General features: G+C 42.9%; 4 protein-coding genes across 4 annotated transcripts in view; 3 read left to right on the top strand and 1 right to left on the bottom strand.

Moving 5' to 3' along the window:
* The window catches only part of dipk1c (divergent protein kinase domain 1C), a 21391-nt gene extending 2738 nt beyond the window's left edge, over positions 1-18653 (top strand). The window contains exons 2-4 of the mRNA XM_038997268.1: positions 13169-13852; positions 16595-16759; positions 18143-18653. Coding sequence (XP_038853196.1) covers positions 13169-13852; positions 16595-16759; positions 18143-18403 — 1110 coding nt within the window. The 3' untranslated portion in view covers positions 18404-18653. The remainder of the gene's footprint in view (positions 1-13168; positions 13853-16594; positions 16760-18142) is intronic.
* Positions 18654-52535: 33882 nt separating this feature from the next.
* On the bottom strand, positions 52536-90653 carry LOC120050430 (uncharacterized protein C18orf63-like). Its single transcript, XM_038997020.1, has 14 exons — positions 90565-90653; positions 81446-81583; positions 81041-81119; positions 79324-79380; positions 78823-78934; positions 72852-72893; positions 70670-70746; positions 68681-68787; positions 62902-62998; positions 61728-61813; positions 59040-59226; positions 55170-55868; positions 54412-54495; positions 52536-53277 (listed from the first exon to the last, which is right to left on the bottom strand). Exons 2-14 carry the CDS (start codon positions 81577-81579, stop codon positions 53155-53157), a joined length of 1884 nt encoding a protein of 627 aa, XP_038852948.1. The 5' UTR covers positions 81580-81583; positions 90565-90653; the 3' UTR covers positions 52536-53154.
* A 166-nt stretch (positions 90654-90819) lies between these two features.
* Positions 90820-98640, top strand: LOC120051184 (cytochrome b5). Its single transcript, XM_038997911.1, has 5 exons — positions 90820-91120; positions 92295-92423; positions 96034-96063; positions 96336-96370; positions 97604-98640. Exons 1-5 carry the CDS (start codon positions 90986-90988, stop codon positions 97686-97688), a joined length of 414 nt encoding a protein of 137 aa, XP_038853839.1. The 5' UTR covers positions 90820-90985; the 3' UTR covers positions 97689-98640.
* Positions 98641-120249: 21609 nt separating this feature from the next.
* ppp1r3g (protein phosphatase 1 regulatory subunit 3G) lies at positions 120250-122624 on the top strand. The gene has a single exon (XM_038997910.1). The coding sequence runs from the start codon at positions 120345-120347 to the stop codon at positions 121185-121187; it is 843 nt and encodes a 280-aa protein (XP_038853838.1). The 5' UTR covers positions 120250-120344; the 3' UTR covers positions 121188-122624.
* Positions 122625-144179: the final 21555 nt, after the last annotated feature.

The following is a 144179-nucleotide window of genomic DNA, read 5'->3' as shown; positions in this document are numbered from 1 at the left end:
CTGGTGCACTTGTAGTCAGAAAGGCTGTTTTTTCGTGTAGGCATCAGTGGCCTACATGATTTTGTTTAAAACACATTTCATATTTTGTGGAGCCTGCATTACACTAATTTCTTCATAATGCATTTAATACAAGGCTCCACTTTTTCGTGTTCATTACACAAAGGCTTTTTGGGGGGGGGGGGTATCGATGAAGGTATTTGATTGGGGAATAGGGATACATTTTTATGATGGGAAATTATAATACACACTATTATACACGCACACAAACACTTAAACACATATACACACACTCACTTTGTTTGTACTCATGTTATAGCCAACTCTTGATTTTTGTCTGAATTATTTGTAATAAAATATTTTTATCTAGTTGTCATGTATTCATTATCTTTAACTGGTTAAATGTTTGTAGTTTGCCTCTTTCAGTAATGATTGACACGGTTAAATAGTCATACATCTCTGCTTGATTTAGCTTTTGATATATTTGGCATTTGTAAACATATTCTGTATTTCCACTGAAGAAAGCAATAAATAATCAACACACTACTGGAAATAAAAGGACACCTGTTATAAAACGAAAATAGCTCTCCGTAAATAAATGGTGAGAAATGCTCAGTCTGAAGCCATTCGGCTATAATAATGATAGAAGTTATATCAGCTTAAAAAGTCTGGGGTATAAAATGTTGGGCAAAGTGATATAGGAGAGTTTGACTAACTTGAGTTCAGTCTTTGCCAATGAGAACCAAGAGCGGCCTAGCTTCGTCCTTCATGACTGGGAAAGGCCTAAATTCTAGGCTGTAGAAAATACTACATCCATCTCTTTAGATGTGTAACCTTTATTTAACTAGGCAAGTCAGTTAAGAACAAATTCTTATTTACAATGACGGCCTACCAGGGAACATTGGGTTAACTGCCTCGTTCAGGGGCAGAACGACAGATTTTTACCTTGTCAGCTCGGGGATTTGATGCAGCAACCTTTCGGTTACTGGCCCAACACTCTAACCACTAGGCTACCTGCCGCCCCAGATCAGGACAAGAGGGATCAACAGTGATTGATATTACTGGTTTCCATCCTTAAAAAGGATAGTTGTGCTTTGCCGCGTAACACACATCATTTGTCTACCCATATGATGTGGTTCACTGTCAGGTTATTAGATGTATAAGCTTCAGTAACAAAATAACATCATGGTTGTAATAACACTTTAAACAGGCTGTTTGTAAATGTGTAGAATGTGTTTGTTTTGGGTCCACACTGGTAAGTTTACTTATGTAAATGAGACAGTCACAGAGGATTTTCTGCTGAATAACTGGTCAGGGTATAGCACTTTCCATTCAGCTTCAGGCAACTTTGGTGTGAGGCTGGATCACACCTGTAGTGACTACTTCTGTCCGTCACACCCATTGTTGCTTCTCCATTGTTCACTAGATACATCAATGTAATTACACCCAACGCAATGTTGAAAAACACAATGTTTTTATACCACATAATTAGACGTGAGCTGGACGTGGTCACTACGCTGCCACCAATGTAGCGGAAGAAAGTGAAAGCTGCAACAGGGACTCTAACCAAGGCTCATACGTGGCAAAGTGAGCTCTAACGGCCATTGACATGAAAGCCTAGTAGGCTTCTGAGCAGAGGCAGTAGGCCTACAATGCTGGCATATGCCTTGCTACAATAGCCTAAGTATATAACATGATCAACACGACCGCAATAATCATCATGAAACGGCCTTGGAAGTGCCATAAGTGTAAGCCAACATAATTCATTATTTTACATGAATCTGTTTAACTGCATTGATATGGCTTAATTGATCATAGTCCAGACTCGTTATAGTTGCAAAAACCATGCAGTAGCACCAAGGGAATTGAAACCAAACATTTTTTTTGCAGGTCTTCTGTGTCCCCACATTAATTGGTTAATTAATTTCCCTTCATGAAAATGAATCCCAATTCCCCAATAAATGCAACCCTCATAAAATACGACATCGCACTAGTTTCCTATTGTAGAAAACAGCATTGGTATTAAATAAAACATTCAAAAAACATAAGGCTACTATTTTCTTAATAAGTATTTTGTTGATTAACAATACTGAGTTGTTAACATTTTTATATATATAAATAAATGTGGGACACAAAGAAATGCAGTGTAGAACAACATTTCCCAAAATGCACTGCTCCAATAACTTTCAAAAGTACCCCCCCCCCTCCCAAAAATGTATTCATATGAATGAAGTCGCACAAAAATGTGTTTTTCCCTACAAAAACACATGAAATCTGCTGAAATACTTTTTGTATATATTTGCACGAATTGAGTGTGAGATTGTGTTGCCCGAATACAAAGCCTTATATTTGGGGCATATCCAACACATAACTGATTACCATTCTTCATATTTTCAAGCATGGTGGTGGCTGCATCATGTTATGTGTATTCTTGTCATCGGCAAGGACTGGGGAGTTTTTTAGGATAAAAAGAAACGTAATGAGCTAAGCACAGGCAAAATCCTAGAGGAAAACTTGGTTCAGTCTGCTTTCTAACAGACACTGGGAGAAAAATTCACCTTTCAGCAAGACAATAACCTAAAACACCAGGCCAAATATACACTGGAGTTGCTTACCAAGATGACATTGAATGTTCCTGAGTGGCCTAGTTATAGTTTTGACTTAAATCGGCTTGAAATTCTATGGCAAGACTTGATAATGGCTGTCTAGCAATGATCAACAAACATATTGACAGAGGTTAAAGAATTGAAAAAAGAATAATGTGCAAATATTTTACATCCAGGTTTGAAAATCTCTTAAAGACTTACCCAGAATGACTCTCAGCTCTAATCGCTGCCATAGTTGATTCTAACATTTATTGACTCAGGGGTGTGAATACTTATGTAAATGAGATATTTCTGTTCCCATTTTAAATACATTTGCTTCAATGACAAAAAAAGACAAAATGTGGTAAGGGCAAACACTTAACACTTAAGTACCAATTGCTTATAGCATTGCTACATCATTAAATCCCAATGAATCATTTTGGTAGGGAAGCCTGAACAAACAAAATACAGAAGGTAATAATAGCTAGATTTTGTATTATGATTAAATGCAGGCAATCCATTGTCTCCCTTCAACATGTACTCTGCCAACTTCATAAATAACACCAAACATGCTTTGAAATAATGCAGCCAGTCTAATTTATCATCAGAAATTAGCACAAAATAGGCAAATAGTGGTTGTTTTTGCTACAGGCCATCAGTCATTTGTTTCTGGTTTTGGCTTTGCTGCAGGGCCTTATGTTGGCCAACCTCAAAAAGTATCCCACTCTTTAGGGTCAAACTGACCAATGATTTACTGGTCAGCAATGGCGGCCAAGGTAGGACGCAAGTAAAAACGCCCCAACTCTGTATTTGCTGTCTGAGTCTATATTCCTATTCAGACAAAGTTCCTGTTCTGTCTGATTACATTCATCATTATTTGTTTGCATTAGTTGCAACACAATCATAGTATTCATATTATGTACACACATACAGTACTCAGTATTTACTCTGAGTACATTCTGGTAAAATGTACAGATAAAAACATGTTAAGGCTAGGCGTGTGTAGATTTTCACATTTTTAAGGGACATTTCATCATGGCCTATAGATTATTTAGCTTTTAATCTACATTTCATTGCAAAGGAGGCTATATATATATATTATGTGGCTTGAGGCGACCACTGAGGATTGTAGCTAAATTGTATATAATGTAACAGTGAAGTGTATTTTTAACTAAGCTACTAGATGAAAACTATCACACTGATACCTTGTGAACCTATTACTACAACCACACACAGTGAAGGCAGCAGGTAACTTTGTGAGCGGACCTTGATGGAAATGCCCAATATCCTGATGATACAGTTGAAGTCGGAAGTTTACATACACTTAGGTTGGAGTCATTAAAACTGGTTTTTCAACCACTCCACAAATGTCTTGTTAACAAACTATAGTTTTGGCAAGTCACTTAGGACATCTACTTTGTGCGTGACACAAGTAATTTTTCCAACAATTGTTTATAGACAGATTATTTCACTTATAATTCACTGTATCACAATTCCAAATGGGTCAGAAGTTTGCATACACTAAGTTGACTGTGCCTTTAAACAGTTTGGAAAATTCCAGAAAATTATGTAATGGCTTTAGAAGTTTCTGATAGGTTAATTGATATCATTTGAGTCAATTGGAGGTGCACCTGTGGATGTATTTCAAGGCCTGCTTTCAAAATCACTGCCTCTTTGCTTGACATCCTGGGAAAATCAAAATAAATCAGCCAAGACCTCAGAAAAAAAGTTGTAGACCCCCACAAGTCGGGTTCATCCTTGGGAGCAATTTCCAAACACCTGAAGGTACCACGTTCATCTGTATAAACATTAGTACACAAGTATAAACACCATGGGATCACACAGCCGTCATACCGCTCAGGAAGGAGACGCGTTCTGTCTCCTAGAGATTAACGTACTTTGGTGGGAAAAGTGCAAATCAATCCCAGAACAACAGCAAATGACCTTGTGAAGATGTGGGAAGAAAACAGGTACAAAGTGTCTATATCCACAGTAAAACGAGTCCTATATCGACATAACCTGAAAGGACACTCAGCAAGGAAGAAGCCACTGCTCAAAACCGCATAAAAAAGCCTGACTACGGTTTGCAACTGCACATGGAGACGAAGATCGTACTTTTTGGAGAAATGTCCTCTGGTCTGATGAAACAAAAATAGAACTGTTTGGCCATAATGACCATCGTTATGTTTGGAGGAAAAAGGGAGAGGCTTGCAAGCCAAAGAACATCATCCCAACCGTGACGCACAGGGGTGGCAGCATCATGTTGTGGGGGTGCTTTGCTGCAGGAGGGACTGGTGCACTTCACAAAATAGACGGCATCATGAGGAGGAAAATTATGTGGATATATTGAAGCAACATCTCAAGACATCAGTCAGGAAGTTAAAGCTTGGTCGAAAATGGGTCATCCAAATGGACAATGACCCCAAGCATACTTCCAAAGTTGTGGAAAAATGGCTTAAGGACAACCAAGTCAAGGTATTAGAGTGGCCGTCACAAAGCCCTGACCTCAATCCTATTGAAAATTTGTGGTCAGAACTGAAAAAGCGTGTGCGTGCAAGGATGCCTTACTAACCTGTCTCAGTTACACCAGCTCTGTCAGGAGGAATGGGCCAAAATTGACCCAACTTATTGTGGGAATCTTGCAGAAGGTTTGACCCAAGCTTAAGGTAATGCTACCAAATACTAATTGAGTGTATGAAAACTTCTGACCCACTGGGAATGTGATGAAAGAAATAACATCTGAAATAAATCATTCTCTCTACTATTATTCTGACATTTCACATCATTAAAATAAAGTGGTGATCCTAACTGACCTAAGACAGGCAATTTTTAGTAGGATTAAATGTCAGGAATTGTGAAAAACTGAGTTTAAATGAATTTGGCTAAGGTGTATGTCAACTTCCAACTTCAACTGTATATACAGGGACTAACATTGACCCAATATTGCTATGGTTTCTTGATGTGCAGTTAAGCATATCTACAGCTTGGAACAACTTCTCACATTGGTAAGTGGGCATATACACTCATTTCATCACTTCTCAGCTGGCAATAGGGACTTTGTGGTTTAGATAGCATCACGTAGCTGTGCTTCAAAGCCCGGAGCAGACATGAAAGTGTCTGGATGTGTTCAGGACTATTGTCTATCTGTGAGGCGTTCAGTCAGAATAATCAAAGAACGGTATCATCCTCTGAGGATTTCCTCAGGTACAGTCACATTTGTTTGTCGAGTTGCAATATCCATGAAATCTCTTTTCTCATCCATAATGATAACAGACAAAAGCAAACGAAGGGAAACAAAACAACAACAACAACAAATGTAGACAGAACTGAACTTCAATTTGAATATAACCTAAAAAAAAACTCATTGGAATGCGTGTTTACTTCCTTATCTAACCACATAAAGACCCACAACACCACCCCACACCTAGTTGTGCTACTGTATGTAATAGATAGTACTAGAAATATGAAAGTTTACAGGTTCCGATGTTGGATCTTAATTTGATCACCAGGTTTCAAGACAACTTTCCCTGCAATGCAGGACATTTTGAACTTGTAGTGTATTTGAGGTTTAAAAAGGCATCTGCGCTTTGTAATTCCCACCTTGACTTGATTTTCCCTAAAGAAAAACGTATCAACCCTACAAAAATGTCCATTCATTATAATCCACCTAATAATTCAAATTTCCCGTTGCTACAGGATTATTTTACTGCTCTAGCAAACTGGCACAAATTAAGATCCTACATCTATCTGAATGCTAAATTAACAAACTAAATCATAAAGGATCCCATTCAAAAGGCTATGTTGTGAGTCCTCTTTTTAAACAGTGGAGCCATCTTTTCGGAGGTCTTTTGGCAGCCTTTGCCAGTTGAACAAACCCCTTAAGATTTTTACTGCACACCTTAATAGCTTTCTGCTCCAGGGCTTACACTACAGCTTGGCTATTTTATTCTTTATTTATGCATTTAACCAGGCACAGATGGCAATGCCTGGAGAGAGGGAGTGGTGCCAAGGCCACTTCAATGTGAATTCTAATGATGGTTGTGTTTCATAGGATAATTACAGTACGCTACTGTTTTAAAAAGTATACATTATATATTGTGCCATCTGTAAAGTAACTGTAAATATGACATTGTGTTCCTTTTATACCATGCCATTGTGAATAATATGATTGGTTAATAATATTGTGATAATTCCACATTTTGTTGTGTTACAGCCTGAATTTAAAATTGATTATCTTTTGATTTTTCTGTCACTGGCCTACACACAATACCCCATAATGTCAAAGTGGAATCATGTTTTTTGAAAATGTTACTAATTAAAACCTGAAATGTCTTAAGTCAATAAGTATTCAACCTCTTTGTTATAGCAAGCCTAAATAAGTTCAGGATTAAAAATGTGCCGAACAAGTCACATAATAAGTTGCATGGACTCACTCTGTATGCAATAACAGTGTTTAACATGATTTGTTAATGACTACTTCATCTCTGTACCGCACACATACAATTATCTGTAAGGTCCCTTAGTCGAGCAGTGAATTTCAAACACAGATTCAACCACAAAGACCAGGGAGGTTTTCCAATGCCTCGCAAAGAAGGGTACTTATTGGTAGATGGGTAAAAAAAGAAAAGCAGACATTGAACATCCCTTTGAGCATGGTGAAGTTATTCATTACACTTTGGATGGTGTATCAATATACCCAGTCACTACAAAGATACAGGCGTTCTTCCTAACTCAGTTGCCAGAGAGGAAGGAAACTGCTGACAGTTACAGAGAGTTATGGCTATTATAGGACAAAACTGAGGATGGATCAACAGCATTGCAGTTACTCCACAGTACTAACCTAATTGACAGAGTGAAAAGAAAAAAGCATGTACAGATATAAAATATTCTAAAACATGCATCCTGTTTGCAATAAGGCACTAAAGTAATATTGCAAAAAGTGTGTCAAAAAAATGTGTCATGTCCTGAATACAAAGTGTTATGTTTGGGGCAAATCCAATACAACACATTACTGAGTACCACTCTCCATATTTTCAAGTATAGTGGTGGCTGCATCATGTCATGGGTATGCTTGTAATCGTTAAGGACTGGGGAGTTTTTCAGGATAAAAAAAAACGTAATTGAGCTAAGCACAGGCAAAATCCTAGAGGAAAACCTGGTTCAGTCTGCTTTACACCAGGCACTGTGTCACGCCTGTTCCTGTTCCTCCCCTCCGGCGTACGACGTTGCCAGAGTACTAACCACCGGTCCTGGGATTCATCATTATACACACATGGCTCTCATCATTATGTGCACCTGTGAATCATTATGGTTCACACCTGGACTCCATTACCTTCATCATTTCCTCCCCTTTATATGTCACTCTCCTAGGTTCACTCACCAGTTGGTATTGTTCTTGTGTATCGGCGTACTGCCTTATGTTAGTGTCGTGTTCTTGGTTTTGTTGTTTTATTAAAACGTTTCACCTGCACCTGCTTCCGACTCTCCGCCCCATCATTACACACTGGGTGTAGAATTCAATTCTCAGCAAGACAACCTAAAACATAAGACCAAATCTACACTGGAGTTGCTTACCAAGAAAACAGTGAATGTTCCTGAGTGGCTGAGTTACAGTTTCTTAAAAGAATAATGGGCAAATGTTGCACAATCCAGGTGTGTAAAGCTCTTAGAGACTTACCCAGAAAGACTCACAGCTAATCGCTGCCAAAGATGCTTCTACTCAGTATTGACTCAGGGGTGTGAATACTTATGTAAGTGAGATATTTCTATATTTAATTTTCAATAAATTTGCAAAAATTTCAAAAAACATGTCACTTTGTCATTATGGGGTATTTTGTGTAGATGGGTGAGCGATTTTTTTTTTTTAAATCCATTATGAATTCAGGCTGTAACACAACAAAATGTGAAATAAGTCAAGGGCTATTAATGCTTTCTCCTATGGAGATGGAACAGGTCAGAAAAATAGAATATAATATTAATATAATGTATGTGGTAACTTTTGTGTTTTTTATTATGTGCTAGTAAACCGTCTGTTTGAGATCAAAAACAATATGACGAGGGCTTGAATCCCACAGCTAAGCGATCAGATCATGCAACACTAGGCTACTGAATAAAGGGGTTTAGTTTCCAAATAAGCAGCAATGAAGTTGTATATAGTGCATACATACGTAATTATGGGATACTAGTACTTCCAGTGAACTGGACTTCTCGATAAAACAGGCCACCCTCTCAGTGCCCTCAAAATGAATGTATTTATTGTTCTTCTTCGTTTAAAATGAATAAACACAATAAAGTCCACCCCACATTCACACTCCACACAATAAGAGCAATTATGGCTTGATGATTTACAGTACTGGCTTACATTGGCCGTGAGTGAGTCCAAATAATTATCACATTGTTCCCGCTTAGCAAATCGAGCCAAATGTATATAATCTAGGCTACAATGTATATATTTAAACGATTGTCTGTCGAATAATGGGGAACAAAAGATCTTCTCTGGACGTATTTGAGCATATCTTTGTTTTCAGACAAAGTTTTCCAGTGAGAGAAATCTTAGTAGAGCTAAGGCCACTGTTGTAGGACATTCCAGACATGCCGACTCTGACCAGTGCTTGGGCCAGACTGCGCTCCGCTCCACGGACCACAGCACACTGGTCCACTGCACTTTTCTTGTGTGAAACTTGTGAACTGTCATATGAACTGAAGCCACTACAGTTCAGCCATTTACAATAATTGTACAAAATAAGTATGCTTTTAATAACAGGAAACTAACCGTATTTATGACACATGCATTGAACTAATGTAATTCTGAGGGATTAGTTTGTTATTACATAAATGCCAAGGGACATTGCGTTATTTAGCTCCCTTACCCATTAGCTAATAAGATTACAGAATGGTGAGTACTGTAAAACCTATACTGCCACTTCTAGGTAGATTCTCTTCATAGGTAGATGGCTTCAGTTTTCAGAATAAGAAGTGTGTGTAAACAGGCAGCAGTTTGTGAACTTTGTCTGTTTGATTGAATCCCAGTCATAGAATAGGAATAAAACATAAATGGTGCAATTAAAAGGCAAATATTTGATAATAGAAAAGTGGACGAATCTTTGCAGTGGTGCAGACGTTTTGGTAAACCTTGCTATTGGGCTAAATGAAAAATTAATGTGATTAGCTTTTGTTGGGCCTTTTAAGGTCTATGTATTTGGACTTTAGTATATGGAATGTGCCCCAGAGATGGAGTTTGGGCATTGCCCAGCCAGCAGCGATTTCCCTGATTCTGATTGATGGCCAGCCAATACAATTTAATGCTTTGTTCATTGCCTTTTTGGGGATTTCTTGACATAAAATGTAAAAGGAGGAAAAGTACAGAAAGCAAACACCTGCTGATTATTTGTTGTTGCTGTTTCGACCCTGTAATCATGATGATGTGACTTGGCTGGTTAACCGAAGGTTCATTAATGACTTGGGCTACTTCAAAGTCTGGAGTGTGTTGTTTCCCTGAGCCCACTTATTCACGTCATTAGCTAGAGTTTGAAATGCCAAACAAACATGCTGTGGGCGTCAGCAGGGCTATTTATTGACTTTCACTCTTGTGTTGTATTTTGGCTTCTCTGTACATATCCACATCTGACAATACGACATGTGTAACTATAGCTGAAGCCATTGTTTCTCCACAAAGCAATTATATGTGCATTGTAAACTCCAATGCTTACACAAATGCAAGCAAAACCTCATGACAGAGTCCAAACACCACAGTGGGAAAGTTTACATACAAACAGAAGCTAAAAACAGCTGCAGTCTGAAATTACGCAAGTCCCAGGAAATCCAGGGAATTAAAATGGATGTGTGGAACTTGGATGCCTTGCTGAGAAGGAAAAAATAAAAGAAAATAGACGATCCAGCCTGGGCTAGATGCCTAGGCTGGGATATTATGGCCACGGCACCGGTTAGCCTACACGAGGCCGAGAGATAGCAGGGGTGCATTAGGGGCCTCAAAATAATTGCAGGGTTCTCTGAGTTCAGCCCTCTGGAGATAAGGGGAGGACACTTAGGCCTTTCAGATGGCTGCAATGACCGTCAAACTATGTGATACAGCTCAAGACAGGCCACTTTCATTTGTGTTGTCACCCAGCCTAACAGATAGCAAAGTTGGAGAGTAGGAAAGTCTGCCATAGTATGAGACTCAATATCAGGCACAAGCCAAGCAGAGATGGATGAGAATACTGTTCACTCTTTTTCATTTATTTTGTGAAATATACACTACTGGTCAAAAGTTTTAGAACACCTACTCATTCAAGGGTTTTTCTTTATTTTTTACAATTTCCTCATTGTAATAGTGAAGACATTTAAACTATGAAATAACACATATGGAATCATGTAGTAACCAAAAAAGTGTTAAACAAATCAAAATATATTTTACATTTTAGATTCTTCAAATAGCCACCCTTTGCCTTGATGACAGCTTTGCACATGCTTGGCATTCTCTCAACCAGCTTCACCTGGAATGTTTTTCCAACAGTCTTGAAAGAGATCCCACATGCTGAGCAATTGTTGGCTGCTTTTCCTTCACTCTGTGGTCCGACTCATCCCAAACCATTTCAATCTGGTTGAGGTCGGGGGATTGTGGAGGCCAGGTCATCTGATGCAGCACTCCATCACTCTCCTTCTTGGTAAAATAGCCCTTACACAGCCTGGAGGTGTGTTGGGTCATTGTCCTTTTGAAAAACAAATGATAGTCCCACTAAGTGCAAACAGATGGGATGGCGTATCGCTGCAGAATCCTGTGGTAGCCATGCTGGTTAAGTGTGCCTTGAATTCTAAATAAGTCAGACAGTGTCACTAGCAAAGCACCCCCGCACCATAATACCTCCTCCATGCTTTATGGTGGAAAATACACATGCGGAGATCATCTGTTCACCCACACCGCGTCTCACAAAGACACGGCGGTTGGAACTAAAATTCTCCAATTTGGCCTTCAGACCAAAGGACAAATTTCTTGGCCCAAGCAAGTGTCTTCTTATTATTGGTGTCCTTTTGTATTGAATTCTTTGCAGCAAAATCGACCATGAAGGCCTGATTCACGCAGTCACCTCAGAACAGTTGATGTTGAGATGTGTCTGTTACTTGAACTCTGTGAAGCATTTGTTTGGGCTGCAATTTCTGAGGCTGGTAACTCTAATGAACTTATCCTCTGCAGCAGAGGTAACTCTGGGTCTTCCATTCCTGTGGCGGTCCTCATGAGAGCCAGTTTCATCATAGCCCTTGATGGTTTTTGCGACTGCACTTGAAGAAACGTTCAAAGTTCTTGAAATGTTCCGTATTGAATGGCCTTCATGTCTTAAAGTAATGATAGACTGTCGTTTCTATTTGCTTATTTGAGCTGTTGTTGCCATAATATGGACTTGGTATTTTAACCAGGTGACTTCCTCATGAAGCTGGTTGAGAGAATGCCAAGAGTGTGCAAAGCTGTCATCAAGGCAAAGGGTTGCTATGTGAAGAATCTCAAACATTAAATATATTTAGATTTGTTTAACACTTTTTTGGTTACTACATGATTCCATATGTGTTATTGCATAGTCTTTCTTCTTCTACAATGTAGAAAATAGTAAAAATAAAGAAAAACCCTTGAATGAGTAGGTGTTCTAAAACATTTGACTGGTAATGTACATATGATTATGACACATGGACCAGACTTAACTACAAGTTGTTGTTATGTTAATTATTTTGTAACACATCTGCAATGAACATAAAACAATCACTAAATTGTAATGAAAATAAATAGTCCACAATCACAGTCAATTATTATCAGTGAAGTTACTGTTGAATTACATGTAACTGCATGTTATTTGACCAATTAATTCACTTCAATGTGTCACTACATTGTGTGCATGTGAAGTATGACCTATGCTTGTAGGCTTGCAATTTCAATGCAAGCCTGCAAGCCTAGAGAGGAAAGGGCGTGGAAGGACCAATAAACATTTGTGAGGGATGGTGATAAGAGAAACAAAACTATGGCTAACGTGTTAATGCCATGCCACCCAGTCAAGGCTATTAGGCATCTCGCTGAAATCTTGAGAGAATCAAGATGACAGCTGTTTACTTTGGAATGTAGGCAGAGAGGGAGTTTCTATGTAATCCCCCTAGGAACACTAATCATTTCCAACCTCTGGATGTACATCTATGCACTGAGACGTACAACAATCACATTAGCTCGCGAATCGGAGACATAAAAAGCAGGTTAAATAGAGGGCGAAGCTGTAGTGTAGTGGGATGTAATTTAATTCACCATCAACTGAAACATTTGCAGACAAATGTACTGCCTTGTGCAGGATTGTCCATTTTAATTTCAGTAGCTCAACAATACAGTGCCATTCCCTTATTAGGATGAGACGTGGACTACAAATCACATTTTTCAAATCTGCTGTTCACAAATAAACGTTGTTTCCTGCAAAATTGTTGGTGCCTCATCATTTTAGAAAAAAAAGATTTGCAAAAAAACAACAATGTTCTGTGACTCTGCCATGACAACCTTACTATCTACACCAAAAATAATTAGATTTTGTCTGTGTGTGTCTGTCTGTCTGTCCCAGTGTGAGGAGTACCGCGAGGGCGCCCTGACTGGTGACCTGTGCGAGGACCTGTGCGTGAGCGGCCAGGTGGAGTACAAGCGCTGCCTCTACTACGAGAATGGCAAGAAGGTGATCGAGGCTCGGTGGCGTGGCACTCCCGTGGTGCTCAAGTCCAAGCTGGAGAACTTCTCCTCCTACGAAAGCCTGGGCCTCCTGGAGTACCAGGACCCGGCCGAGGAGCTCTCTCCCCTGGACGTGGTCTTCTACGCCACCCTGGAGATCAGGAACTCCCTGGGGCTGGACATGGGTGGCAACGCCTCGCTGCCACCGCTGTGGGGCCAGAGGATGAGGGAGCGTGGGCGGCCCTACTCGCGGGCAGAGCTGGCATCGCTTTGGTCCCTGCTCCAGCAGGAGGAGTACGTCTTCCTGAGGGTGCTGCAGGACCTCAGCCGCCACGTGGCCAAGGTGCTGGGTTCCTGCGGACACTTCTACGCTGTTGAGTACTTGTCGGCGGGCCACGCCTGGGACCAGAACATATTCTCTCTGGAGGAGGTATCGGCGGGCCCATGGACGGCGAGGGACATGGTGCACCGCATCGCCCTCAGCTTCCTGGACATGGCGTGGCGCTTCGACAATGACTTCTCGCACCGCCTCCACCTGTGCGACATCAAACCAGAGAACTTTGCCATCCGGAAGGACCTTACGGTGAGCTGACCATGTTTGCACACATACACACACATACGAACATACTCACACACAGAGTACACTCATAGACACACACGCACATGCTTCAAAGCAATAAGTTGCTGACTCTTTCACACAGGAACGCTAAAACAGCATGGAAGGCTCGTTTGGAGAGAAACCTGTCATTAAAACCGTCCCAGAGCGGCTGCTGGGTACCCCTCACAGATCTGAGATCTGCTTTTCTTTAGTGGGGGGAGTTCAGATTCTTTCTGTGTAAACAAGAAAAGGTCAGATTTAGCTCCCTTTTTCATAGTAAAACAGTAATGATCCACACAATACTGCAGCACATTCATCCGCAGAGTGCAAACCGTTTGATGAGAACAACGCGCCATCTGAAGAATGATGAGGCTCCAAGTCGTTTCATTGTTTCCCACAAGGTTAAAAAACAGCCGGTTGTGCCATTTTTCACAATTATATTACGTTGCTTTTTAACATGGAGGAAGCCCATGATCCAGGCAACGCACCGAGGAATAGGATTAGAGATGTATTTAAATATGCTCGTTGGGGACACCCCCTATGCATTCAACGATATAAGTTTGTCTGAGTTTCACCTGAGTTTCTCTGTTTGAAACCTATGCTGACTCTGACCTATGAAGGACTGAGAGCAAGGTGCATATACACCTCACGTTGCATTTTTGTACCCCAATTGTGCCATCAGTGTGTCAATAATCAGTACAAAACGTGTTTTATTTCTGCTGATGGGTGATTCAAAGCATAGACAGATATCCAAATGAACTCTTTCTGAGTAGCCTAGATGAGACAAGGGGAATAAAAAGCGAACATCATTAACACAAAAGCATAGTGTTACAATAGAGGGTATTACAATTTATTAACAGTCCTCTCTGGTAGGCACCATTTTCATTTGATTTCCATAAAAATTGTAAAAACTTGCCAGGGCCATGAAGAATAAGCTGTTTGAGCAATCAATGAAAAACACATGTATTATCTTTAGAGTGAGTAGATTTATTTATATTTTCATTCAACTTGGCTTAAGTTGCTGTACACCAATTGCTCATGTTGGCGGCGGCATCCGAAACCGGAGAACATTAGTTTGACGAGGCCCTCGATGAGATAACCATTGTTATAAGGACATCATTTAGTTTGCATAACAGTTAGCATGCCAAAACCCAAATTACCTTTTGAAGTAAAAAAATGAAAACATGCAAGAAAAAAAGAAAGATGGAAGCTTTAATTTGGCTTGTGAATGTTCTGAAGCTTGGAAGCTTTAATTTGGAAGCTTTAATTTGGCTTGTGAATGTTCTGAAGCTTGGAAGCTTTACTTTGGAAGCTTTAATTTGGCTTGTTCTCTGTGTAATTGCGGGTAAGTTTACACTTTATCGACAGCATAGACAGTAAAAAGATGACGCTGTTTGAAATTAAATACAATATTCTCGTCCCTATTATGGTTTACATAAACCGTGAGCTCATTTGATAGTGTGGACAAAGACCAGGAGAAAGGAGAGGAGTCCTAAGGAGACTTGTTATTGTCTACGTTTCGGCTGCTGCGTCGTCAAAAAAAAGTATCCTTTCAATCCCTCCTTTCTTTTTATTTCAAAAGTACATGTATATAGCTCCAGGTGATACTTTGTTTTTTACCGTGCAGCTGATCCCTTATTTAGTGAGGAATCTGATCCCTTACTGATCCCTTATTTAGTTCTCATGTGATAATAAACAGAGGAAAGGAATTCTCTGTTTTATACTGGGGGGTATATTGAAAGGGTGTATTGTGTAGAGTATATTAAATGTTGGGGGGGGGGGGGGGTATACAGTATAGGGGCTATATTGTATATTAAAAGTATATTGGGAGTATATATTTGGTTGGCTTGCATCATTGCGTTAGCAGTGGTAAGTGATACATAGAAAGGATACCAATTACTATCATATCTGTCAGATCTACAGCTCCTTAAAGCGCTATGCTGATTTGGCTGGACATGATGAGTTGAAGAGCAATGTCGAGAATACCATCTCTTATTTTCACCGATCACCAAGGGCTCTATTCAGTCTGTGTCGCTGAAGCATTAGAGATTGCGCTCTAGAAATGTGAAGGTCATTTCCCGATTGAGCCGACATACCGTGAATGCAGTCTCCTTGACCAGAGAACATTGCCTTTAATTGTCAATCACGCTATGAAGCGCGACTTCCCGCGATACGGATTGAATGGAGCCCTTAGGATTCTTTCTACCTTTCAGAATTCGACAGTGACTTGTTTTTTTTTGTTGGCGTTCTGACGTGTTTGCTACAAATCAGCTGTAGCTGACATGAAGTGCTGCGGTGGAGTCATTCCTCACGGGCCGTCACTTAAGCAAAGAGGACGATTATAACAAGCCGTACAGATGAAACGGAATCCCAGCGCCTTTAAACAACAGCATGTGTGAAAATGTTTTTTGTTTTTTTTACTGTATAATTCCATGTCAATGAGATTCAAAATATCTCCCACAGGAATAGTTGCAATGTGGCTTTTCTTGATTTATTCCTTTTACCTAAAAAAAAAGAACAAGTGGTGAAGGTATAGGGAGATAGGCGAAAGTAGTGAACGTAAGTGAAGATACTGAAAATAAATGAGGCGAAATAAAATACATTTGATTGATTGATACGGATATTAAACCCGTGCCCTCTGGGGTCAATGTGAGCTCCGAAGTTGGCAGCAATGCAACTCGATCAGACTCCGGGCACTCACTCACCTCTCTCCGTGCTGTTGTGCAGGTGGTGGCTATAGATGTGGACATGGCTTTCTTCGAGCCCAAAATGCGAGACATCCTCGAGCAGAACTGCACTAATGACGACGACTGCAACTTCTTCGATTGCGTCTCGAAATGCGACGTGAAGACGAACAAGTGCAGCTCAAAGCGGAGGAATAGCAACCTGCAGGTAAGTGTGATTGCATCGAAATATGAACGTGATTGCATGTTATTTTCAACTCACTCTACATCTCACCATTAAGTCAGTTATTCAATTATTGGGTTGGTTGCTCCTCTGAAGAGCTAAACTGGAGCACTCAACTTTTAATTATTTTTAATTACGAATGTGTAGTTGAGCGCTTCAAGGAATGCTAATTGCTTATGATAACACTATGGAATTTCAGTGCATGATTATAATACAAGAACCAACCCAAGATAGATAAGACCTCAAGAGACTATTTCCCACTTTCGCTGTAAACACAGAAGAAATCCCTTTCGCTGTAAACACAGCAGATGTCAGCTTAAGCAGAAATCACCTTTACGGCCCGGGATTCAATACGATCGTGTTTTTTGTCAGCATTTTAAATGCTATGTTTCCGCGTTTGCGGAGACTACATTCACAGTTGACCTTTCAATGTTGTCCTTTCAATGTTGACCTTTCAATGTTGACCTTTCAATGGCACATTCTTCAAATCCCGGCCTAATCCGGCCTAAGACACAATGCAGTACAAAAGCGCAACATGACTGCAAAAGAGACAGGTTGGAATGTCTGAGAAATAGTGGACAAATTAAACTTTTTGGTAAATTAGTGGTGTTTGAATTTGTTGATAAAATGCGGGACATGATTGTTTGGTTGCTGGACAAAAGGCCAAAATGCGGCACGGTCCCACACAATCCGGGACATGTTGTCACCCTTGTCAATACCTAGTCTTTGACATAAAATGCATCCAATTGATAAGTTGAAATACTGTCGTCACTCATACTGCCGGATGCCCTGGAGAAGCGGAGAGCTCCCAGACAATGTCGCATACGTGATGACACCAGGTCCACCTCAAGGCCACAGGTGGCTGCTGCGAATGATACCTTTCCTCCGCTCCTGATCACTTATCGCAACCCTCGCTGACCCCTACCTCTCCATTGTACTGCCTGCCATCCAGGAGACAATGGTGGCTTTGTCTTTAAACGATTGCGGGGGTCAAGGAGACGATTTGTGTCTCGGGGGCTCTCGTCCCCTTCAAACAGGCGTGTAATAAGAATATGACTGATGATGGCCCCGGTGATAATGAAATAAGAACTAAGGAACAGTAGGTTACTCTCACAATGACCAACCCCCCTCCCCTTTTCTCTTGTCCACCCCTCTTTCTTCTCCTCTCTGACTGTCCACTTCTGTCATCCCCCCTTCCCCACTTTCCTTGTGTTTCTGACTGTCCCCTCCTCTTCTCTCTCCTCTCTGTTACCCCCCTTCCTCCTTTCCTCTTGGGTCTCTGACTCACCCCCTCTTCTCTCCTCCTTTCTTCGCTCCTCTCTGGACTGTCATCCCCTCTTCTCTCCCCCTCTCTTCTGCTCTGGACAGGTGATCTGTCAGAAGATCTTCAGGCCCTGGTTCTCTCCCACGCTGCTGGGCGCCAAGGCGGGCCTCCCCCTCCAGGTGGACCTCCAGCGGGCGGTGCAGGAGTGTGCCGAGACGCCCTGGGGAGAGGACGAGGAGCGTCCCCAGGCCCTCCAGAAGCGCTTGCTGCACCTCCTTACGCGCCTTCTCCACCAAGGGACCTCCTCTGAGCGTGGGGGCGCAGATGGAGAGGGCGTTCACTCCCACACAGCTCTTAACTTCTGAGACATTGCACTGTTCACCCTCACAAGAGCTATACACTGAAGAAAACAATCATATTGGCTTCATGAGAGTTATTTAAAGTGTCTAGATGTTTTGTGGTGTGGTTCCTGCGGACTGATACTGGTTGTTGATGTAACAAAAGATGCACTGATGGTGGTAGTACTGACTATGTGTCTTTAGTACCTACAGTAAGCAGACAATGGCAGTTTCTGAGGTAGAACTGCAGAATCTGCCAATAATTGGTGGTCTATCAAGCAAGTGGTTGTTATTTGAGTCATCATTACATTAAATAAATGCAGATACTTTCTTTGAACCCTTTTGTACAGTCGATCTATTACTGTGATCTCATGTTGATCACTAAGGATCTGCCCCTTTTCTTCAATTTCCACCAAAAATGACATACCCAAATCTAACTGCCTGTAGCTTACAACCTCACGCATTAGCCTACGTTAGCTCAACCGTCCCGTGGAATGGACACCGATCCCGAAGAAGTTTAATAAAAAGTGACTTCAGTAACAGTCATGCAGTATGACACACATAGCTTTTTAAAAATGTTTCCCAATATCTGTTTGATACCCGCTTGCGATCAACTAGCCAAAATCACAGCTGCCTGTTGTCAGATACGCCTTTTGTTTCAAGTAACATGTCAACACCTTCCAGGCTAATGGACGGGGAGAAGTATAGATCAGAAACAGCGCTTGGTTCCCACCGTCCGGCCCGGTCGCCTGTTCCAATGGGAAATGGCGATGCTGTCGTGCAAGTACTCCCCTTCTCTCTACAGTGGACTTTAGCTTCCAAGAAGATCAGGTTCCCTACGCTCGCCAGCTGGTTCACCACAGGATAGGGGGAGGAAAGAAGACGAAACCCAGGCTTTGGACGGGAAGGGCGGGTGGGATGAGGGGCAAAACCCATCACATCCGCAGGGGGCATCGAGAGTGTGACACGGACCTGGTAATCTGGTAACATCTTACCTGCAAGTGAACTCCGGCCCTATGGGGACCTACAGGGAGAGCCACTGATTTATGTTCAAGTGTCTCAGCTTTCTCTCAAAACACAGACCTCTGCAGCTCCCAGGGTCTCCAAGGTGATACTGAGGGTCTGGTTTGGATCTACTCCTAGGGACTAAGCCAGGGGATGGTGGAGATACTGTAGTGTGAAGGAGAGTGAGAGATGAGTGTACTCTAGGTTCTATGAAGGTCTTCAGCCGGATCACTGTCACATTCGGAGATAAACAGATTCGTTTAGATAGAGTTTTACTGTAAAAGGGAGAGATGGAAAAAGAGAATGAGAGCGCAAGAGACTCTTTCCAGTCCCTACTGTCAACATTCCACTACCTCATCTTCATGGGAAAGAAAAAGCCTAGGGCTTTTATTCCTGGGTTCAAGTGTGCAGCGGAAATCTACTGGCCTCTGTTTTTGTGTGTGCAGACACAGACGTCGTAAAACATTGAGTTTTATAAGATTGGATCATAAAACCGGCGTCATCAGCGGTTGCATCCTGTTCATACTCTAACTCTTCATACAAACATAAGGGAAAGTGTCACTTGATATCCCTGACCAATCATGTTCTGAAGTTTTGTGTTTTCTCTCCCTGAAATCATGTTTAATATCAACCGATCAGTAATTTGATGATCACAATGTCCCAATAACTGTCTGTTTTATATTGGACAAGGCAGATTTCATGAGTTGACGAGATACTATAGCTTGGAATAATTATCTACATTTAATGATCAGAAACACTTGGGACTTGGGAGAAAATGCTCCCCAAGTGAAATTTCAATTTTAAAAAGCAAGGTTTGGTAGGATTTAGATATGTGCATAATGTCTATCCTTAGGTAAACACATTTTGAAGGGGAATAAGTGGGCAGATTTTTGTTGTTATTCAATAGAAACAAAAACTTTAGATAGGGGTGTTTTGCCCCAATATCTGGGCAAAATGTTCCCTGAAGATTAGTGTGTTAAAATCCATTTTATTTAGTAATTTTTTTGTAATTGACTCCTAAAAGATAAAGTCTAGGTATCTTATTTTAATTAAATAAATCAAATATCGGGGCCTCCCGGGTGGCGCAGTGGTCTAGGGCACTGCATCGCAGTGACCGGGAGGTCCGTGGGGCGATGCACAATTGTCATAGTGTCGTCCGGGTTAGGGAGGGTTTGGCCGGTAGGGATATCCTTGTCTCATCGCGCTCCAGCGACTCCTGTGGCGGGCCGGGCGCAGTGCGCGCTAACCAAGGGGGCCAGGTACACGGTGTTTCCTCCGACACATTGGTGCGGCTGGCTTCCGGGTTGGAGGCGCGCTGTGTTAAGAAGCAGTGCGGCTTGGTTGGGTGGTGCTTTGGAGGACGCATGGCTTTCGACCTTCGTCTCTCCCGAGCACGTATGGGAGTTGTAGCGATGAGACAAGATAGTAATTACTAGCGATTGGATACCACGAAAATTGGGGAGAAAATGGGATAAAAAATAAATAAAAAATAAAATAAAAATATCAGAACAAAATGACATTGCACATCTCACTATTAATATCCTCACTATATTGAGGTTTTGATGTAAGTCAATGGTACATTTTTTATTAAATTTACATTTGTTCCCTTCCAGTCCAAATCATCCTAAAGTTTCTCAAAATTGATTGTGTAACTCAAAGAAGTTACTTATAGATGATTTGAAAAATGATAATATACAGTGCATAAAAACCGGAAATATCACATTTACGTAAGTATTCAGACACTTTACTCATTACTTTGTTGAAGCACATTAGGCAGCGATTACAGCCTCGAGTCTTCTTGAGTATGACGCTACAAGCTGGGCACATGTATCTGGGTTTCTCTCATTCTTCTCTGCAGATCCTTTCAAGCTCTGTCAGGTTGAATGGGGAGCGTCGCTGCACAGCTATTTTCAGGTCTCTCCAGAGATGTTCGATCGGTTCAAATTCGGGCTCTGGCTGGGCCACACAAGGACATTCAGAGACTTGTCCCGAAGCCACTCCTGTGTTGTCTTGGCTGTGTACTTAGGGTCATTGTCCTGTTGGAAGGTGAACCTTCGCCCCAGTCTGAGGTCCTGAGTGCTCTGGAGCAGGTTTTTTTCTCTGTATTTTGCTCCGTTCATCTTCCCTCGATCCTGACTAGTCTCCCAGTCCCTGCCGCTGAAAAACATTCCCACAGTGTGATGCTGACACCACCATGCTTCACCGTAGGGATGGTGCTAGGTTTCCTCCAGATGTGACGCTTGGTTTTCAGGCCAAAGAGTTCAATCTTGGTTTCATCAGACCAGAGAATCTTGTTTCTCATGGTCTGAGAGTCCTTTAGGTGTCTTTTGGCAAACTCCAAGCAGGCTGTCATGTGCCTTTTACTGAGTCGTGGCTTCCATCTGGCCACTTCACCATAAAGGCCTGATTGGTGGAGTGCTGCAGAGATGGTTGTCCTTCCGGAAGGTTCTCCCATCTCCACAGAGGTACTCTAGAGCTCTGTCAGAGTGACCATCGGGTTCATGGTCACCTCCCTGACCAAAGCCCTTCTCCCCCGATTGCTCAGTTTGGCCAGGCTGCCAGCTCTTGGAAGAGTCTTGGTGGTTCCAAACTTCTTCCATTTAAGAATGATTGAGGCCACTGTGTTCTTGGGGATCTTCAATGTTGCAGAAATGTTTTTGTACCCTTCCCCAGATCTGTGCCTCGACACAATCCTGTCTCGGAGCTCTACGGACAATTCCTTCGACTTCATGGCTTAGTTTTTGCACTGACATGCACTGTCAACTTGCACTGACATGCACTGTCAACCTTATATAGGCAGGTGTGTGCCTTTCCAAATCATGTCCAATCAATTGATTTTACCACAAGTGGACTCCAATCAAGTTATAGAAACATCTCAGGGATGATCAATGGAAACACAATGCACCTGAGCTCAATTTCGAGTCTCATAGCAAAACTATTTCCGTTTTTTATGTTTAATACATTTGTACAAATTTCTACAAATCTGTTTTCACTTTGTCATTGTGAGTTATTGTGTGTAGATTGATAATGGAAAAAAATATTTAATATATTTTAGAATAAGGCTGTAACGTAACGCAATGTGGAAAAAGTCAAGCGGTCTGAATACTTTCCGAATGCACTGTAAATGCCGTATAATTGATGGTCCGAACACATTCTGTCCCTTATCAACAAGAATGAAAATAGTCAAGACAACTAGCTTAATCGAGCCTCCGCCATGTATATCTTCATACTTTCCCGAATGCACTGTAGGTACCATTGACTTGTATTGATTGCCCTGGAGGCATTTTGCCACCACTGGATTTTGCCCCAAACATACTCACTTTAAATTGTACTACTTTATTAAAAATCTAAATTCTCTCTTATTATTTAATTATGTAAGCAATAAGGCATAGGGGGGGGGTGATATGTGGCCAATATACCACGGCTAAGGGCTGTTCTTAGGCACTACGCAATGCAGCCCTTAGAGGTGGTGTATTGGGCATATACCACAAACCCCTGAGGTGCCTTATTGCTATTATAAACTGGTTACCAATGCAATTAAAACAGTAAAAAATCATTTTTTTGTCATACCCGTGGTATACAGTCTGATATACCATGGCTTTCAGCCAATCAGCATCCAGGAGCCAAACTACCTGGTTTATAATTACCTTTAGGCTCCCCTACTGGTATGTATTTACGTGTATAGATCTAACATTTCTTAAAATTGACAGAAAACAGAATATCATATTATAGACTGAACAAAAATCTAAACGTAACACGCAACAATTTCAAAGATTTTACATTTACAGTTCATATAAGGAAATCAGTCAATTGAAATAAATTCATAAGGCCCTAATCTATGGATTTCACATGACTGGGAATACAGATATGCATCTGTTGGTCACAGATACCCTAAAAAAAAGGTAGGGGCGTGGATCAGAAAACCAGTCAGTATCTGGTGTGACCACCATTTACCTCATGCAGAGCAACACATCAGCTGCGCATAGAGTTGATCAGGCTGTTGATTGTGGCAAGTGAGATGTTGTCCCACTCCTCTTCAATGGCTGTGCGAAGTTGCTGGATATTGGAGGGAACTGGAACATGCTGTCCAAACATGCTCAATGGGTGACATGTCTGGTGAGTATGCAGGCCATGGACGAACTGGGACATTTTCAGCTTCCAGGAATTGTGTACAGATGGGGGCAACATTATCAAGCTGAAACATGAGGAGATGGAGGCAGATGAATGGCACGACAATGGGCCTCAGGATCTCGTCCTGGTATCTCTGTTTATTCAAATTGCCATTGATAAAATGCAATTGTGTTCCTTGTCCGTAGCTTATGCCTGGCCATACCATAACCCCACCGCCACTATGGGGCACTCTGTTCACAATGTTGACATCAGCAAACCGCTCACCCACACAACGCCATATACATCGTTTGCCATCTGCTCGGTACAGTTGAAATCGGATTCGTCCGTGAAGAGCACACTTCTCCAGCGTGCCAGTGGTCATCGAAGGTGAGCATTATTCTCTAAAACGACATTGAAGGCGGCTTATGGTAGAGAAATGAACATTCAAAGCTCTGGTGGACATTCCTGCAGTCAGCATGCCAATTACACGCTCCCTCAAAACTGGTCTGTCATTTGGGAAAAATGTAACACAGTGTAAATTGCTGTGGGAGCGCAATAAAACCAGTGAGCTGTGACAAATTACTCTTAGCAAAAACGCACAGAGTTCCAGACTAACAAGTTGATTTGCCAAAGTTTGCCAATCTTTTGTTTAGACAGCAGCACAAATTGGGAAAATGTGAATCATGAAATACGCACCAAATCCAAAATGCACATAGCTCAGTATTTTCCAGTAAGATATACACCTACGGAAAGAAATCAAACATACTGTGTCAAAAACCCAGTTACTACTAGGTTCCTCTTTGCAGTTTCAAGCTTCCACACTTTGTCATTGGTGGGCTTAGAACCGCTGTTGTCATGGTTCTGTGGTGTGGAATGGCTGCGCCTTGCTTTGTTGAAATGCATATTATCATGTGTGACACTTTGAAGTTTCTTCACCCCTATGATTTCTAGACTGGAGATGCGAGCCTGGCGAATTGCACACAGATGTGCAGAAATTGGTCACATAGTTTGAGCGTTATCTACTTCGCAAAAAAGCTGAGAAAGGTCAACTGTTATAATAGTTTGCAGAGGCCTGAGGAAAATAAACTTTGGACTGCTATGCTACAACCCACATGAAAAAATACTATAGTATTCCTTGTAGTGTTTTTGCAGACTACTGTATTTACTTCATTGTCTTTGTTTGATTATCTTTGACATAGAAGGTTTCACCTACAGAAGAAATAATGAAAGAGTACATTTTCCATAACCTGCATGTAGAACTGGGGTCTGACCAGATAGCTCAGCACTTCTGCTGTTTTATATAACATTTAGAGAACACAATATATGGAGTATATTTGGCATGAAGGTTTCTCATTTATGGGTGGCACAAATTGCGGTATGGGGAGGGGAATGGGAAGGGTATATGTAAATTAAATACTGTAGCATTGACTATAGTTAAAGTGTAGTGTTTTTGCGGACTGTCGTGTTTTTGCAGACATTATTATAGTTTTTACTACAGTATTATACGCAAATAACACTGTAGTATTTACTAAAACATTATATAGTAAGTACTACACATGATCGAGGGATATTACAGTGTGTAGTATAATATTCTATAGTATACTACAGTTTACGATAGAATTCTATCTTAAGTACTGTAGTATTCTATTGTAAACTGTAGTGTTTCATGTGGGAGGGTGGCAACACAACAGCAGTTTTCCAAACAGCACTAGTCCCAAAGTAGTGATAGGAAATGTAACACAGAAAAGCTAGCTCAGTGCAATTATTAATCTTACCACTATTGCAATTGCCTCACTGCAATTTAAAGGGACAATACACTTCAAAATCTAAGTTTGTCCTATATTTTCAGACCTCACAAATTATCTTCTGTTTAAATAAATCCATGTGCCAGGCCATTTGTTTTGTACATCCAGTTATATAGCACAACCCAAAATGAATGGAAAAGATAAGCACAAAAAACCTTGAAATAATATGGTGCTTATCTTTTCAACTCGGTGGAAGTTGCGGTGGAGAAAAAAAACTTTGGAGGTTTGAAAATATTTGAGAAACTTTGGAGTGTAATGTCCCACTAACTAGATACATCTGCATAGATAAATAACTGGCATGCTCTCATATCCAGCGAATTTACAATGTTTTGTTGAGAATCTTGAATGGCACCATCCATCTGGAAGTCATAGAAGAAATTTGTAGCAAGGACTTAATCAACTGCTATCATATGGGCCACCGACTCGATATACGGCTGGTAGGCCCAACTAAACAGTTTCACATGTCTCCGGCAGAGATTCTCCGTTGCGCATCAGTCGTCTGGACAATTTTAGCAATGGGGCTATGGAAGGAAATATGTGGGTTAGGCAAAATTCTCTCACTGACTTTATATCTAGTGATGGATTAAGGTGTTGACAATCATCAGTGTCCTTTGGGAACCAGCGCACCGCTGTGGATTGACTGATATGGACTCATGACCAAAAAGTCAAGAGTTCAAATGTTGGTTAGGAAAATGTTACGCTCTAAAAACAGGCTGGGTTAAAAACAACCCAATCTTGGACAGAACACATGTTGGATTATTTTGACCTAGCCAGTTGGCTCACAAACAACCCATTGCTTTCTTTAAATTGGGTTGCTGAGGCTGGGTTATTGAGCTATGAGCCACTGGGTCAGATCAGAAAACTGGATGCATGGCTTAGTAGGGGCGTGGCTTTCATGTAGTTATTTTTGGCCACCCGTGAGAGTAAATGTCAATATGTTCTGTTTTATGGTCAACACATTCAATTCTAATTAAAAATGATATGTTATATATTACTGTAAAAAATGATCACATTCCTTGTGTATGATCATATATTTTGATACATTGAATGTTAATGTTGTGAAACTATGTTATACATTTTGGACCTCCTGTTTCAGGAAGTGATGTCACTGAGTACTGCCCCAATATATAGGACCTTCTACCCCCACCTGGGATATGGATGCCTGATGAAGACCTAACGGTCGAAACGTTGTTATAAATAAATATCACCTGGGAGCATGAGCAGCAATGTGCTGTGTTTTCCTTTCTGTTTTCCCTGAAATAAAAGACCCCAGAAATGTTTCATAATGCTCAAAAAGCTAATTTCTTTCACATTTTGTGCACAAATTTGTTTACATCCCTGTTAGTGAGCATTTCTTCTTTGCCAAGACAATCCCTCCATCCACCTGACAGGTGTGGCATATCAAGAAGCTGATTAAACAGCATGATCATTACAGAGGTGTCCTTTGTGCTGGGGACAATAAAAGGCCACTCTAAAATGGGCTTTTTTGTCACACAACACAATGCCACCGATGCCTCAAGTTTGAAGGGAGCTTGCAATTGGCATGCTGACTGCAGGAACGTTCACCACAGCTGTTGGCGGAGAATGGAATGTTAATTTCTCTACCATAAGCTGCCTCCAATGTTGTTTTAAAGAATTTGGCAGTACGTCCAAACGGCCACACAACCGCAGACCACGTGTAACCATGCCAGCCCCGACCTCCCATCCGGCTTCTTCACCTGCAGGATCGTCTGAGACCAGCCACCTGGAAAGCTGATAAACTGAGGAGTATTTATGTCTGTAATAAAGCCCTTTTGCGGGGAAAAACTCATTCTGATTGGCTGGGCCTGGCTCCCCAGTGGGTGGGCCTATGCCAGTGGGTGGGCCTATGCCCAATTTAAAAAAATCATTCAATAGGTGCTAATCTTTGGATTTCACATGATTGGGTAGGGGTGCAACCATGGCTGCACCCCTGCCCAGTCATGTGAAATCCATAGATTAGCGCCTATTGAATTTATTTTAATTGACTGATTTTCTCATATGAACTGTAACTCAGTAAAATCGTTGAAATTGTTGCATGTTGAGTTTAAATATTTTTTCAGTATAAATATTTTGTCATTTGTATCACACTGGGCTGAACTACACTCCAATGTATTTTGTAACAAGATGCTTTCGAGAGCTGTAATTTTTATTTTCTAAATACAAAATACTTTTCTATACCATTTATTATAGCGGTTCATAATTTTGTGCCCCCCTTTCACCCTGCATTGGTATCAGAAGTCTGATGGCACTATGGTGTGATAAGAGTGTCTGCTAAATAACTAAATATCAATGTGTATGTAAAAATTTGTACAAATTAAAAATTGCAAAGCATGCTGAGTATTATTCTTATGAGCTCCTCCCCAAAACAAGGCCAATGATAATAACACTCAGTGTGCTTTGCAACTCATTTTGGTAATTTAGCAGAAACTCTTATCCAGAGTGACTTACAGTCAGTGTGTTCAACTAAGGAAGATTAACAACAACATATCACAGTCATAGCAAATAAAACGTTTCCGTAACTGTTACTGAGAATGTTGTTGCAGTTTGTGCCAGCTACTTTTAAAATACTAAATACAGTTGAAGTTGGAAGTTTACATACACCTTAGCCAAATACAATTAAACTCAGTTTTTCACAATTCCTCACATTTAATCCTAGTAAAGATTCCCTGTTTTAGGTGAGTTAGGATCACCACTTTATTTTAAGAATGTGAAATGTCAGAATAATAGTAGAGAGAATTATTAAATTCAGCTTTTATTTCTTTCATCACAATCCCAGTGGGTCAGAAGTTTACATACACTCAATTAGTATTTGGTAGCATTGCCTTTACATTGTTTAACTTGGGTCAGATGTTTCAGGTAGCCTTCCACAAGCTTCCCACATTAATCCCACAATAATTTGGGTGAATTTTGGCCCTTTCCTCCTGACAGAGCTGGTGTAACTGAGTCAGGTTTGTAGGCCTCCTTGCTCGCACATGCTTTTTCAGTTCTGCCAACAAATTTTCTATAGGATGGAGGTCAGGGCTTTGTAATGGCCACTCCAATACCTTAACTTTGTTGTCCTTAAGACATTTGCCACAACTTTGGAAGTATGCTTGGGGTCATTGTCCATTTAGAAGACCCATTTGCGACCAAGCTTTAACTTCCTGACTGATGTCTTGAGATATTACTTCAATATATCCACATAATTTTCCTCCTCATGATGCCATCTATTTTGTGAAGTGCACCAGTCCCTCCTGCAGCAAAACACCCCCACAACATGATGCTGCCACCTCTGTGCTTCACGGTTGGGATGGTGTTCTTCGGCTTGCAAGCATCCCCCTTTTTCCTCCAAACATAACGATGGTCATTATGGCCAAACAGTTCTATTTTTGTTTCATCAGACCAGAGGACATTTCTCCAAAAAGTATGAACTTTGTCCCCATGTGCAGTTGCAAACCACAGTCAGGCTTTTTTATGGTGGTTTTGGAGCAGTGGCTTCTTCCTTGTTGAGCGGCCTTTCAGGTTATGTCGATATAGGACTCGTTTTACTGTGGATATAGATACTTTTGTACCTGTTTCCTGCAGCATCTTCACAAGATCCTTTGCTGTTGTTCTGGGATTGATTTACACTTTTCCCACCAAAGTACGTTTATCTCTAGGAGACAGAACGCATCTCCTTCCTGAGCGGTATGGCGGCTGCGTGGTCCCATGGTGTTTATACTTGCGTACTGATGAACGTGGTACCTTCAGGCGTTTGGAAATTGCGTTTGGAAAGGATGAACCAGACTTGTGGTCGACAATTTTTTCTGAGGTCTTGGCTGATTTCTTTTGATTTTCCCATGATGTCAAGCAAAGAGGCACTGAGTTTGAAGGTAGACTTCAAAATACATCCACAGGTACACCAATTGACTCAAATGATGTCAATTCGCGTATCAGAAGCTTCTAAAGCCATGACATCATTTTCTGGAATTTTCCAAGCTGTTTAAGGGCACAGTCAACTTAGTGTATGTAAACTTCTGACCCACTGGAATTGTGATACAGTGAATTATAAGTGAAATAATCTGTCTGTAAACAATTGTTGGAGAAATTACTTGTGTCATGCACAAAGTAGATGTCCTAACCGACTTGCCAAAACTATAGTTTGTTAACAAGACATTTGTGGAGTGGTTGAAAAACAAGTTTTAATGACTCCAACCTAAGTGTCTGTAAGCTTCCGACTTCAACTGTATTTATTTTAATTCAAGACATCTCTAAATACAAATATTTTGTAGTTTATTTTGATAAATTGATCCTTATGGTATTTTGTAATTGTATTTTGTAATTATTTGTACATTTTTGCCCGTCCCTGCCTACAGTAATGTATCCCTTTCCTTGTGGTATATAGCTGGGAAACATTTGCTATGTCCAATCAACAAAATTCAGGAAAGGAAAATGGTTCCTCATCAAGTAACCGAGACAAAATTAATCAAGAGGATGGGGAGAAGAAATCCTTTTGATGCACAAAACAAGCTGTTGGTTTGATCTTATTCATAATCTGGCCCTGCGAATGAAATGAAATGCTTAGTGAGATGAAGTCTCCAGTCACTTCATTAATCCTCATGGTTCTTAATTCCTTTTCTGAGCAGCCGAGTTCAAGTAAATGTGTTGACCATAAATCATATCGTATCTTCGCAAATCCTTGTGAACAACATAGCTGTACACTGTTAGACGTTTTTGTAATTTTATCAGTAACTTACTGTACTCATCAACAGTATGATACTGTATAAACTGAATACAGTAGATTACTGTAGAATGCACAGTAAAATACTGTTCATTTGTACTACAGCACACTAACACCTATCTGTAATTTCAACAGTAAAACACTGTAGAATGCATAGTAAAATACATAAATGTGTTTAACAGTGTTGATTATGGCACATTGTGAGAAAGTGTTGTGGGTGGGGAAATAGTCTCTGGCTCATTAACATATTTTAAGGCATGCCTTGTAAGAGGATATATTTGTTGCACCCATGAGTGAGAATCCTGTACCCCCACAGAATACAGTAATATACTGTATTTTGTAATGTGGGAGTCGGGAAGCAAGTTCAGGGAGTGGATAATTTAATGAACAAAACAAGAAACACGAACAACACACAGACAAGAAACAATAACACCTGAGGAAAGAACCAAGGGGAGTGACAGATATAGGGAAGATAATCAAGGAGGTGATGGAGTCCAGGTGAGTGTCATGAGGCGCAGGTGCGCGAGACGATGGTGACAGGTGTGCGGGATAATCAGCAGCCTGATGACCTAGAGGCCAGAGAGGGCGCATACGTGACAATTTTATGGATTCTCCAAACTCAACAGTAAATTACTGGCCAATTGCTGCCAGTAATGTACTGTAATTCAGAATACATTACCATTCCGCCTTATTGTAGCTACAAAAATCATTCTCACTCGTTAACATATTTTGATGCGTCTTGTAAGAGGCTATATTTGTTGCACCCATTATGTGGTAGTGGTTCCCTAACAGTTAAATATATGGGACAGAGCCGAGTGACAGCAAGTCTCAAACCGTTAATGGTTCGCCATGTCCATTTTATCTGGTTTGCTATGTAGTCACTATCAGTTTAGAGGACTTTGTTAAGGCCAGAAGTGCAAGTGATATTAAACACCAAATGTCAGCTGGTATGCTGTAATATATAATACTATATTCACTATTATCAATTGCTGATTTTATGTTCACTACAATTCAACAACAAAGTTCTGTTTTGCTGTATATTTTTTGCAGCATACTGTAAATTATGGTGCATTGTGGAGAATTATTGCGGAAGGAGAATCTCTGGCTCATTAACATATTTTAAGTTGTGCCTTGTACAGTAAGTGGCTATATGTTTTGACCCGTTAGTGAGAGTCCTGTACCAATTTAAGTGATATGTGGTAGTAGTTCCCTAATAATTGAACAGATCAGAGTGGAAATGGGTATTAAACCTTTAAATAGTTGAATATTTACTCATATCCAATTAATCTGTTTTGCCCTGTAATCAAGGACATTTTAGAAGCCTTTATTCATGAGGCTAGAAGTGCATGCCATATAAAACACCCAGTATTCATAAATATGCTGTAATATTCAAAGACAACCTGGTTGCGCTAATCCCTTGTAATTACAATAAAATACTGTAGAATTTTTTTCCTTACAGTTAATAGTCACTGTTACTGTATTGTACTGTGATTCATTGCTCTGGCATCAAGTTACTGTGAATATCTCAGCATTGTATTGGGGCTCCCGAGTGGCGCAGCGGTCTAAGGCACTGCATCTCAGTGCTAGATGCATCTCTACAGACCCTGGTTTGATTCCAAGCTGTATCACAACCGGCCATGATTGGGAGTCCCATAGGGCGGCGCACATCTGGGTTAGGGTTTGGCTGGGGTAGGCCGTCATTGTAAAGAAGAATTTGTTCATAACTGACTTGCCAAGTTAAATAAAGGTTACAAAAAAAAAAAAAAATACAAAACTATCCAACAAGATATCTTGTTGTAATTACAATCACAATGTAATCCTTAACTACAACAACATTTTCAGTAATGATTATGGATACTTTTTACTTGCTATGACTGTGATATGTTTTTTTTAATCATCCTGTAAATTACCAAGGACAAGAGTGCCCGCTAAAAAATCTAAATGTAAATGTAAAATGTAAAATGTAAACTCACTAACATATGTCGCTACATGGGTAATTCCAATAATATACCGTAAATTAGATTTCACTAACATTTTCGGTACCGTAAAATGGATTACCGTGAAATGGATTACAGTAGCTGTGATGTAACATAATTTACAGTAACTTACTGAACAATTGCTGCCAGTAAGTTCCTGTAAATTTTACAGGAAATATTTTACAGTGTAGTCATGGAAGAATATGCAATATGGTTGAAGTTAACTCACAGGCACAAAAGTATCAATAGCAATGATAATCAAATTGCATAAATACACTAAATATTTGATGCACGCAGTCTGTCATTTATTCAGGCCTAATACATATGAAGTTTTCAACAATGAAAACAGCAATGAGGTTTAAAAGAATCAAAGCAGTGCTCCTTTCAATAGTTTGTAGGACCATGCATCCCCACATGAGCAATGAAAGTGGAAAGTGCATAATAATACCTGATTGGAGGGATATCGGCAGTCACATAGTGCTCATGTATGGCATTCTTGGCCAAAAACCTTGCATTCCTTAGTGAGATTAATTGGCTAAAGTAACTGCATCTAAAATTCGGAAAACGTCTCAGTCAAGACCGTGTCATTCACTACATGTAACCTTGCCAGAGTAAAAGGATCGGTAGGAATGCATTCTTTGAGGGGAAATGCATATAATTTAAAGCACTTATGTTTTTTTTTAAAGGTGCTGAGTGAATGATGGTGACGAATCAGGGCTAGACTCTGGTCATGTTCCCAAGTAAGGCTATATATTTCCAATGTGTCATGGGAAAAAAGAGATTGCGCTCACATCAAAGGTTCAAAGCGCTTCATTCGGCATCTCGGTAAACAATATTGTGATTGCACAACAGTGGTACAATTACAAAAAGTGTCCAGAGCTGAAATGTATTTACAGTTGAAGTCAGAAGTTTACATACAGCTTAGCCAAATACATTTAAACTCAGTTTTTCACAATTCCTGACATTTAATCCTACTAAAAATTCCGTCTTAGGTCAGTTAAGATCACCACTTTATGTTAAGAATGTGAAATGTCAGAATAATGGTAGAGAATGATTTATTTCAGCTTTTATTTCTTTCATCACAATCTCAGTGTGTCAGAAGTTTACATACACTCAATTAGTATTTGGTAGAATTGCCTTTAAATTGTTTAACTTGGGTCAAACGTTTCGGGTAGCCTTCCACAAGCGTCCCACAATAAATTGGGTGACTTTTAGCCCATTCCTCCTGACATAGCTGGTGTAACAGTCAGGTTTGTAGGCCTCCTTGCTCGCACACGCTTTTTCAGTTCTGCCCACAAATGTTCTGTAGGATTGAGGTTAGGGCTTTGTGATGGCCCATTTGCGACCAAGCTTTAACTTTCTGACTGATGTCTTGAGATGTTGCTTCAATATATCCACATAATTTTCCTCCCTCATGATGCCATCTACTTTGTGAAGTGCACCAGTCCCTCCTGCAGCAAAGCACCCCCACAACATGATGCGGCCACCCCTGTGCTTCACGGTTGGGATGGTGTTCTTCGGCTTGCAAGCCTCTCCCTTTTTCCTCCAAACATAACGATGGTCATTATGACCAAACAGTTCTATTTTTGTTTCATCAGACCAGAGGACATTTCTCCAAAAAGTACAATCTTTGTCACCATGTGCAGTTGCAAACCGTAGGCAGGCTTTTTTTATGGCGGCTTTGGAGCAGTGGCTTCTTCCTTGCTGAGCGGCTTTTCAGGTTATGTCAATATAGGACTAATATTTATTGTGGATATAGATACCTTTGTACCCGTTTCCTCCAGCATCTTCACAAGGTCCTTTGCTGTTGTTCTGGGATTGATTTACACTTTTCGCACCAAACTACGTTCATCTCTAGGAGACAGAACGCGTCTCCTTCCTGAGCGGTATGACGGCTGCGTGGTCCCATGGTGTTTATACTTGCGTACTATTGTTTGTACAGATGAACGTGGTACCTTCAGGTGTTTGGAAATTGCTCCCAAGGATGAAACAGACTTGTGGAGGTCTATTTTTTCTGAGGTCTTAGCTGATTTCTTTTGATTTTCCCAGGATGTCAAGCAAAGAGGCACTGAGTTTGAAGGTAGGCCTTGAAATACATTCACAGGTGCACCTCCAATCGACTCAAATGATGTCAATTAGCCTATCAGAAGCTTCTAAAGCCATGAAATCATTTTCTGTAATTTTCCAAGCTGTTTAAAGGCACAGTCAACTCAGTGTATGTAAACTTCTGGCCCACTGGAATTGTGATTACAGTGAATTATAAGTGAAATAATCTGTCTGTAAACAATTGTTGGAGAAATGACTTGTGTCATGCACAAAGTAGATGTCCTAACCGACTTGCCAAAACTATAGTTTGTTAACAAGAAATTTGTTGAGTGGTTGAAAAATGAGTTTTAATGACTCCAACCTAAGTGTATGTAAGCTTCCGACTTCAACTGTATATGAAGTGTTCCTGGAAAGTGTGACAATATCGAGGCTTTAAAAAACAAGGAATTGCAGCACAAAGCCATACTACAATAACCAATGACCTGCATCACTGACCACCAAACCCTCTCAATGGGGGCAATTGCCACATGCATACTGGTAAGTGAAAGCATGTTGCAATTTCAATGGAAAACAGGAGGACCCACTGAACTAATTACTTTCGTTGGAACTGTCAGAGTGTGTTGCCACCGGCTTCCATTTATTTTCCCAGTGTGGTTAGGTTTGGAAACTTCACTGGCCTTCTGCCATGATGCAAATCACCTGGCCAACAGTGGAGAGTGATGGCAATTGTGATGAGCATTTCATAAAGATTGAGGTTCCATGAATCTCCAGTTGACATCTGTGATAAGTTCTAGAAGTATATCTAAGGATTCCAAACAGTGGCCGTTACAGTAGGTTTCCCAGATGCAATAGCAACTTCATAACATTCTCATAGAAAAATACCTTTCACTGTCGATACCTCTTATCAAGTGCATTATACGTACTGTAATGTAGATGCTACGGTGAACCACACTAATGTAATGAGTAGACCTGAAGATGCACGTTACGTCCCCGAGCTAATGCCTAGGCAGGTCCTCGAGCGGATGCCTAGGCTTTAGCTCAGCGGGATAACACAGCCCTGTGGTGTGCTGCAGACCCAGCTTTGTACCCACTACTGTACATACCACAAGTAGAGTCTGCACAGTATTGCCCTAAAATATTGGACTGTTTTTGTTTGTCTGTTTGTGATAAAGGAAACTTCTTAAACCTCCTGTGGTGCAGTGCAGAAGATGAGGAGGAGTACACAAATTATATTATTATTATATTATCAACTCATTGACGTAGTGTGGATGGGAAAGGCAGGGGAACATGAAACATTCACCCAATGAATGTAAAGTAATGGAATTTAATGAAGGTCAATCAAATCAATCACTTGTATTTATAAAGCCCTTTTTTTACATCAGCAGACGTCACAGTGCTGTACAGAAACCCAGCCTAAAACCCCAAACAGCAAGCAATGCAGATGTAGAAGCACGGTGGCTAGGAAAAACTCCCTAGTAAAGGAGGACCTAGGATGAAACCTAGAGAGGAACCAGGCTCTAAGGGGTGGCCAGTCCTCTTCTGGCTGTGCCGGGTGGAAATTATAAGAGTACATGGCCATTTAAGGCCAGATTGTTCTTCAAGATGTTCAAAAGTTCATAGATGACCAGCAGGGTCAAATAATAATCACAGTGGTTGTAGAGGGTGCAACAGGTCAGTACCTAAGGAGTAAATATCAGTTTACTTTTCATAGCCGAGCATTCAGAGGTCGAGACAGCAGGTTCGGTAGAGAGAGTGAGAGGGCCAAAAACAGCAGGTCCGGGACAAGGTAGCACATCCGGTGAACAGGTCAGGGTTCCCTAGACGCAGGCAGAACAGTTGAAACTGGAGCAGCAGCACGACTGGGTGGACTGGGGACAGCCAGGAGTCATCAAGCCAGGTAGTCCTGAGGCATGATCTTAGGGCTCAGGTCCTCCGGGAGGGGAGGGAGAGAGAATTAGAGGGAGCATATCTAAATTCACACAGGACACCAGATAAGACAGGAGAATTACACAAGATATAACAGACTAGCCCCCTGGCACATAGACTATTGCAGCATAGATACTGGAGACTGGTGGGTCGGGGGACATTGTGGCCCTGTCAGACGATACCCTAGGACAGGGCCAACCAGGCAGGATATAACCCCACCCACTTTGCCAAAGCACAGCCCCGACACCACTAGAGGGATATCAACAGACCGCCAACTTCCTACCCTGAGACAAGGCTGAGTATAGCCCACGAAGATCTCTTCCACCGCACGAGCCAGAGGGGGCGCAAAACCGGTGTAGTCGAACACAAATCATGGGGGACTCGGCAAAGAACAAAAAAAAAAAAAAACTTTGATGGCTAGCCTGGCAATCTCGAACAGACATTCCAATATAGATAGGGAAGATGCCATTTTAACTGCTCTAGTAATGCACACCTTTTCCACCACCATACATTGTCAAAGACAAAGGGCATTGACTATCACCACACAGAGAAAAGGATGGAGAATCAAAATGGTGAACTGATTAATTAAAGGGACAGCTTGCGCTCCAATTTTTGTTGTTGAAAACTGCAAGTTTTCAGGACAACCCATTAGAGTGACGTGTGAGAAATGTCACCCAACAAAGGCAGGAGTTTGGCTCGGTGAGTTCAGACAGAGTGAGACTTTTTTATGGTTACCAGTACCGTTTTATGTTCTAGGTCAGCCACACACCAAATGAATAAGTCCTTTCTCTGTCCAACCTTTGTCAAGTCAAATAAAAGAAGCGGGAAAACTTGATAGATTGATGACATCATTTACAGCAGGTAAATCTCTCAATAATCCCCTGTGCTTATTTGATACATTTGTTAAATGTATTGTCCTCATTTATCCTAATTTATCTAAACTGAAGACAAAGATCAAAAGTAACACCTTTCTGTGCACACACATGGGCAGTCCCTGAGTATTGTATGTTGAACGACAGTGAACTGGCAAAAAAGGAGGGAGGGACATTGTTTCCTCAGAGCTTGAAGGATGGCCAATGTGGTAAATGTGACTTGCTAAAGAAAGAGTGAGCTCAGTCATCTCCAACTGCACACTCTTGAAATAAACAATGTTGTAATTACCTTCAAAGCTGATTGCATTTAGTACACCAGGGTGTAACATTTTTCAGTTCCCTGCCATTTTGCTCCTGTGTTGAGGCAGGTCTCTCTCCACACTTAGCTAATCGCTCCCTAGGGGCTGGATTAAGTCTGCAGAAGCTCCATGCCGGTCTCCACCTGTCCTGCCATCTCCACAAGTCTGAAGCTCTACTCAATTAGAGGATTTCCGATAATCCTTCTGTTTACCAGCTTGTAGACAGCCTTTTCATTGTGGGGGCAATCAGGGTTTACAAGGATATTCCCATTAATATTGGCCTTGGCTTGCGACAATCTAGCTACGGTCTCGCAAAAACAAAGGCGGCTTTGTGATGTCTGGCGCTTCTCTCCAATTGGCTGACGCCAGCTTCTTGGGAAATAAAAACAAATAGCAGCCATTTAATATAATGCTTCTAAATTTAGGAGCAGGCTTTCATACAGGAATCCGTTAATTTTGGGATGACAAGTTTCCACTTGCTCTGAGGCCAGTGCTTAAAGGGATTCAGAGTTGCAGTGCAGCCAAGAGTCCTGGTTTTGTCTCTCAAGTCTTGAAGTCCTGTAACGTGAAACCAAGTAGTAGTCTGCACAGTAAATAACAGACAATATTCAATGTTTCTGAAACATTTTCCTGAGGGCACAAACTCTGATGAAAAGGCCACATAAGTCACAACACGTATTCTGAATGGTACTGTGTCTGTCATCCTTATCATCAGAGTTTGAAACCTCAGGAAAATACATGTCCAAAGCAGACTCAATGACCATACCTTCAGGGGACAAGTACGTCAGATTAGATAGAAGTGAAAAGTTCAGAGGTTGAGCTATCAGTATATTTTCTCTGCTATCTTTTCAGCTCTTAGTTTATTTGCCCAGAGGGGCCACCTAAACCCACCGGTCCTAAATCAGTCACATTTACTACAGAGCCTCATCGGATGCGAGTAGAACAACTGGCCCATGAGGTTATACTGACAGAGAAAATGCAGCTAAATCGTTCAGCTATTTTCTCACCTGAAAAAATGACCTGTGACATATTTTATCAAGTGTGGAGAGAGAATGGGTCTGCAAAGTCCATGGAGAATGATAGAGCTGCAACTCCTTTCCTTCAGGCATTTGAATTTGAGATGATCTGTCCCAAGCCTCTATAAACTGTGAGCTGACATTGAGACAGTTCAGCGGGTGTAAGGCAGGGGGAGGGGTGTGAACTGTCCTGTGATGCCTCACTTCCGAGATATGTTCCATATCTGTTTCTCTGAAAAACGTTGTCCCTCTACAGTACAAATGTATCCAAGTGAAGGTATGTGTCCATGCAAGAACAGATATCCATCCCTGATGGCTAATGTTTTATTTCGGGAGGCTGGACGGGAGGCTTCATCCCCGGTGAGGAAAGCCAGGTCAGGAAGCAAGGAATGTCACGCGGCGGATATGACAAGATTAGGGGGAAGTATCTCTTGGCTACTCCCCAAAATGTAGCTTAGCTATCCGCATAAAAAGTACAGCGAGAATGGTTTAAGTGAGGGAGCGGTCTCCAAGAGACAAGTGGACCAGATGTAAGGAAATGTAAGCAGGGATGGGGGAGCACTGATATGTTAATGCTGGGAGGGCACAGGAGTACAATGATTTCACCTGTAAGGAATTTTACTATACTTTAAAGTTGAATTGGCACAGCCAACTCTTGAATGAACAATGCAAAATATCCCCATAAGGTAAATCATGGAAATACTTTCACCACATGAATCTGTTTGTGAGCTGCAGAGCAGGAACTATGTGATTTCGATTGAATCAATCCAAACCTTATCATAACATTAATTTGGACACATTACTTTAGAGGGGACATTACAATAATATTCTGGGATATTTCTAAAGGCCATAGATGACTCTTAGAAACTTAGGTAATGAAAACCTAATTTGCTAAAATCAGATTTGGCAACATTTTTTCTTTACTTTATTTGTTTGAGAAATTCAAACAACTGAACTCGGCATTACTGGATGTACAGTGCATTCGGAAAGTATTCAGGCCCCTTAACTTTTTCACGTTGTTACGTTACAGCCTGATTCTAAAAGTGATTAAATAAATGTTTTTCCTCATCAATCTACACACAATACCCCATAATCACAAAGCAAAAAAGGTTTTTAGAAATTTTTGCAAATTAATAAAAAATAAATAACTGAAATACCCTATTTACATAACAATTCAGACTTTGCTATGAGACTCGAAATTGAGCTCAGGTGCATCCTGTTTATATTGATCATCCTTGAGATGTTTCTACAATTTGATTGGAGTCCATCTATGGTACATTCAATTGATTGGACATGATTTGGAAAGGCACACCTGTCTATATAAGGTTCCACAGTTGATAGTGCATGTCAGAGCAAACACCAAGCTACGAGGTCGAAGGAATTGTCCGTAGAGCTCGAGACAGGATGGTGTTGAGGTCTGGAGAGAGCTGAAAATAGCTGTGCAGTGATGCTCCCCATCCAACCTGACAGAGTTTGAGAGGATCTGCAAAGAATGGGAGAAACTCCCCAAATACAGATGTGCCAAGCTTGTAGCATCATACCCAAGAAAGGAGTCTGGACACTTATATAAATATGATATTTCAGTTTTTTAATTTTAATACATTTGTAAAATGTATAAAAAACTGTTTGCACTTTGTCATTATGGGGTATTGTGTGTAGATTGATGTAAAAAAATCTATTTCATAAATTTCAGAATAAGGCTGTAACGTAACAAAATGTGGAAAAGGTCAAGGGGTCTGACTACTTTCCAAATGCACTGTAAATGGAAACTAAAGGCTAGGATAGTATATGTATGGACTTCCCAAGGGAAAAGCCAAGAACAGCAACCTTAATCCATCAGGACTATAATATTAGCACGTTTGTCTATGAAAATTTGAATTTATGGGTCACAAAGTGATATCAATATTCTGTAATAAATCTTTACTCATTGATAATTTGAGTCCAAAGAAAACACAATTTGTGCCAATTTTGAGTTTTTTCATTTGAGAGATTTATTTTCCCACCAGATAAAAATTGTTCCATAGCCAATGCAGCTGGCCTCTCCCTATCAAAATCCAGCAACCCTCTTATGGCAGTGTGGAAATGGACTCTCCAGCTAACAAAACAATAACTAGTACATTACATGAACTGCTCTCTCTCAAAAATGAGAAAATAATAAGTCGCTGTGAATCTCTCATGTTCATTAACTATGGGAGTGCAATAGTCTGGGTCCCCAGCCCTTTAAATCGACAGACCAATACTTATTACACTTCAGTCCTTTATGTGAGGCTAGCCCTTCTCCACCTACTCTTTTCTCCTCTACCACCCTTTGAGTACAACCTCATGATTGTTTCAAATCCAACCCTTTCCAGCCATGATTCAAACCACCGAACAGTACAATGACTTTTGTTTAAGAGCCACAGAAACAGAAATACAGCAGTGTTGGTCACTACTTAGATGTCATTTAACCTTTATTTATAAAGGTTATTCCAGTGGTGGGCCGTCAGGGCCAGCAAGGCCTTCTCTGCTGGCCTAAACATCATCAGAATATATATATTTTTTTAAATATATTTTCCCACAAATATGTATTAAATTATTCCCCAGAGTAAGAATTATACTCTTCATTTCATAGCTTTCCTCTTGGTTGCACTGCTTCCAGCCCCAGGTTGAGATTTGGACGGCTGGTCTTAATGTTAGATCTTTTATCCAATCATATTCAGCCATCATGTGTTGCCAGGGGTCTAAAATCTGCCCTCAGGCCTTCAGAATCAACAGTGCGGGCGCTTGTAGCTTAAAGTGAATGGAAATGAAAATTTTGTGTCAACCAATCAGCTTTAGAGTTGGCTATTGTACGCCTGCTGGCTGGCTCCAGTGTTACACAGGAGCCAGCTAGCAGGCGTAGTGCGTGCACGTCTTTTGATTGGATTACCAATATTGAGAAGCAGGTCCTATGGGCAGGTCTATGCAGATCCTCAGAACTAGGAAACTGAATTTGATAAACGAATTAATTTGCGTACGACTAAGCTGTTTTTTCAACCCACAATGGCGGAAGGAGGAGAAGATATCGATTTGGTCGAGGATATAATTATAACGCCATTCTCAAGACGAACTTTTCAAGAAAAGTTAGACATTGTAAGGAGAGGTCGCCCGACGCCGATGCTACAAAGCCTGTCACAGGCGGGAAAGGGGTTCGTTCGCCACTTTCAAAGTTCCAACTACGAGCGCTACCAATGGCTCACAGGCTCCGAGAAGCACTGCAAACTGTACTGCTGGGAATGCCTATTATTTGCAAGTGATCGATTTGGTGTTTGGAGCCACACTGGCTTTGCAAACTTGAGTTGTCTAACCAAGGCAGCAACGAGACACCAAAGTACGGCTGGGCACTTACAAGCAATGGTGCTTTTGAAAACTTTTGGGGACACCCGAGTGGATCTACAGCTCAATGAACAATCGCGCAGGGCAACGGAGCTGCACAATGAAAAGGTGAAGAAAAATAGGGAAATATTGAAAAGACTCATTGATTGTGTCATGTTTTTGGGTAAACAGGAACTTTCTTTTAGGGGACACGATGAAAGTGCTGACTCCACAAACAAAGGGAACTACGTGGAGCTTCTTTCTTTTCTTTCTGAAAGCAACACAGATTTACAATACCACCTGTCCACTAACAAAGTGTTCATTGGGACGTCCGGCAAAATACAAAATGACCTAATTTATGCTATTGCTGAAGTGATGGGAGAAGAGATCAAAATGGAGATTAAAAAAGCTCCCTTTGTTGCTGTTATGGTGGACGAGACAACAGATGTGGGAAATGCAGCACAGCTCTCACTCGTCCTGCGTTATGTGACGGACACAGGAGTCAAGGAGCGATTTATCCGATTTGAAGATGTGACAAGCGGCAAGCGAGCTGATGATATTGCCGCTCTTATTTTCCGTTTCTTGGAGGAAAATGAATGTAGTCTGGATAAAGTTGTGGCACAGTGTTTTGATGGCGCAGCAGTCATGGCATCTGGACTCAATGGGGTGCAGGCTAAAGTTAAGGAGAGGGCACCGATGGCCTTATTCATTCACTGCTATGCACATCGACTAAATTTAGTACTGACTCAAGGAGCCTCAAAGCTTAAAGAATGCAAGGTCTTCTTTGCCAACCTCAATGGCCTTGCAGCATTTTTCTCACGATCCCCTAAGCGCACGCAACTGCTGGATGACATCTGCAAGCGTCGTCTTCCTAAGGTTGCACCAACGAGGTGGCAATATACATCTAGATTGGTCAATGCAGTCTTTGAAAAGAGAGTTGCCCTAAAGGAGCTGTTTAACCACTTACTGGAACATCATGATGACCATGACGGGGATACTGTGCTTATGGCTGATGGATTTAATGCACGTTTGGATGATTTTGAGTTTTGTTTTTTGCTTGAAACATTCAATGGGATTTTTAATTATTCGGATGTGCTTTTTGGAATTCTACAGAAACAAACTTTGGATGTACAATTCTGCCTGACAAGGGTGAACGACTTTTGTGACACAATTGAGCGAGAGAGGTGCAGGTTCAGTCAAATCTACGATGACACAGCGCGCATCTCAAGTTCACCCAACGCACGCAGAGGCCCAGCACAAGGAGAACCTCGCACATACTATCAACAACTCCACAGCAATATTCTGGACAACATTCTTTGCCAGATACGAAACAGGTTTCAAGACCACGAAAAATTAATGTTTCTCTCCCTCCTGGACCCCCGGCACTTTCAGACCTACCGGAAAAAATTCCCGCAAACAGCCTTCTCCAGCTTAACAGAGAGTCACGGAACACTGTTCGACCTATCCAAGCTAAAAACATAACTGACTGTAATGTATGCTATGACTGATTTTGAAGGGAAAAGTCCCTCTGATCTCCTTGATTTCCTTAAGCAGAAAAATCTGAATGAGGACATGGGGCAACTTTACACATTGGCATGTGTGACAGTGACTATCCCTGTGTCCACGGCTTCTGTCGAGCGGTCATTCTCGGCCTTAAAGCGAATCAAAACGTATTCCAGAAATGCTACTGGACAGACTCGGCTTTCAGCATTAGCCTCCATGTCGATAGAAAAGGACTTATTGGTGGAACTAAAACGCACAGATAGACTGTACAACAGAGTCATTGAAGTCTTCTTGAGGAAAGAAAGGAGGAAGGATTTTGTGTTCAAATAATCAGTCTTTGGTGAGTAGGCATACAATGCATGTTATTTTTTATTAAATGTGTATGTATGTTTCGCATTTTATTTCGTTAATATTAAATACCCTATATATTAACAAAATAAAATGGCAAATAGCCTATGTTGCAAATTATTTGTTTTCTTTCTTTTATTTTCAGTGAATAGTTATGTGTCTTTATCATCACGGTGAAACTGCTTTGGGTGCGACAATGCGCTGTTTAGTGAACACACTGTATTTATTTTTTTGGGGACTTAAAGCTCAAAGTTTGTGGACCAGAAATGGATAGAAGAAGAATATTAATATAACTCTGTTGCACTCGACTATGTTCTTGCCTATTAGTTGAACTGTACTGTATTGTACTCTTCCCCTGCAATTCTCTGAATAAAAATGTCAATTTCATGGTGACGCAACGCCTGGTTATACTGTGTTTCTGTAATAAGAGGTGGATTAATTCGGGTGGGACTGTGTAGGACCTCACTGAAGGCCCAGGCCCCAGGCCCACGGCACGCTACTGGGTTATTCTCATTTAGATAAAATCGATTTTGCAAGTGAGACCTGTTCAAGTCTTCCAACATTATTGATCAACCTATGTGGGGGGTGAATGTTTTGAGTGACACATTTTCGAGAACTGCCCTCAGGGGTGACTGGGAAACATCAAAGGTATCCCATAAGAGCACCTCGTTGTTACTAGCTTGCATCGAGAATCAGGGGTCAGGGAAAGGGTTAAACAGATGTATTTGGATGGAGCCGAGTGGGTAAATGAAGCCAGCTGCCACCTGCTGCAGAGCTAACACAGCCCGACTAAAGCCGTGGTTGAAGATGAAAAAGGTTAAGATATCAGGATTGTAATATCCCATAGCTCTTTGCAAAAATGGGACCAGCGTTGCTACTTGAATTATTATGTTGTCTTAATGTAACGGATGTGAAATGGCTAGCTAGTTAGCGGGTACGCGCTAGTAGCGGTTCAATCAGTTACGTCACTTGCTCTGAAACCTAGATGTAGTGTTGCCCCTTGCTCTGCAAGGGCCGTGGCCTTTGTGGAGCGATGGGTAACGATGCTTCGTGGGTGTCAGTTGTTGATGTGTGCAGAGGGTCCCTGGTTCGCGCCCGGGTCGAGGCGAGGGGACGGTTTAAAGTTATACAGTTACATTGATGCTGTTGACCCGGATCACTGGTTGCTGCGGAAAAGGAGGAGGTTGAAAGGGGGGTGAGTGTAACGGATGTGAAATGGCTAGCTAGTTAGCGGGTACGCGCTAGTAGCGGTTCAATCAGTTACGTCACTTGCTCTGAAACCTAGATGTAGTGTTGCCCCTTGCTCTGCAAGGGCTGCGGCTTTTGTGGAGCGATGGGTAACGACGCTTCGTGGGTGACTGTTGTTGATGTGTGCAGAGGGTCCCTGGTTCGCGCCCGTGTCGGGGCGAGGGGACGGTTTAAAGTTATACTGTTACATTAACCTGTATATTTTCGACCTAGACTAAAGCGTGGTAATGGCGATGTCCCAGTGGTAGTGTTATCCATATTGCAGGAACATGAAGGAAGCAAGAAGAGCGTATCCTGCTAACTGTGTCAGCTTCGCAGAGAGCTGCTGGACTGCTTGTATGCTGATGAGCAACTCCCACCACAGGAAAAAAGCACCCATGAGAGAAAGCTTCTTGCTGCCCGAGTGGGTTATACTCAAATCAATAGCTGGATAGAAATGGCAGTATACAGTATATGGGTAGAAATAAGAAAGATCAGTGCTACACAGTGGATACGAATCCTCTGGGGCTGCGAAGAAAAACAACAAAACCTTTCTCACTTCAGGGCCATACTTGCAAACATTAGAAAAAGTAAAAATGTTAGTTTAATCATCAGCCAATTAAAACCGTCTACGTAGTTGGACATGATCCAACGCTTGTTCATGAAAGCCTCTTTAACAGAATTACTACAATACACAAAATTACTACAACACACAATACATTTATACTGGATAATTAGCTCAAAGTGTAGCTAGCCTAACTTGTAGTAATTTTTACCATTTGCAGCAAGTTCAAATCCCAGGTGAGTTTTTTTCCCTTTGAAATGTAGAATCACATTTGTTGTGATAGTGTGTTGTGAAGGGAAGTTCAGCCAAAGCCTTGTAAATTAATATTACAAATATATTTAATGAGGAACTTCTTGGAATCCCTCTTGCAGACCGACACAGGCTACCGCTACACAGGGGTGCAGTGCTGCCAGTGTCGCCACATCTCAGAATGGTGCTCGTTTAATGTGGACCCCAGGAAGAGTAGCTGCTGCATGTGCAGTGGCTAACAGGGGGTCCAAATAAACTAAACAAAACAACTAAAGTTGGCATCAAAGCTGAATCAATGCCTCGCAAGATCATTTAATAATGAATTAGTATTTTACATAGGTTCTAAAATAGCGAATACAACAGCATAGTAAAATGTTACTGTTAGACCAAAAACACCACTTAAATTGTGTAGGCTACACTTACATACACAATGTTTTATTTGCATTATTATAATCATCCACTTCGTCACATATGCGTTATTTGAATAGAGCACCAAGGATCGGTAGTAATCGTTTTATCTTTAACAAAAAAGCGTGACAGGAGGGGGGCTCGTAAAAGCAAATGGATGTACAGTACCAGTCAAAAGTTTGGACACACCTACTCATTCAAGGGTTTGTCTTTATTTTTAAATTTTCTCCATTGTAGAATAACAGTGAAGAAAGATGTCAAAACTATGAAATAACACATATGGAATCATGTGTTATTTATGGGCTCCCGAGTGGCGCAGCGGTCTAAGGCACTGCATCTTAGTGCTAGAGGCTTCACTACAGACCCTGGTTTGATTGCAGGCTATATCACAACTGCCTGTGATTGGGAGTCCCATAGGTTAGTGCACAATTTGCCCAGCGCTGTTAGGGTTGGCCAGGGTAGGCTGACATTGTAAATAAGAATTTGTTCTTAACTGACTTGCCTAGTTAAATAAAAAACTGTTAAACAAAATATATTTTGGATTCTTCAAAGTAGACACCCTTTCCCTTGATGACAGCTTTGCACACTCTTAACCAACTCCACCTGGAATGCTTTTGCAACAGTCTTGAAGGAGTTCCCACATATGCTGAGCAATTGTTGGCTGCTTTTCCTTCACTCTGCAGTCCAACTCATCCCAAACCATCTCAATTGGGTTGAGGATTGTGGAGGTCAGGTCACCTGATGCAGCACTCCATCACTCTCCTTCTTGGTCAAATAGCCCTTACACAGCCTGGAGGTGTGTTGGGTCATTGTCCTGTTGAAAAAAATAATAGTCCCACTAAGCGCAAACCAGATGGGATGGCGTATCGCTGCAGAATGCTGTGGTAGCCATGCTGGTTATGTGTGCCTTAAATTCTAAATAAATCACCAACAATGTCACCAGCAAAGCACCCCCACACCACCTCCTCCATGCTTCATGGTGGGAACCACACATGCGGAGATCATCCGTTCACCTACTCTGCATCTCACAAAGACACGGCGGTTAGAACCAAAAAGCTCACATTTGGACTCATCAGACCAAAGGACAGATTTCCACCGGTCTAATGTCCATTGCTCATGTTTCTTGGCCCAAGCAAGTCTCTCATTATTATTGGTGTCCTTTAGTAGTGGTTTCTTTGCAGAAATTCGACCATGAAGGCCTGATTCACGCAGTCTCCTCTGAACAGTTGATGTTGTGATGAGTCTTTTACTTGAACTCTGTTAAGCATTTATTTAGGCTGCCATTTCTGAGGCTGGCAACTCTAATGAACTTATCCTCTGCAGCAGAGGTAACTCTGGGTCTTCCTTTCCTGTGGCAGTCCTCATGAGAGCCAGTTTCATCATAGGGTTTGATTGTTTTTGCGACTGCACTTGAAGAAACTTTCAAAGTTCTTGACATTTTCCAGATTGACTGACCTTCATGTCTTAAAGTATGGATTGTCATTTCTCTTTGCTTATTTGAGCTGTTCTTGCCATAATATGGACTTGGTCTTTTACCAAATAGGGCTATCTTCTGTATACCCCCCTTCCTTGTCACAACACAACTGATTGGCTCAAACGCATTAAGAAGGAAAGAAATTCCACAAATGAACTTTTAACAAGGCACACCTGTTAATTGAAATGCATTCCAGGTGACTACCTCATGAAGCTGGTTGAGAGAATGCCAAGAGTGTGCAGCGCTGTCATCAAGGCAAAGGGTGTCTACTTTGAAGAATCTCAAATATATTTTTATTTGTTTAACTTTTTTGGTTACAACATGATTCCATATGTGTTATTTCTTAGTTTTGAAGTCTTCACTATTATTCTACAATGTAGAAAATAGTAAAAAATAAAGAAAAACCCTGGAATGAGTAGGGGTGTCCAAACTTTTGACTAGTACTGTATGTGAAACAGCTAAGCAAACACATTGTCATATATGCAAAAACGAGCTATGTCTAACGTAAAATTAAAAACTAACCTAGTCAAGAATGATCATGCAATACCTTGAATTTGAAGGTTTAAATATATCCCTCTGGTGGCCAAGTTGACCTATTTTCAAAAATGTAATTGGTTGTGGATAAAAAGTTTAAGATCTTTGATAGGCTGATGCAAATTTGTTACAGGAAACAATCACTGCCACCTAGTAAGGTTAGCATAAGGCTAAATGTGGCAGGTTATGTAATGGGAACAGCTAACGTGAAGCCTTTGATCAGGTGCAACTACGTCAACAATTTTAGTTGGCTGATGCTTAAACTAAACTTTTTCTCATGTTCACTAGTATGGCCCCAGTGCCTTTTTCATTGAGACTGGTCTTGAGATAGACTTTGTTGCAAAAACATTGACGTCAACATTAAACAAACAGTCTCCCTGAGTTCCCTTTATATCCCATTGTCCTTGTTTTTCTCTAAACATGTATTGGTAAACATTAAATATGCAGCAAAAAGGAATCCTGGGGAATATTTGCAGCCCACCATCTGATTTAATGACACCCCCTAAAGTTTCCAACCTTTCCAACTCTTACATACCTCTGTTTCCAAGACTATTTGAAAGGAATACAAATATGTTTGAAGAAAAAAGCCTGTCAGTTAATGCTGTTTAGTCAATGAGCAACTGCTATAAGCATGCGACTACAGTACAGGCTAAACAGGGGTGTAATATACATATTTTTTAGGCCTCCTGACATTTGCCTTGAAAGGAAAACAAAACCACCATTAAGGAACACATGACAAGGCTGTAATAAGGGAGCAGAGACCTTAGTCTCAGTCTGTGGATGGCGATCATTAACAGTATGTAGGTTACGTAGATCAGGTAAACAGAGCATTGTCATGCAGCAGCCCGTGAATAAACCGCACACCGGTGCGAGACACGGCACGCCTCAGCCCGCGGAATGTGTGCTCCAACCCTGGAGCAACAGCATTCAAAAATAGGGTGTTTCTCAGGAACTCAACCTCCGTCTCCTCCAGCTACGCTGCACACCTGTCTGTACACCGCTCTTTTTGTCTAGTCTGTCTCTACACCTCTGTCTGTGTGTCTCTAACTCTCCAACTGTCTTTCTGTCTGCACCTGTCTGTCTCTACACCTCGCCGACTGACTGTCTGCATTAGTCTGTCTCCACACTGACAAGAGATTAAGGCCAATAGCTTTGATGTGATTTTGGCCTCCATTTCTCTCCGTAGCAAGCCACACAAACACATTATTGCCAAGCAATCACACCCCATAGTAATTGATAGTACCCGTAGGCATTGTAAATGAAATATGAAACCCATATTCGACAAAGGTATGTTGGACTATGGCATAGATGATCTCTCTCTGTAAGACGAGTGAAACACAACTACTGTACTATGGGTAATGAATTCTTATCCAGATTCTTATCTTAAGATGCCTAGGTGGGACAAACATACATTCGGAAAGTATTCAGACCCATTGACTTTTTCCACATTTTGTTACGTTACAGCCTAAATTCTAAAATTTATTAAATAGTCCCCCGCTCATCAATCTACACACAATACCCCATAATGACAAAGCAAAAACAGGTTTTTAGAAACTTTTGCAAATGAATAAAAAACGGAAATATTACATTTATATAAGTATTCAGACCCTTTACTCAGTACTTTGTTGAAGCACCTTTGGCAGCGATTACAGCCTCAAGTCTTCTTGGGTATGACGCTATACGCTTGGCACACCTGTATTTTCTCCAATTCTTCTCTGCAGATCCTCTCAAGCTCTGTCAGGTTGGATGGGGAGCGTCGCTGCACAGCTATTTTCAGGTCTCTTCATGGATTCAAGTCCGGGCTCTGGCTGGGCCACTCAAGGACATTCACAGACTTGTCCCAAAGCCACTCCTGAGTTGTCTTGTTCTGTTGGAAGGCCCAGTCTGGAGTGTGCGGAGTGGAGTGTGCGGAGGAGCGGGGTGACATGAGAGGATTTAGGATGTTTGCAGAGAACGACAGGGTGTTGTCCAGGGCCACGCCAAGGTTCTTTTGCACTCTGGGAGGGGGACACCGTGGAGTTGTCAACCGTGATGGAGAGGTCTTGGAATGGGCAGGCCTTCCCAGGGAGGCTGTTGAGGTGGTGGGCCAACATCCAAGATGAGATATCTGCCAGGCACGCAGAGATGCGTGTCACCACCTGTGTGTCAGAAGGGGGAAGGGAAAAAAGTAGTCGAGTGTCATCCGCATAGCAATGATAGGAGAGACCATGTGAGGATATGATGGAGCCGAGTGACTTGATGTATAGAGAGAGAGGAGAGGGCCTAGAACTGAGCCCTGGGGGCTAGACACAGATCCTCTCCATGTCACATAGTAGGAGCGGCCTGCCAGGTAGGATGCAAACCAGGATGCAGAGCCTGAGATGCCCAGCCCTGAGAGGAGGATCTGATGGTTCACGGTGTCAATGGAAGTTGATAGATCTAGGAGAACGAGAACAGAGAAGAGAGAGTCAGCTTTGGCAGTGCGGAGAGCCTCCGTGACACAGAGAAGAGCAGTCTCAGTTGAGTGACCCATCTTGAAGCCTGACTGTTTAGGGTCAAGAAGATCGTTCTGAGAGAGACAGCGAGAGGGTTGGTCAGAGACAGTACGCTAAAGTGTTTTTGAAAGAAAAGAAAGAAGGGATACCGGTCTGTAGTTTTTGATGTCGGAGGGGTCGAGAGTTGGTTTGTTGAGGAGGGGAGCAACTCGGGCCATTTTGAAGTCAGAGGAGACTCAGCTTGTGGTCATGGATGAGTTGATGAGGGAAGTGAGGAATGGAAGAAGGTCTCCATAGATGGTCTGGAGAAGGGAGGAGGGGATGGGATCGAGCGGGCAGGTTGTTGGGTGGCCAGAACTCACTAGTCGCAGGATTTCATCTGGAGAGAGAGGAGAGAAAGAGGTCAAGGCATAGGGTAGTTCTGTGTGAGTGGGACCAGTGGACTCAATAGGCTGTGTGAATGAGGAGCGGATGTCGTCTACTTTATTTTCAAAGTGGTTGACAAAGTCATCCTCAGAGAGGGAGAAGGGAAGGGGGAGGAGGATTAAGGAGGGAGAAGGTGGAAAATAGTTTCCCAGGGTTAGAGGCAGAAGCTTGAAATTAAGAGTGATAGAAAGTGGCTTTAGCAGCGGATACAGAGGAAGAGAAGGTAGAGTCGGGAGTGAAATTAGGTAAAGACTAATTATCAAAGTAATATCACATTACTGTCACAAAGAGTACATGCATCCATAAAAGGACCATGATGCTTGGAGTCATTAAATCTAATGACTAACAGTTGCCCTTAAAGCCGAGAAAGGGAAGAGAGAAAAAATTCACACGGTCTGTTTCACATTAAAAACTGTGATGTATGAAATACTACCCCTCCAAAATAATGGTTTTAAAAAACCTTGAAAGAAAAGTTGAAACTAAATGCAAAGCTCTCGGTGTCAGATTGGTACGGATCATTAAGCTTTTGCCTGAATAAACCATAAAGAAAGAGCTTTAAGTCTCCTCTTTGAAAGTCACGCAGTTTGGCTTCTGATGCTTGTGATCAAAGTCGCCATCCATTTACATTTCACACAAATGCTTTTTACTCTTTTGCAGTCGATCCAGACGGAGGGTATCATCATTACAGCTTGCTCCAACAACCATCGCATCGCTTTCCATCATACTTAGTTATACAAGACTTTTGTGCTGTCGCAATTCTGTCTCTAGCTAGGGTACCATCCAACTACCGACAGATTTTCATGCAAATATTCTAAAATCTGCATAAAAACAAAATGCGCATTTTCCCACCAGAGATGTGTTTCCATCAAATTGACTTGTTGCAGATAATAGGCGGTGCGTGATGACATAGTTCACATGAAAATAACTTTTTGGGTTAAAATTCCCATGTGCCGAATAAAAAATACAAGTTAAATGGGTTTCCATCGCATTTTCAACTCTACTGATGGTTTTGTCACAAGAAATTATATAGCTAATGTGCCCACTCTGGTCTTGGCACGTGCATTCTAGACAACAGCTCACAGATACAGTGCAGGTATAGCCTACATGATAAAAGTATTATGGACGAAAGAGCAAGATTATTTTTATTTGTCAAATGGCAGCCAAGCATCAGGCACCAGAATAAAACCCTTGATATTTATTGAAAATAAGTATCAAGCTCATTACCGTGCACTTTCACCACCCTGTGAAGTTCATCATAACGTATTTCATCTGTAGCCTAATAAACTGCATACTTTCCTGAGTCATAGTTGGAGGACCACACAACATTGCGTGACTCCAAGTTTACTTTGATATAATTATTATATCAATATTTGTGCATAAAGACATTTCCACCACCATTTCTCACATAATTTAAACATCCCACCTTGTCTAGCGTATTTTGGTTTGTCGGCATTTGGAAAGTTTACCTACAAATTTGCTGTTTTCATCAGGCTTGTCATTACATTTTTTATCCGACATGTACTTTACTTGCATAAAAAGGTTGAATGGAAACCTGGCTAGTGAGGGAGGCATTGAAGAGAATTTGTGAGTTGACTGGCTGGCTCAGTAAACATAGCACACTTCAATCAATGCGGTCAGAGGTAGACCTGGGTTCAAATTCTATTTGAAATCATTTCAAATACTTTATCTGTTTGCCTGTTGCAGTGGAACTAATAGAAAAGTCCCAAAAGTGCAAACGCCGGCCACCTGGCACTCCTGTAGGACGCCCCCCCCCCCCCCCCCCAAAAAAACAACGATTTGAAGATTATCGAATAGTATTGGAATCCAGGTCTGGTCACAGAACATTCACTCTGCAAAGAGCAGAAAATGTAAGGGGGCCATATTCATTTTACATGGGGAATCCTTTCTATTTAATATTAAAAACATCTTCGTTTTATTATGGCAATCAATGTGTATGCACAATTTCAAAGGATCTGAATATTGAATAAGTACTACTCTGAAATGAAAACTCCATTAACAGACATTTGCTTTTATCTTTTCTGAAATAAAGCTCAGACATACTACAGAAAATGACATATTGAACAAGAAAAGCAAGAAATGGGGATTAATAAAAATTACTAAAATATAAAACAAAACTATATAAATAGGAGATATTACTCTTTTTATGTTAAACAAATAAATTCAATAAATATATTACATAAAATGATCTGTTCTTACCTCAAACTCAAGGCCAGAAACATCTTACTAACTCAGTTGAATTGACTTCTGTGCCAAGTGGGTATTAACTTCATAACAAGAACACCATACAGGTACAGTACATATCATTCAAGAATGATAACACAGAGACCTGATAGCAATACAAAGCTCACTATCAATGACCCGTAAAACCAGCTCGTTCTCTGTGATGTTGCATAGTGTAAAATGACCCTCTCTGTGTCTGTCTGGAAGGTGACCCTCACTACTCAAGATTCACTCAGGCAACGCATGACCTTGGACACCAGCTCCTCTTTCCTTTCCTTGGACCGTACCACCACTCCGCGGCTCTTCAGCCAGGCCTGCAGGGTCGTCACATTGATCTTCGACAGCTGAATAAATAGCAAACAAGACATGTTCAATCATAAAGCCAATCAATCAATTAAATGTTTTTCATAAAACCCTTCTTACATCCTACTTATCCTACTGTAGGTCATGAAAAAATCTGAGGTGGTAGAGAATTTCCTCACAGGTATACTGTAATCTTTGTATAATGTCATCTTTCGGTTGCTTACTTTGCTTACTTTAGTTTCTGAATTATAGCTCTGAAATTGTACCGATAAGGAAATATTTATTTTTTGAAAATCCTTCAGCTTAGTTTACAATTAGCGGTTTGAGAGTGATGTCATCAGACAGAGTGGAGACACCTTCACCTTCTGAGGGGGGAGCATATCAAACATCAAGACATTTCTTATGTGAATCCTCCATACATTATGTGTTGAGATCCTTAGTTTTGTTCACTCTTCATTGTACAGGAAAATGTACTTTCTGTTGATTGTGTGTAGATGTTGGCAAATTTCCTGGCTCCTTTGGGTGTTTGCTTACAGAGAAGTATAAATGACCTAAAAGCTCAAATCAACTCAGACTTCCATAGTTTACTCAAATAAAACCAAAACCAATGCAGCTACAAAAGATAAATGACTGCAGTTGTAATAATGAACTATGCAGACGCTGTAAAGTAATTTTGAAGAGTAACATCCCTATAGATTATATCTGGCCCTCCCTGAAGTATATTTGGTAAGGTCACTATGTCCATTCAGTGCCCATGTGTGTGCCATTCCGAAAACGAATCAGTCAAAATGGCAGCAATCATTCTAATAAACTTTCCCCCGGCTCCCTCGTAAAAATGATCAACCAAGTCGTAACTTTTGTGAAATAGTATCTGTAAAAAATGGTATCTAGCTCAGGAACAAGACACAAGACGGATCTCATTTAGTAAAAGCTTGTAATGGAATTCAATTAGGGGTGTAGTGGGGAAATCTATTCGGTTTATGGATCTTGCTAAACACTTACCCTGATGTATCATCCCCTAATCAACCTGCTTTGGTGGGATGTTTTGCCTCCCTCAAACCATTTGTCGAATTTATCACCTCTCTCAACATGCAGAACATTTGCAAAATACATACTTTTCACTGTAAATCAAAGCTATGGTAAAGGGCAAGGTAAAAGTATAGTAAAGGACATACCTGGTTACTTCTCGCGTGCTTCTCCACATCCACATCCTGCACTGCAGACTTTGGCTTCTTTGGTTTTGACTCAAACCAGTCCCCCTGAAAGATGAGAACCCATTACTTTAAATACAATACAATATATCTTTATATATAAAAAAATATATATATTCAAATTCTCAGCAAATACACACACATAAAACATATTTGACTCCTGCACAGTCTCAATCATACAGTACAGTACAGGGACAAATCATCGCCTGGGAAAAAGCATTGACTTCACACAAACAATCAAGCACTGAATGCAATGGATATGCCCTTAAATTTAAATTAGGCGAGCTAATCTTAATTCCTAAAATGGAAATCCCATCGTAGCCGTTTCCTGCCGTAAAATGACTTAGTGGACACATGGGTGGAATGTTATTCATATTTTCATAATTTCAAAATTAATAAACATTATATATATTTTTTTTTACGCTGAAAATACAGTGTTTCTGTGTCAAATAGTTTTGTTTTCAGTCTTCTGTGATGTACAGTATATATAGTGTAATGTTGGGATGCAAACAAAAAACTCTATATCTGACATGGTACTTCTTTTTTAAAGCCCATAACCATGTGTGTGAGGTGTATACTTTTGTTTCAAAGGAGATTTGTTTAAGACTACCAAGAAACAATCTGTGTGACCCTGATTTAGCCCACTGCAGTAAAAGTTTCAACTGAAATGTGATTGGACTAAATCTCAAATTACATCTAGAGTGTGTTTGGTGGTGACTCACCCCTCTGTTGCCTAGCAGGCCAGATGGAAGAAGATGAGGGGGACCCGAGGCGATCTCGTCCCTCACTCTGAAAGCGCTCTCACTAGCGTGCACCTGGGAGGAATGTGGGGAAACCCCTTCAGGCCGCGGACAGGGGGTCAAGTGAGGCATGGACGCTGGAGTGGGCCGGCGGGCTTCCTCTGTCCACTTGGAAGAGGTAGACGAGGAAAGCAAAGAGAGGGGAACAGACGAGGAGGAAAAGGAAGAGAAGGCTGGGCAGGCCCTCTTCTGTCCCGACACAGGTGTCTGCCGTTGCTCCTCGGCTCTCCTCTGCTGCTTCTCAGCCAAAAGCTGGGTGACATTGACATGGCGCGGGAGGGTCTTGTTCTTGAAGATGGGTACCATCTTGGGTCCAGTCAGTGGGGCCTGGCTGTGTTGGGGGTGTGTGGTGGGTTGGGGAGGGGCTGCACTGGGATAGAGAGAGGAGGTGGGCAAGCCTCTCCCTGGGGTATAACTCTGAGGGGGTGTGGGATGGACCCCCTGGGTTCTTCCAGTGCTGAGATAGCTGCTGCTGCCACTCTGTCCCACTGGCTGGCTGAGAGTCTGGGCGCCTGGTGCCCCCCCAAATGAGGGCTTGAGGGGGCAGGGAGCATGGAGTTGACTCAGCACAGGCCTGCTAGCTGACTTGGTCGTCAAGTTCACTGGTTTGCCACTAGCCACCTGCGACCACAAAGGAATGCACAGTGCAGTGATGTTGGGACATGGGAACATACAGTTCTGGGAATTAAAAAGTGAAACTGTACTGCAGCTCAATAAAAAACATTTGCTTCAAAGTGGATGTACTGTAACTGCACCGTCATTACATGTTGTATTGCTAATTAACTAGCATTTGGCACCATGTTTGTCACATTAACAATGTACCTTCTTGCTGCAGCAGGGCATTTTGAAAAAATATGATATAATGGCCAGAATTGCACCAGCTTTGTATACTATAAATGTATGAAATTAATCCATAATGACTCCATAATACCTAAGAACCATATATCATGTTACCCCAAATCTCGGTACATATACAGTATTACTCTTGTAAAACGGATGATTACTGTGAGTTCAAGTCCTACTTCATTAACTTCTTAATTAAACACTGTAAATACCCACTTGGCACACACCGGTTGAATCAACATTGTTTCCACATTATTTCAATGAAATTACATTGAACCAACGTGTAAAAGACATTGAATTGACGTCTGTGGCTGTCACACCCTGACCATAGTTTGCTTTGTATGTTTTATGTTTTGGTTGGTCAGGGTGTGATCTGTGTGGGCATTCTATGTTGTATGTCTGGTTTGTCTATTTCTGTGTTTGGCCTGATATGGTTCTCAATCAGAGGCAGGTGTTTTGCGTCGTCTGATTGGGAACCATATTTAGGTAGCCTGTTTTGTATTGTGGGTTGTGGGTTATTGTCTATGTCTATATGTAAGTTGCCTGTACTTGTCATTTATAGCTTCACGTTCGTCATTTTTTGTTTAGTTTGTAAAGTGTTCTTCGTTTTCGTGATAATAAATAGAGAAGAATGCCTTCACTTCACGCTGCGCCTTGGTCCTCCTCTCTTCCACCATACGACGATCGTGACAGTGGCCAGTGGGTAGGGTGTTTCAACAAGCTCCCACATAATTTGTCAACCTTTAATAACAGCGTCTCGTTCCAGGTCCAGCACAAATAAACCTCTATTCACTTTGACAGCTAGAGCTTCCACCACCAACATCTGTGGGCAATAACAAACCAGGGTCGTATTCACTAGGCACCAAACAGACGCAAAACGGACTGAAACAGGGAGGGACTAACCTGAAGTTATCCAATATGAATCGTTTGTTTTCATGGCTGTTTTCCATTGCAAAACCTTTTGCTACGGTGAGTACTAATGAATATGACCCAGGGAGGAGGATATGACCTAGCTGCTAGCAGAACGCTTTGCCATTGTTTCAACTTGAAAATTCAAGGATTTTCTCTGCCTTGTATTATTCACCCAGATTGTACTAATCAATCACCAGAAAGGGTGGGTGGACGGAGGAGGGAACCGGAGCCTTCTCTCTCTCTTTCTGCTCGTTTCTCACATCCTATTGGGAGAACCCAGACATTTATCATCACAACTCCTTTCTGACAGTTTGGGATAAAAAAAAAACTGTCAAACATAAATTTGGATCTAGAGAAATGTAAGGCGTAAATCTTATTCTGTGAAGATAAATTCTACAGATAAAACTAAAGTGGGAAATATAAAAAAATCTACTATTAAAATAAAATCTTTATCATGAATAGTGTCTCTTTTGTAAAACTTCTAAAACGTAGAAATCTTGCATGTGTAATTTGAAATACAAGAGAAATATGAGCGGCACCAAGGCACAATATAGTGCCAGTATGTGCGTCTATGTGTGCAAAATGACATAAGTTGTATCAATGACAGTCTGTAGTCCTGTACCTGTGAGTGTGTCTGTGCGTACGAATGTGTGTGCAGTGTGCACTCGTGATGCGCGGGTTGACTCATAACCTACAGTCCACGCGGATACCGCAGGCAGGACGGGTTTAGGGTAATTCAATATAGTGTGGATAAAGGGCGGGTGGGTTGAATAGAGAGAAAACAATACCTTACAAAATCCATAAATGTATCATTCTTGTGCAATTTATATTTGCAGACCCATGAGCCACCGTTCAGTTTTTTTGTGGCCCCCACACCCATCAAAGTTATCCATCCCTGATCTATAGGCTAATAGAGTTTTTTTCTCTCATTATTTTAGACTATCTGGCATTAGTGCACAAGCTTAAGCTTTAGGGCCTAACTGTATGCGTGCCAAATAGCCTACACACCAATCACCAAATGCTTTGGGGAACGGGCAGAAAAAGTTCAGGTCAATCCACTGAGGCAAAAAGGGCAATGTCAGAGTTTAATTCAATAAGAGAAAAGCTGTGAAAGTGAAGGGAAGTAAAGTTTGGGAAAGATTGGTTGTAGTGCTAAAAGAGGATGATAGCAATGCAGGCTATGTTATGTGTGATGATTGTGAGGCACTAAACAAATGCAACAGTCACAAGACGGTAGACTTCAAATAGGCCTATGGCACGTCAAGGGAATTGTAGCCTGCTGTTCAAACGGGTTAAATGGAAAGTGAAATCTGGACCTCACATAGCCTTAAAATGAACTCCTGCAAAATTAACCACTTCTTGCAGTAAAATAATAACCTACACCAAATGTAGGCGACATTTTGACTCGGGAACAGGAGTGGAGAAATATGATTTCTTTCTTTCAGCATCTTGAGAGAATGCTAATGCTCAGTTAGATACCATCTGTAGAGGTACTATATTTATCAGCATCATAAAAGCTGATAGTATGTCAACCACATAAAATATGCATTCAAGCCAACCTGAAATCGTATCAGAAACATGTTGGATTGTTTTCACAGCTTTCTATTTCCTACAGATCAAACTGATGTCATTTTTTGGGAGTTACTGCATTTTCTCCCGGTCCCTAAAGGTCTTTGCTCCATGAAAGAATTTGACAGAGAAAACTTTACCGATGTCAACTAGATTTAAGCATTCATTCTATCGATTCAAGACATTATTCTGGTGAGCAAGGGTTTATTTAGTCTTCTAGGGCAACATATAATGACAGAAGAGAAGCTGCATGGATCTAGTTGACGAACAAATAGCCTACCAAAATCTTTCTGCAGTCTATGGCTGTAGCCTATAGAGCATTTTCTATATTAGCGGGTTAGGGCCGGGTGCGGGCCTAATATTTTCACTTCATCACATATACTCGGGCGATTGTGGATTATTAGCAATTACGGGCATGTGCGGGTGAACAAACAGCTGACCCGCGCACCACTAGTGTGCACCCTGTACCTGTGCTGAGGCGATGCTTAACAGGCTGGTGGTGTGGTAGCAGGGCTTGCTGGTCATGCGGGCTGGGAAGCCACAGACAGTCTGCAGGCTCTCCCTCAGGTGGGATAGGAAGGAGCTGAGCGCCCCCTGGAGGTCCACCCTGGGACAGCGCTGCACAGGCTCAGTCCGGATACAGCTCAGAGGGTATCTGAGCAGACTAGTTACAGGTCCAATGCATCTGTTTTTATCTCAGTAGCAAATTATTTTTGGATAACAATTACGTACCCTACTGTGAATGTTTTCAAATAAAATGGTAAACAAAAATAACTTATTAGAAAATATCAATTTCTCAAGGAAGTTTTTTTGCTAGAACTGCCTGGGAGTAGTCTTGAGTAGGGAGGGGAAAATTTAAAATGAGCTGTTACTGGCAGAGGTTTGGAACTCTCTTTCTTATTGGTCTATTAACCGTTGACTGGTGATGTCACCAGGCAGGCCAACACTTCATCCCACCTAAACAGGCTGAAATGTCATGCAGTCTTTTCAAACAGCTCTTACACTAAAAGGGCATTATCAACATTTTCACAATTTCACAGTATTATTCAACCTCATAGTGTGGAAGTATATAAACTCAGCAAAAAAAGAAACGTCCTCTCACTGTCAACTGCGTTTATTTTCAGCAAACTCAACATGTGTAAATATTTGTATGAACATAACAAGATTCAACAACTGAGACATAAACTGAACAAGTTCCACAGACATGTGACTAACAGAAATTGAATAATGTGTCCCTGAACAAAGGGGGGGTCAAAATCAAAAGTAACAGTCAGTATCTGGTATAGCCACCAGCTGCATTAAGTACTGCAGTGCATCTCCTCCTCATGGACTGCACCAGACTTGGCAGTTCTTGCTGTGAGATGTTACCCCACTCTTCCACCAAGGCACCTGCAAGTTCCCAGACATTTCTGGGGGGAATGGGCCTAGCCCTCACTCTCCGATCCAACAGGTCCCAGACGTGCTCAATATGATTGAGATCCGGGCTCTTCGCTGGCCATGGGAGAACACTGACATTTCTGTCTTGCAGGAAATCACGCACAGAAAGAGCAGTATGGCCGGTGGCATTGTCATGCTGGAGGGTCATGCCAGGATGAGCCTGCAGAAAGGGTACCACATGAGGGAGGTGGAGGTCTTCCCTGTAACGCACAGCATTGAGATTGCCTGCAATGACAACAAGCTCAGTCAGATGATGCTGCGACACCCCGCCCCAGACCATGACGGACCCTCCACCTCCAAATCGATCCCGCTCCAGATTACAGGCCTCGGTGTAACGCTCATTCCTTCGACGATAAACGCGAATCTGACCATCACCCCTGGTGAGACAAAACCGCGACTCGTCAGTGAAGAGCACTTTTTGACAGTCCTGTCTGGTCCAGCGACGGTGGGTTTGTGCCCATGAGCGACCTTATCGCTGGTGATGTCGGATGAGGACCTGCCTTACAACAGGCCTACAAGCCCTCAGTCCAGCCTCTCTCAGCCTATTGCGGACAGTCTGAGCACCGAAGGAGGGTAGGTGCGTTCCTGGGGAACTCGGGCAGTGGTTGTTGCCATCCTGTACCTGGTGTAATGTTCGGATGTACCGATCCTGTGCAGGCGTTGTTACACATGGTCTGCCACTGCAAGGACGATCAGCTGTCCGTCCTGTCTCCCTGTAGCACTGTCTTAGGTGTCTCACAGTACGGACATAGCAATTTATTGCCCTGGCCACATCTGCAGTCCTCATGCCTCCTTGCAGTATGCCTAAGGCACATTCACACAGATGAGCAGAGACCCTGGGCATCTTTCTTTTGGTGTTTTTCGAGTCAGTAGAAAGGCCTCTTTAGTGTCCTAAGTTTTCATAACTGTGACCTTAATTGCCTACCGTCTGTAAGCTGTTAGTGTCTAAAAGACCGTTCCACAGGTGCATGTTCATTAATTGTTTATGGTTCATTGAACAAGCATGGGAAACAGTTTAAACCCTTTACAATGAAGATCTGTGAAGTTATTTGGATTTTTACAAATTACCTTTGAAAGGCAGGGTTCTGAAAAAGGGACGTTTCTTTTTTTGCTGAGTTTCTAAAACACAGGAAAATCTAGTTTGCCTGAACTGGGCCTTTAAAGAAACGTAACATGTTCACTGTCTGGATGGAGCTCACTTTAAAGGACCCATCTGGGATTGGTACATCCATTTTTGGACTTTTAAATGAATGATGTATAGCCATTGATGTTTGAAAAATATAACTTAGAAATTCCTCACGAGTTTAGTTCAACTGTTGTACCCCATCAGAAGCCAAAATATAAGCTTGTTTTACTCCATTATTTGTAAACAATGTAATTGCCCCTTTAAGATGAATTGAAATGTATGCCAAATTTGAATGAATTTAAAGAGTGAACACTGGCTTGAAGAACACCATATGTGAACCATTTTACACGGCTTGTTTTGTTATTTTCTCTCTCCAGATTTCGATTGTTTCATTTTACAGCCTATCAAGGGACAAATGCTGGTTACAAGCAGTTACAAGAAAACACTAACTGTGCCTTATCACAATAATAGTTGCATGAGTAGACATAAACGTGACAGTTTTGAGTCAGTGTAACAACATAACAGTCAACAGGTTGGCCAAAGGCAGATGCCTCCGATGGTCCCCAATCCATACTATAGGCTTAAAAGGATACGTGAACAGCCTTTCTCCAACCAGTTTGAAGTATACGTTGCAATAAATCACTTCTTCCTCATCAATTTGGGGGAGTTGGTAGCCATACTGAAAAAACAAAAAAAAACAAGGAAGAAGTAGTAAGGACAAATACGTTAACTGTGTGCGAGTGTGTATTGTGTGTGTGTTTATAAGCTAGCAGTGTCAAACAGAGGGGGTGAGTAGAAGAGACAGCAAGGGAGATTATTTGTTTGTGACCCGTCTCTGGATGTTAAGCACTCACCCAGATGTGACGACAGACCAACACCAACACTAACGTGTCGAGCATTACTATCAGCCAGCTGTCCCGTCCATTTGTTCTATCCACTGGCCCAACCTCACAGGCCAGTGAGGCTTTGGCAATGCATGTTTATCATTGGTCATTTTAGGAGCAACGGGACCTTAATTAACAACATGATGGTAGAGTAAACTGTTAGGCAGCGTGGGTGTGAAATCTGATGGCTTGTTTCCAGCCAACGTTAGTGAGTCATACCGTCATTCTGAAGGGCCAAGTCCACACACAAACACTGTCACACAAACTCACACGCATACAGGCACACTCAAGCACACACACTGCGCCGGGCCAAGTCCATGTTTAGTTGCTGACAGATGTTGACAGACAAGATGTGAGCAATGGGATGTCATTCACCACCTGTCGAGTTTGATCCTGTGGTTGTAGTTAGAACAACAGTTCCCTGGAGTAGTCCACGTGTGTGTGTTGTGTGACGCCAATGTGAGTTTGCATTATTGTTGACATAACAGAAATCAGTTGATGCCAAATAACTTGACATGGTTGTGACACTACATATCATTTAGGTAAGCTAGCAAGCAGGCGTTATGCCTAGCCAATTACAGTAGGTAACCTATTAGTGAATAAGTCTGGGAGCTTGACCCAACCTGGAATCATAACCTTTAACTAGGGCCCAGAGCTTTTCCTAGTCAGGTAACGTAGTCAGGAAAAACTTGTAGTTATGACATATGAGATGTCTCTTTTATGGCAGCCCTTATGAAAAGTAGTTCATGTGAAGTGTAACTTACCTAGCCTGGTCTCAGATTGGTTTGTGCTGTCTTGCCAACTCCTATGGCCATTGTCATGACAGTGATTATAGGAGTTGGCAAGACAGCACAAACAGATGTGGGACCAGGCTGTAACCTACCAAACTGCTCCAGTGATTCTGGATATCAGCGTAGCACTGGAAGGGGCTCTCGGTGGGCATCCGGTGACTGATGCTGACGATCTGACCCCTTTTCATGCTACACACAACACAGACGGAAGCTATATATCAAGTGTACCTATAACATATCAGTAAAGACATACAAGATTGACAGGTTGTACAGATGTCGGACCTTAATTTGGATCTTAATTTGTCAAATCTTAGTCAGTTTTGCTACAGCAGGAAAATAATCCCGCAGCAACAGGAAACATGAATTATTATTTGATTATAATTAATGGACATGTTTGTAGGGTTTGATATATTTATCTTAAGGGAAAATCAAGTCTGAAATTTCAAAGTGAAAATTACAAACTTCAGAAGCCTTTTTAAACCTCAAATGAAGATCCTAAACCTATACCTATATTCTATTTTGATCAGTTCTGGGCTCAATTCCATTTCAATTCAGTAAATTCAGGAGGTAAACTGAAATTGCTAAATGTATGTTCACTTCCTGAATTGACTGAATTGAAATGGAATAGAGCCCCACCCTGATTTTGATGTTTTTACGTTTTATGTTATTCTCTGTTCATACATAAGTATTCAAGTTCCATGACATATCAACAGTTCAATCCAACCTGTCATCGCAATGTTTTTCCCCCCTCCATTTATGCCATTCCAGCCATTACAATGAGCCTGTCCTCATATAGCTCCTCCCACCATCCTCCACTGGTTTACAGTGTCTTTGTTTTCAAACTCCTGCCTGTGTGCACGTACCTGTGTACAAACCCCTGCCCGTGTGCTCGTAACACTTGTTATTATGAATACAGAAAGAATCTGCATGGTGCTTGCAACGCTAGGGTTGTGTGCTCGATTCCCACAGGAGAAGTGGGAATGAAGTTTGAAAAGTATGAAAAAAGTATGAAAATGTACAGTGCCTTCGGAAAGTATTCAGACCCCTTGACTTTTTCCACATTTTGTTACGTTACAGCCTTATGAAAGAATCCTCAGAAATCTACACACAATAGCCCATAATGACAAAGTGAAAACAGGTTTTTAGACATTTTTGCAAATGTATTAAAAATACAAAACAGAAATACCTTATTTACATATGTATGTATGTAGACCCTTTGCTATGAAACTCAAAATTGAGCTCAGGTGCATCCTGTTTCCATTGATCATCCTTGAGATGTTTCTACAACTTGATTGGAGTCCACCTGTGGTAAATTCAATTGATTGGACATGATTTGGAAAGGCACACACCTGTCTATATACGGTTCCAAAAGTTGCAGGGATGCAAACTGGTAAAGGCCCAAAAAGGGGCCCCTTTTTTTTGCACTGAAACATGCACAAAATCTCTGCTAGTGGGAAATGCAGGTTTTAACTAATTAAATAGCAAAGAATATACGAGCTACATGATCAGTCTCTATGTGTAAAATAAAACATTTAAAGAAAGCAATCCAATCTTATTTGTTGCCTAGACTTTACTGCAAATGACACTCAAGTCTTGAGAAAAAACAATACACTAATATTGCAGTTAGCCATGACAGCCTTTATAATAGAACGCTTGTGACCACACACGTCTAAATATTGCACTTGGGAAAAAAACATCTTAAAGTAGAAATAGAATGAAACAAATAGGCGTTCTATTTTTGCTCTATTATAGTGGCCACTATAATAGACATTGATCAGGTGCACAAGGCTACATGTGTGCAAAAGTAAAAAATGAAATTATCCCCCCTCACACACAAGTGTTATTGTCAAGTTCAACACAATAAAAGCAATATCTTTGGACTACACTGCACATTATTACATTGTACACTTTCTGCCTGTGAACATCTGTTCTACAATATACCAGATACCCTTTGTTGACATAATTGATCTCTTTCAGGCAGAGACTACACTTGGCATACCCCTTTTTATCCACTGTATTGAAAAAGTGAGAAAGAGGGAAAGTGTGTGGTGTTCCTTTCACCTCTGTCATGACGTGGCCCTTTCAGGGTATAGATCGCAGCATCCCCCTCTTTCTCTCTCTCTCTCCCCTACACCCAGGTTCTGTTATCTCAGGTCATAAATTCCTGGAGGAGACTCTCTCCCCCTGGCCATGCAGAAAGAGAGACACATAGAGAGAACAAAGGATTTCACATGGCGAACTGGGAATTTGATACAAAATGTCCACTTGTGAGAAGGTGGGAATGGTCTGTGGACACTCAAAGGACAGGTATGACGAGTGTGTTTCATTTGGTGACCTCAGAGAGGAGAGGAAACACATAACTACAGTATATCTCTGAATATGTACATTTCTCAATTATGGGGTTTGTATATAATTCTTATATAAAATTAATGAGTAAAGATGAAACTATTTGTGAAATGATGTAAGCTGATTGTAAACCTTTAACGAAAGAGAATTGTATTCCCTTTAAAGTTTAACTAAGTCACTGGCCCGCCCCCATGAGCACAGACATGACCTGGCACCATAGACCCGCCTTTTCTATTGTTACGAATAAAACCTTATCCTGAGGAAATCCTCTTCAGACCACGCGTACCTCGATCACCTCAGTTTAAGCTCAGGTTGCAATGGTTGTTGAATTCCTAACCATACCACGTGGAGCATTGGCTTCACGGCGGGAAACGGTTAAACTCTGAGACTATCGATCCCGACAGAATAAGAGCAAATCTTAGATACTAATTACTAGTCTGCAGCTAGAAATTATGTCACCCTGGGATGCGAAGACCGACAACTGCCGAAACATCTATTCTATGAGAACATTTCTGAATGGTACTCTAAAGACTTTGATCTTCAGGGAGGCAGAGAGAGAGACAATGAAGAACTGACTCTCCAACAGAAGGACTGACGATTCCAACAGAGATCACGACAACACACTGGGCGTAAATATATATTGATTGCAATTATTCCCGAATGAGTGAGCGTTCATGTGCAAAGGATTAGCATTTCAATTAATATAATTATCAACTGTGTAGTGACTGCTTTTGTCTTTCCTGCCCTCCTCAGTCCACACCCACTTCCCTTTGTCCACCAAGCCGTCATATCGGCTTAGCCCACTAGGGAACCTCCCCTACCATTTCCTTGTAACCATATCTACTGTTTGTTTGTTTATGCATTTCTGTGATTATTTAGTTAGTTAGTAAATAAATTATTAAGACAATTGGTATATGGATGATTCATAGTAAAGGCTGGGTTCGTGCAGATAACCAACAATTTATGACGTTTGGAATGAGACTAACGTGAGGTAAAGAATAATTATAATTAGAAGACTAATTGATCAGATATTAAAATATCTGAAGAGTTATATTAGGAAAATTATAACTTTGTAATCTGAAGATTTTCCTTGGTGCCCCGACTTCCTAGTTAATTATATTTACATGATTAGTTTAATCACGTAATAATAATTACAGAGAATTGATTTGATAAAATAACCGTCTTCACTTTAATGATGCCAAAGACACGACACCTCTATAGTGGCATCCAGCATAAACCAGGCCCAGCTCCAGCTACACTTGATCCCTGAATCCACTTGTTTCACAAGCAACGCCTCATTTTCACCTAATTCACTCATTCTGAAAATTAACCACATACTGTCGAGGGAAAACATTAGTTCACAGATAGTAGTTGGTTAATTTGCCAGTTAACATTTCACACAGATTGCCAGGGCCCAGTAAGCAACTAATGCGTTATAACTTGAGGAACGGCAAGGAGTCGTATACCAGTTAATACTATAGCCAATTGGTTAGGTTACTAACGTTAGCTCATCTGATGTTGTAACGTTAGCTAGCTGTCAGACTTTATTAGCCAGCTAATTTTCACACCAAAAACTCAACTATTTGATCAGTTAAGTTGGCTAATGTTGCTGAACATTTCTCTTGCTAGCTAATGCAGAATTCGATCCAGCTAGCAGGATACTTAACAATGTTAACAATAATTGTTCCACCACACTTTCTCCCTCACCTCAAACTTTCCAAATGCCAGTTGTTTTTCAGTTAGAGCTCATGAAGTACGCTTCATCACCTTCTCACCCCCGTCTCCGTGGTCAGGCTTCTCACCTACCTCTTTGTTATCGTTCAGGGGATGCGCTTCTGTAACTTGCAAACTGCCTTTCCAATCTCTGCTGTCTTTCCAGAGCAAATTGGTTGTTTCTTCAGTAGCATGCTGCATTCTGTTGTTATGTGAACGATTGGCTGAGCCTTGGATACAGCCAGTATTGCTCCAAACGCGCATCACTTGTTCGCTTACAGCCAGTAGTGATCCAAAGCCCCCCCTCCCCTCCCACGCACAAACTTTTGTCATAGAATCTACACAAATCACTTAGGTCACCTATTTTGGATTCAAAACAGCGAATTTCGCCTAAAGGTGACTAGTTTGCAACCCTGCACATTTGACAGTGCATGTCAGAGCAAAAACCAAGCCATGAGGTCTAAAGAATTGTCTGTAGAGCTCCGAGACTGGATTGTGTCAAGGCACAGATTTTGGGAAGGGTACCAAAACATTTCTGCAGCATTGAAGGTCCCCAAGAACACAGTGGCCTTCATCATTCTTAAATGGAAGAAGCTTTCTGGAACCACCAAGACTCTTTCTAGAGTTGCCGTCCGGCCAAACTGAGCAATAGGGGGAGAAGGGCCTTGGTCAGGGAGGTGACCAAGAACCTGATGGTCACTGACAGAGCTCTGTAGTTCCTCTGTGGAGATGGGAGAACATTCCAGAAGGACAACAATCTCTGCAGCACTCCACCAATCAGGCCTTTATAGTAGAGTGGCCAGACGGAAGCCAGTCCTCAGTAAAAGGCACAAAACAGCCCGCTTTGAGTTTGCCAAAAGGCACCTAACTAAACAAGATTCTCTAGTCTGATGAAACCAAGATTGAACTCTTTGGCCTGAAGGCCAAACGTCACATCTGGAGGAAACCTGGCACCATCCCTACGGTGAAGCATGGTGGTGGCAGCATCATGCTGTGGGGATGTTTTTCAGCGGCAGGGACTGGGAGACTAGTCAGGATCGAGGCAAAGATGAACGGAGCAAAGTACAGAGAGATCCTTGATGAAAACCTGCTCCAGAGCACTCAGGACCTCAGACTGGGGCAAAGGTTCACCTTCCAACAGGACAACGACACTAAGCACACAGGCAAGACAACGCAGGAGTGGCTTCGGGACAAGTCTCTGAATGTCCTTGAGTGGCCCAGCCAGTGCCCGGACTTGAACCCGATCAAACATGTCTGGAGAGACCTGAAAATAGCTCTACAGCAACACTCCCCATCTAACCTGACAGAGCTTGAGAGGATCTGCAGAGAAGAATTGGAGAAACTCCCCAAATACAGGCGTGCCAAGCTTGTAGCGTCATACCCAAGAAGACTCAAGGTTGTAATCGCTACCAAAGGCGCTTCAACAAAGTACTGAGTAAAGGGTCTGAATATTTATGTAAATGTGATATTTGAGTTTTAAATGTTTTTTACATTTGCAAAAATTTATAAAAAACAGTTTTTCCTTTGTCATTTTGGGGTATTGTGTGTAGATGGATGAGGGAATTTGTTTTAATCAATTTTAGAATAAGGCTGTAACCTAACAAAAATGTGAAAAAGTCAAGGGGTCTGAATACTTTCCGAAGGCACTGTCTAGCTACAGCATATTTTCAGATATTATAAGTTTCTCTCTATAAGCACTCTCTACTGTAAGTCGCTGTGTATAAAAGTGTCTACCAAAATGTGATTACGTGACCGCTGTGAAATTGCTGAGTCTACCTTTAAAAAGAAAAGAAAATGTGTCAAAGTGCTGACCTTGGCAGAATGTAACACCAGTTGCTAGACATGGAGGTCTGGATAACAGCATCTGGCTGGCTATGGAAGTTCCTCAGGACCGTGGGAGGGATGTCAAAGTCCGCCAACTAAAAGTCAACCATACAATCCTTAAAAAGTAAATATTACAAAGTACAACTAGAGATAACTAATGAGAATCTAAATAGAATGCTCTGAGAACAAATTATTATAATGACAACCTGATGAATGGTTAAGGTAGAAATACTTGATGAAGTGTGTAGTTTGTTAACTTTTTTGGGATAGGGGGCAGCATTTTCACTTTTGGATGAATAGCGTGCCCAGAGTGAACTGCCTCCTACTCTGTCCCAGATGGTAATATATGCATATTATTATTACTATTGGATAGAAAACACTCTGAAGTTTCTAAAACTGTTTGAATGATGTCTGTGAGTATAACAGAATTCATATGGCAGGCGAAAACCTGAGAAAAATCCAAACAGGAAGTGGGATATCTGAGGTTGGTCGATTTTCAACTCAGTCCCTATTGAATGCACAGTAGGATATGGATCTGTTTGCAATTCCTACGGCTTCCACTAGATGTCAACAGTCTGTAGAACCTTCAATGAGGCTTCTACTGTGATGTGGAGCCGGATGGGAGCTGTTTGAGTCAGTGGTCTGGCAGAGAGCCAGGTCCTGGTCACGCGCATTTCACATGATAGCGACCTGCGTTCCATTGCTTCTCTACAGACAAAGGAATTCTCCGGTTGGAACGTTATTGAATATTTATGATAACAACATCCTAAAGATTGATTCTATACTTATTTTGACAAGTTTCTTCGACCTGTAATATAACTTTTTTAAGTTTTCATCCGACGTTCGGCTGGGACCTGCACGAGCGTTTGGATATGTGTACTAAACGTGCTAGCAAAAGTAGCTACTTGGACATAAATAATGGACATTATCGAACAAAACAACAATTTATTGTGGAACTAGGATTCCTGGGAGTGCATTCTGATGAAGATCATCAAAGGTAAGGGAATATTTATAATGTAATTTCTGATGACTCCAACATGGCGGAAATGTATTTATATTTTCTGAGCGCCGTCTCAGATTATTGCATGGTGTGCTTTTTCCGTAAAGTTTTTTGAAATCTGACACAGCGGTTGCATTAAGAACAAGTGTATCTTTAATTCTATGTAAAACATGTATCTTTCATCAAAGTTTATGATGAGTATTTATGTTATTTGACGTGGCTTTCTGCAATTTCTCCGGATATTTTGGAGGCATTTCTGAACATGGCGCCAATGTAAACTGAGGTTTTTGGATATAAATATTAACTTTATCGAACAAAACATATATGTATTGTGTAACATGAAGTCCTATGAGTGTCATCTGATGAAGATCATCAAAGGTTAGTGATTAATTTTTATCTCTATTTTTGCTTTTTGTGACTCTTATCTTTGGCTGGAAAAATGGCTGTGTTTTTTTGACTTGGTGGTGATCTAACATAATCATATGTTGTGCTTTCGCTGTAAAGCAAAAAAAAAAATATCGGACACGATGGGTAGATTAACAAGATGTTTATCTTTCATTTGCTGTATTGGACATGTTAATGTGTGAAATTTACATATTTCTAAAAAATATTTTTTTAATTTTCTGCGCTGCCTTTTCAGCGGAATGTTGTCGAGGGGTTCCGCTAGCGGAACGCATGTCCTAGACAGGTTTTAATGTCTGTCTGGCAGTGTGATGCATGGTACAAGATATTGTGTTGGGGGGGAAACAATTGCCAGTGAACGTACTTCTGTTTTAGCAGTGTTCTATGGAATATCAGACAGTGAGACAATAGCTTTTCTTTACTGCAATATTTAACAGATGGCTGTGTGTGTGTGTGTGTGTGTGTGTGTGTGTGTGTGTGTGTGTGTGTGTGTGTGTGTGTGTGTGTGTGTGTGTGTGTGTGTGTGTGTGTGTGCGCGAGTACGTAGGGGTGATCTGACTGGCTGCTGGGCTCACCCTGATTGGAGGGAGTCGGACAGTGTTGGCCTCCACACTGACACACAGCTGGCTCTCATTGGCACTCAGCTCCATCACTGGCAATGGAAACATAGAACCTTGTCATTCTGCTGGATTAGAGGCCGGTAACACTTCATTTTAAAGTGCCCTAAATAACCCAAAATATAACTCAGTATAATTCCATCAAATACATATGATGAGGACTGTACAGTACAGGGGCGAATCCTAACATCTTTCTACTCAAGTAGATTTTTCACTTAGTCATGCCATATCAATGTCAGGTGAAAGTTTATATGTACAGTACAGTCCTGACCATATGTATTTCGATAGTAAAGCTATACTCCAGCAATTTGAATTGGATATCAAATCAAATTTAATTTGTCACATGCACCGAATACAACAGGTGTAGCCCTTACTGTGAAATGCTTACCTACAAGCCCTTAACCAACAATGCAGTTCAAGAAATAGAGTAATGTAAATATTTACTAAATAAACTAAAGTAAAAAATGTAATAAAAAGTAACACAATAAAATAACAAGGTAATTTGTACATGTAGGTAGGGGTAAAGTGACTATGCATAGATAATAAACAGCAAGCAGCAGCAGTGTAAAAACAAAGGGGGCCGGGTGTCAATGTAAATAGTCCGGGTGGCTATTTGATTGATTGTTCAGCAGTCTTATGGCTTGGGGGTAGAAGCTGTCAGTATCTGGTGTGACCACCATTTGCCTCATGCAGCGCGACACGTTGTCCCACTCGTCTTCAATGGCTCTGCAAAGTTGCTGGATATTGCCGGTAACTGGATCAAGCTGTCGTACACGTCAATCCAGAGCATCCCAAATGTGCTCAATGGGTGACATGTCTGGTGAGTATGCAGGCCATGGAAGAACTTTGTTTCAGAACATTCTCTAGCAATAGCTCTGGTTGACGTTCCTGCAGTCACCATGCTAATTGCACGCGCCCTCAAAACCTGTGGCATTGTGTTGTGTGACTAAACTACACATTTTAGAGTGTGCTTTTAATGTCCCCACCACAAGGTGCACCTGTGTAATGATCATGCTTTAATCAGCTTCTTGATATGCCATACATGTCAGGTCGATGGATTATCTTGGCAAAGGAGAAATGCTCACTAACAGGAATGTAAACAAATCTGTGCACAAAATTTGAGAGAAATACGCTTTTTGTGCGAATGGAAAATGTCTGGGATGTTTTATTTCAGCTCATGAAACTTGGGATCAACACTTAACATGTTATGTTTATATTTTTGTTCAGTGTAGTAAGTAGTCTAGCAGTATTTGGTCCCAAATAGCGTGAACCCAATGACTACATCAAGATTGTGACAACAAACTTGTTGGGTGCATTTGCAGTTTGTTTTGGGTGTATTCTTTCCAATAGCAACTGAATGGGGAATGGTATCTGGAGTAATTTTCTTTGTAAATGAGCAGAGATGTTTCTGAACACTTCTAAATTCATCCTGATGTTGCCATAATTCAGATAATACATGAATGGATCATGAACAATGATGAGTATAAAAGTTAGAGGCTACAACAACAGATGCACCATGACGAAAAACTGGAAAGTTAGCATTTTTTCAGGGGTATCATCTTTGTGCCTCTGTAACTTTCTCACTCATCATCATTATCTCACTCATGATTTTTTTATTAACATGGCAGTATCCAATGAATATAAGAGTGTTTATTAGCCATCTTCTATTTTCACAACTCTCAATTAAAAGGTGAAATTCTGTACTGTCGCCTCGAACTAATTTGATCTCAAATATAAAATTCTGGAGTAGAGACACATCTTTTTATTTAGCGTCGCTGTCCAAATACATCGTGAGAACTATTTGAATTGACTATTTGAATTGACTATTTGAATTGACTATTTGAATTGACTAAGATTTGTATCTTACTGAGTAATTAACAATAACTCAAGAGTTAAGCCTAATGCACTTGGCTATAGCAACTAGAATTGTCATTATAGCCTTTCCACTATAGGAAACCTTCAACCCAGAGCCATATATAGTATAGTGACCTCTATATCTCTATTTATGGCTCTGCGTATGCCACTGTGGTTCGAGAGCTAGAGGTTAAAGGCTTTGAGAAATAGCTCAAATAACTTCTAAACCAATGTTGTAAAGGATACTGAAAGTGTAACAGCTGATCATTCACACTCAAACACCTACCAATGGCATTGAGCTTCTTCGAATCAGCCAGAAAATCCCTCCCTAAAAAGTGAACAAGATCAATAGAAATGGTTAAGTAATCAAACCTACAGTAGTGTTGTTGCAGTACAATGTAGTTGGATTAGTACTAGTCATCTATTGATGAGTGTGTGTGTTTCTCTCTGTGTGTGTCTATGTGTGTGTGTATACGCGTGTGTGTGTGTGTCTCTCTCTCTGTCTGTCTGTGTGTGTGTGTGTGTGTGTGCGCATGCATATGTGCGTGTCTACGTGTGTGTCATTCTGGCAGCCATGAAAGACTAGATATAAAATAATAAAGTTGGCAAGGAAGGTCGCGTTTAGCACGGAACAAACTCCCAAGTCGAAGGACAGTCTGGCCTTCCCCCGATGTGTTATCATAAGACATGGACACACTTATGTAAAACAGGTTTTGGAGGACCTCAGATACATTTTCTCTCTTCTTGGCCAGGCTCTTGAGAAGGAGTCATAAAATAATCAGCTTAATTTATTTATAGATTATGGGGGCTGGGGGGTCTGCAAGAGAGGAAACGGCAGTAATGATGCAGCATTAATGATAGCATTACTGTAGTTGTCTAAGCAGCGCTGTTCTCAAAGTCGTAATCTAAATAACTGCCAGACAGGCTGTTCATGGATCCCATCCATTCAAATAGCGGAATATGTTGGAAGGCAACAAAAGGCAATCCAGGTTAAGTGCAAATACATTTTCACTTTTTCTCATTTCAGTCAAGGGCAAGAAAACATTTGGAAATAGACAGCGGCCTGTGTGTAGGCCGTCATTGTAAATAAGCATTTGTTCTTAACCGACTTGCCTAGTTAAATAAAGGTTCAATAAAAAAATGAAAATTGTACTTGTCATCTATTGATGAGTGTGTGCGTTTCTCTCTGTGTCTGTTTGTGTGTGTGTGTGCGTGCGTGCGCGTGTGTGAGTCTCTCTCTCTCTGTGTGTTAATGTTACTTAACCCCCACCATCAGTCTGAGTTCAACACCGTAGCTAGCTAGGTGGACTGACTGTAGCTAGTTTTCTAGAAAATAACAACTATATATTTACTAGCAATAATACTGACTATTGTGAACACCTTTTGTTAAAGAGACGTTGAACTTCCGGGTTGGAGCGAGTGGTCGCATTTTCGCTTCGCTCCACAGGTAGTATTACATTTAATTTAATTTCATTACAGTACAACGGTTTGATTTGTTTGATCTTAGCACTTTTTTTCTTAGCTAGCTACATAGCCGTCTTTGTATCAAAGATAATTGTGTAGTTCAGATTATTATCGAATTATCGAATCTTCTAACGTTGTCAACACTGCTAGCTAGCCAGCTAGCCAACTTCTACCGAATCATTACAACGGAACGATTTGATTAGTGTAGTGTTAGCTAGCTACATAGTTGTCTTTGCATCTAAGATAATTGTGTAGTTTAGAGTAATCATCTAGCCAGTTATCGAGGTTACCTAGCCAGTTCCACTTTTAAACAAAGTCAGCTAGCCAGCTATTTTCGCCGTCAACACTGCTAGCTAGCCAGTGCTACACTGCTAGCTAGCCAGCTAGCCAACTTCTACCGAAACAGTACAACGGAACGATTTGATTAGTGTAGTGTTAGCTAGCTACATAGTTGTCTTCGCTGTCTTTGTATCTAAGATAATTGTGTAGTTTAGAGTAATTATCTAGCCAGTTATCGAGGTTACCTAGCCAGCTCCACTTTTAAACAAAGTCAGCTAGCCAGCTATTTTCGCCGTCCTAACGTTGTCAACACTGCTAGCTAGCCAGCCAGCCAACTTCTACCGAAACAGTACAACGGAACGATTTGATTAGTGTAGTGTTAGCTAGCTACATAGTTGTCTTTGCTGTCCTTGTATCTAAGATAATTGTGTAGTTTAGAGTAATTATCTAGCCAGTTATCGAGGCTACCTAGCCAGCAACACTTTCAAACATAGTCAACAACGCAGCCACTGCTAGCTAGCCTACTTCACCAGTCAGCAGTACTGCATCATTTTAATCATTTTAGTCAATAAGATTTCTGCTACGTAAGCTTAACTTTCTGAACATTCGAGACGTGTAGTCCACTTGTCATTCCAATCTCCTTTGCATTAGCGTAGCCTCTTCTGTAGCCTGTCAACTATGTGTCTGTCTATCCCTGTTCTCTCCTCTCTGCACAGACCATACAAACGCTTCACACCGCGTGGCCGCTGCCACCCTAACCTGGTGGTCCCAGCGCGCACGACCCACGTGGAGTTCCAGGTCTCCGGCAGCCTCTGGAACTGCCGATCTGCGGCCAACAAGGCAGAGTTCATCTCAGCCTATGCTTCCCTCCAGTCCCTCGACTTCTTGGCACTGACGGAAACATGGATTACCACAGATAACACTGCTACTCCTACTGCTCTCTCCTCGTCTGCCCACGTGTTCTCGCACACCCCGAGACCTTCTGGTCAGCGGGGTGGTGGCACTGGGATCCTCATCTCTCCCAAGTGGACATTCTCTCTTTCTCCCCTGACCCATCTGTCTATCGCCTCCTTTGAATTCCATGCTGTCACAGTTACCAGCCCTTTCAAGCTTAACATCCTTATCATTTATCGCCCTCCAGGTTCCCTTGGAGAGTTCATCAATGAGCTTGACGCCTTGATAAGTTCCTTCCCTGAGGATGGCTCACCTCTCACAGTTCTGGGTGACTTTAACCTCCCCACGTCTACCTTTGACTCATTCCTCTCTGCCTCCCTCTTTCCACTCCTCTACTTTTGACCTCACCCTCTCACCTTCCCCCCCTACTCACAAGGCAGGCAATACGCTTGACCTCATCTTTACTAGATGCTGTTCTTCCACTAATCTCATTGCAACTCCCCTCCAAGTCTCCGACCACTACCTTGTATCCTTTTCCCTCTCGCTCTCATCCAACACTTCCCACTCTGCCCCTACTCGGATGGTATCGCGCCGTCCAAACCTTCGCTCTCTCTCCCCCGCTACTCTCTCCTCTTCCATCCTATCATCTCTTCCCTCTGCTCAAACCTTCTCCAACCTATCTCCTGATTCTGCCTCCTCAACCCTCCTCTCCTCCCTTTCTGCATCCTTTGACTCTCTATGTCCCCTATCCTCCAGGCCGGCTCGGTCCTCCCCTCCTGCCCCGTGGCTCGACGACTCATTGCGAGCTCACAGAACAGGGCTCCGGGCAGCCGAGCGGAAATGGAGGAGAACTCGCCTCCCTGCGGACCTGGCATCCTTTCACTCCCTCCTCTCTACATTTTCCTCTTCTGTCTCTGCTGCTAAAGCCACTTTCTACCACTCTAAATTCCAAGCATCTGCCTCTAACCCTAGGAAGCTCTTTGCCACCTTCTCCTCCCTCCTGAATCCTCCTCCCCCTCCCCCCCCCCCCTCTCTGCGGATGACTTCGTCAACCATTTTGAAAAGAAGGTTGACGACATCCGATCCTCGTTTGCTAAGTCAAACGACACCGCTGGTTCTGCTCACACTGCCCTACCCTGTGCTTTGACCTCTTTCTCCCCTCATGAAATCTCGCGTCTTGTGACGGCCGGCCGCCCAACAACCTGCCCGCTTGACCCTATCCCCTCCTCTCTTCTCCAGACCATTTCCGGAGACCTTCTCCCTTACCTCACCTCGCTCATCAACTCATCCCTGACCACTGGCTACGTCCCTTCCGTCTTCAAGAGAGCGAGAGTTGCACCCCTTCTGAAAAAACCTACACTCGATCCCTCCGATGTCAACAACTACAGACCAGTATCCCTTCTTTCTTTTCTCTCCAAAACTCTTGAACGTGCCGTCCTTGGCCAGCTCTCCTGCTATCTCTCTCAGAATGACCTTCTTGATCCAAATCAGTCAGGTTTCAAGACTAGTCATTCAACTGAGACTGCTCTTCTCTGTGTCACGGAGGCGCTCCGCACTGCTAAAGCTAACTCTCTCTCCTCTGCTCTCATCCTTCTAGACCTATCGGCTGCCTTTGATACTGTGAACCATCAGATCCTCCTCTCCACCCTCTCCGAGTTGGGCATCTCCGGCGCGGCCCACGCTTGGATTGCGTCCTACCTGACAGGTCGCTCCTACCAGGTGGCGTGGCGAGAATCTGTCTCCTCACCACGTGCTCTCACCACTGGTGTCCCCCAGGGCTCTGTTCTAGGCCCTCTCCTATTCTCGCTATACACCAAGTCACTTGGCTCTGTCATAACCTCACATGGTCTCTCCTATCATTGCTATGCAGACGACACACAATTAATCTTCTCCTTTCCCCCTTCTGATAACCAGGTGGCGAATCGCATCTCTGCATGTCTGGCAGACATATCAGTGTGGATGACGGATCACCACCTCAAGCTGAACCTCGGCAAGACGGAGCTGCTCTTCCTCCCGGGGAAGGACTGCCCGTTCCATGATCTCGCCATCACGGTTGACAACTCCATTGTGTCCTCCTCCCAGAGCGCTAAGAACCTTGGCGTGATCCTGGACAACACCCTGTCGTTCTCAACCAACATCAAGGCGGTGACCCGTTCCTGTAGGTTCATGCTCTACAACATTCGCAGAGTACGACCCTGCCTCACACAGGAAGCGGCGCAGGTCCTAATCCAGGCACTTGTCATCTCCCGTCTGGATTACTGCAACTCGCTGTTGGCTGGGCTCCCTGCCTGTGCCATTAAACCCCTACAACTCATCCAGAACGCCGCAGCCCGTCTGGTGTTCAACCTTCCCAAGTTCTCCCACGTCACCCCGCTCCTCCGCTCTCTCCACTGGCTTCCAGTTGAAGCTCGCATCCGCTACAAGACCATGGTGCTTGCTTACGGAGCTGTGAGGGGAACGGCACCTCCGTACCTTCAGGCTCTGATCAGGCCCTACACCCAAACAAGGGCACTGCGTTCATCCACCTCTGGCCTGCTCGCCTCCCTACCTCTGAGGAAGTACAGTTCCCGCTCAGCCCAGTCAAAACTGTTCGCTGCTCTGGCACCCCAATGGTGGAACAAACTCCCTCACGACGCCAGGACAGCGGAGTCAATCACCACCTTCCGGAGACACTTGAAACCCCACCTCTTTAAGGAATACCTAGGATAGGATAAAGTAATCCTTCTAACCCCCCCCCTAAAAGATTTAGATGCACTATTGTAAAGTGGCTGTTCCACTGGATATCATAAGGTGAATGCACCAATTTGTAAGTCGCTCTGGATAAGAGCGTCTGCTAAATGACTTAAATGTAAATGTGTGTGTGTATGTGTGTGTAGCGCCCTGTGTGATACTCACTATCATATCAAATAGGCCCAAGGTGAAGGTAATGGAGGGTGGTGTAACATATTTGCAGAGTCACTGCGATTATAGACATGCGTTCTCAACAGGTCTGCGATTAAACAGTGACCTTTGCAACCGCCTAGCGAAATCACTTCCAACTAGAAGCAAAATTTTACAAAAGACGGAAACAATTCAATGTTATCAGGCCCAAGAGAATGGGACCTGTAACAGTTTATTAACTATCCCCTTTTCTTACTTTGTAAATGACAAACGCTTAAATTTGATGATGAGCCATAAAAAAGGGCAAGGGAAAATACCAGGGATTAGGGAGGGGCTTTCAAAAGGGGCTGCAGTTAGGGCCTGCGCTAGGGTAAGGGTTAATGTTTTTAAAAAGTGAGACTAGGGTTATGGTTGTGAAAAAGGCTGGAGCTATGGGAAGGACTGTGTTTGCACCATTGTCAGATTACGAGTCATCTATTGATACCACTGTCAAATTTCTACAGCATTGCTGTTTCTGGGGTTTGTTACTGTGTAAATGTGAAATTCCGTCACCCATGATGGATGAGTTTAAAACAATACAATTTAGAAAGAAGGCCTCCTCGATCTCCTCTCCTAGATAAAACAGACTGGTGATAGGCTAACTACTGTATATCATAATAACTAGCCCATAACAATATTACTAACTTAAAACAGTACCATTATATTAATTCCATATTCCTATATACAGTACTAGTACAAACCAGCAATAAGGAACTGTCCGACTTTGTTCCAGTTTGGAGCCAGCCTGCTGGTCAAGGAGTAGGACAGACAGGTCTGCAGAATACCAGGGAGAACCCTCTGAGGAGAGCCCATCTGCCCAAACACAACACAGAGAGACTACATGTAACTTAACTGACTAGACGGGACAGCATCCACCCGTCTATGATACAGCATTCTATATCAGTGATTCTCAACCAGGAGACCTAGTACTGAGCCCTGTGGGGCTTCAGTGACCTTTCAAGGGTCACAAGAAAAGCAGGGCAAGACCTCTCAAGTAGTAAATAACAGAAGTAAGAACAAAATATCTCACATTTCATGGAAAACAACTGTTTGACATGCAATGATATTTAAAATGTGGATGTGGATAATGAATGTAAGACTAGCATAGTTGTAAAAATGTATCTGAATTGGTTTCTAAACTTGGTCAAAATTGCAGAAGTAATGAGTGAAAGTGGATGACAAGTAGGCCAGCCCAAGCTTACCTGCAGACTGTGTCGTTGTATATAAGATTGTACTATTCCTCTTTTAAAAAAGGGAATCTGTTGGGGGAAAAGTTTGAATTCAACAATATGAAACAAACAATTATTTGGTCAAATAAGGGATCATTGACTCTTCTGATAACACACTCGGTTAAAAGGGAAGATTGTTAAACAACTGCAACACAGTCAATGATTCACCAGAACTGTGTGTGGAGCACTAGTGAAAGCAAATGGAGTGCTGGAGCAGATGCACAATGTAGATTACATGTTTACATGCAGTTAGGAAGTTATTGGTGTTTCACAAATAGAAAACCATTGATTGTTTTTGTTTGAAATTAAGATTAAAATATGGAGAACCTGTTGTTTTTGTAAAGCAGCTCAAACCGTTATACGCAGCTTAAAATGATATTACATTTGGACAAATCTATTATTTTGGCTACAATCCAAAAGGGGTGAAAAAAATGACAGTGTTTGGAATGCAGACCAACTATTTTGGGTTGCGTGCAACAAGCCTCTGCACGATATGTGTAGGCACGCACACACATACGTTACACTCACTTACACATCACACATTTCTCATTTTCTCACACACTATTAACCTGTTTACATCATCCATTTAAACCAAATAACGTATTTCAGAGGATGAATGAATGAATGAAAGAGTACCCTTTTATGTTGCATTATGCTACCCATTCCATATAAGATTATTAAACACTACTATTTAATGAGTTACAATGATAGATTAGAGCGAGAAGCCGATTTTGTAATCGTGCAATGTGAAACGGGGTAAATCCTTCCTCAAAATCCCTAGAAAATCCAGGGTCGTGTTCATTAGGGCATGCAAAGGAAACTGCTTTCAAACTTTTTGCAACTGAAATCGACAATGAGCGTTTCTTAAGTCCTTTCCCATTTCAGTCCATTGTCTTCCATTTGGTGCCTAATGAAGACAACCCATATATCTCCCTCTAAGAAAAACAAACCATTTCCTATGACTGGAGAGTCGTGACAAAGCCTCCCTTGCGTGCACACCTGGTTGGTGTCATGTTACATGGCATGTGAAGGTGGTGTTTTACTCACTGTGCACTTACATAACCTCCAACAATTGGTAAACAAGCCAGATCAAAGGCTCCAATGACCTGCTTTAGTGCAGTCATTGGTAATCATACTAATGAAAGTGTATGAGACAAAGTATACAGGGGAACTACTGACAATACTGAGTAAAATACATTTCACAGAATTCATAAATGCATGATTTTCAACTGATTGGTTCAAAAAGTGTATCATCATCTTACTCAGATATTTGCAGGAGAAAACGTATTGTGTTGGCTGGTTGCCACAAGTACATTTTGCCAAACATTAAAACCAGAAGTAAATTCTTGTGTAACTTGGTCAGCTGCCTGATTCATTTCTGTGTTCAAACGTGTTAGAAATTGAGTGTTCCGGCAAAAATGAAGTCTTCACCCTCGCAAATGGAAACTCACAGCCAAAGCACCCCCCCGAAGCACTCGTGGGCAAGCGGTTTAAGCACCGCCTTCGCCCAATCCTGATATGTCCAAATTACCAAACATGAAAACCCAAAAACTGGAGCTAATGCTGCTCGGATATCACACATCCCATTCAGTCCTGGCAGATTCCCTCGGTCTACACTCAGAATCTTCCCACGGGAGATTAGTCTGTCTGTTTCGTGGACTATTAAATACGGACTTGAGTGCCCACTTACCGCCATCACCATTGTGATCTCTGAGAAGCACCCCAATACCGGAGAGGCAATGATGTCTGCATACAATAACAACAGCTCCCTGAAAGTGAATATAGGAAAGTTAATTCAATTGGTCCGCTTATTAACCTGAGAACAGCAACAATGCACTTTAATACAATGTAAAAAGTTGATTTTAAACTAGAGAATAACTGTGCAATCGTTCTGTGCATCCTTTCTGCACCTCAAAGGTTTTTATAATTCATTCAAAAACAACCTGAGTTTCTTACAGAAAGATAAATACATTACCATTGGGTTAAGAAGAGATTGGGCATTTTGAGGTTTGCCGTCCTTTAATTCATCAATCAAAAAATAAGAACCTGTATTTATTCAAGCAACCTCCAAGCAAACTCTGAGCAGCTGTCTCACCTGCATGTTTTCACCTGCTTGTTTCTCACTTCTCCGTCATCAGACTGCAAGGACAGGGTGACACAGCACAGCTTCCTCAGGTCAGGGAGAATTAGAAAGAACAGGGACTGCTCTCCACCTTCAGTTCCACTCATCCTGCTGAAAGACAGAAATATAATTGAAAGGGTCTTAGGCTGTGTCAAGCAATGAACAATTGCTCTGTTGATACAGTGTCCTACAGTGCCTTGCAAAAGTATTCACCCCCCATGGCATTTTTCCTATTTTGTTGCCTTACAACCTGGATTAAAATAGATTTTGGGGGGGTTTGTATCTTTTGATTTACACAACATGCCTACCACTTTGAAGATGATAAATATTTTTATTGTGAAACAAACAAGAAACAAGACAAAAAAACGGAGAACTTGAGCGTGCATAACTATTCACCCCCCCAAAATCAATACTTTGTAGAGCCACCTTTAGCAGCAATTACAGCTGCAAGTCTCTGGGATGTGTCTCTATAAGCTTGGCACATCTAGCCACTGGGATTTTTGCCCATTCTTCAAGGCAAAACTGCTCCAGCTCCTTCAATTTGGATGAGTTCCTGCTGGTGTACAACAATCTTTAAGTCATACCACAGATTCTCAATTGGATTGAAGTCTGGGCTTTGACTAGGCCATTCAAAGACATTTAAATGTTTCCCCATAAACCACTCAAGTGTTGCTTTAGCAGTATGCTTGGGGTCATTGTCCTGCTGAAAGGTGAACCTCCGTCCCAGTCTCAAATCTGTTTATCACGTTTATCACAAACACAAGACTGAAACAGGTTTCCTCAAGAATTTCCCTGTATTTTGCGCCATCCATCATTCCTTCAATTCTGACCAGTTTCCCAATCCCTGCCGATGAAAAACATCCCCACAGCATGATGCTGCCACCACCATGCTTCACTGTGGGGATGGTGTTCTCGGGGTGATGAGAGGTGTTTATCACGATGTTTATCACGAATAATGAATGTCGGACCAAGGCACAGCGTACGTTGAGTTCCACATAATTTAATAAAGACAAAGACAAAACAAATAAAGAATAAACGAAACGTGACTAACAATGCAGTGCTAACAGGCAATTAAACATAAACAATATCCCATAACCCACAGGTGGAAAAAAATGCTACTTAAGTATGATCCCCAATTAGAGACAACGATAACCAGCTGCCTCTAATTGGGAATCATACAAATCACCAACATAGAAAATAAACCTAGAACCCCACATAGAAAATATAAACTAGAACTCTTTGTTGCCTCTCTGACTAATGCCCTCCATGCCTGGTCTGTGAGTTTTGGTGGGCGGCCCTCTCTTGCCAGGTTTGTTGTGGTGCCATATTCTTTCAATTTTTTAATAATGGATTTAATGGTGCTCCGTGGTATGTTCAAATTTTCTGATATTTTTTATAACCCAACCCTGATCTGTACTTCTCCACAACTTTGTCCCTGATCTGTTTGGAGAGTTCCTTGGTCTTCATGGTGCTGCTTGCTTGGTGGTGCCCCTTGCTTAGTGGTGTTGCAGACTCTGGGGCCATGTGACAGATCATGTGACACTTAGATTGCACACAGGTGGACTTTATTTAATTCATTATGTGATTTCTGAAGGTAATTGGTTGCACCAGATCTTATTTGGGGGCTTCATAGCAAAGGGGGTGAATACATATGCACGCACCACTTTTCCGTTTTTTATTTTTTAGAATTTCTTGAAACAAGTAATTTTTTTCATTTCACTTCACCAATTTGGACTATTTTGTGGATGTCCATTACATGAAACCAAATAAAAATCCATTTAAATTACAGGTTGTAATGCAACAAAATAGGAAAAATGCCAAGGGGGGTAAATAATTTTGCAAGGTACTGTATGTTCCTGTCATTGTGCTCAAGGCTTCCAATAACTGTGGAATTGATGCCTTTGCAAGCATCTTTAGTGTACCGCTCTCTAACATTAACTTGCAAGTGATATTGCAGTGTAGGGTGTAACAGCTAGTGTGCCACACACACTGCTGGTGACAATCATGTGTAGCTAGATCAATTTGGTTTAACATTCTAGCTAGTTATAGCCTAACATTACCGAGCAGATAGGTTTGAGGTTACCCTCAAACCTATCTGAAGCAAGACATAATTTCTGTTTAAAAATGAACCTACCTATGAACAACCAAAACATAAACATGGAGTTGAAGCTAGCTAGGTCCTTTTTTTGTTGTTGATATGAATCATAAGGTGTTAAAGCAAATTGTAGAGCAGGTGTTCTCAAACTTTTTTGGGCTGGGGACCCCTTTTGTGTGTGATCGCAAATTTATCAGGGATCCCCTCACAATCAGAACACCCCTCGAGTGAGAAAAAATAGCATACAAGGAGTTTTACTCTGACTTCGACAGTGCATGGCCGGACCAACCAAGTCTCAGGCCCTGGGAAGGAACACTTTGAAGGCTTGGCATCGGAGAGAACATTTTGCACATTTTAAGCTATTGTGATTTCCTGCAATTCTACACATTTTGTTGCAGCTTTAAAGCACGCCACCAGAGGGCAATGCCAGCCCTATTTCCACGTAATTCCTGTTCTAGAGCGGAAATGTAGAGTAGTCTTCATTATCGCCAGGGGGCAATTAATTTTGCAGCGCATAGTAAAAATACATAAACACATAACAATAAATATACACAAAAACAATATATACAGAAATATGTACACAACTACCAGAAATACTAGCTTATTGAGCAAGCTGATAGCAGCTGGTATGGAGGAGAGTTTAACCCTATTAGTTTATTTGCTCGTTTAGGTTCCACCTCTGAAGAATGACTTACACATGATACTTATAAAAAATATTCACGAATTGGGAGTGGGAAGGAACGCAAAGGTGATTTCCAATTGGAGTGGAGAAACATCAACAAATGGGGCACTGACAGCTGTCAGTGTAGCTAACTAACATGCTAACCTTATCTAGCTAACCTTATCTAGTTGTATTATCTCCAAAGTTTTGGCATTTTCCATAAATTGCGGCCGAGAATCCGCCATAGAAATAGTAATAAGATGAAGAAGCTCTGGTAATATGGTTAACTATTGAAAGGTTTAGAGGCATGCGTTATTCTACATCGGAATGGACAAGGTGCCACCTTTGGAACAGTAGGTAGGCTGCTGGCAGGCTTCGGTTGTGGTACAGCAAAACCAAATCATCCCCTGCTCATAGTTCTCACAGGGGATGTGAAATGATAGGTTACAATGACTTTGCTCATGATGCATGTCGCAAATGACACCTAACAACACCCTGAGCGCATCGGATTCGAAACACTAATACAAATGTAACAACAGCACACCAAAATAGGTAAAGAGGTTCCTTGAATTTTCTTTTGCGGGCCATTTCATTATAGGACAGAAACTTGTGGTTTCTAGATGCACCAACCAAAGCAGTGGAGCATGTAGTGAAGCAAAACTTTAGTAGTCAAAATCATTCATCTTGGGGTGACGGGGGAGAGAGGGTTTGAAGAACTCAATCATGTCACACAATTATACTATTTATATTTTTTTCAAATACAGACTAGCTCAAAAATAAGTGAAAATTGACAAATTATCCAATGGATTATGATCCTTTCTGGTTTAAAAAAAAAGTGGAGCTGCAAAAACAAGTTTGCTCCCCCCTTTTAATTTGCTCCATGGCTCAGGTGGCCAAGTGGACGAAAGGCTGTTAAGGTCAGCTCAGTAGCGAAGATGAAGAACTTTGCAGCTGTTTCTGATTAATAAACAATGCCACGCTGGTGGGTGGTAACGAAACGTTGTCTGAAAAGTATTTGAAAGTAATCTAATAAGGAAACACAGCATTGCCAAGTATTTCCACAAATCCCCCACTTCGGATTTCCCACTTCAAGCCAAAAATATCACACTAAAACGACTTGTTGACTTAAATCGTTGTGCAACATCATGGGTAAGCTCTGGGCATCGTCTTTCAGTTGAAAAACAGTCTAAATTTCACGCTTGTTGTACTTTCAAGCTAATATCCTGAAATTCTACAAATTTTGCCATGAGGCAGAGAGAAAACTTTGCAGTTTTAAATCTTAAATTGCAGTGCATTTATGTTAAAGAAAAACACAATTTTGGGAGAATACAAGAAGTATTGAGTTGAAAAATAAATAACTGGTCGAGTACTGTTGATACCAATATCCCCGTGAGCCTCCCAGGCCCATGTTGGCCAGGGTTAAGAACATAAATTGTAGATTAATAATATTACATTATATTGTATTGAATTACACCCTCTAAACTTATTTTGCTGATCCCTTGGCCAAAATGTGTTTAATCTGTCCTTAGTAACATTGATTCAAAAGACGGCGCTGATGGAGAACGGCGACATCTTACGAGTTCCAACCCAACTTTGCTATTTAGTGTTTACCTTAATTTTTTGTATAGAAAGGTCATACTATTATCACATATGACCGCCAAGCACTTCTGGACAGGAGATTGTCAGTTACTAAGCTCGATCGTGAATTCAACTCTGACTGAGCTGTTTCCCTGTTCATACCGGACCCTATCTATTCCTTTGTTCCATGGGCTACCAAAGCGCCGCAAGCAAAGACGCAGTAGAAGAGCTGGAGTCCTGGTGAAAATCGAACGGCTCTCCCCTCCGTTCTATTGGCAAATGTCCAGTCACTCGAGAATAAGCTGGATGAACTTCGTTCGAGTCTCCTATCAGAGAGACTTGAAAAGCTGCAATATTATACCAGCTCTCACAGTCTCACGTCAGAATTAGACGTTCATCCATGCTTCTCAAACGTCAAATTTTGAAGTTCTTCCAAACGTCAAATTTCAAAGTGTTTGAGGTTAAGTGTAGCGTTAAGTTCAGGCATTAACTCTAAATTCTTAAGGTTAGGCATGAACTCCGAATGGTTAAGGTAAGGGTTATAAGGTTTGGGATAGGCTTAAAACACACAAAACTTTCTATCGCTTGATTTGAACTTGCAACCTTTGGAATCAGAGGCAGATGCTTAGGCCCATCTGCCATCCCCAACACCATAAACCTACTTGAAGGTAACTAGTGGCCGTTTTACACGTCATCTCCTGACGTCCTCAGACATGGATGGACATCGAATACTGACTTGTATCACGGTTGACCTGGCTGGCAATATTATGTCTTACAGAGACGTGGCTGGATGATGACACGTAGTACTTAGTGGATTCTTCATGCTGCAGCATGATCGGACGGCGGCTTCAGGCAACTCTAAACGCATAGACGATGTCGTCCCCACAGTGACTATATGAACATATCCAAACCAAAAACCATGCATTACAGGCAATATCCATGCTTGGCTAAAGGCTAGAGCTACTGCTTATAAGAAACGAGGCACAGACATGGACGCATACAAGAAAGCATGCTACGACCTCCGACGAGACCTCAAACATGCAAAAGGACAATATAGGAAGAAGGTGGAATCTAATTACACCGGCTCTGACCCTCATCATATGTGACAGGGCTTGCAGACGATAACAGATTACAAAGGGAAACCCAGCCGTGAGTTGCCCAGTGATGCAGAACTCCCATACAAGCTAAAAGCCTTTTATGCTCGCTTAGAGGAATACAACACTGTGTCTTGCGTGAAAGCCCCTGTTTTTCTGGATGATGGGTGATCTCGCGCGCCGTGGCCGATATGAGCAAAATGTTTAAACAGGTTAACAATCACAAGAAATAACAGGGAGCGTTCTCAAAGCATGCACAGACTAGCTGGCAAGTGTCTTCACTGATCTTTCCTTGCCCCAGTCTGTAATCCCAACATGTTTCAAGCTGACCACCATTGTCCCTGTTCCCAAGAGCTCCAAATTTAACCTGCCTAAATGACTATCGCCCTGTGGCACTCACATCTGTAATTATGGAATGCTTTGAAAGGCTGCACATGACACACATCAACACCATCATCCCAGACACCCTGGACCCACTCCAATTCGCAATACCGCCCCAACAGATCCACAATCTCAATTGCACTTCACACTGCCCTGTCTCACCTGGACAAGAGGGGAAATAACTATGTGAGAACGGTGTTGATAGACTACAGCACAACGTTCAACACCATAGTCCCTGCCAAGCTCACCACCAAGCTAGGGACCCTGGGACTGAACACCTCTCTCTGCAACTGGATCTGAGACAGCTTCTACCCCCAAGCCATAAGACCACTAAATAGCCGTAAGACTGCTAAATGGTCAATTAATGGTTACCAGAACTATCTCTACTGACCCTATCTTGCGCTGACCCTACGCACACTCAGTAGACAATGTATAAACACTATATACACACACTCACACACACACACACACACACACTATACATTGACACTGCCACACAAAACCCGACACAACACAAACACACATACATACACACACTTTTATATTAATCATTTGCGGCTGCTACTCTGTTCTTTATTTTACTCTTATTATTATCTATCATGATGCCTAGTCACTTTACCCTGCCTTAATATACATACAGTGCATTCGGTAAGTATTCAGACCCCTTGACTTTTCCCACATTGTTTTACGTTACAGCCTTATTCTAAAATGGATTAAATAAAAATTATCCTCATCAATCTACACACAATACCCCATAATGACTAAGCGAAAACAGGTTTTTAAAATTATAATTTTTTTGTAGAGTGCCTTCAGAAAGTATTCACACCCCTTGACTTTTTCCACATTTTGGTTTTAATTGTCACTTTTTTTGTGAACGATCTACACAAAAAATTATAAGATTTGTCCAAAAAATTATGAAAAATAAAACACTAATATATCTTGATTAGATATGTATTCAACGCTGAGCCAATACATTTTAGAATCACCTTTGCCAGCAATTACAACTGACTATTCTGGGTAGGTCTCTAAGAGTTTTCCATACCTGGATTGTGCAACATTTGCACATTATGCTTTTCAAAATTTGTCAAGCTCTGTTAAATTGGTTGTTGATCATTGCTTGACAACCATTTTCAGGTCTTGCCATTGATTTTCAAGTAGATTTAAGTCAAAACTGTAACTCGGCCACTCAGGAACATTCACTGTTTTCTTGGTAAGAAACTCCAGTGTAGATTTGACCTTGTGTTTTAGGTTATTGTCCTGCTAAAGAGTGAATTAATCTCACAGGGTCTGGTGGAAAGCAGTCTGAACCAGGTTTTCCTCTAGGATTTTGATTGTGCTGAGCTCTATTGCATTTATTTTTTATCCTGAAAAACTCCTAAGTCCTAAATGATTAAAGGCATACCCATAACATGATGCAGCCACCACCATGCTTGAAAATTTGAAGAGTGGTACTGTCCTCAGTGTTGTATTGTATTTGCCCCAAACATAACACTTTGTATTCAAGACAAAAAGTTAATACTGTAATTTTTTACAGTATTACTTTAGTGCCTTATTCCAAACAGGATGCATGTTTTGGAATATTTGTATTTTGTACAGGTTTCTTTCATTTCACTCTGTCAATTAGGTTAGTATTGTGGAGTAACTACAATGTTGTTGATCCATCCTCATTTTTATCCTATCACACCATTCAACTCTGTAACTGTTTTAAAGTCACCATTGGCCTCATGGTGAAATCCCTGAGCGGCTTCCGTCCTCTCTGGCAACTGAGTTAGGAAGGACACCTGTATTTTTGTAGTGACTGGGTGTATTAATACACCATCCAAAGTGTAATTAATAAATTCACCATGCTCAAAGGGATAAGCTTTTTTTTGACTGAGGGACATTACAGATATTGTACATGTGGGGGTACAGAAAATGAGGTTAAACACTATTATTCCATACAGTGAGTCCATGCAACTTATTATGTAACTCATTAAGCACATTTTTACTCCTGAACTTATTTAGGCTTGACATAACAAAGGGGTTGAATACTTATTGACTCAACACATTTAACAGTTCATTTTGAATGAATTTGTTTTAAAAAAGAATGAAAAACTGAATTCCACTTTGACATTATGAGGTATTGTGTGTAGGCCAGTGCCAAAACCAATCGTAATGTAATCGATTTTAAATTCTGGCTGTGAACACAACAAAATTTGAAAAAACTTACTTTCTGAAGGCACAGTATTTACCTAAACTACCTCGTACCTCTGGACATTGATCTGGTACTCCCTGTATAATATATAGCTCCATTCTTGTGTAATTAATTCCATTCCTCTTGTGTTACATAAAATAAAATAAAATTACTCTGCATCCTTGGGAAAGGTTCAAAGCAAGCATTTCACAGTAAAGTCTACACCAGCTGTATTCGGTGCATGTGACAAAAAAAGTATTTTCATTTCATAAAAAAAATGCCATGTAAATATAGCTAGCTATGTATAATGATATAACGTTACTTTGAGATCTGGGCATGGACCCACTGCACTGCAGTACCTCCGCAGACCCAACTTTGAGAAGTCCTGTTGTAGAGAACACAATTATGAGCTTTAGAAGCCTTTCACCATCATTGGCCTAGAGTTAGCTAGGTATCTCCCAACAATGATAACTCACCTGCAGAACAGTTGTGTCACAGATACGTTACTGGGTGGAACTGGATTCTGTACCTTGCTAGCTACCGTTAGCTAGCCACCTTTATTTAGTAACCTTGTCCTCTTCTTTGACTAACTAGCTAAATAACTGACCTGGGTAGGCTACACAAGTATATAAGCAAGAACACTATCTGTCTTGACTGGCTAACAAGATTTTAATTTGGACAATTTTGTGACCGCTAACTAGCTAAGCTACCAACGAAAATAACAGAAAGCATCAGAAATTCGAAATAGCTAATTTCGTGGCACATTCATGTTGCTCATTCTGGCGGGAAAAACATCGCGTGCAACCCGAACCATGCTCTGCCTGCATCATGTTATCATCAGTCATCACAAAAGAGTACTCTGCTGCACAATATTTCATCAAGTGTGTGGTTGCAATGTTTAGTCAACATTTTTATCAGTGCATAGTTCCATAGATTATCTAGCCGATGTATAATCAATAGCATTCACTGTAGCCCATACATAACGCATATACGTTTTTTTTTTTGTTTCTGTATTTATTGATTTACATTAGACTAAGCTAAAGAGTCGCCCAAACAGCGTTTAGTTAGGCTTGCACACAGTAGGAAAGGACAACGCCTTTTTGCACTTACATTGTTTTTTTGTTGCAACATTCCTGGTTTTAAGCAATTTACCTATACAATGCACAGGTATAAATGCATGCCCATGTTATTGCGTGAGAGATAGGTCATCCGGATGAACTTTTGTGAACTTTAGCCGAGTCATCCCGAATGCTATTTTGTCAGGGACAGACTGACATGGAGTACACCAATAAGAGGGCCTCAGAATGAAAATGAAATATTAAAATAACCAATCACCGCATTCATGGGCAAGTCTGGGGGAGCTTCCTCGTGCGTGCCAGGAATTACAATAGAAATCTCTGAACTCACTTTGTCATCTAGGCTAAATGTCGTTACATGTGTACTTGTGCATAGTCACTGCATCGAATTATTTGTAAGATTGGAACATAATTCTTTCCTGGATTCACATTAGGTGTATTTATTGAAAATATAAATGGAGGATAAAGGGGAGAACGGACAAGCTGTAAAATACTACCGACTGTCAGAAATCGAGGAACAGAATACGTTCAAGAGTACATGGATTATAATCAATTTTAAGGTCTACGATGTTACCAAATTTCTGGAAGAGGTGAGAAAGTTAGGCTACACGAATGGTTCATATTATAGCCCATCAAATGTTACTTGATTTAGGCTAATGTCCATATGGCAACAGTCAACTAAACCAGTGTTTCTCAAGCCTAGGACCAGGATTTCTCAGCAATCATCCAAGGCTTAATTTCATATAGGCCTACAATTGTGTGAACATCACATAAATAATTTTTATTGTGAGGATAGTAACGTCACATTGTAGCATGAATAACTATCGGACCATTCTCTAGCAATCTAACTTGCTGAGGGTTTGTAGTATTTTGGTTCCCGGTAGCCAGCAGATTAAGACCTTACCATTATGCTTGTTTACACTGAGCTGCACTGGGGTCGGAACGCAATCATGGTTGCATTAAGACGCTGTGGAGCCAGCGCTAGATGTGGGTCGGAAAACGTACCTCAATGCAGGGATGGGATATGCCACTGTACTCCAAATTGTACCGTTATCCACACTGATACATTGAGAAGATTTAAATACTGCTAGTTGTCCCAGAAAACTGCCCTTTTTGTCCTCATGCTAACTAGCAGTAGCCACATGGAATGGAACTTGCGTTGAACAACAAAGGAGCTGATTAGCTGACACTGCCATTCCTAAATGGCCTACTTCTAGCTAGCATGAGGACGAGAAGGTCAGTTTCCAGGAAAACTAACAGTATTTCAATCTTCTCTGTGTATAACATTCTGAGTATTTCACAGATGAAATGTCAAGGATCATAGGGTTTCCAAATGGACTGTTCTAAATTGGTTCATAGCACATAGCCCTAATTAACTAAATTTACACAAATATGATTGGTCCAAGTCAGCTGTAGTGTTTTAAGAAGGTATCTTGAAAACAGTTTATAGTGGAATTTGGGGAATCCTTATTTAGGCCAATAACACGCAGTCAATAGGTCAAGCATGACAAATCTTACTGTTCCATTAATAAATATTTGAACCTGTGTACAGTCTCCAAATGTAGGTGTGTGTTCTAGACATTTTATGTTTCTGTAATATGCAAAAAATACTGTGTTACATTATTGCTTCCGGTCCTCTCCTTGCCCAATTGTCCATTTGGCTACAGTTTAACATTAGCATGGTTGAGAATTAAACAGTGGTATGCCCTCAATAAGCCTAAATTGCTTGAAAAGAACTACTCTGACATGTACAGTATATTACAGCACCCGGGTGGAGAGGAGGTCTTGAGGGAACAGGCAGGTGGCGATGCCACGGAGAGCTTTGAAGACGTCGGGCACTCATCGGATGCCAAGGAGATGGCTGCCAACATGGTCATTGGAGAACTGCATCCAGTAAGCACTCTTCATGTTTCAAATATGCCTTTTAAAAGCTTTACCTAACTTTTGTCTCTGGCAATCAGAAACGGGGGTTCTACCGAGTGTTATTGCAGTATCCCAAAACCCCATAATATGGTGTTATTTGGTCATGGGGAAGAGAGGTATGTTTATGGTACTACAGTGTAAATGCTCTAATTTGACATTACTACAGTATACTAACAACCTGTATACAAAACTCTTTGTAGCACTTGCGGTACTGGTAGTGTTTGTCTTAATGAAGTCCAAAAGTAATTCATAGGTTGTTATTGTTTCTAAGTAAGTACCCGTCATCTTCTTTACCATAAAATGAAGTTGTATAGGTTTCAGAGTTGGCAGGCAAATTCTCCTCTCTTTTGAGGCATGAGACTGGATTGTTAGAATACAATATGGTATTGTACTTGTGTTGTCCGCCCTGTTGTGTTCATTGAATATAAGCATACTGACATTGGCTACCCTTCCATTCTCTTTTTGTCATCTTGATTGAAGGCATATGACCAAGATGTTGTGTAGGACGTTTCAGTGGTCCCATAGTCCTGCTATGGCAATGTTATACTGAGTGGCTGATGTGACACTCGGTAGCTCTACATTTTGTCTGTTTTGGTGAACTGCTTTCCTGCAGAGTATAGAAATAATTTAGTTCTCAACCTTCATTAGGGTTGCAAAGGGTCTGAACTTTTCTGTAAATTTCCTTAATTTTTCCGGAAATGTTCCTTGGTAAGTTAAGACCGGGAATTTTGCTTAAATTCATGAAAAAGTTAGCTTATAACCGTGAACCTTTTTTGGGGGGATATACATAAGGCAATTCTATGTCTTGTGGCATATTTTGGTTAAACAATCCCCAATTCAATGGAATTGCAAACCTCTGCATGCACAGTGCATTCTTCCATCACATGTACAGCTGATTCTCAAGATCTTGCACACTAATGAGATGCTATTGAGCCCACACTACTACACTGTCTGAACCAAGGACTACATGCTTTCTGGTAAGTTTTGATTACAATACTGGGTGGGGTGGATATATTTTATATAACATACATGATTTTTTGTTAACTAGTAAATAGTGGTCTACAGCAAAGTGTGTTTAAATCATTTCTAACTTGTTAACAATTTCTGCTAGTTAGTTTTTGCTACCATGTGGGTTTTAGCATGCTTGAGCCTGCAAATTGATGAGTGTTAATTCAACAGTTTCCATACATGTTTCATTGTAAAACATTTATCTTACAAAGGAGTTGTTTAATCTAACTGCTTAACTATCTGTACATGGAGTTGTATATTTTATTTTTTACACTTTTTTTTCTTTTAATCTTCACAGGAAAATGCCACTGGCACTATCTGATGTGTGGAGACATTTCACTGCAGCTAATGTAGAATGAAAAGCTGTGTACATTTGCAAATACTGTGCCAAATAATATGTGAAGAATTCAACAAAGATGCAGAATCATTTGGCCAAGTGCATAAAGTTCCCTCAGCGCTCACAACAAGCAACCTCAACTTCTGTTCTAGGTGAAAATGATGAATCAGACACCTTATCGATAGCAACAGCACACGGTCCTCCTGGAATCAGAAGTTTTTTTGACTCGATGGAGGAACGTAGTCAGAGAAATGCTGATGAATGTCTCGTTCACCTCTGATGCTCACAGGCAATGTGCATTTGAAGGTGTTTCTGAATGTTCTTCGCCCAGCATACACCACTCCAACCAGACATGCTTTATCTACTCATTTGCTGGATGCAGAGTTAAAGTGAAGGTTAAGCAAATCATAGAGAAAGCAGACTGTATTGCAATAATTTCTGATGGGTGGTTGAATGTTCGTGGGCAAGGAATAATTGACATCATCATCTCCACCTATCAACCAGTATTCTACAAGAGCACAAACACAAGGGACAACAGACACACCGGTTTCTACATTGCAGATGAGCTGAAGGCAGTCAATGACCTTGGACCACAGAAGGATTTGCACTGGTGACAGACTGCTGCAAACATGAAGGCTGTTTGGTCTAAAGTGGAGGAGTCCTACCCTCACATCACACCCATTGGCTGTACTGGTCATGCATTGAATCTGCTCCTCAAAGACATCATCGCACTGAAAACAATGGATACACTCTACAAGAGAGCCAAGGAAATGGTTAGGTATGTGAAGGGTCATCAAGTTATAGCAGCAATCTACCTCACCAAGCAAAGGGAGAAGAATAAGAGCACCACATTGAAGCTGCCCAACAACACCCGTTGGGGTTGTGTTGTCATCATGTTTGACAGTCTCCTGGAGGGGAAGGAGTCTCTCCAAGAAATGGCCATATCACAGTCTGCCGATATGGACAGCCCCATCAAGAGGATCCTCCTGGATGATGTATTTTGGGAGAGAGTTGTAAGCAGCCTGAAACTCCTGAAACCTATAGCAGTAGCCATTGCACGGATTGAGGGAGACAATGCCATCCTGTCTGATGTTCAGACTCTGCTTGCAGATGTAAGAGAAGAAATCCGTACTGCTCTACCCACTTGCTCCAAGCAGAGGAAACTGCATTTCTGAAATACATCAAAAAGCATGAATACCTCTGCCTGAAGCCCATACACACCGGAGTGTACATGTTGGACCCCAAGTATGCTGGCAAGAGCATCCTGTCTGGTGCGGAAACCAACAAGGCCTATGGTGTCATCACTACCGTGTCTTGCCACCTTGGCCTGGATGAGGGCAAGGTTCTTGGCAGTCTTTGGGATGGAGATGCAATATGGCGGTCGTGCCAACATATCTCATCAGCCACCTGGTGGAAGGGACTTTGTGGATCTCAGGCTCTTTCCCCTCTTGCCTCCATCATCCTCCAAATCCCACCAACATCAACTGCCTCAGAACGCAACTGGTCCTTGTTTTGGAACACACACACAACAAAGCACGCAACAGGCTGACCAATAAAAGGGTTGAAAAATTGGTGGCCATCCAGGCAAACTTAAGGCTTTTTGAGCCTGAAAATGAGCCATCCTCAACAAGGTTGGAAAATGACAGTGAAGATGAGGCCTCAGAGTCTGATGTTCAAGAGGTGGACATTGAGGAGGTCCAGGGAGAAGACATGGAAACCTGAGAGGAAGACAACCAAAGCTTTAGTTTCTAGACTATCATTTTACAGATGTATGTTGAAAATGTTTTTGGGAGATGCGATGGATCATTGGGGATCATTCAATATTCCCTTTCTTTTGTTGTTCAGTGAAGTCATCCCATGTGAAGTCAACTCATTTAATTAAAGTTAAATTCCTAACTAAATTGTTTTTTAGTTTTTTTCTATTGGAAGGATTTAATTATTTGCAATTATGTCTACTTATGATAAGGTAAAAGGTTTATGTTTCTGTCTCCATATGATATGGTAAATATATCTAATGCAAAAAACATCTACATTTAAATGGTATTAATATTAATTTGCATATATTCCCGTTAATTCCCACAGAAAATTTCCCAAAATGTGCAACATTAGCCTTCATCCACATCTAGTGTAATCAAAAGGGGAAAGAAGGCCTGGTCTTATTTTTTTGGTTTATGCCTGCCAACTCATAGCATAATAAACAACCTCTCCCTCTCTTCCTTCCTCTCTCTTGTGTAGGATGATCGGCCAAAGATGGCCAAACCTTCAGTAAGTAAAACAACAATCTCAAATGTGAAAAGTTACGCTACTCAAATTTCAGCACACATAGTAAGGTGTAACCATATGTTTTTGCTCCGACGATAATAAGTCACCGACATTTCGATGGCAAGCTGCCTTCATTAAGGTTTATTTTGAAAACTGTAGTTCACATGTACAGTACATATAAAACAATACAATTAATCATAAAGATAGGTCAACCCAAAGATAGAGATATCCATGTAAAGATTTGTGAGGTCTTACAGACTTTCCTTTTCTAACAGGAGTCACTTGCCACCACAATCGAGGAAACCTCAAGGTATGTAGGCACCCCTGATGCCATTTTCATATTCTTGGTTTTGAATCGGGTTTAAACAAAACTGATTAAAATCAGAATTTATTTTAGCAAGTTTGCATCTGCAAGAGCTATGGATATTTTCTACATTGTAGAATTATAGTGAAGACATCAAAACTATGAAATAACACATATGGAATCATGTAGTAACCAAAGAAGTGTTAAACAAGATTTTAGATTCTTCAAAGTAGCCACCCTTTGCCTTGACGACAGCTTTGCACACTCTTGGCATTCTCTCAACCAGCTTCATGAGGTAGTCACCTGGAATGCATTTCAATTAACAGGTGTGCCTTAAGTTAATTTGTGTGTTTGATGCGTTTGAGCCAATCAGTTGTGTTGTGACAAGGTAGGGGTGGTATACAAAAGATAATCCTATTTGGTAAAATACCAAGTCCATATTATAGCAAGAACAGCTCAAATAAGCAAAGAGAAACGACAGTCCATCAATACTTTAAGACATGAAGGTCAGTCAATCTGGAAAATTAAAATAACTTTGAAAGTTTCTTCAAGAGCAGTCGCAAAAACCATCAAGCGCTATGATGAAACTGGCTCTCATGAGGACCGCCACAGGATAGGAAGACCCATAGTTACCTTTGCTGCAGAGGTTAAGTTCATTAGAGTTACCAGCCTCAGAAATTGCAGCCCAAATAAATGCTTCACAGAGTTCAAGTAACAGACACGTGTCAACATCAACTGATCAGAGGAGACTGTGTGAATCAGGCCTTCATGGTCAAATTTGCTGCAAAGTAACACGAGCAATGGACATTAGACCAGTGGAAATCTGTCCTTTGGTCTGATGAGTCCAAATGTGAGAACTTCAAGACTGTTGGAAAAGCATTTCTTATGAAGCTGGTTGAGAGAATGCTACTTTGAAGAATCTAAAATTCAAAACATATTTTGATTTGTTGAACACTTTTTTGGGTCACTACATGATTCCATATGTGTAATTTCATAGTTTTGATTTCTTCACAATTATTCTACAATGTAGAATATATTGTATGAGTAGGTCTGGCCAAACTTTTGACTGATTAAAAAATTCTATGGGATGATTTTTCAAGTGCAGGTTAGTCCTGCAATCTGGCAGAACTATTGTTTGCTATTCTATGACATTAGTGTTTGTCATTTTTGTACCGTTTCAGCTGTCCGTTTTACTGATGTACTGTATCTGTGTTCTTGTTCTTCCTCTACCCTCAACAGTTGGTGGACAAACTGGTTGATCCCCGGTTTGGCTGCGGCAGTTATCACGGTTATGTACCGCATGTACACGTCCGTGGAGCAGTGACCGTGCCATCGGTCCATCACCTTTGCCAATCAAATGTAAATCACAATCACTGGCTACAAAATGACCACTACAGAGCCTGCATTTGACCCCTGAGAAACCAATGCTAGTTTTGGGGATTTGCACAGCTCATATGCAGCATTGCAATATCCACGATTCATTTAATGTTTTTCATCCAATCACTCGGCATCATGGTAATGAAGGCATATACTTTTGTTATTGTGTTATTCTTATTTTTCCTCTCCTGATTTACATATTGATATTTTAGACAGATTAACATGAATGTATTGAGAATGTAAAATTGTTATTATGTTATTGTAATATCTTACGATTCACTATTACTCGAACATAATGCAACCCTGCGATTGAAAGTGAAAATTGTAGTTTAGCTTAAAAGAGCAGGCTATGACAACTTACCTGTGCATAGCTACACTAAATGTACCTTCATTTTGGAATGGAACTAATGAGTCTGCAGCTCAACCCACCGCCATTCAAATCATAAAGGCTCAGGTTACATAATGTTTTGCATTAGCTGTCTTTTTTTAAATCAATATGCATATAGCAAGAGACATACATTGTGCAATTTAAAGTATGTCAGTAGAGTACTGTGTGCATATTATATGCTATAAAGAGTGAATGAGTTCATTTAACATCAATATGCAAAACTGTAGAACCAATGGTTCCACATTTCCGGTGCCATTGGTATCAACATTCCTTAGACCAAGTAGGCCAAAAGCTTGCATTGTGCAACGACTAAGTGGGGATTAAGTTGACCCAATGTGACTTCCCTTGAACCGTACAATGTGTTTTTTTTAATGGAAAATATCCTGGTTGTCCCTACTTGCTGCTAATGTGTGTTAGGAGCTCGCCACTGAATGTTCTAATCAACAGTCAATCAAATGTAATTGTACAGCGGCCATTTTAGTTTTTTCAATAAAATGATTCATAAAAGTGTTACAGTTGTCTAATTTTACCATAAATATATATTTTTTTGCAGTGGTACACGGTGGATATTAAACCATCAAAAGTATGCTAATTTGTCACATGCCTTACTTTATTATCACACTTTGATTAGGTATTCTTTTTGCAAAACCCACCTCTGTGCAGGCTCATTATACTGTTAAGTTTGTACTTGTAGATGGTGATAGAGCACCATCTACTGGACAAAAAGTTGCTGTGCTGATGAAAGTTTTATTATAGAGCCAACACCTAGGATTTTCCTTGTCATCAGGAAATCTTTGGTTGTTCACGCAATCTCACTTGTGTCAGTAGTTATAACCGATTAGCTAATACAGCTTTTTTAAATGTGTTTTATATATATTTTTTGCTTTATGGAGATAGTGATAGGCCTAGATTTGGATAAGGGGGAGACCGAGAGAGAGGGACAACTTTTCACTTTCATAGTCTGGATGAAACAGTAACAGAAGTACTGACAAACATTGATACATTTGATATAATCTACACAGAGACACAAAATAGGCCATTTGATGACATGCGAGTCCGCAGATATGAAAATAACAGTACGTATTAGGTGTTCTTGTTACAAATGGGCACGTTTCCACTAAATTCACCAATTTTTGTTTATTCTAAGCTGCATCTGATTCACTCTTGTGGACAGATGGGCTGGGTATCCAAGATTGCAAAGATTGGAGGCTCAATAGGCTCTAATTGGATCCCCAGACAGATTCATGTAAGATTATCCCTGTTTCGTTCCGTTTGCTTCCGTTTAAGAAACATTTTTCAACAGAATTGGCAGAATTAATACACCCCTGATCACACGCAAACAGGTCATTTTCATAGCAGCCACATAAAAACAGTATGATCACTTTGGTCGTTGTATATATAATTCCTTCTCGCAACTATCTATGTGCTCCCCTCTCACCTTTTCCCTTCGCTTGTGGATTTCAGTGCACAACACATCAGCTGTCACATCAGCTGTTTAGGCTAAACTAGCTAACGTTAGTTGCATTCACTAGCTAAGTGAAAGTTTTAAAAAGCTAGCTAACTCTCTCTTTAGCTTCTCCTTAATTTTGGAAGAAATGTATTGGTTCAAAACTGTTCAACTATTGTCTTTCTCTCTTTTTTTATACTTTGTTTTTATTGTAGGAACACAAAGAAAGTACAAATAAAGTAAAATAAAAGAACAAAAATGATCTGGCAGTAACAGTGCACTTCATACCTTCATCATCATATCATCATATTAGTTACATTAGCATCTTTGAATTAGACCTTTTCCAAGTATGAAACCCATTTCTCCCAGTATTCCTGACCTCTCTCCTATTGAGTTCTTAAAGCAAAGGTCATATGCTCCATGTGGTGTATTTCTTCTACAATGTCTAACAATTGTGTCACTGTGGGAGGGTCTTTTTGTAGCCATTTCCTAGTGATAGCCTTTTTACTGGCTGCCAGTAGGACCTTCAAGAGGTACTTTTCTCTATTGTGTAAGTTATCTGGTATTTCACCCAAGTACAAAGAAATGAATGTTTGTTCTATGTCAAATCCCATTATTTTTCCAATGTTAGATCTTATTTCTCCCCAGTAAGTTTTGATTGCGGGGCAGGACCAAAAGATATGAGAGTGGTCCGCCCTCAATAGACCGCATTCTCTCCAACAAGGGTGTGGTGAGCCAGTCTGTTTTGATTTCAGTTTAGGAGTTATGAAGAAACGTATAACATTCTTCCAACAGAATTCTCTCCATGACCTTGAGTTGGTGGAGCTTTGTTGAGTCTCTAATATGTTCAACCATGTTTCATCAGTTATTTCAATGTTAAGTTCCTCCTCCCATTTCTTTTTAATATAGTTTGTAGAATGTTTCTTTGAGGATTGAATACCCAAGTAGAGATTTGAAATCGTTTTTTTGTTACTCCCCAAGTTGTATGCGTTAGTGAATACTTGGATTAATTTTGGAGGTGCTCGAGGGTCAGTCACTTTTATCTCCCTTAAGAAATAGTGTCGGACTTGTAGGTATCTGTAAAAATCTTGTTTATCCAAGCCATGTTTTTTACTTAAGTCCTGGAAGTTATCTAGGTTCCCATTCCTTATAATTGTACTGAATGATGTGATGCCTTTCTGCGTCCATTGTTTAAATCTGCTGTCCTGAGTTGCAGGGATGAAGCTGGGGTCGTATGCGGGCCAACTCAGCAGTTTGATCTCTCTGTCTAAATTATTTTGCTTAACTACCCTAAACCATGTCTTCAGAGAGAAATTAATCCACTGATTTTGTCTATTGTATATTTCTTTTACCATGTCCTTATTTCCCAAAACTGACTGTATGGGTATCCCTGTCAAAGTAGTCTCGATGTCTTTCCATTTGGATTCGTATTCTGAATTGCACCAACAAACCAGGGGTCTCAATTGGGCTGACACATAATAATCTTTTAGGTTTGGTAAGGCCATACCCCCACAGTCTTTTGGTAATTGTAATGTTGTATATCTAGTTCTTGGTCTCTTACTGTTCCAGATAAACCTTGATATCCGTTTATCCCATTCCCTAAACTGTTTAGGTGGGATTTCTATGGGCAGTGATTGGAACAAATACAATAACCTCGGCAGGATGTTCATTTTGATTGTTTCAATTCTACTACTAAGATCTAAGGGAAGTGAGTTCCACCTGTCTAGGTCATCATATATTTTCTTGTTGATGTGATCGTAATTCATGCAATAAAGTTTGGGTGTATCTTTTGGTAGGTATACTCCAAGATATTTAATGGATGAAGAGGTCCAGGTGAAGTTATACCTATTCTTCAGCTCTTCCTGTGGGGTATAATTATATACTAGGGCTTGGGTCTTGTGTACGTTAAGCACATACCCTGAATATGTTCAATCTAGGTACGCTTGAGCCTGGGTCTTTAAGGAATAACAGAACGTCATCCGCATACATGCATATCTTATGTTCACTGTCTCTTATTGTTATTCCCTCTAAGGTTGGGTCCTGTCTTATTGCCTGTGCTAATGGTTCGAGGTACAAGGAGAAGAGCGTGGGTGAAAGATTACAGCCTTGTCTTGCCCCTCGCTCTAATTTTATCGTTCGTGTCAAATGTCCATTTATCTTTATTCTAGCGGTCGGACATGAATACAGTGTTTTGATGCACTGTATCACTTCTTTGTTGAAACCAAATCTTTCCATAACTTGGAATAGGTAATCCCATCCCACTGAATCAAATGCTTTTTCTGCATCTAGACTGATTAATATTGCACTTGTCTTATTCTGAGTAATGTGGTCCATGACATGTAGTGTTCTCCTTATATTGTCCTGTGTCTGCCTATTTTGTATGAAACCAGTTTGATCTCCGTCAATCAATTCTGGGATTATGTTCTCCATTCTTTTGGCTATTATTGATGCATATAGTTTATAATCTGTGTTAAGAATTGTGATAGATCTATATGAACTGCATTCTTTCTTATCTTTACCCTCTTTTGGGATTACAGATATGATGGCCTGTCACGTTCCTGACCTGTTTTTCCTTTTTCTTGTATTTATTTAGTTGGTCAGGGCGTGAGTTGGGGTGGGTTGTCGATGTGTTATTTTCTATGTTGGGATGTTCGTGTTCGGCCGGGTATGATTCTCAATCAGAGACAGCTGTCAATCGTTGTCCCTGATTGAGAATCATACTTAGGCAGCCTGGGTTTCACGTGTGTTTTGTGGGTGTTTGTTCTCGTGTCAGTGTTCGTACCACACGGGACTGTTTTCGGTTTTGTCACGTTTGTTGTTTTTTGTATGTGTAAGTGTTCAGTTTATGTTCATTAAAATATGACCACTTTCCACTCTGCGTTTTGGTCCGATCCATGCTCCTCCTCGTCTGAGGAGGAGAACGACTTCGACAGCCGTTACAGAAACACCCACCACAAAAGGATCAAGCAGAGTGAGAACAGACAGCAGCAGAGACCGAGGACACAGGACTCGTGGACTTGGGAGGAGATCCTGGACGGCAAAGGACCCTGGGCTCAGCCAGGGGAATATCGCCGTCCCAAGGCGGAGTTGGAGGCAGCGCGGCGACGCGGTTGGGAGCCCGAGAGTCAGACCCAAACATTTCTTGGGGGGGGGGCACACGCGGAGTGTGGCAAAGCCGGGTAGGTTACCTGAGCCAACTCCCCGTGCTTACCGTGGAGTGAGAGGGCGTCGTACTGGTCAGACACCGTGTTATGCGGTGAAGCGCACGGTGTCCCCAGTACGCGTGCTTAGTCCAGTGCGGGCTATTCCACCTCGCCGCACTGGTAGGGCTAGGTTGGGCATCGAGCCGGATGTCATGAAGCCGGCCCAACGCATCTGGCCTCCAGTGCATCTCCTCGGGCCGGCATACATGGCACCAGCCTTACGAATGGTGTCCCCGGTTCGCCAGCATAGCCCAGTGCGGGCTATTCCACCTCGCCGCACTGGCAGGGCTACGGGGACCATTCAACCTGGTAAGGTTGGGCAGGCTCGGTGCTCAAGAGCGCGTGTCCTCCTTCACGGTCCGGTATACCCGGTGCCACCTCCACGTACCAGTCCACCGGTGGCAGCCCCCCGCACCAGGCTGTCTCTCCGGGTTCTCTCTCCAGCTGCTCCCACCTGTCCAGCGCTGTCAGAGCCTTCCTCCTCTCCAGCGCAGCCAGTGCCTACACCACGCACCAGGTCTACAGTGCGTCTCAGCCGGCCAGAGTCTGCCGTCTGCCCAGCGGCGCCTGAACTGTCTGCCTGCCCAGCGCTGTCTGAACTGTCTGCCTGCCCAGCGCTGTCTGAGCTGCCTGCCTGCCCAGCGCTGTCTGAACTGCCTGCCTGCACAGCACCGTCAGAGCTGTCCGTCTGTCCCGAGTCGTCAGAGCTGTCCGTCTGTCCCGAGCCGTCAAAGCCGCCCGTCTGTACTGAGGCTTCAAAGCCGCCCGTCTGTCCTGAGCCTTCAGAGCCGTCCGCCAGACAGGAGCCGCTAGAGCCGTCCGCCAGACAGGAGCCGCTAGAGCCGTCCGCCAGACAGGAGCCACTAGAGCCTTCCGCCAGACAGGATCAGCCAGAGCCTTCCGCCAGACAGGATCAGCCAGAGCCTTCCGCCAGACAGGATCAGCCAGAGCCGTCCAGCCAGGACCAGCCAGAGCCGTCCAGCCAGAGCCGTCCAGCCATGAGCAGCCAGAGCCGACAGTCAGCCATGAGCAGCCAGAGCCGCCAGCCAGCCATGAGCAGCAAGAGCCGCCAGCCAGCCATGAGCAGCAAGAGCCGCCAGCCAGCCATGAGCAGCAAGAGCCGCCAGCCAGCCATGAGCAGCAAGAGCCGCCAGCCAGCCATGAGCAGCAAGAGCCGCCAGCCAGCCATGAGCAGCAAGAGCCGCCAGCCAGCCATGAGCAGCAAGAGCCGCCAGCCAGCCATGAGCAGCAAGAGCCGCCAGCCAGCCATGAGCAGCAAGAGCCGCCAGCCAGCCATGAGCAGCCAGAGCCGCCAGCCAGCCAGGATCCGTCAGAGCCAGCCAGCCAGGATCCGTCAGAGCCAGCCAGCCAGGATCCGCCAGAGCCAGCCAGCCAGGATCCGCCAGAGCCAGCCAGCCAGGATCCGCCAGAGCCAGCCAGCCAGGATCCGCCAGAGCCAGCCAGCCCGGATCCGCCAGAGCCAGCCAGCCCGGATCCGCCAGAGCCAGCCAGCCCGGATCCGCCAGCCAGCCAGGATCCGCCCCTCATTCCGGTGTTGCCCCTCATTCCGGTGTTGCCCCTCAGTCCGGTGCTGCCCCTCAGTCCGGTGCTGCCCCTCAGTCCGGTGCTGCCCCTCAGTCCGGTGCTGCCCCTTAGTCTGGTGCTGCCCCTTAGTCCGGTGCTGCCCCTTAATCCAGTGGGGTTAATTTGGAGGGTGGCCATTGGGAGGAGGCCAAGGAAGCGGGGTTTGACTATGGTGGGGTGGGGACCACGACCAGCGCCAGAGCCGCCACCGTGGACAGACGCCCACCCAGACCCTCCCCTAGACTTTATGCTGGTGCGCCCGGAGTTCGCACCTTAAGGGGGGGGTTATGTCACGTTCCTGACCTGTTTTTCCTTTTTCTTGTATTTATTTAGTTGGTCAGGGCGTGAGTTGGGGTGGGTTGTCGATGTGTCCTCCTTCACGGTCCGGTATACCCGGTGCCACCTCCACGTACCAGTCCACCGGTGGCAGCCCCCCGCACCAGGCTGTCTCTCCGGGTTCTCTCTCCAGCTGCTCCCACCTGTCCAGCGCTGTCAGAGCCTTCCTCCTCTCCAGCGCAGCCAGTGCCTACACCACGCACCAGGTCTACAGTGCGTCTCAGCCGGCCAGAGTCTGCCGTCTGCCCAGCGGCGCCTGAACTGTCTGCCTGCCCAGCGCTGTCTGAACTGTCTGCCTGCCCAGCGCTGTCTGAGCTGCCTGCCTGCCCAGCGCTGTCTGAACTGCCTGCCTGCACAGCACCGTCAGAGCTGTCCGTCTGTCCCGAGTCGTCAGAGCTGTCCGTCTGTCCCGAGCCGTCAAAGCCGCCCGTCTGTACTGAGGCTTCAAAGCCGCCCGTCTGTCCTGAGCCTTCAGAGCCGTCCGCCAGACAGGAGCCGCTAGAGCCGTCCGCCAGACAGGAGCCGCTAGAGCCGTCCGCCAGACAGGAGCCACTAGAGCCTTCCGCCAGACAGGATCAGCCAGAGCCTTCCGCCAGACAGGATCAGCCAGAGCCTTCCGCCAGACAGGATCAGCCAGAGCCGTCCAGCCAGGACCAGCCAGAGCCGTCCAGCCAGAGCCGTCCAGCCATGAGCAGCCAGAGCCGACAGTCAGCCATGAGCAGCCAGAGCCGCCAGCCAGCCATGAGCAGCAAGAGCCGCCAGCCAGCCATGAGCAGCAAGAGCCGCCAGCCAGCCATGAGCAGCAAGAGCCGCCAGCCAGCCATGAGCAGCAAGAGCCGCCAGCCAGCCATGAGCAGCAAGAGCCGCCAGCCAGCCATGAGCAGCAAGAGCCGCCAGCCAGCCATGAGCAGCAAGAGCCGCCAGCCAGCCATGAGCAGCAAGAGCCGCCAGCCAGCCATGAGCAGCAAGAGCCGCCAGCCAGCCATGAGCAGCAAGAGCCGCCAGCCAGCCAGGATCCGTCAGAGCCAGCCAGCCAGGATCCGTCAGAGCCAGCCAGCCAGGATCCGCCAGAGCCAGCCAGCCAGGATCCGCCAGAGCCAGCCAGCCAGGATCCGCCAGAGCCAGCCAGCCAGGATCCGCCAGAGCCAGCCAGCCCGGATCCGCCAGAGCCAGCCAGCCCGGATCCGCCAGAGCCAGCCAGCCCGGATCCGCCAGCCAGCCAGGATCCGCCCCTCATTCCGGTGTTGCCCCTCATTCCGGTGTTGCCCCTCAGTCCGGTGCTGCCCCTCAGTCCGGTGCTGCCCCTCAGTCCGGTGCTGCCCCTCAGTCCGGTGCTGCCCCTTAGTCTGGTGCTGCCCCTTAGTCCGGTGCTGCCCCTTAATCCAGTGGGGTTAATTTGGAGGGTGGCCATTGGGAGGAGGCCAAGGAAGCGGGGTTTGACTATGGTGGGGTGGGGACCACGACCAGCGCCAGAGCCGCCACCGTGGACAGACGCCCACCCAGACCCTCCCCTAGACTTTATGCTGGTGCGCCCGGAGTTCGCACCTTAAGGGGGGGGTTATGTCACGTTCCTGACCTGTTTTTCCTTTTTCTTGTATTTATTTAGTTGGTCAGGGCGTGAGTTGGGGTGGGTTGTCGATGTGTTATTTTCTATGTTGGGATGTTCGTGTTTGGCCGGGTATGATTCTCAATCAGAGACAGCTGTCAATCGTTGTCCCTGATTGAGAATCATACTTAGGCAGCCTGGGTTTCACGTGTGTTTTGTGGGTGTTTGTTCTCGTGTCAGTGTTCGTACCACACGGGACTGTTTTCGGTTTTGTCACGTTTGTTGTTTTTTGTATGTGTAAGTGTTCAGTTTATGTTCATTAAAATATGACCACTTTCCACTCTGCGTTTTGGTCCGATCCATGCTCCTCCTCATCTGAGGAGGAGAACGACTTCGACAGCCGTTACATGGCCTCTCTCCATGACGGTGGGAGACCACCCTCCCTCAGAGTCCAGTTAAAACAGGCCTTAAGTAGAGGTGTTAGTTGTTCTCTGAAGGTCTTGAACCATTCTGAAGGGAAGCCATCAGTGCCTGGAGACTTGTTGACTTTTTGTTGAGATTTTGCTTTATTAATTTCTTCGGTGGATATTTCTAAAGTTAGTCTATCATTTTGCTCTGTCCCAATTGAGGGGAGATCAAGTGAGTTCAATAAGTGCTCTATTGTCTGTGCATCTGCCTTCTCTGGTTGCTTGTACAGATTTGTGTAATATGATTCAAATGCATTCTGTATTTCATCTAATTTGCATGTGATCTTTTTTGTTTTGGGGTCTTTTATTTTAAAAATGGTATTCTGTGCTTGTTGTTTCCTGAGTCTCCATGCTAGTAATTTGGTTGCCTTTGAGCCTGCTTCATAATATCGTTGTTTCAGGAGTTTCTTAGGGTTTCCTGTAATTTCAGCAGTTTCTGTGCTTTAATCTTTTTCTTGAGAGACGATGTGGCTATGATTTTTCCTCTAATAACCGCCTTAGCTGCATCCCACAGTATAGCAGGAGATACTTCCCCATTATCATTATTCTCCAGATAGATGTTCAATTCTGTCTTTATTGATTCCTTGAATGCTGGATCATTCAGCATGCTTGTATTAAGTCTCCACGTAGTATTTCTTGGTTTGCTATCAAGGTGTAGAGTGAGGTAAACTCCATTATGATCTGATAAGTCGCTCTGCCCGATCCTACAATCCTTAAGCCTGTGTCTATCTGCACTATACATAAAAAAGTAGTCTAACCTGGAGTATTCAGTGTGGCGGGCTGAGTAAAAAGTATATTCCTTATCGGTCTTGTGGGTGTCACGCCATACATCGAGCAGTCCTAGATCCTGCAGTATCCTATTGATCTTTTTGGCAACTAGGCTCATTTTCCTATTTTGATTTGTGCTGTCCAATTTTGAGTTTAGAATTGTGTTAAAATCCCCTCCACAGATAAGAGTGCCAGTGGTTTCTGTGGCAATTAAATCAAACACCTTCCTATAGAAGACCATGTCACTCCCTGGGGGTGCGTATACATTAAATAATGTAACTTCCTTGTTATCCAGTTTACATTTAACAAGTATAAATCTACCCTCCTTGTCTTTTATTTCTGACATAAAATCAAAATTAACTGAATTTGGGATCAAGATTGCAACTCCCCTTCTACCCATTTTGTAAGAAGAAAAAAAAGTGTTCCTATATCCCATTTTCTTGAGTTTCTCGTGTTCAGGTGTGGATAAGTGAGTTTCCTGCCAGAGTAGTATGTCAACTCTCTCCCTTACTTCTCTTGATGGCACTCCCCAGTCCGTTTACATTGAGACTTATGACCTTAAATTCCCGATGATGCATCGATATAAAAAATTAAAAAACTGTGCACCATATCTGCCTGCTTATCATGAACCTTTAAAATGAACGAAAATTCAAGAACGATAATAAAGTAAACCAAAGTGGGAAAGTACTTTGGTATTTGGACTCCCATGTCAGAAGACTGTCTCTTGCCTCTGGGGTTTGAGGGGATGAGCCTGTCCGCAGGATGGGCCCCTCGCTCAGATATGAAAATGCGTGACGTAGTCATAAACAAGACCTGGTGGAAGCGAAAATAATAAGGGCGCCTATTTCGTCGCTTATACACATCGGTTAATTACAAGTGAAAACTATATCGGTCATGCGTGCATATCATGAATCCTCCCCTTGATATGCCCTTCTGTCGCCCCGTTGTCAATGTGTCATTAATCCTTAGCTAATATATATGTTATTAACGTGACGCTACTTAATGTGTTCATAAAGAACACATGCTTTTGGGTACTCACCCTTGTTCAGCATTGGGGGAAAATAGGGGAGATATTTTATCTATTGCAATGTCAACCGTAACAACCCAAAGTCTTAACAGCTGCGGTAACTATTAATTCTGTTGAATCCGATTCAGTGTCTTTCATCTTCCCGTTGGAAATGCCTGAGTCTCTCTCGGATGTGAACGTCCTCTCGCCGAGATGGTTTCCCTCTTTCTCCATGACCTTGCTTGTTGACAACGATCCATGGGAGAGCCTGCTCGAGTCTTTCCGCTGGTGATGTCGCCTTTCTCCTGGCGGTATACTCCACTGGGAAGCCCCTTGACTTCAGGTCCTCAGCCGCCTCGTCTGCATGCTCGTATGTAACCGGGCCATTTTTCAGAAATACCCGCATTTTTGCCGGGTATGGTGTTTGGAAGCGAATACCCTTCTCTTTAAGTGCTTTCTTAATGGGGGTGTATTCTTTCCTTCTTTTCAGTATCTCTCCCGCGTAGTCATGATCAAAGAACACTCGTTGGCCTTGGAAGTTAACAGGTTTTTTCCAGGTAGCATGTAAAACTTTCTCTTTGACTGAGAATTTTAGGAACCGTATTACTATGGATCTTGGTGGGGCGCCGCTGGGGGGTTTTGAGGCCAGAGCTCGGCGTGCTCTCTCGATTCCCAGGTCAGTGTCGTCGTCAAGTATGTCCTTGAATAGACCCTCCACGAAGTTGGGCATAGAGTCTTTTTCTGCGCCCTCTACTACATTATAAAGTCTAATGTTGTTTCAACGTGAGAAACCTTCGAGTTCTGTCACTTTTGCCTGTAGTGCATGTTGGCTTTTCAGTGACTGTTCAAGTATTTCCTTGACTGCGAAGTTCCATGTGTCCGTTTCCCCAATGCGCTGTTCTGCGTCCCCCATTCTTGTAGATATGCTGTGAAGTTCTAATTTGTTTTCTTCCAGTTTCTGGTTAATGTCCTTCTTGAACTCATTTAGTTCTTTTCTTACATCTTCTCGAAGTTCCTCTCGTAAGCCTGTGAGCGCCTCGCACAATTCCTCCTTCATCACCTCACGAAATGAGGGTTCTTTTGCTGCTGCTATCTTATTTGCGCTAGCATTAGCCATTTCGGGTTCTTCGACGATTATATCTTCTGCTGTCTTGTTACGGGCTGTTGTTGTAGCTCCACGACCTTTTCCTGTTTTCCCCTTTTCCATTTTGCGTAAGTTATTATAATGCTCGGAGTAAATACTTGAATTTGGGGGGGAAATTCCCAACCGATGTGCAGTACGAAAAACTAGGCAGCCATTTCCTAAGTTGCGTCACCGGAAGCCCTGTCTTTCTCTCTTTGAGTCAACTACTCACCACATTGTATGCACTGCAGTGCTAGCTAGCTGTAGCTTTATTATCTGATCTTTTGATTGGTTGGACGACATGTCAGTTCATACTGCAAAAACTCTGATAGGTTGGAGGACGTCCTCCGGAAGTTGTCACAATTACTGTGTAAGTCTATGGAAGTGGGTGAGAACCATGAGCCTCCTAGGTTTGTATTGAAGTCAATGTACCCAGAGGAGAAAGTAGCTGTCCTTCGGCTACACCATGGTGCTACTCTACAGAGTGCTGCTGAGACTACTGTAGACCTTCATTGCAAAACAGTGTGTTTTAATCAATTATTTGGTGACATGAGTGTTGCCAATATTTAATCTACTTTTATCTCAAAAGGATAACTTTTTAGATGTTTCACTATTTTAATTTTTAATAAATTCACTGTGGAGGATGGATCTTTTCTGAGGAGCCTACTGTACTTACTTGTGATTATTGTGTACCTACAAAGTACTTTACCCATTCTGACAATCTCATCGTCAGCTTCTGAAAGCGCCATCCAAGTGAGAAAAAAACACACTAATACACCACAGAGTACATATCTGTAATATCTGCATAAGTACAAGGTTGTCGCTAGTTCTTACACAGGATTTAGCTATTTAAAGTGAAGTGTAACTTTATAGTTACCTATGAGCAATATATATATATAATTACTTATTACTCATTACCAAGTGAAAACACCTACAAAAGTAAATTTTATTGTAACATGTAAACAGACCTTACATTTCGTACAAAATAATGATTTTTATTGTTAGATTCATAATTTGATTAATTAGATTAAACAAAGATGCAGTGCATTTGAAAACTATTCAGACCCCTTGACTTTTTCCACACTTTGTTACATTACAGCGTTCTAAAATGGGTTAAATAATTGTTTTTCCTCATCAATCTACACAAAATAACCCATTATGACGAAGCGAAAACAGGTTTTTAGACATTGTTGCTAATTTATTCAAAATAAAAACAGCAATACCTTATTCACATAAATATTCAGACCCTTTGCTATGAGACTCGAAATTGAGCTCAGGTGCATCCTGTTTGCATTGATCATCCTTGAGATGTTTCTACAACTTGATTGGAGTACACCTGTGGTAAATTTAATTGATTGGACATGATTTGGAAAGGCACACACCTGTCTATATAAGGTCCCACATTTGACAGTACATGTCAGTGCAAAAACCAAGTCATGAGGTGAAAGGAATTGTCCGTAGAGCTCCGAGACAGGATTGTGTCGAGGCACAGATCTGGGGAAGGGTACCAAAACATTTCTGCAGTATTGAAGGTCCCCAAGAACACAGTGGTTTCCATCATTCTTAAATGGAAGAAGTTTGGAACCACCAAGACTATTCCTAGAGCTGGCGCCCAGCCAAACTGAGCAATTGGGGGAGAAGGGCCTTGGTCAGGGAGGTGACCAAGAACCCCATGGTCACTCTGACATGGCTCCAGAGTTCCTCTGTGGAGATGGGAGAATCTTCCAGAAGGACAACCATCTCTGCAGCACTCCACCAATCAGGCCTTTATGGTAGAGTGGCCAGACGGAAGCCACTCCTTAGTAAAAAGCACATAACAGCCCGCGTGCAGTTTGCCAAAAGGCACTTAAAGACTCTCAGACCATGAGAAACAAGATTCTCTGGTCTGATGAAACCAAGATGGATCTCTTTGGCCTAAATGCCAAGCGTCACATCTGGAGGAAAGCTGGTACCATCCATACAGTGAAGCATGGTGGAGGCAGTATCAGGCTGTGGAGATATTTTACAGCGGCAGAGACTGGGAGACTAGTCAGAATAGAGGGAAAAATGAACGGAGCAAAGTACAGAGAGATCCTTGATGAAAACCTGCTCCACAATGCTCAGAACCTCAGACTGGGGGGCGAAGGTTCACCTTTCAACCGGACAACGATCCTAAGCACACAGCCAAGACAACGCAGGAGTGGCTTCGGGACAAGTCTCTGAATGTCCTTGAGTGGCCCAGCCAGAGCCCGGACTTGAACCCGATCTCTGGAGAGACCTGAAAATAGCTGTGCAGCGACGCTCCCCATCTAACCTGACAGAGCTTGAGAGGATCTGCAGAGAGAATGGGAGAAACTTCCCAAATACAGGCGTGCCAAGCTTGTAGCATCATACCCAAGAATACTCGAGACTGTAATCGCTGCCAAAGGTGCTTCAACAAAGTTCTGAGTAAAGGGTCTGAATATTTATGTAAATGTCATATTTCAGTTGAATATTTTTATACATTTGCAAAATGTATAAAAAACTATTTTTGCTTTGTCATTATGGAGTATTGTGTGTAGATTGATGTGTAGAAAAATCTATTTAATCCGTTTTAGAATAAGGCTGTAACATAACAAAGTGGAAAAAGTCAAAGGGTCTGAATACTTAAAAAAAAATCACCTTTATTTAACCAGGTAGGCCAGTTGAGAACAAGTTCTCATTTACAACTGCGACCTGACCAAGATAAAGCAAAGCAGTGCGACAAAAACAACAACACAGAGTTACACATGGGATAAACAAACATACAGTCAATAACACAATAGAGAATCTGTATACAGTGTGTGCAAATGAAGTAAGGAGGTAAGGTGTCACGTTCCTGACCTGTTGTCTGTAATTTTTGTATGTGTTTAGTTGGTCAGGGCGTGAGTTGGGGTGGGCATTCTATGTTTTGTGTTTCTATGTTTAGGTCGTTGGTAATTAGCCTTATATGGTTCTCAATCAGAGACAGGTGTTTGACGTTTCTCTGATTGGGAACCATATAAAGGTAGGGTGTTCACACTGTTTGTTTGTGGGTGGTTGTCTTCCGTGTCTGTATGTATGTTTGTACCACACGGGACTGTAGAGTTTTGGTTTGTAGTCTATACCTGTTCGTACGTTCTTCGTGTTATTTGTAAGTTCTCTAGTTCAGGCCTGTCTTCGTTCGTTTTGTTATTTTGTAATTATTCCAAGTGTTGTTTCGTGTTCGTCTTCGTCGTTTAATAAATTCATTATGTTTTCTAAACCCGCTGCATGTTGGTCTGATCTCTACTCCTCCTCTTCGGACGAAGAGGAGGAGAACAGCCGTTACAGAACCACCCACCAACGAAGGATCAAGCAGCGGGTTAACGGACAGCAGCAGGTGTACAAGGAGGAATGGACATGGGAGGAAATCCTAGACGGAGAAGGACCCTGGGCAGAACCAGAGGAGTGTCGCCGCTCCAAAGCGGAGCTGGAGGCAGCGAAAGCGGAGAGGCGGCGATATGAGGATGCAGCACGGAAACAAGGCTGGAAGCCCGCAAGTCAAACCCAAAAATTTCTTGGGGGGGGGCTCTCGGGGAATATAGTTGGGTCAGTCAGGGGACTTGAGCCAACTCCTCCTGCTTTACATAAGGAGCCGGTGAGGGCGGATTTGGAGGTGAGTGACGCAGAGACAGTAAAGGGGTTAATGGAGAAATTGAAGGAGAAAGATATGAGAGATGTACTGGTTTGGTGCATGAGGCACGGCATCCGTCCGAATGAACGTATTGGTGAGTTAATGTCACTGGGAACAGCTCTCCATACTCGTCCTGAGGTGCGTGCTAGCCGTCTGGTTAAGACAGTGCCTACACCACGCACCAAGCCTCCTGTGCGTCTCCAGAGTCCTGTGCGTCCTGTTACTGCTCCCCGCACTAGCCCTGAGATACGTGTTCCCAGCCCAATACCACCAGTGCTGGCACCACGCACCAAGCCTCCTGTGCGTCTTCAGAGCCCTGGTTCTCCTCCATGCACTCTCCCTGTGGTGCGTGTCTCCAGCCTAGTACCACCAGTGCTGGCACCACGCACCAAGCCTCATGTGCGTCTCCAGAGCCCTGTACGCACTGTTCCTTCTCCCCGTACTCGCCATGATGTGCGTGCCCTCAGCCCGGTACCATCAGTGCCGGTATCAGGCACCAGGCCTATAGTACGCCTTGAGAGTCCAGTGTGCCCTGTTGTTCCCCGCACTAGCCTGAAGGTGCGTGTCCTTAGCCCGGTGCCTCCAGTTCCGGCACCACGCACCAGGCCTACAGTGCGTCTCAGCCGGCCAGAGTCTGCCGTCTGCCCAACGGCGCCTGAACTGCCCGTCTGTCCAACGGCGCTTGAACTGCCCGTCTGCCCAACGGCGCCTGAACTGCCCGTCTGCCCAACGGTGCCTGAACTGCCCGTCTGCCCAATGCCGTCTGACCTGTCTGTCTGCAAAGCGCCGCATGAACTGCCCGTCTGTACTGAGCCTTCAAAGCCGCCCGTCTGCCATGAGCCTTCAGAGCCTTCCGCCAGACAGGAGCCGCTAGAGCCTTCCGCCAGACAGGAGCCGCTAGAGCCTTCCGCCAGACAGGATCAGCCAGAGCCTTCCGCCAGACAGGATCAGCCAGAGCCTTCCGTCAGACAGGATCAGCCAGAGCCTTCCGCCAGACAGGATCAGCCAGAGCCTTCCGCCAGACAGGATCAGCCAGATCAGTCAGCCAGCCATGAGCAGCCAGATCCGTCAGCCAGCCATGAGCAGCCAGATCCGTCAGCCAGCCATGAGCAGCCAGATCCGTCAGCCAGCCATGAGCAGCCAGATCCGTCAGCCAGCCATGAGCAGCCAGATCCGTCAGCCAGCCATGAGCAGCCAGATCCGTCAGCCAGCCATGAGCAGCCAGATCCGCCAGCCAGCCATGAGCAGCCAGATCCGTCAGCCAGCCATGAGCAGCCAGATCCGTCAGCCAGCCATGAGCAGCCAGATCCGTCAGCCAGCCATGAGCAGCCAGATCCGTCAGCCAGCCATGAGCAGCCAGATCCGTCAGCCAGCCATGAGCAGCCAGACCCGTCAGCCAGCCATGAGCAGCAAGATCCGTCAGCCAGCCATGAGCAGCAAGAGCCCGCCGGCCAGGATCCGCCAGAGCCCGCCGGTCAGGATCCGCCAGAGCCCGCCGGCCAGGATCCGCCAGAGCCCGCCGGCCAGGATCCGCCAGAGCCCGCCGGCCAGGATCCGCCAGAGCCCGCCGGCCAGGATCCGCCAGAGCCCGCCGGCCAGGATCCGCCAGAACCCGCCGGCCAGGATCCGCCAGAGCCCGCCAGCCAGGATCCGCCAGAGCCCGCCAGCCAGGATCCGCCAGAGTCGCTAGACAGTCATGAGCTGCCCTCCAGTCATGAGCTGCCCTCCAGTCATGAGCTGCCCTCCAGTCATGAGCTGCCCTCCAGTCATGAGCTGCCCTCCAGTCATGAGCTGCTTTCCAGTCATGAGCTGCCTTCCAGTCATGAGCTGCCTTCCAGTCATGAGCTGCCTTCCAGTCATGAGCTGCCCTACAGTCATGAGCTGCCCTACAGTCATGAGCTGCCCTACAGTCATGAGCTGCCACCCAGTCCGGAGCTGCCACCCAGTCCGGAGCTGCCACCCAGTCCGGAGCTGCCACCCAGCCCGGAGCTGCCACCCAGCCCGGAGCTGCCAGTAGTCCGGAGCTGCCCCTCTGTCCTGAGCTACCTCTCTGTCCTGAGCTACCTCTCTGTCCTGAGCTACCTCTCTGTCCTGAGCTACCTCTATGTCCTGAGTTATCTAGGGGGGACCGGTGTGAAGGTTCCTAGACCAGGGTTGGGGGCGAGGATCGCCACTCGGAGGACGCTAAGGAGGGGGACAAAGACAATGGTGGAGTGGTGTCCTCGTCCTGCGCCGGAGCCGCCACCGCGGACAGATGCCCACCCAGACCCTCCCCTTGAGTTTTAGGGGTGCGCCCGGAGTTCGCACCTTGAGGGGGGGGGGTTCTGTCACGTTCCTGACCTGTTGTCTGTTATTTTTGTATGTGTTTAGTTGGTCAGGGCGTGAGTTGGGGTGGGCATTCTATGTTTTGTGTTTCTATGTTTAGGTCGTTGGTAATTAGCCTTATATGGTTCTCAATCAGAGACAGGTGTTTGACGTTTCTCTGATTGGGAACCATATAAAGGTAGGGTGTTCACACTGTTTGTTTGTGGGTGGTTGTCTTCCGTGTCTGTATGTATGTTCGTACCACACGGGACTGTAGCGTTTTGGTTTGTAGTCTATACCTGTTCGTACGTTCTTCGTGTTATTTGTAAGTTCTCTAGTTTAGGTCTGTCTTCGTTCGTTTTGTTATTTTGTAATTATTCCAAGTGTTGTTTCGTGTTCGTCTTCGTCGTTTAATAAATTCATTATGTTTTCTAAACCCGCTGCATGTTGGTCTGATCTCTACTCCTCCTCTTCGGACGAAGAGGAGGAGAACAGCCGTTACATAAGGCAATAAATAGGCCATAGTGACAAAGTAATTACAATTTAGCAATAACACTGGAGTGATAGATGTGCAGATGAGGATGTGTACGTATAAATACGGGTATAAATACTGGTGTGCAAAAGAGCAGGAAAAATGTTTTTTAAAATTTTAAATATGGGGATGAGGTAGGTAGTTGGTTGGATGGGCTATTTACAGATGGGCTGTGTACAGCTGCAGCGATCGGTATGCTTCTTTGACAGCCGATGCTTGAAGTTAGTGAGGGAGATATACAGTGAGCTCCAAAATTACTGGCACCCCTGACTGGCAATGCACAAGCAATACTTAAAAAAATATAAACAACATAATTATAGAGATAAACTCAAAATACCAACATGTGAGAAATACTGTACTTTATTAATGTTTCAATGGAACCAACCAAAATCATACAATTATTTAATACAAAATAAATTTAACCAAAATCAAGGTTTCATAATTATTGGCACTCTTCATTTAGTACTTAGTGCAACCACCTCTGGCAAGGATAACAGCATGGAGTCTTTTCCTGTAATGTTTGACAAGGTTAAGGAACACATTTGGAGGGATTTTGGAACATTCCTCTATGCAGATCCTTTCAAGATCCTTCACATTCTTGGGTTTGCACTTATCAACTGCCCTCTTCCACTCAGCCCACAAGTTTTCGATTGGATTGAGGTCCGGCAACTGAGATGGCCATGGCAGAACATTGATTTTGTTGTCACAGAACCATTTCTGTGTGGCTCTTGAGGTATGTTTCGGGTCATTGTCTTGTTGGAAAGTCCACCTACGGCCAAGTCCCAGCCTTCTGGCAGAGGCAACCAGATTGTCAGCCAAAATTGCCTGATACTTTGTGGAATTCATTATGCCATCAATTAAACAGTGCCCCTGGACCTCTGGAATTAAAACAGCCCCAAAACATCACTGACCCCCCCCCCCCCCCCCATATGTCACCGTGGGTATGAGATTCATCTCCTTGTATGCATCTCTGTTTCGACGTCAAACATGCCGATGCTGTATCTAACCAAAACGTTCAATTTTGGTCTCATCTGACCAGAGCACCTTCTTCCAGTCATAATTTAAATGACATTTGGCAAACTCCAAGCGCTTGCGTCTGTGTCTTGGGGTCAGAAAGGTCTTTCTTCTGGCAACCCTTCCAAAGAGCCTGTGGTTGTGGAGGTGGCGTCTGATGGTGCTTTTTGAAACCTGGTGACCCCAAGACGCCACCAAGGCCTGCAATTCTTTCACAGTGATTCTTGGGGATTTTGTTGCTTCTCTCACCATCCTCCTTCCTATCCTGGGGGGAAAAATGCATTTGCGTCCTCTATCCGTGAGGTTTTCAACTGTTCCATATCTTCAGATTTTTTAAATAATTGCCCTGACAGTGCTCAGTGGTATATTCAATTGTTTGTGGATCTTCTTGTAGCCATTACCAGATTTATGAAGGTCTACGACCATCTGTCTCTTTTGAACTGCCAGTTCTTTTGTTTTCTTCATGGTGTTGGATGACAGCGGGATATTGCATGTGTGTTAGCTCATTTTTATACCCTAGTGAAACAGGAAGTGATGTAATGGCTCAATATAGTTTCTTAAGACTTAGATAAACTTAAATAAGTGGAATTTAATTTGTGGTAATAATCTTTAAGGGTGCCATTAATTGTGAAACCTTGATTTGGAGGACATTGATTTTTAATTAAATCAATCAATTATTTTGGTTAGTTCCATTGAAACATTAATAAAGTACAGTATTTCTCACATGTTGGTATTTTGAGTTTATCTCTATAATTATATTGTTTTTATTTGTTTAAGCATTGTTTGTGCATTGCCAGTCAGGGGTGCCAGTAATTTTGGAGCCCACTGTAAGTCTCCAACTTCAGTGATTTTTGCAATTCGTTTCAGTCATTGGCAGCAGAGAACTGGAAGGAAAGGTGGACAAAGGGGGTGTTGGCTTTGGGGATGACCAGTGAAATATACCTGCTGGAGCGCGTGCTACGGGTGGGTGTTGCTATGGTGACCATTGAGCTGAGATAAGGAGTTTTACCTAGCAAAGACTTATAAATGACCTGGAGCCAGTGGGTTTGGCGACGAATATGTAGCGAGGACCAACCAACAAGAGCATACAGGTTGCAATGGTGGGTAGTATATGGTGCTTTGGTGACAAAACGGATGGCACTGTGATAGACTGCATCCAATTTGCTGAGTAGAGTGTTGGGGGCTATTTTGTAAATGACATTGTCAATGATCGGCAGGATAGTCAGTTTTACGAGGGTATGTTTGGCAGCATGAGTGAAGGAGGCTTTCCGAATGCACTGTATATAGGCCAACTCAATAACATACAAATAACTATTCTAGTGATGACTCAAATCTGTAGCCTATAGCATGGTGAGTAGCCTAGATAGCTGGCTAAATGGGATTGTCTTTTTCTTCCCTTTTTATCATTACAAGTAACAATGGAAATCGACAACTCTGTCTCTGTCTTCAAATGTTTCTTCTAAGCATTTTCCCTTCCTGGACTCTGAGACCTTGTGGGAATCTGTGGTAGAGAAGAAGAATGTATGACAACTTAGCATAGACACTATACATTACCCCTAGTTATCATCATTGTGATTTCTATAGTTTAGGCATATAGCTAGCTAGGTCTAACTAGTTGTTGTTTTATCCATCTAGCAATAATAGTGCTTGTGTTGACACAAGTAGCCAGCTAGCTAGTTAACATGCTGAGTGTCTCACGTAATACCCTTTGGGTATGGATACCCTGAGAAATAGGTTCAGGGAAGATAAGACCATATAGCCCAGCTAACGTTAGCTAGCGAGTAGAGACCATAGCCTATTTGCCAGCTTCAGGTAGCTACACTGAACAAAAATATAAACGCAACATGCAACAATTTCAAAGATTTTACTAAGCTACAGTTCAAATAACGAAATCAGTCAATTGAAATAAATTCATTATGCCCAAATCTATGGATTTCACATGACTGGGAATACAAATATGCCTGTTGGTCAGAGATACCTTAAAAAAAAGGAAGGGACGTGGATCAGAAAACCAGTCAGTATCTGGTGCGACCACACTTTTGCCTCATGCAGCGTGACACACCTTCTTCGCATAGAGTTGATCAGGCTGTGGAATGTGGTCCCTCTCCTCTTCAATGGCTGTGCAAAGTTGCTGGATACAGGAACTGGAAAACGCTGTCGTACACATCAATCCAGAGCATCACAAACATGCTCAATATGTCTGGTGAGTATACAAGCCATGGAAGAACTCCGGCATTGTTTACAGATCCTTGCGACATGGGGCCATGCATTATCATGTTGAAACATGAGGTGATGGCGGCGGATTAATGGCATGACAATGGGCCTCAGGATCTCGTCATGGTATCTCTGTGCATTCAAATTGCCATCGATAAAAAGCAATTGTGTTCATTGTCCGTAGCTTAAGACTGACCATACCATAACCCCGCTGCCACCATGGGGCACTCTGTTCAGAACATTGACATCAGCAAACCGCACTACCACACAATGCCATACAGCTGTCTGCCATCTGCCTGGTACACATGAAACCGGGATTCGTTATGAACCCGTTTTTGCCAATGGGGCCATTGGGCCTATTGCATAGTTGTGTCAATGAGGTGGTCAGTTTTCAACTGATTTACACTTATCACGTGATTTGTGCAGGCTGAAATATGGTGCATCTGGATGCTATCAAATAAAATGTTTACATTTATAACAAGCACTGTAATAAGCAATCATTGTAATTGCAGACTACAATTACTACCAGTTACATGTTGTTAATACAGTGTAACTGTGCATTATTATAGTTAATTACAATACTTGTTAGTGTAATTAATTATGTTTTTACACTGTAATAAGGACCCCCTAAAATGAAGTGTTAACAAAAGGTATGCAAGGTTATTTGAAAGGGTTTGAGTGTCACCAATTTAGGTATATTTATTCACCAAGCTATATGTATCCTAGATGTTGGTATAAAACAGTCATTTGTTTATTATGAATAATTCGATGACTTTGTAGCCTAATAACGTGCTTCTTTGGCACTCGCTCCTGCGCGCTGGGCAGGTGAGCTGTTGTTTGTAAACTTGAATTAGGCCTACGTTGCAATGACGTATTACAATGACGCTGAATACAGCAACAGGCAGTTAGTTGTATGATGAGCTTTTAAGTGGGCGTATCACACTAAGTGAAAAGTTCCATCGAGAATCTAAACTCCCGAAACTGTTCCGGTGCATATCCATAACGCACGCATTGCCGATATGTCCGATTCAGCCCTCCTGCGTGATTCCAAGCAGTGTTCTCCGAATTCAGGGGGAACCATGCTATCAGGGAGTGAAGATGAGCCAACGGAGAACGGTGACGAAGACTTGGAAGATTGCTTACTCGAACCACCAGACATGTATAAGAAAGACAGGCGAAGGGCGAAATCTTTGCCCGCATATCCGGAGCAGGCTATGCTTTTTGAAGAAATAGCCAATAACGGCCGAAAACGGGTGAAGTTCGCAGACTCCATGGGGCTTGATTTAGCAAGCGTGAAGCACTTCAGCACAACAGAAGACCCGAAAATCCCTTCCAAGGTATTGTCGAGATTGCAGAGCTTTCTCACTCAACCACAGGACCGAGAGTATACAATTGGGGACCTGTGCGTAAACTTTAAATCTACCTTGACCATGGACCGTCTCATCCCAACTTTCAAGATGCCAGTTGAGTCTGATGATTTTGAAACCAAGGTACTGCAGCGGCACGTCAATCTGGAGAAGGTGACCATCACTCAGTTTGACATCCGTGGGCAGATTCGGACGAATACTCAAAACTGTTGCAAGAGAGAAGTTGGTGTGAGGTACACATTCAACGAGTGGCTGTCTTTCGTGAACGCGCAGGCGATACCCATGGCTTTCGATGAGAATATTGTTGGTGAGCGCTACACATTTACCATGTACACACCTCCGTTCCGAGACCCATCTTCCTCTGTGCACTTCGCCGTGTACACCAGGAATGACCAGGGCGAGTTTTGGGATAACAACCATGGACAAAACTACACCTTGAAGTATCACTGTGCAGGTATGCCGACCTACGAGAGCGCAGCATTCCATGCCACCTGAAATCCGCCGTTACGCACGTGTGTAAAGATGGTGTCGCTCAACCAGGTCTCTTATGAAGTTGTTCTCCATCACGTGGATTGATATATACTTTTCAGTGAAGTAAATGTATTTTCTTCTTGCTCTCTGAGCCCACCGTTTTGTTATCAAGGTGTTCATGAGTTCATCATGATTGTTATGATACGCCGACTGTACCGTCCTTCTTTAAAGTAAAACATGGAGTTGACAAGTTTGCCTCTGTCCAATTGTGTCTTCTGTTCTGGAATGACATTTAATAACACAAGAATTTACAATAGTAGTCGTTGGACTGATTTGCAGTTAGATCTCATTTTCTGAAACGAGGAAGTTAACAAATCAGGACCCATGGATGGACTGATGAACATTTCTCAGCTACACTGCCAATGGGGTCTACACAGACCCGAGACTACACAGACACGGTACCCTACTAAAATAGTTTAAATTAGGCATTTTAGGATACATGATACACAGTACATCTCATATCCAAGAGGACTTCACCTGTTCTACATCACATTTGCCTATCATGTCATCGAATCAGGAGAGTTATCCTACTGTGCTGAGATGTAGATTCACTTCAGTCATTTATAGGAATTGTGTTGTGTTATTCCGTTTCATGATTTTGCTAAACTTGTGGCACCCTATTTCCTATAGATAGCACAACTTTTGACTAAAGGGAATGGCTGGTCAAAAGTAGTCTACTTTAAAGGGAATAGTGTACCATTTCAGACAGTGCCTTTGATTCAGGGCCCAGAATAGTGCAGAGTATGAACATGTGTGATTTATCCAAGTTATAATGCCAATCATGGGAAGCAAAATCTGTCAAAGAGTTCTCTGCCATGAAATATATGATTTCTTGTTTACACTCCCCTGGGCACAGAGGAATGATTAACGAGCAATCTGTCTGTCATATTACTGTGCGTGGCTACTCAGTGAACAGCTTGATCAAATGGTCTGATGCAGCAGGTTGATGCACAAAACGTATTTACTGCTCTGTAGCGCATTGGTTTCCCAGTGTTGTTAACAGCATTTCTGTCCCAATTACAGCTATGACTGCATTATATCTATTCTACATGTTATGTTTTTGGGGGTCCTAATAGTTGTCAACAACTGTGTATTGAAAAGCATACATTACACATCTACATAGCTATAAAGTCATACAATAGGCCCATTACAATATTCTGTAATAGAGTTGTTTAATGTAAAACATATCTGTTGACATTATGACATCCATACAATTGTATAGGATCTCTATATCACCTTATCAAAACTCCTCCTCTGCCTTCTCTACAATCAGAACATTCAGAGGGCGTTTGTAATACTGTTGATGGGTATGTGAGCAGCACACGACTGATGCCAGTGATGTTACTTCCCTTGTTTGGCCTGTCATGTACCCTTTAATAAAATACTACATGGTGGCTGTCAGGTTGTTGTCTCATACCTGTCCCCTGACCAAAGTTCAAGAGGCAAATCAGCAAATATACGTGGAGCTGTTTACTCTGTCATCAGAGAATGGCTAGTTTCTAGGCTTCGGCTCTGCAGTGATCTCACCGGGCAAGATCCACACAGACCTGGGTTCAAATACTATTTGATATCGTTTAGAATAGTTTTAGAACCAAGGTCTGGCGTCCGGACAACATCCATGTTGATGGAACATGTACTCGTTCATGTAACTGTTCAGTCGGTCTCAGAATCTTTGTGGCTACTGAACTGAATGTAAAAATAGACTATAGACAATGTGAAAAATGCAACGTTAATCTCAATCTTAAATGGTACATGCATGTATGTTGATGTAACAGTAACATGATATGGTGACATTTTAATCTTGGGATTGATGCACTGTACATGACATCAACTGGGCTATTGAATATCAACCAATAAAATGGACCACATTTTCAAATGCAGAATCCTCTTTTTTCCCCCAACAGTACACGACATATTGAAAATGATTATAAACTGTCCTTATCAAGTATCCTTTCATATTATTCAAATGCCATCAGTCCCAGTTGTCTTACAGTGACGCCTCCTGGGTTCAAATACTATTTAAAATCGTTCAAATACTTTTGAGTGTTCACGCTAGCCTGCCTGGAGTACTAGATGGTCGAGGCTTGCCATTTGGGACTGTTCTATTGGATAAAGTATAAAGTATTTCAAACAGTATTTGAACTCTGATCTCCTCCCCTTGATGTTCATGTACTTCAAATCGGTCTTTGTTGATCACCCTAAAACGCTGATCAGAAGCAGAAAATATATTTAGAGAGGACCTCTGGGGGAGCTTTCAACTTGGACTCTTATTTGTTGAGTAATATGATCTTTACACCCGCCTCAATCTTCTACTAGGTCACTGCTCATCCAAAACAAACAAAAGGGGCTATTTTTTTAGAACAGGTGGCCTTGTGGGATACATTCACCCTCTTACCCAACCTGAATTTCAATTATAGACAATATCACCCATTTCCATTATTATTGGCCATTGCATATTATTATTCTGCCGGTATAATGCATTGTGATGCAGATTTAATGCATTATAACACTTATGGTAGAATAATAATATATGCCATTTAACAGTTGCTTTTATGTAAAGCAACTTAGTCGTGCCTGCATACATGTTACGTATGGGTGGCCCCAGCAGGAATCGAACCAACGACCCCTGGCGTTGCAAGTGCCATGCTCTACTGACTGAGTCACGACTAAAGAATAGAGAGACAGTAATTCAATTCAGATATGCATATCTTCAATCCATTTATACATCATCTTACATGACAACAAATCATATATACAATACACAATTAAAAGACTGGCAAAAAATATAACAAAGAAATCTAGGCTGTCTGTACACTGTCTGTTGCACTGTTACGGCTCACAAAAGAAACGTGAAAAGCGAAATATACTATGGTGAAGAGAGGGTATATAGTGACCAAGAACAATAGTTATGTAATCGACACAGGACAGTTGCCCAGTCCGAAATCAACCAACCCCTCACCTCTTCCCTATTCCCACCTCGTAGATCTGTATTATACTTTGAATCTAGTTGCCTCCCACAATGCTTTCCCCCATGTCCATCCAAAGGTTGCGGGAAATTAAGCTTCTGTGTGAAAAGTGAAGTTAGGTTGAGGTTCAGTGCTCCGTCTGCCATGGTCTCTTAGACACCGTTTCCTATCGTTTTAAGGCAGTCCATCACTGCCCCAATGCCCATCAGAAGTTCCTCTTTGACCCCTACCCCTCAACGATAGTCTTCTGGGCCAGGTACATCTTACCTATGGTCACCTGTGGAGAGAAACAAAAAGTCCACAATTTGATATGTCGTTCTTCACATTGAGATTTGTTACGGTAAGTTGTGTTGGAAATCTAAACAAATGGGTTGTATAAAAGGGGTTGATTTTGTAAATTCACGTCACTTTATAGGGAGCATTTGTGTGCCCAAAATACTATAAATGCTTGGCTGGTGAAGTTGTCAGACAACTAAGACTTAATTTCCCCACAACATTTCAGTGATTCAGATGAATACTGTGGGGAGACTATGTGTAACAAATCAATATGGAACTGTAACCCTGGGAGCAAAGCTCAGCTCACCCATACTACAAGTTACAACAGTGACCTACAGTATCAATATCTGGTGACCTGTTATGACAGTCAGTCCGCTGTGAAATTGGAATAGACAGTCCGGACCTCATGAGTGCACATTAGATAAATGTTCAATCTGTTTAAATGTGCTGCCAGTTCAACAGTTCCGATTCAAATGCATTTTTTGCACTTGCATATAATGCACGGATTCATGACAGTCACCAGCTATTGCAAATATCAAGATTCAACTATCATGGTCTGTCCTACACACACAGCCTTTGAATCACATTTCACCGCTGCTAAGTTGTTCACAGCTTTTAACTCATCAGCACTCAGTACACATACGACACACACACACACATATATAACACACACACACACACACACACACACACACACACACACACACACACACACACACACACACACACACACACACACACACACACACACACACACACACACACACATACACACACACACGCACACACACACACAAAACTGCTGTATCGACAGAACCAAAGCAGCCCATCCATCTCTCCCCCCTTGCAAACACTTCCTTGACTGACACCGGGGCTAAACCTAACATATGGCTTTGGCATTAAAGACACCTCAAAGTGAGTCAAGGAAGCCATTGGTTAAAAGCCTGGCTTGTAAAGTGCGGCAAATTGTTGCCCCCGCGGGAAAAGGGAAAAAGCAGAAGTGAGAGAGAGAGGGAGAGCGACGGTCAAAAGATGCAAGGTCAGCTAAGGCTGCGGCCGTTCATTTCTCAAAGAGATGGCTCAGCAAAGAGGAGCATTAAGATCCATTTCGCCGAGCCCCCGCCCCTGTGTAAATATGTCCCGTGTCCTGTTGACATGGGCCATCCGTCAGAACCCCCTACGGCTGCCTTTAAAAAGAGCCACAGCCAGAACAGGGAGCATAGCCATCTACTGTATGTGGACATATAAACCAATCAGCCTTGTAACTGTATAGTACAGTTTGCACCTGCTTAAATGGTTTTAAAAAGAGTAGAGCGTCAGTACTGTGCCTGTTCATAAACCTACCAAGCCTTTGCAACAGGAACCCCCCCCCCCCCCCCCCCCATTACTGTGTGCTACAGTTTGCGTCGGTGAATATAGCTGGCTTTAAAAGAGCAGGGGGAATACTGCAGTGTTCCCCTCCCCCGCCGGAGTGGCTTATTCACAATTTTGATGCCAAAGGACCTTTTGTGTTATTTTGAAGGTCTTTCCCTGGACATTAAAATATCGAGGAAAGACTTCAACACTGTTACCTGTTCAACTGTATAAAGGTCTGGGTCCTGGTTAGGATTGTATTCTGTGCTCCATTTTTGCCATTTTGTCGTATAGGACCGGTATAAGAACCCATTCTTGATCGCATATTGAACGCCAGTTCAATATCATGTTTTAACCAAGACAGCACAGGCTTTGCTGTGTGTGATAAAACTATACGTTCATCTGTGCTGTGCTGCTCAGTGTATTATTTATGACTGACTGCTCGGGCGGGTGACAAGATTAAAAACAAAAATGTGTCTTTTTTTCATTCACCCGGCACTCTGCATCTCTCTCTATTGCACTCTATCACACTTGCATTATTCCGCACAAGTCTACACACGCCTGTTTCTCATCAACGTCGTTGGCTGTGCTTCTCGCCAACGTGGGCATTGAATGGTGAGAGCACGCCCAAAAGAGAACCACTGTTATGCTTTCACATGGACAGAGTACAATTGGTTCTAGAGAAGGGGCAATCACCAACCTATTCCTTATATGCTTTTGACCAGGACTTTTTATAGGGAATAGTGTGAGATTTCAGACTCAGACTTGCCAAGTCTACCCTCTATGCTCGTACCCTTGCCCTGTGCCATCCCTACAGTGTTTCAACCTCATGCCCTTTAACAGTGTGCCAGTCCTGCAGTGCTACTTGCCCTGGGGCCAATGTGGAGTGGCAATGTAGATCTCTTTTTTCCCTGACATCAGCAGGGCATGGGGATGGCAGGCACCCCAGGGGGGCACCTGTGTTCCCACAGATAAACTGCAGTCAGGCAGACAGGCAGTCGGGCGGGCGTGCCCTCGTCCTTCAGCTCCTACATCATTGGCAGCAGATATTCTTCTCCTTTACCCATACCTCAGGGTTAAACCTGCTCTGTCTGGATACAAATTGCCAGTAAGCACTGGGTATAGATCTAGAATCAGCTTGCCCTCTCCCAATCTTAACCTTAATCATTAGGCACATCTAGGATCAATCGCAACCTTTACTATTAGTATGCCCAGATCTGGGATCATTGTCCTGCCCCAATTCAATCCAGAACCATTAATCACAGGTCTAGGATCACTTTGCTCTCCTCCAATCCTAACAATTACTGATCAGTCTAGGGGCAACTGCGTTTGACTTATACGAACCAACCCACCACACACTAGTTCCATCACAATAGTACCCTTTGCTGCTTCAACAGTATACTCATTTGGGTGTACGTGAGTTTGTCGACAACCTTTATGAGATTTCACTATTCGGGTGGCACAAAACGAATCTTCTGGTAAATACCACAACCACCAGCGCAGATCATTTGTGTACTGTACTTAAAACTATATTTACAGGTGATACCATTGCGATTTAAAATGGAGACATGTTCCCGAGACAGACAGAGGACGCACTTTATAGGTTTTATTTAGCAGTGCTATTTCGGGAGGTGAAGAACATGCTACGGTGTGGGGAACCGTTATCTCGTTAAACTCACACGCATTTCCCGACCTCCTAGTGCCTTTTCTATATTTAATCTCCTCGCGGCTGGTGAGAGGCCAGATGTTTCCAGCGAATTTCAAAGACGTGTGAACAGCTGGTTGTATGTCATATAGGGAAGACTTTTGAAGGGCGGAAGAGAGAGAAGGTGGGGGAGAAGAGAAAGAGGCGGGTAGGGGAGGAGAGAGCGCGAGAGAGGTGAAATGCATCGTTCCCTCCCCCGCTAGAATACCAATTCCTTATCTGACAAAGTTTGTCTCATAGTTTGTACAATATTGCTCTCACCGATCAACATCAGCAAACTCCTCAGGGAAAGAAGGAAGGAAGGAATGGAAGGATGCCCTTGGTCGTATTGGAACGGGGCCCTCCTTCAGCCTGGCTGATTGTCCCCTCCTCTCAACCTGTCCAGGGTTGCAACAACTAGTAGTATCTCTACATTCTGACACTCCCCCTCTAACGCGCCAGTGCTGTTAGTACACACCTCAATTAGGTGAATAAACGTGTGTCTATGCCAGTCCTCTGTGGTGCCATTAGAATCCGCCCCAATTTACATGGCAGACCATACGGGTTGGGAAAGCCATCTGAAGTAGGGTTGTCACGATAGTCAGCTGGCAAGGAAACGGACTTCATTTCTTGAGGAAAATAGTCCTAATGTTATGGGGGAAAAAACACCTCATGTTGACTTAGTGTGACATTTGCTTATTTTACAAGCTAAAGCACACATTATGTCATAAAGCAGGTTCTTAAAGTAGCAAAGAGCTAAGTCTACTTCGTGTTTTCTGTTTTGCCATGGAAAATCAAATATCACAGTATGGTGATACCATATACTCTAATCTGAAGCAAGCTTGTTGGGACCGGGCCTGCAACCAGAGGGTTGCTGGCTCCTTGTCCTAGTAATCGCTATCTCCTGCTGTTGTGCCTTTGAGCAAGGCACTTAACCCCTAAACAGCATCTGACCCTGTGCTTCAACGTGTGTGTGTGTGTGTGTGTGTGTGTGTGTGTGTGTGTGTGTGTGTGTGTGTGTGTGTGTGTGTGTGTGTGTGTGTGTGTGTGTGTGTGTGTGTGTGTGTGTGTCCGCTGACAAATCTCTGTCCTGTGACAATAGACAATAAAGCAATCTTCTTCTTCTACCCCTAGAATGTCAGCAAAGCGACCCCATTCCAAGACAAAGCCTACGTGAAAAAAGTTACCCCCCGTTGGACAAAAATATACATATATATTTTTTTATCAACAGATTGTCTAGGCTCAATGTCTGGCACGCAAACAAGTAACAACGAACAGCAAAAAGGCGGTATAACTCAGGGGAGATGGTTGCGAGCAAGACATGCAAGACACTCAGTCAAGCCAAGAAACATGCTTGCTAGACTCAGACAGCCCACACAAATGCCTCGCTGTTGTCAGTGGCTGTTCAAACAGACATGTTTGATGTATCCAGTGGCTCCATTGAGAAAAAGATGTATATCTCAAATGGGACTCGTCTGGTTAAGTAAAAGACGCATCAATACGTTCATATGTGATTTATATAGGAGGGTTGGTCTGGTCTTTGCTTGGAATTGTAGGCCTCCCTGAATGGGTGATGCTGTTGAGCGGTCATGTTTCAGCAGTACCACAAGAAGGCAGCAGTTACCTACTCAATCTGTGTAAGTCTCCTACTATTTCATTCTGTCGTTCACATTCTTTCCGTCTCCCTCTTATTCTCTGACGCACACACACACACACCATTCGTTTGTGGGTGTATCCCGGGACGTGAGATGCATCGCGAAGCCTCCAAAAAAAACACACACAAACGGTTCTATAAATCCTCCGATGTGCGGCTGTGAAGTGGAGGGGGAGGGAAGGCGTGACTTGTTGCCGCTGCAGAAAGCAGGCGGCTGACGGCAGGGATGTCACACCGCGGATTCCCAACACACACACACACACACACACACACACACACACACACACACACACACACACACACACACACACACACACACACACACACACACACACACACACACACACACAAACACACACTGTGCAAAGACAAGCAAACCTTTCAAACATGGCACCGTGATGTGATTGTACAGGAGAACCACACGCACCATGCCACGCATCACATATGATCCTGAAAACCCCACCAGTGTACAGACAGAGAAAGGTACAAGAAGAAACAGACCCATGTTCAGTACATACAAACACCATTCTCTCTGTAGTCACACGCTCGCGTAAGCGCGTAAGCGCACACACACACATTCCTCTCTCAACTCTTGGTTGGTTGGGAGAAAGGGGGAATCACGACTCAAACGACAAACAGACAAACAGAAAGGCAAACAACGCAGCTTCCAGAGTCGAAGGTTAATGTTGGATTGCCTCTCTTTCACACAAGTCGTGACTGCTTCTGTACCGAGCCCGGAGATCATCTCACACAACACACAACACACAGCACACGCACACACACAACACACACACACACACACACACACACACACACACACACACACACACACACACACACACACACACACACACACACACACACACACACACACACACACACACACACACACACACACACACACACACACAGGTTATTTATTATTCATTCAGTGTAACCTTAAAATAAGACTGTGTGGTCTCTCAGCAAATAGAAGAGGCACATTACATTATTAGTGGAGAAGATACCGATAGATATTGGGAGATACCGGTATTGGGTGTCAGGCATGGATGGTGTGTGTGTGTGTGTGTGTGGGTAGGGGGGGGTGGGGGGGTGGAAGGAGGAGACAGAACAGAAGGTCAGGGAGGGATTAGGGATTCCCCTCTTCTAAGGGAAGCTCCTACCTAGGGTAATGAGGTCAGCTATGTTGGACTAGGTACGCCTCACCACCCTCTATAATACACATTCCCTGTCCTCCTCATTATCCTCACTTCGAATAAAAGGTGCCATTCCGTACGGTTGCCTCATGTTCACCATTTTACCTCAAATCCAAATTGATGGAGTATAGAGCTTCACTGTCCAAATACATATGGAGGGCTCTGTATCCATCTGTCTGTCGGTCTTGGAATGGTATTGTACTGTTATACCCGACAAGACCGATTCTTGACAATACATTGTACTTTTATCAGGGGGATTTCAATATAGAGCTGGTAAGTGGTAACTGATATAGTGTCACACCCTGGCCTTAGTTATCTTTGTTTTCATTTATTATTTTAGTTAGGTCAGGGTGTGACATGGTGAATGTATGTGTTTTTGTAGTGTCTAGGGTGGTTGTAAGGTTAGGGGGTTTATTAGAGTAGTTGGGTTTATGTTTAGTATAGAAGTCTAGCTGTGTCTATGGTTGCCTGAAGGGTTCTCAATCAGAGACAGATGTCATTAATTGTCTCTGATTGGGAGCCATATTTAAGGCAGCCATAGGCACTAGGGTTTTGTGGGTAATTGTCTGTGTCTATGTGTAGTGGTTGTGTCAGCACTATTTGTATTTATAGCTTCACGGTCGTCTGTTTGTTGTTTTGTTTCGTTTTTTTCTATTTATAATAAAGAGAAGATGTATTTTTCACGCGCTGCGCCTTGGTCCTCTCTCTCTCCTATAGACGATCGTGACATATAGTATGAATCTCTAGTCCTCTTCAGAAGGTCATCAAACAAACATTATGGTTTCAAGTAGGGACTATAAAAAGGTACGACGCTGAATGGGAGAGCAGTCATCTTTTACAAACCTAACATGCAGAATTCATAGTAGAATCGTGTTCCTTAGAATCATGTCTCAAGGTAAAAGCTGTTTTTAATCTGACCACTTCGCATTTAACAATGTGCAATAAGTGGATCTCTTTATCACTGGGCTTGACTGCAGCACAGCGGAGTCCAAGGACCGTGTTACGCAATTTAAAACATCAATAACAAGCGCTCCTTCAATCACTAACGCAAGATTCCAGCTAGAGTAGGGTTGCGTTCATTAGGCACAAAATGAAAGAAAACCAAGTGAATCGGGAAGGTACTACCTGGACTTGTCCAATTAGAAACTTTGATTTTCATTTTCGGTTGTGAAATGTTTTCTGTTGTGTGCTTGTCTATTGAATACAACCCAGGTGACGAAACCGTACAAGAGGGGCGACAGACAAGATGGAGTCCACGGGTCAAAAGAGAGTGGGAGAAAGATAGCTGGAGATGGAAACATAGAAATTGAAAGAAACCCCAGACTTCAGTCAATTAAAAAGAGCGTTTTGCCTCCTACTGACAATTTTTGTGGAATAAACAGGCCCTGAAGAAAACTGAGTATAGTGTTCAGATGTCGCTTGTCAGATCTCTCTCTCACAGAGTTTTTGCCCATCCTCAAGCTAGCTTTTCAGCAGGCGGTAAGCTGCGGGTAACACAGCCACAGAACATGAACAGATTTAAAAAAAAATTTTTTTTTTAAAGCAACTCAAAGCGAGCGTATGTCTGTGTTTTTTTGAATATAAATAATAAACACGAGCTGGGGCTGGTTACGTTCTCAACATCTTCTCAATCTCGTTTCAATTTTTACTTTTGTTATCGCTCTCTCTCTCTCTCAAAACACACACGTTCTCTAAGTCACACACTGACACACATATAAACACACAAATGCACGCACACACCGCAAAGTCTTCTCACTACTCTGCAGCACAGCGCCTCTCTACAGGAGCGAATGCAACGAGACCCTCCCAGAGCTCCTTGATGGAGTGCAGAGCGACTGGAGCCACGAAAGAGTAGAAGGGTGTAACATCATCACACGCAGCGGTTAGCCTTTTTGGGCATCTATCCCCCTACACCCGACCCTCCTTTATCCAGCTCCTGTGTCCCAGGAGTGGGGTTCTGGGACCTCTTTGATTCCAGTTTTCATCTACAGTTGCCGTAGGCACCATTGACTGTGGAGACAAGCCTTTGAAACTGGTGGAGAGAGATGCCGACATTGTCCCCCAGCTAACTCTGCCCCTCATAGGGTTACACTAGCTCGCTGCGGCTCCGCTGCACACAAAATGGCTGCCATCCACTCCCCTATATTAGTTACGGTATCTTCTCGACCAGAAGTATGAAAAGACAGACAAGATTGGTTAGCGTGTATAGGTTACTGTGTGAATGTGCGTAACTCAATGAACAACACTGCGTGTCAGTGTCATGGTTCCCCGGTCAAAGGGGAGGAGTATTTCTTCTTGTCCATGTGGTGAGCTGTGGAAAGATTTCCCTCTTTATGGACAACAACAAACATTCATTCATATAGGTTAGTACACGTACAAAAGACCAAGTCAGTCAGAATGTACGAGTACTATCACTGACCTTTTGGGAGGAGGGAAACACTACCAAGCGTACGTTGACTTTCTTGTCAATGCCATCTTTTTTTGCATCCAGCTCCTGTACTGCGTTTGGGCGGTGTGCGATTACAGTTCTCTGCTTTCACAAATGTACAGTAAAAAGCGGAGTGTGCAGTGGTTTTCTGAAGGTCACACCCCTCTGTAATCTCCCTCTCCACACACGCACACACACACCTCTCATCTCTCTGCAGCGGTGGCATTCATTATAGTTTAATGATGTGTTTTTCATGGGCACGGGCCTGCCACTAGTTTTACTCATCGTTGTTGATGTGTGTCGATGTTCAATGCGTGTGTGTGTGTGTGTGTGTGTGTGTGTGTGTGTGTGTGTGTGTGTGTGTGTGTGTGTGTGTGTGTGTGTGTGTGTGTGTGTGTGTGTGTGTGTGTGTGTGTGTGTGTGTGTGCGAGGCTGAGAGCGTGGGTTAGTGATTCTGATGTCTTCATGGCTTGGTTTTCTGATGGCTAACAATATCTGTTTTAGGTCTGATAACGGAGGAAGGAGAGTGAGGAAGAGGGAGGAAGAGGAAGGGAGAGAGCTTGCCCTGATTTGTTATGGTGGTGCCCATATCACAGCAGCCTCGGGCACTCCTGTGCAATTCAATACCTGGGTCCCCCTGCATTACCTCCTTCCTAACGTTTGGTATATCGCATCACGGCTATTTACTGAATCAAGGCTATTTTCAGGAGAGCCTCCAGCTACAAGACTTGGGCTGCATCTCAAATGGCACCTATTCTCTATATAGTGCTCCACGACAAAAGTTGTACACTAAAAAAGGGAATAGAGTGCCATTTGGGACGCTGACCTGGCTGGCGGTGGTTCCGTGTCCAGAGTACACACGCGCGGAGAGAAGCTCTCCACTGAAAGGAAAAGCAATGCAATGGGTCTCGTCTGAAAATGGAGAGAGTGTTGTTTGTTTTTGGGAGATAGGGGAGGCCATTAGAACTGCAGCATAACTGAACACACCTGTTGTTGTGGACAATGGCCCAGTAGCGTCCTTATATCAAACACACAAGCACACACACACCAGTTAACAGGTCTTCAGGTCTGCTTCACCCTGCACACACTTGCAGGACTGAACAACAGCGATCGTTTCCCTTTTTCTAGGAATTCGTTCTCCCCGTGCCCGTAAACTACATATTAAAGTCACTGCTCTGTGGCTGGTTGCCAGTTGATGAATAATGAATTGCATATAAAACTGTTCTGAAATGACTCCCCACGTTGAAGCGCCTTTTAACAAGATATGCAGTACGCCACAGGAATCCGTTAAGTTCCACCTCCACGCCGCTCTGAGTGGAGCAGTGATAAAGCCGATTTTATTAACGACCCAATCCCCGGCCCTAAAGGGGGGAAAAAAAGGGAGACGAACTTTTAAACAACGTTTAAACAAAAACGTCTTCTTCCCGACCGATGTAGCATCACGCCCAACTAACTTTTTGCAGGCTGTAACGGCTGTTGGAAGGAGAGGACCAAAATGCAGCGTGGTACGTGTCCATATTTATTGAATGAACACTGAAATAACAAAATAACAAAGAGAACGACCGAAACAGTTCTGGCTGGTGCAGACACACAACAGAAAAGAACTACCCACAAACACAGGTGGGAACAGGCTACCTAAGTATGGTTCTCAATCAGAGACAACGATTGACAGCTGCCTCTGATTGGGAACCATACCAGGCCAAACACATAGAAAGGACAACATAGAACAAAACATAGAATGCCCACCCCAACTCACGCCCTGACCAAACCAAAATAGAGACTTAAAAAGGATCTCTAAGGTCAGGGCGTGACAATACCCCCCTCCAAAGGTGCGGACTCCGGCCGCAAAACCTAAACCTATAGGGGAGGGTCTGGGTGGGCATCTATCCGCGGTGGCGGCTCTGGTGCGGGACGTGGACCCCGCTCCACCTTAGTCTTGGCCCACTTAGGTGGTGCCTCTGTAGCGGAGACCCTTGCCGCCGACCCCGGACTGGGGACCCTCGCAGCGGGCCCCGGACAGGAGGGAGACTCTGGCTGCTCCGGACAGGAGGGAGACTCTGGCTGCTCCGGACAGGAGGGAGACTCTGGCTGCTCCGGACAGGAGGGAGACTCTGGCTGCTCTGGACAGGAGGGAGACTCTGGCTGCTCCGGACAGGAGGGAGACTCTGGCTGCTACGGACAGGAGGGAGACTCTGGCTGCTACGGACAGGAGGGAGACTCTGGCAACTCCGGACTGAAGCCCGTCGCTGGGGGCTCCGGACTAGAGGGCGTCGCTGGAGGCTCCGGACTAGAGGGCGTCGCTGGAGGCTCCGGACTAGAGGGTGTCGCTGGAGGCTCCGGACTGACGGCCTTCGTTGGAGGCCTCGTGCCATAACTCCTCACTGGAGGCTTCGTGATATGGATCATCACTGGACGCTTCGTGCCATGGATTATCACTGGAGGCTTTGTGCCATGGATCCTCACTGGAGGCTTCGTGCCATGGATCATCACTGGAGGCTTCTTACCATGGATCATCACTGGAGGCTTTGTGCCATGGATCATCACTGGAGGCTTCTTACCATGGATCATCACTGGAGGCTTCGTGCCATGGATCATCACTGGAGGCTTCTTGCCATGGATCATCACTGGAGGCTTCGTGCCATGGATCATCACTGGAGGCTTCTTGCCATGGATCATCACTGGAGGCTTCGTGCCATGGATCATCACTGGAGGCTTCGTGCCATGGATCATCACTGGAGGCTTCGTGCCATGGATCATCACTGGAGGCTTCGTGCCATGGATCATCACTGGAGGCTTCGTTCTGGGAGCAGGCACAGGACTCACCAGGCTGGGGAGACATGCAGGAGGTTTAGGTCTTAGCACAGGCACAGGACTCACCAGGCTGGGGAGACATGCAGGAGGCCTTGTCCTTGGCCGAGGCACCGGATGTACTGGGCCGTGGAGGTGCACTGGAGGTCTCGAGCAACGAGCCTGCACAACCCGTCCTGGCTCGATGCCCACTCTAGCCCGGCCGATGCGAGGAGCTGCGATGTAGCGCACCGGGCTATGAACATGTACTGGAGACACCGTGCGTTCCACCGCATAACACGGTGCCTGACCAGTACGACGCTCCACCCGGTAAGCACGGGGAGTTGGCTCAGGTCTCCTACCTGACTCCGCCAATCCCCCCGTGTGCCTCCCCCCAAAAAAGATCTGGGGCTGCCTCTCGTGCACCTCTCCTCGAGCTAACTCCTCGTAGCGTCACCGCTCCGCTTTGGCTGCCTCCAGCTCCTCTTTAGGACAGCGATACTCTCCCGGCTGTGCCCAGGGTCCCTTGCCGTCCAAAATTTCCTCCCATGTCCAGGAGTCCATCAATTGCTGCTCCTTCCTACCACGCTGCTTGGTCCTTTGGTGGTGGGTAGTTCTGTGGGTAGTTCTGAAACAGTTCTGGCTGGTGCAGACACACAACAGAAAAGAACTACCCACAAACACAGGTGGGAACAGGCTACCTAAGTATGGTTCTCAATCAGAGACAACGATTGACAGCTGCCTCTGATTGGGAACCATACCAGGCCAAACACATAGAAAAGGACAACATAGAACAAAACATAGAATGCCCACCCCAACTCACGCCCTGACCAAACCAAAATAGAGACATAAAAAGGATCTCTAAGGTCAGGGCGTGACACAGGCTGCATGAAAATTAGGGTCACTATGCTAAACGAGCTAGGTCGTCTGTGTGTTTGTCATCTAATTGGGCCTGCACGCACGCACGCATACACAAAGGCTATGGCCCAATAAGCTTTGCCTGATCAAACGACGGGAACCAATGAAATGCCATTATACCTAATTCGAATGAAGTCACCCTATTCGATTAGCTCTTGCCCGGTCTGACCACACCCAGCTAATAATGAGGTATAACCACGTCACCAAGATAAAAGTGGAGGTTCATTCAAGCTTCACCCCAATCAAAAGAGCTTTCTCCACATCCACACACGGGCTTTACTAAACTAATGAGCATGGCTTCTCCGCTATAGTGAGTGAGTGCGTGTATGTGTGTTTGGAGAACTGAGCTGTCTCTGCCTCATATCTCATCACATAGAACACACATGCTCTAATTGGGGATGGTGAAGAGATGAATACACCCCAGTGGCACCGTATGTGTGTGTGTGTGTGTGTGTGTGTGTGTGTGTGTGTGTGTGTGTGTGTGTGTGTGTGTGTGTGTGTGTGTGTGTGTGTGTGTGTGTGTGTGTGTGTGTGTGTGTGTGTGTGTGTGTGTGTGTGTGTGTGCTCATGGAGTTCCCTCAGCACCACTGTTCACACAGACTAGCTCTGATCCTTCGCTTCAGTCCACTGCACAGCACAGCATAGCGAAGAGTGCGGGTTAAAAATAGCTAGCCCAGTTAAACTCTCATTGTTCTCCAGCTCTCTTTCTGAGTCTCCTCATCTCCAGCCTCTTCTCATGTTTCTGTCTGAACAAAACTTATGTGGGAGTTTTGCTGCAGTGAGAGGTCTGGACTCTGTTGGGATCAAATTCCAGGGGACCAGGCACTGGCTTGGAGCACTGTCCCTTTAAAAGGGCTCCATCCATTTAAGTGAGCTCCATCCCCTTCAGTGGCTGTAATCAATAAGTACTTAGGGGCCACTGGCCGACAAGGCCTATCCAGCACAGCCAGGCCAGATGTAGGCGACTGGCTCTTGACTTGCTCTCTCAGAGCCGAAAGGCCATCTGATCCCAAGTGGGAGAGAGAAGGATGGAGAGAGAGAGAGAGAAGTGGAACAGAAAGAGAGAGGGCAAAAGGGAGAGAGAAGGGGGAGGAAAAGGGAAAGAAATGGAGGAGTACAACAACGGAGAGAGAAAACAAATGAGAGTAGGCTTATGTGAGAGAGAGCAAGAGAGGGAGGGGAACGAGTGTGTAAGAGAGACAACAAAGGAGAGAACAAGAGAGAGGGAGTGAGAGGGGCAGACTGAAAGACGGAGAGAGAGCAAGATGGGCAGACCGAAAGACAGAGAGAGAGCGAGATGGGCAGACCGAAAGACAGAGAGAGAGCGAGAGGGGCAGACCGAAAGACAGAGAGAGAGCGAGAGGGGCAGACCGAAAGACAGAGAGAGAGCGAGAGGGGCAGACCGAAAGACAGAGAGAGAGCGAGATGGGCAGACCGAAAGACAGAGAGATAGCGAGATGGGCAGACCAAAAGACAGAGAGAGAGCGAGATGGGCAGACCGAAAGACAGAGAGAGAGTGAGATGGGCACACCGAAAGACAGAGAGAGAGTGAGATGGGCACACCGAAAGACAGAGAGAGAGCGAGATGGGCAGACCGAAAGACAGAGAGAGAGCGAGAGGGGCAGACCGAAAGACAGAGAGAGAGCGAGATGGGCAGACCGAAAGACAGAGAGAGAGCGAGAGGGGCAGACCGAAAGACAGAGAAAGAGCGAGATGGGCAGACCGAAAGACAGAGAGAGAGAGAAAGGGGCAGACCGAAAGACAGAGAGAGAGCGAGAGGGGCAGACCGAAAGACAGAGAGCGAGCGAGAGGGGCAGACCGAAAGACAGAGAGAGAGAGAAAGGGGCAGACCGAAAGACAGGGAGAGAGCGAGATGGGCAGACCGAAAGTCAGAGAGAGAGAGAGATGGGCAGACCGAAAGACAGAGAGAGAGCGAGAGGGGCAGACCGAAAGACAGAGAGAGAGCGAGAGGGGCAGACCGAAAGACAGAGAAAGAGTGAGATGGGCAGACCGAAAGACAGAGAGAGAGAGAAAGGGGCAGACCGAAAGACAGAGAGAGTGAGATGGGCAGACCGAAAGACAGAGAGAGAGAGAAAGGGGCAGACCGAAATACAGAGAGAGAGAGAAAGGGGCAGACCGAAAGACAGAGAGAGCGAGATGGACAGACCGAAAGACAGAGAGAGAGCGAGATGGGCAGACCGAAAGACAGAGAGAGAGCGAGAGGGGCAGACCGGAAGAGAGTTACTGTTAATTTCTTATTACTTGTTTCACTTTTGCTTATTATCTATTTCACTTGCTTTTGGCAATGTAAACGTATGTTTCCCATGCCAATAAAGCCCTTTGAAATTAACTGAATTAAGAGAGATGGCCAGACAGAAAGAGAGTGAAAGAGATGGGCAGAGGGAAAGAGAGAGAGTGAGAGAGATAGGCAGAACGAAATTATCATTCAGTACAAAGAATTTGAAACTATAAATGATTTATTGGTTTGGCAGCCAAATATGTGTCCTGTTGCCACAACCTGAGGGATGGCCAGTGAAAAGTGTAATGTCAATAATATTTCCCGCTTTGTTTTGTTTTGTCTTTCATACCAGGCGGATGTTCAGTCATGTTAAGACTGGCCTAGTACTATTGCTTTAATGTATTATTAATAGTTGTTGTAGTTGCTGTTTAATGGTAATACCATTTCCACTACTACTATTATTATTATTGATGCCGTATTGCTGTTGGTCCCACCATTGTAGTATATGTATACTTTGACAATGTAAGTAATTTAACTTGCCATGTCAATAAAGTCTACTGAATTGAATTGAGAGAGAGAGATGGGCAGAACGAAAGAGAGAGAGAGAGAGTGAGAGAAAAATATCCTCTGTGCACAACGTAAAACACCAAATAATGCACGCAGACAGAATTAGGCCGATTCCCGCTAATTATCAAAATCCACAAAAGAGCTGTTAGATTCTACAATCGCCTAAGCGAAAGCGATTCCCAAACCTTCCATAACAAAGCCATCACCTACAGGGAGATGAACCTGGAGAAGGATCCCCTAAGCAAGCTGTCTCTGTTCACAAACAGACCCCACAGAGACCCAGGACAGCAACACAATTAGAGCCAACCAAATCATGAGAAAACAAAAAGATAATTCTTTCCAATGTGCCAAGTAACAAAAAACAGGGCAAACTAGAATGCTATTTGGCCTTAAACAGAGAGTACACAGTGGCAGAATACCTGACCACTGTGACTGACCCAAACTTAAGGAAAGCTTTGACTATGTACAGACTCAGTGAGTATAGCCTTGCTATTGAGAGAGTCTGCCGTAGGCAGACCTGGCTCTCAAGAGGAGACAGGCTATGTGCACACTGCCCACAAAATGAGCTGCACTTCCTAACCTCCTGCAAAAGGTATGACCATATTAGAGACACATACTTCCCTCAGATTACACAGATCCACAAAGAATTTGAAAACAAATCCAATTTTGATAAACTCCTATATCTATTGGGTGGAAGACCACAGTGTCATCACAGCAACAAGATTTGTGACCTGTTGCCACAAGAAAAGGGCAACCAGTGAAGTACAAACACCATTGTAAATACAACCCATATTTATTTTCCCTTTGTACTTTAACGATTTGTACATCGTTACAACACTGTATATAGCCATAATATGACATTTGAAATGTCTCTATTTCTTTGGAACTTTTGTGAGTGTAACGTTAACTGTACATTTTTTATTGTTTATTTCACTTTTGTTCATTATCTATTTCACTTGCTTTGGCAATGTAAACACATGTTTCCCATGCCAATAAAGCCATTTGAGAGAGCGAGAGATATGCAGACTGAAAGAGTGAGAGAGAGAGAGATGGGCAGACCGAAAGAGATTGAGTGGCAGACTGAAGAGAGAGAGAGAGAGAGAGAGCATGAGATGGGCAGACCGAAAGAGATGAAGAGAGAGAGCTAGGCAGACCAAAAGGGAGAGCGAGAGTGAGAGCGACAGGCAGACTCACCGACCTCAACCCAGAGTCTCTCAGAGCCTTCACATTCAGCCCACTAACACCTCTCTCAGACCACAGTAAAATCACAGTTTATCTGAGAAGAGCGGAACCTAACCATGAGGCATCACAGCCCAATAAATGACATGCCACTAAACAGGCCTACAGATGGAGTGCAAACATTACAGAAATCTACCAAAAAGCAATTAGTAGCCAACAAATACAATCTCTCCTGGATAACCTTTTAGCCTTAACATTCTCCTACAGCAATGAAGGTGTACATTTGGACGTTTGGTGCATAAACGTTATATTTGACAAATTAGCCTCCTTGGCTAATCTAAAGAAACATAAGAGCAAACCAAAAATAATAGATCATGAAAAATGGTCTGATAATGATTGCAAAAATCTAAGGAAGTCATTGAGAAATATATCTAATCAAAAACACAGAGAACCAGACAACAAAAATAGACGCCTTCAATATGGGGAAACACTGAAGCAATACAAACGCACCCTAAGAACAAAAAAGGAACAGCACATTAGAAATTAGCTGGATGTAATTGAGGAATCCATAGAGTCAAACCACTTCTGGGAATTGGAATAAATTAAACAAACCACATGAGGAATTGGCTATCCATAATGGTGATGTGTGGAGAAATCACTTTGCAAACCTCTACAACAATATAACAAAGAGCCCAGAACAACAAGATATACAAGAAAAATTACAAATCCTTGAATCAGAATCAGAATTATTAGAAAAACGATACACTCTACAACCCTAAAAGGCCTGTGGTGCTGATGGTTCTTCAAATTCAATTTTTACATTTACAGACCACAAATTCAAATTGGCTACACTCAAACTTTTCCACATTATCCTGCAGGTATTTTCCCCGATATTTGGAACCAAGGATTGATCACACCAATCTATAAAAATCGAGACAAATTTGACCTAAATAATTAAAGAGGAATTTGCGTTAACGGCAACTTGGGGAAAATTCTCTGCAGTATCATAAATAGCAGACTATGTCATTTCCTTGATGAACACAACGTCCTGAGCAGAAGCCACATTGGATTTGTAACAAATTACCGGACAACAGACCACATATATACCCAACACACTAGAATTGACAAACACACTAAACCAAAACAAAGGCAAAATCTACTCTTGTTTTGTAGACTTCAAGAAAGCATTTGATTCAATTTGGCACAAAGGTCTTTAAAAAAAAAACGAATAGAAAGTGGTATTGGAGGGAAAACGTATGTCATTAAATCAATGTACACTGTAAACAAATGTGCAATTAAAATTGGCAACTAGCAAACATACTTCTTCTCTCAGGGGCGGGGAGTGAAACAGGGCTGCCCAATAAGTCCAACACTATTTAACATCTACATTAATGAATTGGCAAAAACATTTGAAGAATCTGCAGCACCTGGTCTCAACCGACAACACTGAAATCAAGTGTCTGCTGTACGCAGATGACCTGGTGCTGCTGTTTCCCACTAAGGAGGGATTAAAACAGCATCTAGATCCTCTGCACAGGTTCTGTCGGACCTGGCCTCTGACCGTTAACCTAAAAAATAACGAATATAATGATATTCCAAAAGAGGTCCGGAAATCAGGATCACTAATATAAATTCGATTTGGACACAGTTCAATTAGAACATGTTAAAAACTACACATGCGTATCTAGGACTAAATAGCAGCAACACAGGTAGCTTTCACATGGCTGTGTACTAGCTGAGAGACAAAGCAAGAAGAGCATTCTATGCCATTAAAAGGAACATTAAAATCAAAATTCCAATTAGAATCTGGCTAAATTTTCCAATCAGTTATAGAACCAATTGGTCTATATGGCAGCGAAGTATGGGGTCCATTCTCTAATAATGAATTTACCAAATGAGACAAACAGCCAATTGAAGTACTGCATGCAGAGTTTTGCAAGACTGTATTGCAAGTGCAAAGAAAAACTCCAAATAACACATGTAGAGCAGAATTGAGCCAATACCCCCTCCTTATTCGAATAGAAAAAAGAGCCATCAAATGTTGCAAGCATCTAAAAACAAGCGTCCCCGAAACATTTCATCACACAGCCCTACAATGTCAAGAGATGAAACAAGAGAAGAAGAGTCCCCTCAGCTAGCTGGTTCTGAGGCTCAGTTCACTAACCCAAACCAACCCCATAGAGCCTCAGGACAGCACTCAGAAATTCTGGCACAACCAAATCATTACAAAGCAAAAATAAAATAATATCAACTATTGGAAAGACACCACAAAAAATGTAAGTAAACTTCAATGTTATTTGGCTCGAAACAGACAGTACATGGTGGCAGACTATCTGACCACTGTGACTGATAGAAGGCCCGTGTGGCTCAGTTGGTAGAGCATGGCGCTTGCAACGCCAGGGTTGTGGGTTTGATTCCCACGGGGGGCCAGTACAAAAAAAAAAAAAAAAAAGTATGAATGTATGTACTTGTAAGTCGCTCTGGATAAGAGCGTCTGCTAAATGACTTAAATGTAAATGTAGAAAACTGAGAAAAACACTGATTAGGTACAGGGAGAGGTAGAGACAGAGCTACATTTCCTATTACACTGTGACAAATGCTCAGACCTAAGACAATCTTTCTTTCCCAAAATGTTCATTCAGTACAAAGAATTTGAAACTATAAAAGATGAAGAAAAAAATCTAATATTTATTGGGTGAAAAGCCAAAATGTGCAGTTTTGGCAGCCAAATGTGTCCTCCTGCCACAATCTGAGGGACGGCCAATGAAAAGTGCAATGTAATGTCAATAATATTCCCCATTTTGTTTTGGCTTTCATACCAGGTGGCATTTCAGTCATGTTAAGACAGGCCTAGTACTATCGCTTTAATGTATTATTATTCTCATTAATAATTGTTGTAGTTGCTGTTAATGGTAATACAATTTCCACTACTACTATTATTATTGTGCCTTATTGCTGTTGGTCCCACCATTGTTGTTATATGTATACTTTGACAATGCACAGTTGAAGTCGGAAGTTTACATACACCTTAGCCAAATACATTTAAATTCAGTTTTTCACAATTCCTTACATTTCATCCTAGTAACAATTCCCTGTTTTAGGTCAGTCAGGATCACTACTTTATTTTAAGAATTTGAAATGTCAGAATAATAGTAGAGAGAATTATTTATTTCAGCTTTTATATCTTTCATCACATTCCCAGTGGGTCAGAAGTTTACATACACTCAATTAGTATTTGGTAGCATTGCCTTTAAATTGTTGAACTTGGGTCAAACATTTTGGGTAGCCTTCCACAAGCTTCCCACAATAAGTTGGGTGAATTTTGGCCCATTCCTCCTGACAGAGCTGGTGTAACTGAGTCAGGTTTGTAGGCCTCCTTGCTCGCACACGCTTTCTCAGTTCTGCCCACAAATGTTCTATAGGATTGAGGTCAGGGTTTTGTGATGGCCACTCCAATACCTTGACTTTGTTGTCCTTAAGCCATTTTTCCACAACTTTGGAATTATGCTTGGGGTCATTGTCCATTTGGAAGACCCATTTGCGACCAAGCTTTAACTTCCTGACTGATGTCTTGAGATGTTGCTTCAATACATCCACAGAATTTTCCTGCCTCATGATGCCATCTATTTTGTGAAGTGCACCAGTCCCTTCTGCAGCAAAGCACCCCCACAACATGAGAGTGGCAGACCGAGAGAGAGAGCGACCGAAA

The sequence above is a fragment of the Salvelinus namaycush genome, chromosome 7 (assembly GCF_016432855.1).
Source record: "Salvelinus namaycush isolate Seneca chromosome 7, SaNama_1.0, whole genome shotgun sequence".
NCBI classification, from domain to species: domain Eukaryota; kingdom Metazoa; phylum Chordata; class Actinopteri; order Salmoniformes; family Salmonidae; genus Salvelinus; species Salvelinus namaycush.
Note: the sequence above shows the minus strand (reverse complement) of the source record. Positions and strands in the feature narration are given on the sequence as shown.

What these genes read in the sequence shown, in the direction of transcription:
- LOC120050430 (XM_038997020.1), bottom strand. Translation starts at nt 81,579, where the DNA reads ATGAGTGGAACTGAAGGTGGAGAGCAGTCCCTGTTCTTTCTAATTCTC. An exon ending in GAAGAAGCTCAATGCCATTG is followed by an intron (nt 70,747 to 72,851) that starts GTAGGTGTTTGA and finishes TTCCATTGCCAG; the next exon opens with TGATGGAGCTGAGTGCCAAT. An exon ending in TGGTGTTACATTCTGCCAAG is followed by an intron (nt 62,999 to 68,680) that starts GTCAGCACTTTG and finishes TGTTGTGTGTAG; the next exon opens with CATGAAAAGGGGTCAGATCG.
- LOC120051184 (XM_038997911.1), top strand. Translation starts at nt 90,986, where the DNA reads ATGGAGGATAAAGGGGAGAACGGACAAGCTGTAAAATACTACCGACTG. An exon ending in TTACCAAATTTCTGGAAGAG is followed by an intron (nt 91,121 to 92,294) that starts GTGAGAAAGTTA and finishes AGTATATTACAG; the next exon opens with CACCCGGGTGGAGAGGAGGT. An exon ending in ACAATCGAGGAAACCTCAAG is followed by an intron (nt 96,371 to 97,603) that starts GTATGTAGGCAC and finishes TACCCTCAACAG; the next exon opens with TTGGTGGACAAACTGGTTGA.
- ppp1r3g (XM_038997910.1), top strand. Translation starts at nt 120,345, where the DNA reads ATGTCCGATTCAGCCCTCCTGCGTGATTCCAAGCAGTGTTCTCCGAAT.